The sequence below is a fragment of the Pantherophis guttatus genome, chromosome 2 (genome assembly GCF_059756535.1).
Source record: "Pantherophis guttatus breed Tessera chromosome 2, ASM5975653v1, whole genome shotgun sequence".
Lineage (NCBI taxonomy): Eukaryota > Metazoa > Chordata > Lepidosauria > Squamata > Colubridae > Pantherophis > Pantherophis guttatus.
The window spans coordinates 89,468,568-89,586,661 of NC_142064.1; the positions used below are offsets into that span (position 1 = coordinate 89,468,568).

The following is a 118,094-nucleotide window of genomic DNA, read 5'->3' on the forward strand; positions in this document are numbered from 1 at the left end:
GAGCTTGGGTGCATATAGTTAGGCTAAGTATATTGTCCCAAGGGCCAGGTGTCACTTTGCTCCAGCAGCCAGAGAAATATAGCACAGTTCACTCAAGTTGGGAGAAGTGTACAGAGGGCCTCCCTCCCCCCCCCAACAGAAAACACTTTGTTTTTCTTACCCATGGACTGGAGGAAGACCTGAGCAAAAGAAGAAGGTGACAATTGTTCATTTTAATATACAAATCAAAGTTCTCTGCAAGATATCACCATGAATCCAAGGGGCTGTTCTTGAATTCGCTAGGCTGGTATCGCTAGCTACAACGTCATTTGCTCAGCAACCAGGTAAACAATAGCCACATTATAAAGCCACACAAGGAAGGCAGCTCATCTGGGACCAGGAATGGCTAGTCACTGAGTCTCTTGGTGGCCTTTGGCCTCTGCTTTTTAAATTGGGAGTTGTTGTCAGAGTTTCTTGCAAAAATCAAATCCAGAAGCACACACAGGTAACTGATTCAGCACGGTTGATTAACTTCTTTTTATATACATAATAACACATGAAGTAAATTTTACAATACCAATAGCAGAGTTCTTTCAACGTGGTAGCAAGTAGAGAGATCAGTTTCCAGTTTCAGTTCAGCAGACAGAGAAGCCCAGGCTTGTTTCATTTCAGAACTGAGCACAGAGCTTAATACAAAAAGAGCCTCCTCTATACAGGGCAGTTAAGCTTCTGCACAGTTGCCTAAGCCATGCCCAGACTTCAGTTTCTGTTTCCAAATAAGCCTCATTGGCTGAGCCTGTTACCATGTTCCCATTGGCTGATCTATTCCAGTCCATGAATATTCATACTCTGACAGTTGTCTGTTCATGAGCAACAGAGAAGCACAATCATTGTGGCAGAAAGTACAGAGGAAATCCTAGAGTTCTAGAGTGGAAGGGACTTCAACCCCCTGCCCAAGGAAGGAAATTCCTCCTTATTTCCACAGTTGGATCTCTCTCTGATGAGCTTCCCCACCCTCTCCTTCATGTTCTTCCTTCAGCATGAAGAATCAACACCCCCTTCCCACTCCCTATTCCCTGCAAATATTGGAAGACTGCTCTCATGTCTCCCCCTCCTTCTTCTCTTCAAGAGGCCCTGGAACCCAACCTGCTTCTCTGATGGTCCTCTTGGGCAATTTGACCTTCCTGTACCCTTTGTGCCAGTACAGCCTGGCATCTCTTGCTCACCTGTCATTGGGTCCCAATCTTGTCTGCTTAGAAGAAAATATCCTTTCTTTTTGCTAATATACATTTTCAGATTTTTTTTATTTAAAGGGCTAAAAGTTTGTAGAGATTCTCAGTTATCCAAGTCATGGTTGTCCCAAAGGTGATTTTTCATGGACGCGACTGGACTTTTGTTTTATTTTTCTTTTGAAGGCATTTCGCTTCTCATCCAAGAAGCTTCTTCAGCTCTGACAGGGAAGGGAAGGATTTATATTCCTTGCAGACAGCTGGTCATTTGCACCCTTTTAGAAGGTCGTTGAAGCACTTGGAGGTTTATCTGTCTCCTCAGTGTCATCTGAGTAGTGCTCCTGGTTCCTGTAGTCTGCAATTTTTCCTCTGAAAATACGTTCCTACTCCCATACCATTTAAGGGGCCCTGAACTCTTTATACAAAGTGCCACTCAACCCAAGAGAGGGGTGAAGCATCAGGAGGAGGTTCAGAGGTGCAACCCCTTAATTGTGCCAGGGACACCGATGGAAGTGAGAATTACCTGGAAAGGCTCTGCAAATGGCGTCACCTTCCACTGCAAGCCGCAAAGGTCTTTCCAGCAATCCAAGGGGCTCTTCTTCTTGAGGTTGCCAGCTTAGCCAGGCTCCCCAGGAGAGATTATCTCCCCATCCCCAATCAGACTTCAGGTATGACCTGCCCAGCAGCCATGTTGCAAAACTTTACTTTGAGCCTTCTGCCCCCTTGTCAGATAAGCTAAAATTGCAGTTCTTCTATTCTTAGCTTGACGTTGTCCTTGATTTATGATCATAATAGTGACTGATTCATATTTATGATGGTTGAGTATCCTAGAGTCATGTGTTCAGCTTTTGCAAATTTCTGGCAAGCAAGAGCAATGGGGAAGCCAGATTCTCTTTACAACTGTGTTACCAATATAACAGCTGCAGTGATTCACTCATCAACTGGGGCAAGAAAGGTCGTCAAATGTAGCAAAGGGAAAATAATGGTTGTCAATGAGCAACTTTATTGATTTATCCCTCTTAATTTCAAGCAGTTAACAAAAATGTAGATAAAATAATATTTTAAAAAAACATAAAATAAAGCCAATTTGAAAATTGATCTAACATCACATAACCAACGACCCCTCAATTTTTTTTTTCTATTCAGGGAACCATTAACAGTGCCTGAAGGTAAAAGCCAGGATCTCAAGACCTTTTAGTAAGTCAACAGAATTCAGACAGTCAAAAGAAATTTCCTTGGGGGGGGGGGGAGCAGCTGCTGAAGGGGATTCACCATTGGAGGTAATTCCATCCTCTGTCTCCGTACTTTCCTTTCCTGAAGCTATCTATCTATATGCAGATAGAGTAACAGAGTTGGAAGGAACCTTGGGGGTCCTCCAATCCAACCACTTGCATTGACCAATTCATCTCCTGATGTCCCTGAAGCTGGTTCATCCTCCTCCAAGCTGACATGTGGATAGGCATCAGGGGAAGCATCTGTGGGAGGAATCAAAGGGTATTATTAGTACCACACACTTTCTATAAAAGTACAAACACTTTGCTCTTTCTGCAGTTTCTTCTAATTCCCCTCTGATCTTCCCAGTTAGCATATTAGGCATCTTCCAATCTGAGGGGGTCATTTTCTGGCATCATAGCTTGTAGCCTTTTGATACCTTTCATTGGGTTTTCTTAGTAAGGATACTGGAGAGGGTTGCCACTTCCTTCTCCACTGGGTCACCTTGTGTTAGGACCCTCCACTATGAACTGTCTGTCTTGGGTAACCCTGCACAGCATGGCTCATTGCTTCATTGAGTTGCACAAGAGTTTTCGACATGACAATGCGGTGATCCATGAAGAACCTGAAATAGATACCTCTTTGAATTAGAGAGTGGAGTCCAGGGAGTCCTCTTCCAGGCTGCTGAGATCTTCTAGGGTGACTTCCACTTCTTTGGGAGAATCCCGTGAATGACAATAGTTCCTCTTTAGGCATCGGGGCAAAAGAAACTCGGCATTCCTAAAATAGGGCCTATTGAATTTGGATCCCCAACCAGAACAATGCTTCTGTTGCTGGATACATCTCCAGAGTTGGAAGAATCCTCAATCTCAGCTCACCCATCACCAGAAAAGTAGGCTTTCTATTCTCTCCGTATTTAAGTCCTGCCTGGAAGCAGACGGTGCAGCAAAGGATGATGTGGAAAAAGCAAAAGCAAAAGGCAGGTGGGTCACATCCATTGAGGACAGCAGTCTGCTGCTTTGCAGTAAAAGAACCAATCACAGCAGAACTTGGGTCCATATAGTTAGTCTAAATATGTTGTCCCAAGGACTAGGTATCATCTTGCTCCAGCGCCCAGAGCACTCCAGCATACAGTATATCACAGAAGTTAATACACTCCCTCACATTTTGTAAATATTTAAGTATATCTTTTCATGTGACAGGACAGTTTAGGAGAAGTGAATAGAGGACCTCCATCCCTCCCCAACAGAAAACACTTTGTCTTTCTTACCCATGGACTGGAGGAATTGCTAGCATCAGAAGCCGCTGCAGCATCCTCCCAGCTTCCCTCAGACTCCTCATCCAGAAGGTCAGAAAGGGAGTCCACATCCTCCAGGCTGCTGATCCTGGAGCCCACCAGGAATGTCATAGAATCCTGCAAATGACAGTATGCAAACTAAATCCAAAGCTCTTTGCATCTCAATAAGATGGCTAAAGCATAGGGTGCATACAACCCCTATGTGCCAACAGTTAGAAAGCCTTTGCAAGCCTTAAGCTTACAAGGAAATATCACACAATTTCTCCCCTCTGACATAAGGAGTTATGGTATGGCCTCCATCGGCCTCATTACCCAAATCTTCTTACATCTGAGAAAGTTGTTTTCTCCCCATTGGGAGAGAGCTCCTCTTCTGTGTCTTGGTCTTCCCCCATTAGAGTCCTGCCCAGAGGAAGAAGATGAGATGTTTAAGGAATCAAGCTAGCTCAGCTTCTCTTTTCCAAGATGAGTCACTCAGCCTGTCCATCTTTTGAGCCTCTTATGAACCAGCAAGGGTCTTCTCCCTACACAGTGCTACCTACCTTGACGGAAAGGGACCCTCCAGATCTTTCGGGCTTTCTAATGGAAGGGATTCTTCCAATGGAACCTGAGATAAAAATGAAAAGATTCTGTCTGTGGGCATATCAACAAATCCACAGAGAAAGGGCCATTAGCATGGTGAGGAGATGTCCAGGCCTTACTGATTCAATGGAGCTGTCCAAAATTATGGAGAGACGTAACCTCCATTCTCTATCTTGACATTTCTGGGGAGAGAATGAATGGCCAATTATCAAAAATAGCCATAAGCCTTTTTTAAGAGTAAACCAGGTGGAGGCTTTAAGAGGCCTGCCAGCTGGCCTGCCAATGAGGTTGCCCTGTGCCACTTTTCCTTTAGCAGAAACAGAAGTAGAGTGTAGAGATGCCGCCTCTCTACAAACCTTTCTTCTAGTCCTCTCTACAAACCTTTCTTCTAGTCCTCTTTAGAGCTTCAGTGTAGCTGCCTTCTTGGGGGCTTCAAAATCCCTCAGCTGAGAACACTAACCTCATTAAAATGAGAGCTGGCCTGATATCTTCCTTCCTGGAGTTCCGGGTGTTGGCACAAACACCTATCAAAACCTGAAAGTAATAATTGTTCATTTGAATGTATAAATCAAAGTTCTCTGCAAGATAACACCATGAATCCAACGGGCTCTTCTTGAATTCGCTAGGATGATCAGGTTCCCCCACCCAGTTTTGAGGCATGAATCTCTACTGGGCATGTTGCAAAATCGTCCTTACCCCTCTGAATGAAGATGTGTCTCCATGGGGGGAGCAGCCCTGCTGCTCACCATGTTCCTGTGCCTTGTCAGACCTGAGCAAAAGAAGAAGGTGACATGTCAAAGAACATCCATCTACCTCAGCCTTCCCTTTCTAAGACCGACCAGTCAACCTGCCCATCTTTTGCTCCCACAAGCCCCTTCTGGACAAGAAGCCATCTTGTGGAGAGGCTCTTAAAGATTCTCTTACGGTCATCAATGGTGCCCCACCATGCCCAGGGTTTAAGGAGAAGGTGGTAGTACCTGTCAGGAGGCATAGGAAGGTCCTCCAAGTCACCTTTGATGCAGCAGAAAAGTGCTGAACATCTTTTCCAGATGTGCTGTGAATAGAAGAGAAGAGAAATAGACTTGAGCCAGTAAGAAGAGTTGGAAGCGCAACTTTTTCTCCTACTGCCAGGTCCTTGGCTGCTGAGATGGCCACAGTTACTTTGAAAAGCCTTCTGACAGCCATGACCAAATTAGCTGTTGCTATTGGTACTGCCATATTTACTGCCCAACAGAAGACTAGGCAGCTCTGCACTGGCTCCAGAGCCCACTGCACTCCAGCACAGTTCACTCAGTTTCGAAGAACTGAATAGAGGGCATCCCTCCCTCCCCAACAGAAAACACTTTGTCTTACTTACCCATGGACTGGAAGAAACACTGGCCGCCGAAGCCTCTGCATCCTGCTCCCAGCTTCCCTCTGACTCCTCATTGAGAAGGTTCTTCAAGGTGATGATCCTACCAGGACTGTCAGTGAATCCTGAAAATGACAATATGGAGGACAAATACAAACCTCTCTGCATCTCAATAAGATGTCTAAGGGTGCATTCAGGCTGGATAGATTATATTCAAAATAAATATCGGAATAAGAAATTGCAGATAGGTTATGAATGATTATATAGATATTTAGTGTGTCTTTAAGTAATAAAGCTAGGCGGGTAATTAGGGAATTGAAGAAACAAGAGATGTGAAATGTCATAATTGTTTAGATTAGGATTGATTATGATTGTTGAAGTTTATACCCTGTAATTTGTTCTGGGAAGGGAAGGGGGGAGGGGGGAGGTTGAGGTAGGGAAGGGGGGGGGAAATATGTAAACTTTTTGTAAAACTTTTCAATAATAAAAAAAAAAAGATGTCTAAGGGTGCATTCAGGCCTTGTGTTCTGAATAGCAAGGACACCTTTGCAAGCCTTAAGCTTATGAGGCTATATCACACAATCTCTCCCCTTCCTCATCAGGATCTACAGCATGGCCTCCATTGTCCCCATTGCCAAAACCCACTTACCTCTGAGGAACGTGTTTAATCCCCATTAGGGGTTTAGGAGAGAGCCCCTCTTCCATGGCGTTGTCTTCCAACTTTTCAGTCCAGAGGAAGAAAGTGAAATGTGGAATGAAAGCCCCTTTTGAACCATTAGGGGTCTTCTCCCTCCGAGGTGCTACCTACCTTGATGGACAGAGACTGTCCACACCTTTAGGGCTCTCTAATGGAAAGAATTCTTCCAATGGATCCTGAAATAACAATGCAAATATTCTGTCTGTTGGCATATCAATACATCTGCAGAGACAGGGCTTCTGCCATTAGCATGGTGAGGAGATGTTCACACCTTACCGACTCAGTGGAGGTCTCCACAGTTGTGAAGAGGTGGGACCTCCAGTGGAGGTTTTCTTCGAGCCTCTGGGAGGGCGAAAATGGCCTCCCCTGGGCTCCGGAGGCCCTCTGGAGGCCGGAAACGGGCCCATTTCCTGACTTCCGGAAAGCCCGGTTTTTGCCCTCTCAGAGGCTCTGCGTGGGCCCTGCACTTACCTGGCATCCAAAACGGGTCACTTGGAGACTCCTGGGGGGGGGGGCACTCAGTCCTTGCAACTACCAGTTCGGCGAACCAGATATAAAGTTATCATCCTGTTAGCCTGAACTGGTCCGAACCAGCTGAATCCCACCCCTGAGTATTTCCATATTGGAGAGATTGCTACAAAGAAGAAAGGCTCAAATTATTCTCCAAAGCACCAGAGGGCAGGACAAGAAATAATGGTTGGAAACTAATCAAAGTTCCTAACAGTGAGGACAATTAACCAGTGGGCAGCTTGCCTCCAGGAATTGTGGATGTTCCATCACTGGAGGTTTTTAAGAAGAGACTAGACAGACATTTGACTGAGATGGTATAGGTTCTCCTGCTTTATCAGGGGACTGGACTAGAAGACCTCCAAGATCCCTTCCAGCTCTATTCTATTCTAAGTAAGGCCACTTGGAGCAGGCAGAAGAAAGCAGGATGCTTTCTGGTGGCAACTTTCTCCTGGTGCTTCAAAGTTTGACTGAACTGGGATCTGGGCTGAACTGGGATCACCGAATTCTGCAAAGCCTTTAAACTCCCAGGTAGAGAAATTGCTCTGGCTGCAGCTCAAAAATTCTCATTGCACGTTATCATGATGAAGGTTTAGGAATGTAGATTTACACAGACATGATTTAACCCTAACCCTATGGATTTCGCTTGAATGTACCAAGCTCAGAGCCCAGGGTCACTTACATGTTATCTGGGGCGTTGCTGTCACTGCTGGATTGCACTTCAGACTCCTCTTCTGATTTGTCCACCTGGCCTCCCAGCCAGGCGAGCAACCTCCCAACAGCTGGCCAGCTGGGTGGGCAAGTGGCCTGCTGGGCAAGTGAGTGAGGGGCCTGTGGGGAGGGCAGGCGAGTGAGGGGCCTGCCAGGTGAGACAGCCATGCAGCCTCCTATCTGACAGTGCAGGCGTCTGGCCTCCCGGGGAGAGAGGGCTTTAGTGTAGCTGCCTTCTTGGGGGCTTCAGAACACATACCTCCACAGATCATGAATGGACATCACATCTTGGTTCCTGGGGCTCCTTACAGCGGCACGAACACCTATCGAAACCTGAAAGCATTTTATTGGAAGATGTAAATCAAAGTTCTCTGCATGTGGTGTAACATTGTCTTCCCCAGGAGGGAAGGGCTGCATTCCAGAGAGTAAAGAAACAGCAGATTGTGGAAAATTTGGCCAACAGGAAGTGGCTGAAAATGGCTCTTCCTTAATATTTCCCAGTATTTTCCCCTCCAAGCCATCAAGATCTTTCCACAAATCCAAGGGGCTCTTCCAGGTGAGAATTCCTCCCTTCCCCCACCTGGTTTTCATGCATGAACTCCACTGGCCATGTTGCAGAACCATCCTTACCCCTGGAAATGAAGATGTGACTCCATGCCTCCCTGCTGCTCACCATGTTTCTGTGCCTTGTCAGACCTGAGCAAAAGAAGAAGGTGACAATTGTTCATTTTAATGTACAAATCAAAGTTCTCTGCAAGATATCACCATGAATCCAAGGGGCTGTCCTTGAATTCGCTAGGCTGATCTGGCAAACTAACAACCTCATTTGGATGCTTTGCAATTGCCTTACCTTTGTTACTGTTTGCAGCATCCTGGCATTCACTTAATGACTTCAAAATTTGCTTAATGACTACAGCATTTGCTTAACAACTATTGTAAAAATGTTGAAGATTTGGGTCCAGTCACATCATGCCTCGATTCACCACTGCAGCAATGTATGGCTGTAATTCAGGGCTCAATTGCAGTCTTAAACTGAGGACTATCATTACTGATAATGTGACTTCGAGCTCAAAGAGAAAAAAGTTCACATTTTTAAAGACCAGGAAAGAGACACTGTACTTAAATGTTTTCTAAATAAATTTTGAAGCATTCATTCCCCTAATAAATAGAGACATTTCTTCTTTCTTTATGAATGGACTTGCTATTAGCAATTATTTTCTATTTTAAATTTCCAAATATCATACAGTAGGAACAAACAAACAACCAACAAAACAAATAGACACCCGGTTCAAAGTAACCAGCTTTACTTGTACTTCAGATACAATGAAATATATGAATTCACATGCTTCACAGAAACAGAACAAAGTCTTATTTTCTTTCAAATCCCAGTTTGCAGGTTTACTTCTAAAATGTCTATCATTTCATATAGTTATTACTTTTTTTTCTTCCTGCAATGGGAGAATTTGCTCACTTTTTTTTTTTCATTTTTAAATGTTGTCCTTGTATCCTCTATGAATTTATAAAAATATCTAACTTTGATATGATGCCAAAACAGGAATAAATTGTTATCCTTTTGACTCCATTCCTGAAGGATGGGCTTCAGAGTTGTGAAGTGATTAGAGAAATTTCAAAGGAAAGTTTGGAAACAGGATTAGGTAGACATAGGACAAGTAGTTGTTGATTTACAAGAGTTCATTTAGTGACTGTTGAAAGTTACAATGGCACTGAAAAAAGAGACTTATGACCACTTTTCAAATTCACGACCTTTGTAGCAGTCCCTTGATCGTGTAACCAAAATTCAGATGTTTGGCAACTGATTCATACTTACGACCATTGCTGTGTCCCAAGATCATGTGATCACCTTTTGCAACCGTTTGAAAAGCAGAATAAATACAGAAGCCAGATTCACTTAACAACCATTGTTAGTAACATCACCTACAGTGATTCACTTAAGAACAGTGGCAAGAAAGGTAGCAAAATGGGGCAAAACTCACTTAACAAATGTCTCACTTAACAACAGAAAGTTTGGCCTCAATTGTGGTCGTAAGTTGAGAAGCACCTCTATCACTCTGAATATTTTTCCTAGGGCTAAGACTCCAGACCTTCCTCCCATCTGTCCTTCCACTCCCAGCTCCCAAATTTCTCACTTCTCTTCCCTCCAGGAAGAAAGAATACAAACCAGGAGGAGGAACCCACTGTTACTGTCCTTTGATTGATGGTCCTAAGATCCAGTCAGCACTCACTGAATTTCTGGGCCACAGGAAATGGCCTCCTCCTTTCCCAACCCAGGGCCTCAAAATCAGGCCTGAGATGAGAGAGGTCTGCAGTCCCTGCTGTTGGTCCTCCTGTAGTTCCCCTCAGGCTGAGACAGCCAGTGTTTTCAATGGTTTGCACACTTTATTGCAGTGGACACAGACACACAAACCCCAGAGCCCACAAATAACTATGAATAGGATTATGATGGTGATAAAATACTAGGGCTAAACAAGGCAAGGCAACAGGAAGGAATGGTTACTCTGGATATTTGCCATTTGGGAGCAAATTTTATTTCTTTAGCCTGTGGCATATGCATACATACATAGCGTGTATATATACACACACATTTCATGTACATTAAGAAAACACAAATACGTTAGATCTATGTTCAAATACCAATCTCTAGGCCATTTAACCATTGAAGCGAAGCATCATTTATATTTTAAAAATCGCATACCATATATGGCCTCAGTTTACAGCCGGTCATGATCTGATCTACAATTTGATGTAGGACCCCCATTTTGTGTGAGTTTAAACACTGTTTGCTGTTTCTGAATTCTAATGCTAATCCCTGCCTAAATTGCCTTGGCACATAATTTTTCCTCATCCTGTTTAGTTTCCCTTTCTTTTCTGCTTTGCTGCTGAGTAATAACAAGCCTTTGCATTTTGTTCCCCTGACAGGCCAAACTTTTACATTTACTGCTTCTAAATGCAGGGAAAGATTCACCATTCAGTTTTGATGAAAAGAGGAAATAGTAGTTTCACCAAGCTGTAGTGCAGAACTCCCACAGCCCCCACCCACAATCCCATCTTAACTTTTACAAACTATCTGGGTAGAGAAACCAGTGGATATTTGAGAACTGGCAGTTCTAATACATAAATTGAGAGAGAGAGAGAGAGATGCTGGATAACACACAGTATAATTTTGCTAGGTTTTTAGTTTCCTTTCAATACACTCTACTAAAACAACAGCTTAATGAAGGCGGGAAAGAGCTAAAGATATTAGCACTTCATTTAATTATCTCATCATATTAAATGACCTCTTAGACTTTCCTTTTTATTGTGCCTTTCTCTGTTTTGCAGGACATTATGGTAAAACAGTTGCAGCTCAGTCGTCAAATGCGGTGGATTTACCCAGTGAATGGACTTTTTGAGAAGAATTGTGGAAATGGCAAGTAGCATGTTTTCCATAATTGGTTAGTGAGAGACCTATTGAACTCTTGCTCTTGCTGTTCTGATCATATGGCAATAGGAACAGCAGATTACACTGATTAAAATAATAGGTCTGGTGTCTCTTAAAAATCTAACATCTCTTCTGTATTTATGCATTCCCTGTCTGTTCAGCCTCCGGAAACAGGAGGATTCATTCTTGCGTTATTGTATTTCATTTTGACAACATATCCTTAGTATAGAATATTTGAGAAGGTCGGTTACTGTGGTCCATGGCCTAGAGAAGTGCTTGAGTGGCAGCTGAGATATGGGAAACTTGAAAAATGCTGGTAACTTGGAAGTTATCACTAGATAATCAATACAACCTTACTTATTTCAATGTATATAGCCACCCATATGACATATGAATTTGGGCAGTAAGCAATAATTAAAATTAATCATTGAAATATTATCGGCATCATCAACAACCAAAAAACGGATCACACCAGAGGAAGCTCATATACCACATGCACTGGGAAACATCCTGTCCCAAGAGGAGGGGAAAAAGCCACGTTTTAATGCCTGGGGGTGTGCGGGGAGGGTGTTGTAGAGATCAGAAAATGGAAGAAGATACATACCACATTGCTTTAGTAACAACATATTTTGGAATATTATCTCCAGTTTTGGCCACATGTGTCATGTTTTTAGCTATCATTTTAGTCTTTTTTGGATTCAGTCTAAAACCTGAAACTTTACCATAGTCTTGTATAATGTCCTTCATCAGGATTATTGATTCCATTGGTTGTGATAGGGTAACAACCAGATCATCTGCAAATGCCTTTATTCTGTAATCCTCTTGCCTAATCATTATACCTTTCAAGATATTAGAGTCCCGTATTGTATTTAGCAAGACTTCTAGTATTAAAATAAATAAAAGTGGGGATAACGGACATCCCTGTCTTGTTCCTTTTTCAATTTTAAACTCTGTTGTCAAACTTCCATTAATAATGATCTGTGCCTTTTGCTCTTGATAAATTGCTGAAATCGCCTGTATAAATTGATCCCCAAAGTCCATCTTTTTTAAAGTCTTTAGTAGAAAATTCCAATCCACTCTATCAAAGGCCTTCTCTGCATCCAAAAAGACCAGCACTGCAGGAATCTGTTTATTCTTCTCAAGATATTCCAATAAATCTATTACTTGCCTTACATTATCCTTCATGTATCTGCCCTCGATAAATCCCGCTTGATCATCATGAATCACCTTTTGGATTACTGGCATCAACCTGTTGGCTAATACTTTCGCATAGATTTTATAATCTGTATTCAAAAGAGATATTGGTCGATAGTTCTCTGGTTTTTTAGGACCGATTTGTTCTTTTGGTATCAAAGATATGTAAGCTGTTGTCCATGATGGGGGTATTTTACCCCCTTGTTGAATATTGCAAAATAAATCTCTAAGTTGTTCCACCATTTCAGCTTGCAAAGTTTTGTAATACACTGCGGTCAAACCATCCGTGCCAGGAGCTTTGGCTGTTTTTAACTGTTTAATTGCTACTATTATCTCCTCCTCTGTTATAGGATAATTCATTCTTTCCTTTTGTTGATCAGTAATTTTTGTAACTCTTTTATCGTTTAAATATTTTTCTATAAGTCCATTCTGCACCTCCTCTTTGGCATATAATTTGGTATAATAGTCCACAAAAGCTTCTTTAATTAATTTTTGTTGAAAGATTTCTTTCCCTCCAATATCAATACTATCAATAGTCCGTATACTTTGTTTTTTCCTCAATGTGTAAGCCAACCATCTGCCCGGTTTATTAGCGTTACAAAATGTATTATACTTCGCATATTGTAAATTTGTTGCAACTTGTTCCGCCATAAGCATTTGAAATTGGTCTTTCAGAAGTTTTATAGCACTACATATTCTTTCATCTGTTGGATTTTTAATAAGTAACTGTTCTTTATTCTTTATTTCTGTTTCCAATTCAGATCTTTTCTTTTGTCGAAACAGTCTATGTTTAGAGTTCATGTAGATAAGTACCCCTCTCATATAAGCTTTACTTGCGTCCCACACAATTTCAATTGGGGTACCTTTATTCAAATTTATTTCAAAAAATTCTTTCAAATGCTTTTTAAGTTCTGTTGTATTTTTTTCGTATCTAAACAAGTTCTCATTTAATCTCCAAGAACGTCTCTCAACCTTATCCATCTCAATTTCTATCCATACTGGGCTATGGTCAGTCAAAGTTCTTGGAAAAATCTTTGTTCTTTTTGTCTTGACAAGTAAGTCATCTGTCAACAAAATAAAATCAATCCTAGAGAAGGATCTGTGTCTGTCAGAAAAAAAAGTGTAGTCCAATTCTTTTGGATTATGTATTCTCCAAACATCTTTTAGTTCCATATCTTCTTTCATATCAAAAAAGGTCTGTGGTAATCTGATCCTAGACTTTGCCAAACTCTTTTTATCTAATTTAGAATCAATTACTCCATTCCAGTCTCCCATAATTAAAATAGATCTGTAGTCCCATTGCAGTATTTTAGTATGTAACATCTTATAGAAATAGTCCTGTTGTTGATTGGGAGCATAAATTCCAATCAAAAGAATTTGACCATTTGCTGTAAGCAATTCAATTGCTACAAACCTACCATCTTCATCTGCTTCTATAACTTTAGCTGTTAACTTTTTATTTACATAAATAACCACACCATTCTTTTTTTGCGAAGTTGAAGATATAAAATGTGTTCCTAGTTTGGAGTTTATCAAATATTTTTGATCTTGAGTTGTGATATGCATTTCTTGTAAACAAATTATATCATTATTAAATTGTTTCAAATATGTAAATAATTTCTTCCTTTTCTGTGCTGAATTCAACCCGTTAACATTCCAAGATAAACACTTAAACATCATCTTCATCTTTCTGAAGCAAAGAGCAGAATAATCGAAGATCATCCGAAAGATTCGATCTCGCTCCCCCCATGGCTCCAGTCTCTTGTGCAGTACTCTTAACTGCCTTCTTATCTTGTCTTTCCTGTTGTTGTTGTTGCTTTTGTTTAAGTAACTTAGATTGAGCTCGAGTTATACGTTGATCCTTAACTTCAATCATCTGAACCGGGTCCAAGATTGGAGAAGATTCCAGCAAAGGCTCATCCAGAAAACCTCCTTCTGCGCCTTGCATTTCCTCTAATTCCTGCTTAGACTGTTCTTGCAGTTCTCGTTGAGGTTGCTTCTCTTCACTCTCCTTAATCTCCAAAACTGTAGATGTACGTGGAGATGGTGTTCTTTCCTTAAGAATAGTAGTGTAAATGTGCTGTGCCTTCTCCACGGTATTCAAGCGATATCTTTCTCCCTTGTATCTGAAAATTATACCAACTGGGGCGTCCCACCGAAATGGTATCTGTAAATTTTGTAATTCCTTAACAAGAGAGCCAAATTCTTTTCTAGTTTTCAGCATTTTAGGGGGTAATTCTTTATAAATTCCAATTCGTGAGCCCCCCATTTGCACTTTGCATTTTCCAATTCCATCCACTCCTTTATCCAAACTAATCCTGCTGTTTGATAGTAGGTCTCCCAATCTGGGAGGGCGGTTTCTCCTCGCTCTCTCTGGTATCTTGTAATACTTTTAACCTAATTCTAGGCTTCTTTCCTTGCCAAATAAAATTTGTAGTCAATCTATTTAATAAGTCGAAAAAATTCTTCCCCATTTTTATCGGAATAGTCTGGAAGAGGAATAACATTTTGGGCAAGATATTCATTTTTATTACTGCCACTCTTCCCATCCATGAAATCTGCAACTTTGTCCAGTTTTCCAAATCTTTCCTAATTTGCTCAGTTAATTTATCGTAGTTTTCTTTTTTAATTGAGGAACTTCTTGCCGTGAACCAGATTCCCAAATATTTAATTTTTTTTGTTGCTTGGATATTCATAATCCTTTCTAATTCTGTCTCCTGGTTTTTTGTAAGCTTTTTAGTTAGTAATTTCGATTTATTCTTATTAATTTTTAACCCTGCTACTTCACCAAATTCTTCTATTTTTCTAATCAGTTTGGGGCCAGATTCTAAAGGTTCCTCAATTATAAAGACCATATCGTCTGCATATGCCTGGACTTTGTATTCCTCACTTTTAATTCTCAGGCCCTTTATTTCCTTATCTTCCCTAATTTTATTTAAAAATGGCTCCAGTGGTAGAATAAAAAGAAGTGGGGAGAGTGGGCAGCCTTGTCTTACTCCTTTTGCTATTTCAAAGCCTTTTGTCATATCCTGATTAACCAATGCCTTTGCGGTCTGTGTTGAATAAATTTTCCCAATCATTTGTCCAACTTTTTGTCCATAGTCCAATTTCTGTATTAATTGTGTCATGAAGTTCCAGTTCAAATTGTCAAAGGCCTTTTGCGCATCAAGGAAAACCAGTGAAAATTGTTTCTCTGCATGTACCTCATAATACTCTAATATATCTACTATCACCCGTGTATTATTTTTGATTTGCCGTCCTGGGAGAAAACCACTTTGGTCCAAATGTATGTGTTTGTTCAGAATCACTTTTAGACTATCCGCAATAATTGACATAAATAATTTATAATCGGAATTCAGTAGAGAGATAGGTCTGTAATTTTGTATTAGTTGTGGATCTGAATCCTCCTTATGAATCAATGTAATTAGAGCTTCTGACCAGGATTTGGGTGTTTTTGTCCCTTGCAATACTTCATTAAATATTTCTAACATAAATTCTCCAGTCTGTTCTATCATATTTTTATATAGTTCTATCGGTAATCCATCGGGGCCTGGGGATTTATTATTTTTTTGTTTTTTCATTGCCATTCCAAATTTGGTTTTGGAGATTGGTCTATTCAATGTTTCTTTCTGTTCCTCTGGGCAACTGACTCCTCTTTATGAGGGTTGCAGTCTCCCAGGGTCATGTGATCGGCTTTTGCGTCTTTCTGGCAAGCAAAAGTAATGGAGAAGCCAATTTCTCATAACAACTGGGCTACTTCAATCAATCCATCAATCAACCAGAATAGAGCTGGAAGAGATCTTGGAGGTCTTCTAGTCCAGCCCCCTACTCAAGTAAGATATCCTATAGCAGTGATGGCGAACCTTTTTGCCATCATGTCCCAAAAGTGGGGGGAGTGTGGAGGCGTTGCGCATGTGTGTGCCATCAGTCACATTTCAATGCGCCCCACCCGCACGCATGTGTGCACGACCCCCCCTGTATTCCGCCCTCTTTTGGCATGGTGGGCCCTCCCAGGGCTGCAGAGATTTCTAGGAGCCTGGGGAGGGCGAAAACGGCCTTCCCCACCCTCCCGGAGGTCCCATTTCTCAACTTCCGTTGGAACAGAAAATGATGTTTTTCAACCTCCCCAGGCTCCAGAGCCTTTCTAGGAACCTGGGGAGGTAGAAAATGGCCTTCCCCAAGGCCTGAAAATCAGCTGGCCAGTGCGCGCATGCGCGCTGGAGCTAAACTAGGGCACGCTGGCATGCCCAAGATATGGTTCCATGTGCCACCTGTGGCACGCGTGCCATAGGTTCGCCATCACGGTCCTATAGCATGTTCAATTGCATATGGTAACAGTACTATTACACTGTCTCTCATACAGCAGTGAAAAACAAACGTAGCTAGAAAAAACAACAAAAAGACATCCATTCCAGGGGAAAGCAGCTCCATGCAGGGCTTTTTAGGTGGGGGTGATTCTGCCCTCCATCTCCATACCTGTTGTGACCCAGGCCCAAGTAAGTATTATCAGACCCAAACTGATAAACAAACAGACTTTATTAGAACAGATGAGAATTAACTCATTCTCAGGGTAGTCCAAACTAATTTAAGACCAATTCTTCATAACACAATTCTTCAGCCTTATCACCAACCTTGGTCTTATTAGGCAACCTGCCAAAGGCTTTTCTTGGCAAAAGTTCAGAAGCAGAAGATGGCGACAAGAAATATATGCAGCAAGACAAGAAACAAATCTATCAACGTTGCTTTTTGACAAAGAGCCTAAGAGCCGTTGCTGGTCTTTTAAGCCTTATGGGAGAGGCCAATCATCTCTTGGCCCTACTCCCGAGTCATCCTTTTTGCTTTAGCTGCTCGTGCCTTCTTGCAGCTCTTCTCATGCATGCACTAGGAACGGCTTTTCTTCTTCCTCTGCCTCTCTGCTGTCAGCCTCTGGAGCAGCGGTTCTCAACCTGGGGTTCGTGACCCCTTTGGGGGTCGAACGGCCATTTCACAGGGGTCACCAAAGCCCTCTCTCGGTCCCCCCACGCCTTCACTCACCCTCACCCTCTGCCTCTGTTGGATCGCCGGTCGCCGGTCGCTTACCCCGCCCACTCCCAATCTATTGCTGCCTCCTGATTCCCAGCTAATGGCTAGAGGGAAAAAAACTGTTTAAATTCTTGCCGCGGGGCTTCAAAGGGCCGCCCTACAGCTGATCAGTGTTAAAAGAAAACAAATGAGTAGACCGGTGCCTGCAAAAATAGAAAAAACAGCCCCTTTCAGCTTCAGCATAGGTTAATTACCATCAGTTGATTTGATCAGCCTCCCGACTCTCAGCTGATTTGCTCTCAGCTGTTTTGCGGAGGGCTCTGTTGCTAGCTAGCTGCAAAGAGGTAAATTGCTGGAGCATATTATTTTTCCCCTAGCTATGCTGAAAAAGCGAAACTGAAATTAAAGCAGGGTCTTTGCTGCAACGTGACAAAATGAGGCAGAGAGAGATTTCTTTTTCTTTTTCCTCACCAAAAAAGGTAGGTGCAAAACTGCAAACAATGGGAAATTTAGGGCAAAAGAGGAGATTCAAGATTTTAAAACACAAAAGAAAAAAAGCTCTATTTAACTAGGGAATTGTAATAATTGAGATACTATTAATTGCATATTGTATTGAAAGCAGAAATGGTTAAGTTGTGGTTTGGAGGAATATACGGGGGAAATTATTGGATTTATTATTATTGGTAAATATAATTAATTGATTTGATCTTTTATTCTTTAAAGTTTAACAATTCATTCTTTATCTTAATATCTTTATATTTGTTTGGGGTTGGTTTTCTTCCCTTTCATCTTTTTTATTGTACAGCAATCTTTCTCCTCAAACCTACCACCTCTCTCTTTTCTTTCCTTCTTACTTTCTCTTCCCCCCTTCTTCTCCTCCCTACTTCCTCTTCCTTTCTCCTTCCCCTCCTCTCTTCCTCCCTCTCTTACCCTCACTCCTACTCTAATTTCCCTTCCCTTCCTTCATTCCCCTCTATTGCTGTATCCTTTTATGCATATGGACTATTCAGAGGGCTGAAAAAGTTATTTTTGACTGGTCCTCGCACTTTTGACCAGTCCTCGAACTTACGACTGTCCTCACATTTTACATTTTTGCCCTATCTTGTCATCATGGTGAAGAGAAGCAGTTGTGAAATGAGTGACATGGTTGTTAAGAATGTTACAATGGGCATAAATGATGACCAGTCATAAATGCGAAGTCCGGTCAAAAGTGCGAGGACCTGTCAGAAATCACTTTTTTCAGCCCTCTGGGTAGTCCTTTTGTGCACATGGACTACTCAGAGGGCTGAAAAAGTTATTTTTGACTGGTCCTCACACTTTTGACCAGTTTTCGAACTTACGACTGTCCTCACATTTTATGTTTTTGCCCTATCTTGTCACCATGGTGAAGAGAAGCAGTTGTGAAATGAGTGACATGGTTGTTAAGAATGCTACAATGGGCATAAATGATGACCAGTCATAAGTGTGAAGTCCGGTCAAAAGTGCGAGGACCTGTCAGAAATCACTTTTTTCAGCCCTCTGGGTAGTCCTTTTGTGCACATGGACTACTCAGAGGGCTGAAAAAGTTATTTTTGACTGGTCCTCGCACTTTTGACCAGTCCTCGAATTTACGACTATCCTCATATTTTACACTTTTTGTCACCATGGTGAAGAGAAGCAGTTGTGAAATGAGTGACATGGTTGTTAAGAATGCTGCATGGGCATAAATGTGAGGATGGTCATAAGTGTGAGGACCAGTCAAAAGTGCAAGGACCTGTCAGAAATGACTTTTTTCAGCCCTCTGAATAGTCCCTATACACATAGCAATGGCCACCCGGTCACATGACCAGCTAGCCACGCCCACCCAGTCACATGACCTCCAAGCCATGCCCACAAAATAAGCCACACCCACAGAACCGGTACTAAAAATTTTTAGAACCCACCCCTGGTTGGGGGTCACCACAACATGAGGAACTGTATGAAAGGGTCGCGGCATTAGGAAGGTTGAGAACCACTGCTCTGGAGGCTCCGGAGTCCGCACATCACTCCCAGATGGCCATGGCCCCAGCTCTGCCTCTGACGCAGAGCCCTCATCTGGGCCTTCCCCAGCCTCCAGGACTGGCCCATGTTCTTCCTCAGCCTCCTCACTGTCCAAGTCCGCTGCCACTTGGCTCACCGCAGGGCCATTCCCCCAGGTCTGATGATCCAGATGCAGCTGTGACTGGAAGAGGTCATGGACTGCTTTCACCAAGATAGGTGCATGCACAGACGTCGCATTCTCCCAAGTAAAGTCCTCCAGTCCATATCCCTTCCACTCAATTAGATACTTGAACCGTCCTTTTACGCACCAGGAGTCCCGAATGCTGGCGACCTCATACTCGGGTGGTTCATTTCTGTCATGTGGCACTGTGGCAATGGCTGGAACAGGCCTGAAGCGGCTCCCATTGCCGACCTGGCCTGTCGGCAGTGAACACAAGATGTGACATAAGCCTGGACATCGTGTCTCAATCGGGGCCACCAAAAGTGCAAGAAACTAGATTCAGTGTCTTAAAGAGGCCAAAGTGCCCCCCCGCAGGATTATCATGGCACTGCGGCAAGATAAGTCCCCAGAGTGGCCCCACCAGCAGCTAGAGCCTGTCTCGGTACCGCAAGAGTTCCTCATGAAACGTCCATGGAGAGGCGGGCCCTACCTCTTTCTTCCGTTGCTCCACGTAAGCATCATGCCACTGAGCTTCCTGTATCTGAGCCCGTAAATCAACTGGTTCCTAAACCATGGAGAAAGACTCTACAGGCAACACTGTCTGGAGCAGAAGAGGGTCTTCGATGTGGGAATACTCCGGTTTCCACGAGAGCGCATCCGCCCTTTGGTTGCGACCACTAAGGATGTACGTAATGCTGAAATTGAACCTTGCAAAGAAGAGGGACCACTGAATCTACCATTGGTTCAGTTTCTGGGTGGTCTGTAGTAACTATGCGCAAGGGAAGAGGGTACCGCCAGATGCGCGAGCCTGTAGCAACACCGCAGCAACAGCAACACCCGATGCATCTGCTTCTACCACAAACAAATGGTGGGGGTCAAGATGCTTCAAGATAGGCTCCTTCATGAAGGCCTGTTTCAAGGCCTGGAATGCCTGTTGCTCGGGGGTACCCTACCGAAATTGGACTTTTTCTGCAGAAGCTGAGTGAGAGGCATGATCCTGGCAGCAAAGCTTGGGATAAAGGTCCGATAGTAGTTGGCGAACCCAAGGAGGCACTAGACAGTGGTCCTTCAGTCACCAAGGAGGTTGCCAACTACGCAAAGACTCCACCTTGCTCGCTCCATGGCAATGCCCTCGGGAGAGATTCAATGCCCCAGGAGCTCAATGGTGGACTGGAAAAACTGGCATTTCTCCAGTTTAGCATACAGATGATGCTCCCAAAGATGTTGCAGGAGCAGGCGGAGGTGCTGTTGGTGGGTCTCCTGGGAAGGAGAATAGATGAGAATGTTGTCTAAATAAATTACGACAAACTTGTCCAAGAGGTCCCTAAAAATGTCATTCATGAAATGTTGGAAGATGGCAGGAGCATTGGTCAGCCCAAACGGCATGACCGTACAGTATACTCAAAATGTCCTTAAGGAGTGCCAAACGCCGTCTTCCATTCATCCTTGGGACGGATCCGAAGAAGATTATAAGTTCCTCGCAAGTCCAATTTAGTGAAGACAGTAGCCTCCAGAAGTAGTTCCAAGAGTTCAGGAATAAGGGGCAGAGGATACTGGGTGCGCGCTATGATGGCGTTTAGCTTGCGGGAGTTACAACAAAGCCAGAAGCCTCCAGTCTTCTTTTTCACGAACAGGACGGGGGCAGACAATGGCGACGAGGGCCAGATAAAATCCTGAGCAAGATTTTTGTCCACAAAGTCCCGTAACACAACCAACTCAGGGTCCAACATCGAATACAAACGCCCCAATGGGAGTGGAGCATCCAGAATCAAATTAATGGGGCAGTCGTGGTGGGTGTGGTCCACACATTGCAGGCTCGGAAAAGAGATGAAGTTCTGGGAACAATAGATCTGCGGGTTTGGTTTCCTGAGCCAAGCCAAGCCCAAAACCACGAGAAAATGCAGGCCGGAGGTAAAATAAAACTGAATAGGGTCCTCATGAGACCCGATGGTCATGTGCAAGGGTTGAGTGGTGGCCGTAATAGGCCCAGACAGAAGCACCCGGCCAGAGTCTGCACATCACTCCCAGATGGTCCTCGCCCCATCTCTGCCTCCGACGCAGAGCCCTCATCCGGGCCTTCCCCAGCCTCCAGGACTGGCCCGTGTTCTTCCTCCGCCTCCTCACTGTCCGACTCGGCTGCCAGCTCCGCAGGTTGGTGACGGACCACAACAATACCCTCTGTTGCTGAAGCCGTCCTAGAGGCAGACAGAATAACAGAGTTGGAAGGGACCTTGAAGGTCTTCTTGTCCAACCCCCTGCTCATGAACACGTTCCCAGCATCACCGCTGTCTGTCTGCTGCGCTAAGTAGCCAGCTTTGGGTGCAGCCCATCAAGAATGGAGAGACTGGCGCCTCGCAAGTAATCGGGCTGACCTTTGCTGCTCCTGCCTTTTCTCTGCCCTAAGTGTTCCTGGTTCAGGTGCAGAAGGCAGTTCCTCCTCCTCCTCACTAACCAGCTGGGTGCTTTCCCCACCTGAAATCTCAGGGCTGCCCTGCTGCAGCTGTTGTTTCAGCCAAATCATTCTCAGCAGGCTACTCCGAGCCATTGACCAACTCACCTCCTGAGGTGGCTGGGGCTGGTTCCTCCTCCTCCAAGCTGACCTCTGGAGACGAATCTGAGGAAGCATCTGGGGGAGGAATCAAAGGCTATTATTAGGACCACTTTGCTCTTTTGGAGCTACTTGTAATTGCCCTCCGCTCTTCCGATCTGAGGGGCTCATCTTCTAGCATGGTAGCCCTTTGATACTTTTCCTGGGGTTTTCTTACTAAGGATACTGGAGAGGGTTGCCATTTCCTTCTCCCGTGGACCATGTTGTGTCAGCACCCTCGACTATGACCTGTCTGACCTAAATGGCCCGGCACAGCAGAGCTCATTGCTTCATTGAGCTTCGCAAGGCAAGGCATTGACCCGTGAGGAAGGTAAAATAGATACCTCTTCTCATTGAAGAAGGCGGTCCAGGGAGTCCAGGATGTCCTCTTCCAGGCTGCTGAGATCCTCCAGGGTGTCTTCCCCCTCCTCTGGAGAATCCTGTGAACGACAGTCATTCCTCTTTAGCCATCAGAGAAAAAAAAATCAGGATTCCTAAAAGAGGGCCTATTGAATGGGGATTACATTTCCCATTTAGGACACCAGTCCCTGCTACTTTGTGGCAAAGGAACCGATCCCACCAGACCACCCCAACCGAAAAGCCTTTGTCTTTCTTACCCATGGACTGGAAGAAGCCTCCGCATCCTGGTCCCGGCTATCCTCAGCTTCCTCCTCGAGAAGGTCAGCAAGGGAGTCGAGGTCCAAATCCCAGAGGCTGCTGGTCCTGGAGCCCGCCAGGACTGTCAGCGAATCCTGCAAATGATACTAAGGTTGCTAAATCCTCAACTTTCTGTGTCCCAGTAAGATTCCTATGGCCCTATGGGCCAACAGCAAGAGAGCCTTTCCAAGTCTTAAGCTTAGAAGGATGTATAGCCCAATTTCTCCCACTTCCCAAAATTTTCTTACCTCTGAAGATGTTTTCTCCAGGTCAGGAGAGATCTCCCCCTGCACTGGTTGGTCTTGTGGTTCCTGAAATAAAAAGCCAAAGATGCCGTCTGTTGGGATATCAAGAAATCCACAGAGACAGGGCTTCTTCTTTTCACGTGGGCAGGATGTGTCCAGGCCTTACCAACTCAGTGCAGGTCTCCAAACTGGTGGACAGCCGCGGCCTCCAGTGCTCTTGCCTTTCCTCTCTGGGGGGAGAAAACAAAGGGGCCAAAGATCAAAAGTAGCCATGGCCCTTTTGCAAGAGTGGTCATGTGGAAGCTGTAAGAACCCTTGCAGGTGGCCTGCCAAGGGGCTTGGCCTGCCGGTGAAATTGCCCTGAGTCCTTCTTCCTTTAGCAGAAGCAGAGGCAAAGATGCCTCCCTTCTGCTAAAGTTTCACCCTCCAAAGTGTTACCTACCCTGAAAGACAGGCACTGTCTCCTCCTGCACCTCCCTCCTCCACGTCCGATGGATCCTGAAATAAGAAGGCAAATATTCCGTCTATTGGCATGTTAACAAATGCACAGAGACAGAGCCTCTGCCATTACCATAGGGAGGAGCTACTCTGGCCTTACCGACTCAGTGCAGGTCTCCCAAATTGTAGTCAGCCGCGGTGTCCACTTCGGCATCCTCTCATTTCTGGGGAGAGAACGAAGGGCTTGAGTCCTTCTTCTTTTAGTAAAAGTGCAGGCAGAGGGTAGAGATGCCTCCCCTCTGCAAACCTTTCTTCTAGCCCTTCTCCTCAGAATCCCTCAGCTGAGAACACTAACCTCCTGGAAATGAGAGCTGGCCGGACATCTTCCTTCCTGGGACTCCGGGCGGTAGCAGGACCACCCATCACAACCTGCAAGTAACAATGGTTTCATTGAAGGTATGAAACAAGGGGATCTTCTTCAGTTTCCTAGGCTGGCCAGGTTCCCCCCAAGTTCTTCCCTTCCCCCACCCAGTTTTGAAGTATGAACCCCCACTGCCCATGTTGCAGAAGCATCCTTACCCCAGGCAAGGAAGAGACGTCTCCATCAGACACATGATGTGTCTCCCATTCTCCCTGCTGGTCATCCGGTTCCTGTGCCTCTTCGGTGCTGACCAAAAGAAGAAGAAGGTGCCATGTCAAAGAACATTCATCTAGCTGACCCTCTCCTTTCTCAACCTAGCCAGTCAGCCTGCCCATCTTTTGGCCCCTGAAGCCCCTTCTAGACAGGAAGCCATTTTGGGGAGAGCCTCTTACAGACTCTGCAGGCCATCAAGGTTGCCCCACCATAGCCAGGGTTTAAGGAGAAGAGGGTGGTACCTGTCAGGAGGCACAGGAAGGTCTTCAATGTTGCTCTTCAGGCAACAGAAAAGGTGCGAACACCTTTTCCAGATGTTCTGTTAAGAGAAGAGAAATAGACACATGTCAGTCAGAAGAGTTGATTTGCTCCCCCGCTGCCAGTTTCTTGGCAGCTGAGATGGCCACACTTACCCTGAAAAGCCTTCTCACAGCCATGACCAACTAGGTGCTCGTCCTATCACTGCACGAAGGGAGAATGAGCAGCTGTGCAGTGGCTACTGGTTTTTCAGGGCAACTCGTTCCCTCGGCAACCAGGTAAACAATAGCCATTTTTTATACCTACCCAAGGATGGCAGCTCAGCTGGATCTAGGAGTGGCCGGTGGCTGACTCCCTCGGTAGCCTTTGGCCTCTGGGTTTCCTGTGGGAAGTTGTCTGTTCACCAACAACAGAGAAGCCCCATCATTGTGGCACAAAGCACAGAGGGAATCATGGCATCCTAGGGAGGAAGCGACTTTTAGTCCAAGTCCCTACCCAAGGGACTTGGCCATCTCAGATAAATGATTGCCCAATCTTTTTTTTTTAAATTAAATTTTTATTAGAGTATAAATATTAAAAAAAATAACATGATATAAACACAACAAACATTTATACAACATATAAACAAAAAGAAATTATGTTTCCTTCTTAAGCATTGTTTCCAAGTGACATTCTGCTTGTTATATATTTCTTCCCCTCTCCTTAGTCTAATGACGTTTTCTATACCGGTAATATTTCCCCTCTAGATTTTTTGTTTATTCCTAATTTTTAACCAATTATACCATTTAGTCCATATTTTGTAGTAGTCTGATTCTTCTCTTTCTTGTATTTCTTTGGTTAACCTGTCCATTTCAGCGCATTTAGAATTTTTTCTATTAAATCTGTTTCGTTTGGCGTTTTTTCTTGTTTCCAGTTTTTTGCATATATTATTCTTGCAGCTGTTAGTATGTGAATTGTGAGATATTTAATATCTTTAGGGTATGATTTATTAAAAATTCCTAGTGAAAACTTTTCTGGTTCTTTATCTATCTGTGTTTCTGTTATTTGTTCCAACTATTTTTTGATGTTAGACCAAAATTTCTTTGCTGCCTGGCATGTCCATCATAAATGATAGAAGGTCCCTTTGTCTTCTTACACTTCCAGCAGATCGGGCTATTTTTGGGCTGTATTTTTGCCAGTCTGGTTGGAGACCTATGTGCCACCTATAAAACATTTTCAGTTGGTTTTCCTTGTACGCCACTGCTCTTGTTAATTTTATCTTTACTTGCCAAAACGTTTCCCATTTTTCCAAATTTATTGTATATTTGACTTTTTTTTTATTAAACAGTTTTACAGAAAAAGGAAAAAAAAATTACAAGTATTTCCCCATCCCTCCCTCCCTTCCTTATCCCCCCCCCACCGCCCCTCCCCCGAACTTCCCAGAACAAAATGCAGGGTATACAATTGACAATCATATGCTAAACTAAGCTAATAAACTAAGGATTCCTATCCCCCCCTTCACAATTTAACTCCCCTTTTACTAACTAAGCATCAATACTCTTAATTTTTCTATTCATTCATAAGCTATTTGATACTTTTAGTCCGATATTTGTTTTGAATATAATCAATCCATCTTCTCCATTCCGATATATATCTTTCTTGTGAGTGATCTTTCAAATATGCCGAAATCTTCGCCATTTCTGCCAAATTCGCTACTTTTAATGTCCATTCTTCAATAGTAGGCCAATCTTCCTTCTTCCAATATTGCGCCACCAAAAGTCTAGCTGCAATCCAAGGGGCTCTTCTTCTTGAGGTTGCCGGCCTGGCCAGGCTCCCCGGGAGAGATTTCCTCCCCAGCCCCAGTCAGACTTCAGGCATGACCTCCCCAGCGGCCGTATGGCAAAACTTTCCTTCCCTCTGCGGTAGAGGAGCGATGCCATCGTTAGAGGAAGAGAAGGGATGCTCCCCCTCCTGCTTTTCTTCATTGTGTGCACACTGAGGAACCAAGGCAGGAAGTAAGGAAGGGCCTCAGATTAGCAGTTTTAGAAACCTCCTTTTGCATATTGCATATTTTACTGTTTTGTTGCTTTGTTTGGTGTTTTTGTGCAGATAGAAGTTGCCAGAGTTCCTTAGTGACCATGTGCCAATAGCATTTTGGGGGCGCAATTTCAACAGATGGGTTTATGATTCCTAATAGAGAAGGTCAGTCTGACCATCATACAGAGGAATTCAAGATGATTTTCTTTCCCATTTAGATGGTGATACTGAGGCACAAAAAAGAGGGGAGACCATTTGGAGTTTCTGAGCAACTATGGTGAGTAAAGCTATTTTCCAAAGCACCAGAAGGCAAGACAAGGAACAATTGAGGGAAACTAATCAAGGAGAGAGGGAACCTAGAACTAAGGAGAAATTTCCTAACAGCTAGCACTATTTACCAGTGGAATGATTTGCCTTCAGAAGTTCTGGGTGCTCCATTTAAGAAAAGAAATGGCAGAGCATATTTTCATGCAGAGGGTACTGAGTTCAGTTTTCCACATCTTCGGATCATTATTTAATGATTTCTCAAGTGCCGGAGAGCCTAAGGAAATAATATTCAGCTCGGTGCATACTCTACACCCAAAGTAAAACAAATTATATTCCTGAGTTTCTGGGAAACAATTGTGAGTAATGCAGAAGAGTGAACTTTTGTGGTCCTCTTATGTTCTCAATTCTTGAAGGATTCTTGAAGTAAACTTGAAGCAACCATTTTCAATTGAAAATGTAGTAGCAATTAACAAGGTTCCTGAGAGGACAATATTGAAGCAAGATATCCTACATTGCCATTCATTTGCAGTAGAAATTTTGTTTACAGTTTAATTGAAATCGCCATGCATGGAAATTCTTCGTGCCAGGTTATCTATTGATATTAGCAGACTTATAGTTATATACAACATTCATATTTTACTTGAATATAGTAATGCTCTTTCTTCATCTAATGTCTACCTCTTATCTCTAACCATTGATAAGAACCTATTTCACATTAAATAATACTCTGAATCTCCTTTATCTTTTATTTTCAATGTCAATCTATCCATCTCTACACAATCCAATATTTTCTAAATTATATTTTCATCAGATGGGGTGTTCTCATTTTTGCAATATGTCATAGCTTTTCGGTATTATACCTAACAAAAATATTTCTGGTTTTAAATCCATATGCTGCTTAATCATCTTTTCCAACCATGTATGTATTTTCATCCAATATTCCTTTCCTACATGTCTACCACATACTGTATGATAATAAGTACCTAGAGTCTGATTGCATTTCCAACGTTTGGCGAACATGGTGTTGAACATTTTTGCTAGCCTTGCCGGTGGCAATTGCCACCTATAAAACATTTTATACAGATTTTCCTTATATGCAGTAGCCATGGTTTTTGCCATTTATCTAATTATCTAATATGGTAGCTGCTCTCCGTCATTGAGAGTTGTAGGTTCTAAAGTCCATCCTGTCCCTAAGAAAAGTGAAATGACAATAGGCCTAAATATAAATTAGTGTATATAAAGTGTTTTTGTAGTGTTATTGTATACAACGTTATACAGTTATTGATCATTCTACCCACTGAATGCTACATTGATAGCTAAAGGAAAATAATTGTGGTCAATGAACAACTTTATTTAAGTGTTGCTTTTATTTTTTAGCATTAACAATATAGATCAAATGATAACAAATTGAAAAAAATCTCAGAACTAACAAGAACAAGATCAGCAACAACAATAACAATAAGAAAAAGGAAAACAACAAAAAGACATCCACCCATCCCCATCCAGGGAAAAGAAGCTCCGTGCAGGGCTTTGTAGGTGGGGGTGATTCTGCCCTCCATCTCCATCCCTCCCTTGCTGAAGCCGTCCTATAGGCAGACAGAATAACAGAGTTGGAGGCAGGGCCGGGTTTAGATGAAAAGAGGCCCTAGGCTATTCCACTTATGAGGCCCTTTCACCAGTGGTGGGATTCAATTATTTAACAACAGGTTCTGTGGGCGTGGCTTAGTTGGAGGTGTGGCTTGGCAATCATGTGACCGGGTGGGTGTGGTTATGTGCATAGACTTTTTTCAGAGGGCTGAAAAAAGTCATTTCTGACTGGGCCTCGCACTTTTGACCGGTCCTCACACTTATGACCATCCTCACATTTATGCCCGTGCAGCATTCTTAACAACCATGTCACTCATTTCACAACTGCTTTTCTTCACCATGGTGACAAGATAGGGCAAAAACGTAAAATGTGAGGACAGTCGTAAGTTTGAGGACTGGTCAAAAGTGCGAGGACCAGTCAAAAATAACTTTTTCAGCCCTCTGAGTAGTCCATATGCACAAAAGGACTAACCAGAGGGCTGAAAAAAGTCATTTCTGACTGGGCCTCGCACTTTTGACCGGTCCTCACACTTATGACCATCCTCACATTTATGCCCGTGCAGCTTTCTTAACAACCATGTCACTCATTTCACAACTGCTTTTCTTCACCATGGTGACAAGATAGGGCAAAAACGTAAAATGTGAGGACAGTCGTAAGTTCGAGGACTGGTCAAAAGTGCGAGGACCAGTCAGAAATAACTTTTTCAGCCCTCTGAGTAGTCCATATGCATAAAAGGATACAGCAATAGAGAGGGATGAAGGAAGGGAAGGGAAATTAGAGTAGGAGAGAGAGGGAGGAAGAGAGGAGGGGAAGGAGAAAGGAAGAGGAAGTAGGGAGGAGAAGAAGAGGGGGAGGAAGAGAAAGTAAGAAGGAAAGAAAAGAGAGGTGGTAGGTTTGAGAAGAAAGATTGCTGTACAATAAAAAAGATGAAAGGGAAGAAAGCCAACCCCAAACAAATAGAAAGATATTAAGATAAAGAATGAATTGTTAAACTTTAAAGAATAAAAGAGAACAAATATGAATAAATAACAATAATTAGAAACACACATACAAACATACAGTGTATTTTCTTTGAACAGAGTATTTGGCCGGTTCACAAATTTAAACAGTGTTTAGTCATTTCAATTAAATTTACAATTTCTATATTTCCTTTTTGCCATATTTATTCCTCATCTATTTTTGTAAAGAACCAATATTACCCTCATCCTCATCTCTAATCTTAATCAAATTCAATTTTTCCCTTCTATTCTATATTATACCCCTTCCCATTGTCATCTATTTTTATATCCATCCTCACATTGGTTAATTATGTAATATTACAGTTGTTTAATATGAATTCAACATTTTAATATAAATCAATTAGTTATAAAACTACCTTTTTTGTATATTAATCAATATGAACATGAATATTCCAATTATTTCCAGGCAATCCAATTTCTTACAAATCAATTAATTATATTTACCAATAATAATAAACCAAATAATTTCCCCCATATATTCCTCCAAACCACAACTTAACCATTTCTGCTTTCAACACAATATACAATTAATAGTATCTCAATTATTACAATTCCCTAGTTAAATAGAGCTTTTTTTCTTTTGTATTTTAAAATCTCCTCTTTTTCCCTAAATTTCATGTTGTTTGCACCTACCTTTTTTGGTGAGGAAAAAGAAATCTGCCTGCCTAATTTTCCAACGTGCAAAGCCAACAGCCTGCTTTACTTTCTCTTTCGTTTTTCAATATAGCTAGGGGGGAAAAAATCAGCACTCTTTGCAAGCAAGGAGCAGATCCGTGAGCAAAACAGCTGAGAGCAAATCAGCTGGGGGTCGGGAGCCGATCTAAGCAAGGGCTAATTAGCCTATGCTGAAGCTCCGGGGGCCAATAAAATTACAAAAAAAACACCGAACCCTTTGTTAAATTGCTGGCTCCCCCGCCCCTCGCCCACCACTATTTATTGGCAATAAATAGTGGTGCGGAGGGGCGGGGCAAGCCAGCAATTTAACAAAGGGTTCGGCTGCAGCACTGGCTTTAGGGCAGCCCTTTGAAGCCCCGCGGCAAGAATTTGAAGTTTTTTTTCCCTCTAGCCACCGGAGGCAGCAATAGATAGGGAGTGGGGGGTAAGCGAACGGCCGGCAACCCAACAGAGCAGAGAGTGAGGGTGAGTGAAGGCGTGGAAGCGGCTTTCTCCATCCTGCTCTCTTGCATCCAGAGCCGGTGGGGAACCACGTGGCAGCCCACGTGGATCCCAGACAGCGGAACTCAGGCTAGGGAAGGGGTGGGCAGTTGTGGCTCTTTTACAACCTGTGGCCTTCAACTCCCAGAATTCCTCAGACAGCCAAGCTGTCTCAGGAATTCTGGAAGTTGAAGTCCACAGGTTGTAAAAGAGCCACAATTGCCCACCCCTGGCTACGGTAGGCTGGCGCCGCGCGGGTGGGAGGCGAGGGGCGGGGGAGCCAGCAATTTAACAAAGGGCTCGGCCGAACCCCCTAGAAACCCCAGAATCCCACCACTGTGTAGGCCCCTCTTGATCTTGAGGCCCTAGGCTGAAGCCTAGTTAGCCTATAGGAAAATCCGGCCCTGGTTGGAGGGGACCGTGGAGGTCTTCTAGTCCAGCCAACTTCTGGTGCAGCCCATCAAGAAGGGCGAGATTTACATCTCACAAGTAATCGGACTGAACTTCACTGCTCCCGCCTTTTCCCTGCCCTACCTGTTCTCGGATCAATTGCAGAATTCTGCTCTTTCTGGAGTTTCTTCTAATTCCCCTCTGGTCTTCCCAGTTAGCATATTAGGCACCTTCCAATCTGAGGGGGTCATTTTCTGGCATCATAGCTTGTAGGCTTTTGATACCTTTCATTGGGTTTATTTAGTGAGGATACTGGAGAGGGTTGCCACTTCCTTCTCCACAGGGTCACCTTGTGTTAGGACCCTCCACTATGAACTGTCTGTCTTGGGTAACCCTGCACAGCATGGCTCATTGCTTCATTGAGTTGCACAAGATTTTTCGACATGACAATGCGGTGATCCATGAAGAACCTGAAATAGATACCTCTTTGAATTAGAGAGTGGAGTCCAGGGAGTCCTCTTCCAGGCTGCTGAGATCTTCTAGGGTGACTTCCACTTCTTTGGGAGAATCCCGTGAATGACAATAGTTCCTCTTTAGGCATCGGGGCAAAAGAAACGTGGCGTTCCTAAAAGAGGGCCTATTGAATGGGGATGCCTGATCAAACGCGTTATAAGCTGCCCTGAGTCTCCGGAGAAGGGCGGCATATAAATCAAATTAAAAACAAATAAAAACAAAAAACAAAAAAAAAACCCCAATGCTTCTCTTGCTGCATAACCTGTGCATTTAAAAAGCAATCCTCACTTCCAGCCCACCTCTCCCACAGAAAAATAGGCTCTCTACTCTTTGCCTGTTAAAGCCCTGCCATGAAGCAGCAGGGTGCTGGAAAGGATGAGACCCAAAAAGGAAAGGCATAACCAGGGTGGGTCACATTCATTTGGTCCACTGCCATGCACCTTCCCTGTTGATTTTTGGCAAAGGAACCAATTGCAGCAAACTATATGCACTTGGGTGCATATAGTTAACCTAAGTATGTTGTCCCAAGGGCCAGGTGTCACCTAGCTCCATTTCCCAGAGTGCTCCAGCACAGTTCAATCAGTTTAGGAGAAGTGAATAGAGGACCTCCATCCCTCCCCATCAGAAAACACATTGTCTTTCTTACCCAGGGACTGGAGGAATCGCTAGCATCAGAAGCCGCTGCAGCATCCTCCCAGCTTCCCTCAGACTCCTCAACCAGAAGGTCAGCAAGGGAGTCCACATCCTCCAGGCTGCTGATCCTGGAGCCCACCAGGACTGTCATGGAATCCTGCAAATGACAGGATGGAGCCTAAATCCAAAGCTCTTTGCATTTCATTAAGATGGCTAACGCATAGGGTGCATACAACCCCTATGTGCCGACAGCAAGAGGACCTTTGGAAGCCTTAAGGTTAAGGTGAAATATTGCACAATATCTTCCCTCCACCATCAGGACTTATGGCATAGCCTTCTTCGGCCCCATTGCCCAAATCTTATCTCTGAGGAAGGTGTTTTTCTCCCCATTAGGAAAGAGCTCCTCTTCTGTGTCCTGGCCTTCCCCCGTTAGAGTCCAGGTGAGATGTTTAAGGAATCAAGCTAGCTCAGCTTCCCCTTTCCAAGATGAGTCACTCACCCTGTCCATCTTTTCCTCCAAAGCCCCTTGTGAACCAGCGGGGTCTTCTCCCTTCGAAGTGCTACCTACCTGGATAGATAGGGAATCTCCACCTCTCTCTGGCTCTCTGCTGGAAGGGATTCCTCCAATGGATCCTAAAATAGCAATGCAAATATTCTTTCTTTTGGTATATTAACAAATCCGCAGAGACAGGGCCATTAGCATGGTGAGGAGATGTTCAGGCCTTACCGATTCAGTGGAGAGGCGCGGCCTCCGTGGAGGTTTGAGAGAATGCATACCTCCACAAATTGTGAACAGGCCTCACATCTTCCTTCCTGGGGCTCCTGATGGTGACACGAACACCCATCAAAACCTGAAAGTAATAATTGTTCATTTGAATGTATAAAGTTCAAAGTTCTTGGCAACATATCCCCATGAATCCAACGGGCTCTGCTTGAATTCGCTAGACCGACCAGATTCCCCCACACAGTTTTGAGGCATGAAGCCCCACTGGGCATGTTGCAAAATTGTCCTTACCCCTCTAGATGAAGATGCGTCTCCATGAGGGGAGCAGCTGTGCTGCTCACCATGGACCTGTACCTTGTCAGACCTGAGCAAAAGAAGAAGGTGACATGTCAAAGAACATCCATCTACCACAGCCTCCCCTTTCTAAGACAGGCCAGTCAGCCTGCCCATCTTTTGCCCCCACAAGCCCTTTGAGACAGGAAGCCATCTTGGGGAGAGGCTCTTACAGATTCTCTTACAGTCCATCAATGGTCCCCCACCATGCCGAGAGTTTAAGGAGAAGGCTGTGGTACCTGTCAGGAGGCCCAGGAAGGTCCTCCGCGTCATCCTTAATGCAACAGGAATCACTCAGCATCTTTTCCAGATGAGCTGTGAAGAGAAGGCAAATAGATGTGAGTCAGTCAGAAGCGTTGGGAAGCATGACTTTTTCTCCTACTGCCAGTTTCATGGCTGCTGAGATGGCCACACTTACTTTGAAAAGCCTCCTGACAGCCATGACCAAATTAACTGTTCCTGTTGGTACTGCCATATTCACTGCCCAACAGAAGACTAGGCAGCTCTGCGCTGGCTCCAGAACCCACTGCACTCCAGCACAGTTCACTAGTTTAGGAGAACTGACCAGAGGGCGTCCATCCCTCCCCAACAGAAAACACTTTGTCTTTCTTACCCATGGACTGGAAGAAACGCTGGCCTTGGAAGCCACTGCATCCTGGTCCCAGCTTCCCTCTGACTCCTCATCCAGAAGGTCAGCAAGGGAGTTTACTTCCTCCAAGCTGCTGATCCTGGAGCCCACCAGGAATATCATGGAGTCCTGCAAATGACACTATGGTTGCTAAATCCTAAGCTTCCTGAATCTCAATCAGATAGTTAAAGCCAACAGCAGGAGGGCCTTTGGAAACCTTAAACTTAGGAGGCTATATTGCACCATTTCTCCCCTTCCTCATCAGGACTTACGGCATGGCCTCCATTGTCCCCATTGCCAAAACCTGCTTACCTCTGAGGAACGTGTTTTCTCCCCATTTAGGACAGAGCTCCTCTTCCACGGCTTTGTCTTCCAAGTTGGAAATCTCGGTGGTCTGCAAGCTCCATGAAAACCAGCCGGTATCTGCTTGTCGGTTTTTAATGGACTTGTCGCTGTTGTCGCTGTTTAATGGACTTGGAGCAGGAGAGCCACCTACTGGAGGAAGAAGATTACTGCAGCGTGGGAAAGTGAGAATTGTTTAAGATAGACAAAGAAAAGGAGTGAAAATAAATAACACCTGGAAGGCCACTTGACCTTGATTCTATCTCAGTAGGCAATTTGGAGGTTTTAAAGAAGAGATTGGACAGCCATTTGTCTGAAATGGTACAGGGTCTCCTGCTTGAGCAGGGGGTTGGACTAGAAGACCTCCAAGGTCCCTTCCAACTCTGTTATTCTGTTAAATTCCACTTCTAGGTGACTTTTATGGCCTCTGATCAATGTCTATTCAGGGTTTTACCTTCCAGTCTATTCTTATATGGTAAATATAGAACCTTTCTTTCATAAGTAAGTGCATATTCCCAAAAAGGACCCAGGTTAGTTATTTTGTTTAAGATGTTTATTGAAAAACATCATCAGTGCTCCTTGAATATATAATAAATAATCCCCCCAATTGCTTTTAGTTGGGAAGTGGGGAAAGAAAAAAAAGGTATAAATTGGCCTCAGAATTGCCCTAGCTAGATAGAAGCTCTTTATAGTGAGCATGTGCCAATAACATTTTGGGGGGCGTTATTTCAACAGGTGGGTTTATGATTCCTAATAGAGAAGGTCAGTCTGATTGACCATCAGACAGAGGAATTAAACAGGATCTTCCTTCCCATTTAAATAAATACATAAATAAATAACTTGATTGCCGTTGTACGTGTATTCAAAGTATACCCATACAACGAAATTCAGTTAACACCCAAAGACCTGGTCCAACACACATAACAATCCCCAAACAGACTCCCACCCACCACAATTCTCCACCCCTAAACCACCCAAACATCCACACAACGGACCAAGTAATACTCTCCAACAGCTCACTGATGGTGGCCCTTTAGTTCAGGGGTCTTCAACCTTGGCTCCTTTAAGCCTGGAGGACTTCAACTCCCAGAATTCCCCAGCCAGTTTTGCTGGCTGGGGAATTCTGGGAGTTGAAGTCCTCCAGACTTAAAGGAGCCAAGGTTGGAGACCCCTGCTTTAGTTCAGGGTTGAGTGCAATTATAGCTCTGGGATCAAAACTATTCAGAAAACATGTGGTCCGAGTTTTAATTGTTCTGTATCTTCTGCCAGAAGGCAACCGTCCAAAAAGATTGTAAGCAGGATGGGAAGAGTCTCTGAGAATGTTATGCAACTTTCTCAAACAGTGAGATTCGAAGATGTCGTCCAGGGCTGGTAGCTGGAGTCCAATGATATTCTGGGCAGTTTTAATGATTCTCTGTAGAGCTTTTTTGTCCGCTACAGAGCTGCTCCCATACAATGCAAGAATGGGACGATACCCTCCCATTCTTGTCAAGATACCCTCAATGGTGCTGCGATTGTAGGACAGAAGTAGATGCTGAGATAGATTTATCTTCCTGAACATTCTCAGGAAGTACAGCCTCTTCTGTGCCTTCTTCACAAGCATGTTAGCATTCATAGTCCATGAGAGGTCCTGTGCTTAATATCAGAGTAGAGGAACGGTGAGATCCCATCCTTACTGACTGTGGCCTACCTGTCAGAAAATCCCTTATCCACAAACAAATCCTCTGATTTATACCCAAATTGGACTTTTTAAAAAACAACCTGTTGGGTAAAATGGTGTTAAAGGCAGAGCTATAATCCACAAATAACAGTCTCGCATATGTCCCCTGTTGTTCCAAGTGATTCAAGACAGTATGGACAACAAGAGACATAGACATTGAGATGGTGATACTGAGGAACAAAGAAGAGGGGAGACAATTTTGAGTTTCTGAGAAACTCTTGTGAGTAAAGTAGAGAATGAACTTTTGTGCTACTCTTATATTCTCAATTCTTAGTAAACTTGAATCAACTTTTCCTTTTCAATTGAAAATGTACCAATTAACAAGGTTCCTGAGAGGACAATATCCAAGCAAGGTATGCTACGTCACCATTCACTTGTGGTAAAATTTTTTGTTTACAGTTGAATTGAAATCGCCATGCATAGAAATTCTTTGTGCCAGTTATTTTTTTAAAAAAGTTTTTTATTTTTATTTCTCATAAACACATTTATATGTACAGTCACCTTATTTTTTAACTTTCGCTTTTAATTTTTACTTTTTACTTTTTCGGGGCTGCTCTTTTACCCTTTACTTTTATTCCAACCTTTCTTCTTCTCCTTCCCTTCTCTTCCTTCCTCCTTCTCCTCCTCCTTTCTTCTTTCTTCCTCTCCTTCGCTTTCCTACTTCCCCTTCCCTTCCCCCACTCCTCTCTTCTTCCCCCCTGGTTGTGTAAAGAAGCAAAACATTATTGGGTGAAAATACAAACATGATTAGAGGGAATGTTGCAGCAACATATAGAGTTAAAGCCAGAGATATTCTTACTGGGAATTTTACCAGAGAATTACAGTAAAGAAGATAGATATTTGATTATTCATATAATAACAGCGGCTAGAATTGTATTTGCACAAAATTGGAAAACAGATAAAATCCCGTCGGAAGGAGAAATTATACAGAAAATTTTCAAATGTTCGTGCCAGGTTAAGACATGCACTTTCCCTGCCATTTTAGTTGTCTCATTTGTTTATCTTATTATATATGCTGGTGTTTGTATTGTAGCAACAACTTAGCATTACTTGCATGAAATTATAGCCTATGAGACACTGTAACCTGAGTACTGGTCTGTAAAATTCCTTTTTCTGGAAGAATACAAAGTTTATGCCAGGATAGAAGTTCTACTGTGCTTTATGTGCCTACCATCACAATGTTCCATGGACAGATCTTCTTGAAGTCACTGAAAAAATGGACTTATGACCTTTTTTCACATGTAACGACCATCGTAGCATCCCCATGGTCACGTGATCTATATTCAGAGGCTTGGCAACTAACTCATCTTTTTTTTAAAAGTTTTTTATTTTAAACACATTAAAAACAGATTAAAAATCAAACATATACATACAACAAAAAGTAACACAAAAAAGAAAAATATTACCTTTCTTTCAGCTATACACAGCGGTCTGCTCTTTCTATACATCAATATTTACAAATATGTAAGTATATACTTATTTGACGTTCATTTTCTACTTTATATCATTTCTTCTTTACTAACAAAAGATCATACACATTTTCCCCCTCCTTTCTTCATTCATTTAACTTATTTCCTTATGTTTCAACCATTCATACCATCTACTCCAAACCTTATCATACTTTGATTTCTTTAGTTAATTTATCTAATTCTGCCCATTCTAGAATTTTTTTAATTAAATCCTCTTCCGTTGGTAGTGTTTCCTTCTTCCAATATTGTGCGTATACAATACGTGCTGCAGTCAATATATGCAATATTAGGTACTGTATTTCTTTAGTATAATTGTCTATTGAGATTCCTAACAGAAATTGTTCCGATTTTCCCCTCTATTGGGTTCTGAATTATTTCTACTATCCAAGTTTTGATTTTCTTCCAGAATTTTTGTGCCATCGTACAGGTCCACCATTGATGATAGTATGTTCCGTAGCCAGTCTTGCACTTCCAACATTTGGGGGAGTTGGTAGGGAACATTTTCGCAATTCTGGCCGGTGGGAGGTGCCATCTATAAAACATTTTCATCTGGTTTTCCTTGTATGCCGTCGCAATTGTTAGTTTCATGTTCGTTTTCCACATCCTCTCCCACTTCTCTAATTCTATCACATGGTTAAAGTTTTGTGCCCATTTGATCATCGTGTCTTTCACCGTTTCCTCTTCCATTTTATACCGAATTAGAAACTTGTATAGTCTACTTATTAGTTTTCAATCATTCCCTAGTATAATTTTATCTAATTCTGTTTCTTCTAATCGAATCTTTTTTTAATATCCTCTGTGTACTTTGAGTTTATCTGTAGATATGTCCACCATGGCACTTCTCTTCCTAAGTCCAGTTCCAATTCGTTTCTAGTTTTTTATATTCCCCTCTTAGTTATTATGTCTCTATACCTAGTTAATTTTGTCCAGTCTACTAAATTTGGATATGTTAAAGTTTCCTCTGGGGAAATCCAAGACGGGATTTGTATATAATGCTGTTTTTTAATTTTATTCCAAATTATTAGTAAAGAATGCCTAATTGTGTGCCTTCTAAAGTATCCATAAATATTTTGTTTTCCTCCCCACAAATATGAGTGCCACCCTATAGTTAGATCATGTCCTTCTAATGTTAGCAGCCTTTTATTTTCCAATTCCATCCACTCCTTTATCCAAACTAATCCTGCTGTTTGATAGTAGGTCTCCCAATCTGGGAGGGCGGCTTCTCCTCGCTCTTTCTGGTATCTTGTAATACTTTTAACCTAATTCTAGGCTTCTTTCCTTGCCAAATAAAATTTGTAGTCAATCTATTTAATAAGTCGAAAAAATTGTTCCCCATTTTTATCGGAATAGTCTGGAAGAGGAATAACATTTTGGGCAAGATATTCATTTTTATTACTGCCACTCTTCCTATCCATGAAACCTCCAACTTTGTCCAGTTTTCCAAATCTTTCCTAATTTGCTCAGTTAATTTATCGTAGTTTTCTTTTTTAATTGAGGAACTTCTTGCCGTGAACCAGATTCCCAAATATTTAATTTTTTTTGTTGCTTGGATATTCATAATCCTTTCTAATTCTGTCTCCTGGTTTTTTGTAAGATTTTTAGTTAGTAATTTCGATTTATTCTTATTAATTTTTAAGCCTGCTACTTCACCAAATTCTTCTATTTTTCTAATCAGTTTGGGGCCAGATTCTAAAGGTTCCTCAATTATAAAGACCATATCGTCTGCATATGCCTGGACTTTGTATTCCTCACTTTTAATTCTCAGGCCCTTTATTTCCTTATCTTCCCTAATTTTATTTAAAAATGGCTCCAGTGGTAGAATAAAAAGAAGTGGGGAGAGTGGGCAGCCTTGTCTTACTCCTTTTGCTATTTCAAAGCATTTTGTCATATCCTGATTAACCAATGCCTTTGCGGTCTGTGTTGAATAAATTTTCCCAATCATTTGTCCAACTTTTTGTCCATAGTCCAATTTCTGTATTAATTGTGTCATGAAGTTCCAGTTCAAATTGTCAAAGGCCTTTTGCGCATCAAGGAAAACCAGTGAAAATTGTTTCCCTGCATGTACCTCATAATACTCTAATATATCTACTATCATCCGTGTATTATTTTTGATTTGCTGTCCTGGGAGAAAACCACTTTGGTCCAAATGTATGTGTTTGTTCAGAATCACTTTTAGTCTATCTGCAATAATTGACATAAATAATTTATAATCGGAATTCAGTAGAGAGATAGGTCTGTAATTTTGTATTAGTTGTGGATCTGAATCCTCCTTATGAATCAATGTAATTAGAGCTTCTGACCAGGATTTGGGTGTTTTTGTCCCTTGCAATACTTCATTAAATATTTCTAACATAAGTTCTCCAGTTTGTTCTATCCTATTTTTATATAGTTCTATCGGTAATCCATCGGGGCCTGGGGATTTATTACTTTTTTGTTTTTTCATTGCCATTCCAAATTTGGTTTTGGAGATTGGTCTATTCAATGTTTCTTTCTGTTCCTCTGGGCAACTGACTCCTCTTTATGAGGGTTGCAGTCTCCCAGGGTCATGTGATCGGCTTTTGCGTCTTTCTGGCAAGCAAAAGTAATGGAGAAGCCAATTTCTCATAACAACTGGGCTACTTCAATCAATCCATCAATCAACCAGAATAGAGCTGGAAGAGATCTTGGAGGTCTTCTAGTCCAGCCCCCTACTCAAGTAAGATATCCTATAGCAGTGATGGCGAACCTTTTTGCCATCATGTCCCAAAAGTGGGGGGAGTGTGGAGGAGTTGCGCATGTGTGTGCCATCAGTCACATTTCAATGCGCCCCACCCGCACGCATGTGTGCACGACCCCCCCTGTATTCTGCCCTCTTTTGGCATGGTGGGCCCTCCCAGGGCTGCAGAGATTTCTAGGAGCCTGGGGAGGGCGAAAACGGCCTTCCCCACCCTCCCGGAGGTCCCATTTCTCAACTTCCGTTGGAACAGAAAATGATGTTTTTCAACCTCCCCAGGCTCCAGAGCCTTTCTAGGAACCTGGGGAGGTAGAAAATGGCCTTCCCCAAGGCCTGAAAATCAGCTGGCCAGTGCGCGCATGCGCGCTGGAGCTAAACTAGGGCACGCTGGCATGCCCAAGATATGGTTCCATGTGCCACCTGTGGCACGCGTGCCATAGGTTCGCCATCATGGTCCTATAGCATGTCCAATTGCATATGGTAACAGTACTATTACACTGTCTCTCATACAGCAGTGAAAAACAAACGTAGCTAGAAAAAACAACAAAAAGACATCCATTCCAGGGGAAAGCAGCTCTATGCAGGGCTTTTTAGGTGGGGGTGATTCTGCCCTCCATCTCCATACCTGTTGTGACCCAGGCCCAAGTAAGTATTATCAGACCCAAACTGTTTGAAACAAACAGACTTTATTAGAACAGATGAGAATTAACTCATTCTCAGGGTAGTCCAAACTAATTTAAGACCAATTCTTCACAACACAATTCTTCAGCCTTATCACCAACCTTGGTCTTATTAGGCAACCTGCCAAAGGCTTTTCTTGGCAAAAGTTCAGAAGCAGAAGATGGCAACAAGAAATATATGCAGCAAGACAAGAAACAAATCTATCAACGTTGTTTTTTGACAAAGAGCCTAAGAGCCGTTGCTGGTCTTTTAAGCCTTATGGGAGAGGCCAATCATCTCTTGGCCCTGCTCCCGAGTCATCCTTTTTGCTTTAGCTGCTCGTGCCTTCTTGCAGCTCTTCTCATGCATGCACTAGGAACGGCTTTTCTTCTTCCTCTGCCTCTCTGCTGTCAGCCTCTGGAGCAGCGGTCCTCAACCTGGGGTTCGTGACCCCTTTGGGGGGTCGAACGGCCATTTCACAGGGGTCACCAAAGCCCTCTCTCGGTCCCCCCACGCCTTCACTCACCCTCACCCTCTGCCTCTGTTGGATCGCCAGTTGCCGGTCGCTTACCCCGCCCACTCCCAATCTATTGCTGCCTCCTGAGTCCCAGCTAATGGCTAGAGGGAAAAAAACTGTTTAAATTCTTGCTGCGGGGCTTCAAAGGGCCACCCTACAGCTGATCAGTGTTAAAAGAAAACAAATGAGTAGACCGGTGCCTGCAAAAATAGAAAAAACAGCCCCTTTCAGCTTCAGCATAGGTTAATTACCATCAGTTGGTTTGATCAGCCTCCCGACTCTCAGCTGATTTGCTCTCAGCTGTTTTGCGGAGGGCTCTGTTGCTAGCTAGCTGCAAAGAGGTAAATTGCTGGAGCATATTATTTTTCCCCTAGCTATGCTGAAAAAGCAAAACTGAAATTAAAGCAGGGTCTTTGCTGCAACATGACAAAATGAGGCAGAGAGAGATTTCTTTTTCTTTTTCCTCACCAAAAAAGGTAGGTGCAAAACTGCAAACAATGGGAAATTTAGGGCAAAAGAGGAGGTTCAAGATTTTAAAACACAAAAGAAAAAAAGCTCTATATAACTAGGGAATTGTAATAATTGAGATACTATTAATTGCATATTGTGTTGAAAGCAGAAATGGTTAAGTTGTGGTTTGGAGGAATATACGGGGGAAATTATTGGGTTTATTATTATTGGTAAATATAATTAATTGATTTGATCTTTTATTCTTTAAAGTTTAACAATTCATTCTTTATCTTAATATCTTTATATTTGTTTGGGGTTGGTTTTCTTCCCTTTCATCTTTTTTATTGTACAGCAATCTTTCTCCTCAAACCTACCACCTCTCTCTTTTCTTTCCTTCTTACTTTCTCTTCCCCCCTTCTTCTCCTCCCTACTTCCTCTTCCTTTCTCCTTCCCCTCCTCTCTTCCTCCCTCTCTTACCCTCACTCCTACTCTAATTTCCCTTCCCTTCCTTCATTCCTCTCTATTCCTGTATCCTTTTATGCATATGGACTATTCAGAGGGCTGAAAAAGTTATTTTTGACTGGTCCTCGCACTTTTGACCAGTCCTCGAAATACGCCTGTCCTCACATTTTACATTTTTGCCCTATCTTGTCATCATGGTGAGGAGAAGCAGTTGTGAAATGAGTGACATGGTTGTTAAGAATGCTACAATGGGCATAAATGATGACCAGTCATAAGTGCGAAGTCCGGTCAAAAGTGCGAGGACCTGTCAGAAATCACTTTTTTCAGCCCTCTGGGTAGTCCTTTTGTGCACATGGACTACTCAGAGGGCTGAAAAAGTTATTTTTAACTGGTCCTCACACTTTTGACCAGTTTTCGAACTTACGACTGTCCTCACATTTTATGCTTTTGCCCTATCTTGTCACCAGGGTGAAGAGAAGCAGTTGTGAAATGAGTGACATGGTTGTTAAGAATGCTACAATGGGCATAAATGATGACCAGTCATAAGTGCGAAGTCCGGTCAAAAGTGCGAGGACCTGTCAGAAATCACTTTTTTCAGCCCTCTGGGTAGTCCTTTTGTGCACATGGACTACTCAGAGGGCTGAAAAAGTTATTTTTGACTGGTCCTCGCACTTTTGACCAGTTTTCGAACTTACGACTGTCTCACATTTTATGTTTTTGCCCTATCTTGTCACCATGGTGAAGAGAAGCAGTTGTGAAATGAGTGACATGGTTGTTAAGAATGCTACAATGGGCATAAATGATGACCAGTCATAAGTGCGAAGTCCGGTCAAAAGTGCGAGGACCTGTCAGAAATCACTTTTTTCAGCCCTCTGGGTAGTCCTTTTGTGCACATGGACTACTCAGAGGTCTGAAAAAGTTATTTTTGACTGGTCCTCGCACTTTTGACCAGTCCTCGAATTTACGACTATCCTCATATTTTACACTTTTTGTCACCATGGTGAAGAGAAGCAGTTGTGAAATGAGTGACATGGTTGTTAAGAATGCTGCATGGGCATAAATGTGAGGATGGTCATAAGTGTGAGGACCAGTCAAAAGTGCAAGGACCTGTCAGAAATGACTTTTTTCAGCCCTCTGAGTAGTCCCTATACACATATAGCAATGGCCACCCGGTCACATGACCAGCTAGCCACGCCCACCCAGTTACATGACCTCCAAGCCATGCCCACAAAATAAGCCACACCCACAGAACCGGTAGTAAAAAATTTTAGAACCCACCCCTGGTTGGGGGTCACCATAACATGAGGAACTGTATGAAAAGGTCGCGGCATTAGGAAAGTTGAGAACCACTGCTCTGGAGGCTCCGGAGTCCGCACATCACTCCCAGATGGCCATGGCCCCAGCTCTGCCTCTGACGCAGAGCCCTCATCTGGGCCTTCCCCAGCCTCCAGGACAGGCCCATGTTTTTCCTCAGCCTCCTCACTGTCCAACTCCGCTGCCAGTTCCGCAGGCTGCTGGCGGACCACAACACTATCGCTCACCGCAGGGCCATTCCCCCAGGTCTGACGATCCAGATGCAGCTGTGACTGGAAGAGGTCATGGACTGCTTTCACCAAGATAGGTGCATGCACAGACGTCACATTCTCTCAAGTAAAGTCCTCCAGTCCATATCCCTTCCACTCAATTAGATACTTGAACCGTCCTTTTACCCACCAGGAGTCCCGAATGCTGGCGACCTCATACTCGGGTGGTTCATTTCTGTCATGTGGCACTGTGGCAATGGCTGGAACAGGCCTGAAGCGGCTCCCATTGCCGACCTGGCCTGTCGGCAGTGAACACAAGACGTGACATAAGCCTGGACATTGTGTCTCAATCGGGGCCACCAAAAGTGCAAGAAACTAGATTCAGTGTCTTAAAGAGGCCAAAGTGCCCCGCTGCAGGATTATCATGGCACTGCGGCAAGATAAGTCCCCAGAGCGGCCCCACCAGCAGCTAGAGCCTGTCTCGGTACCGCAAGAGTTCCTCATGAAACGTCCATGGAGAGGCGGGCCCTACCTCTTTCTTCCGTTGCTCCATGTAAGCATCATGCCGCTGAGCTTCCTGTATCTGAGCCCGTAAATCAACTGGTTCCTAAACCACGGAGAAAGACTCTACAGGCAACACTGTCTGGAGCAGAAGCGGGTCTTCGATGTGGGAATACTCCGGTTTCCGCGAGAGCGCATCCACCCTTTGGTTGCGACCACTAAGGATGTACGTAATGCTGAAATTGAACCTTGCAAAGAAGAGGGACCACTGAATCTACCATTGGTTCAGTTTCTGGGTGGTCTGTAGTAACTTTGCACAAGGGAAGAGGGTACCGCCAGATGCGCGAGCCTGTAGCAAGACCGCAGCAACAGCAACACCCGATGCATCTGCTTCTACCACAAACAAATGGTGGGGGTCAAGATGCTTCAAGATAGGCTCCTTCATGAAGGCCTGTTTCAAGGCCTGGAGTGCCTGTTGCTCGGGGGTACCCAACCGAAATTGGACTTTTTCTGCAGAAGCCGAGTGAGAGGCATGATCCTGGCAGCAAAGCTTGGGATAAAGGTCCGATAGTAGTTGGCGAACCCAAGGAGGCACTAGACAGTGGTCCTTCAGTCACCAAGGAGGTTGCCAACTACGCAAAGACTCCACCTTGCTCGGCTCCATGGCAATGCCCTCGGGAGAGATTCAATGCCCCAGGAGCTCAATGGTGGACTGGAAAAACTGGCATTTCTCCAGTTTAGCATACAGATGATGCTCCCGAAGATGTTGCAGGAGCAGGCAGAGGTGCTGTTGGTGGGTCTTCTGGGAAGGAGAATAGATGAGAATGTTGTCTAAATAAATTACGACAAACTTGTCCAAGAGGTCCCTAAAAATGTCATTCATGAAATGTTGGAAGATGGCAGGAGCATTGGTCAGCCCAAACGGCATGACCGTACAGTATACTCAAAATGTCCTTAAGGAGTGCCAAACGCCGTCTTCCATTCATCCTTGGGACGGATCCGAAGAAGATTATAAGTTCCTCGCAAGTCCTATTTAGTGAAGACAGTAGCCTCCAGAAGTAGTTCCAAGAGTTCAGGAATAAGGGGCAGAGGACACTGGATGCGCGCTATGATGGCGTTTAGCTTGCGGGAGTTACAACAAAGCCGCAAGTCTCCAGTATTCTTTTTCACGAACAGGACCGGGGCAGACAATGGCGATGAGGGCCAGATAAAATCCTGAGCAAGATTTTTGTCCACAAAGTCCCGTAACACAACCAACTCAGGGTCCGACATCGAATACAAATGCCCCAATGGGAGTGGATCATCCAGAATCAAATCAATGGGGCAGTCGTGGTGGGTGTGGTCCACACATTGCAGGCTCGGAAAAGAGATGAAGTTCTGGGAACAATAGATCTGCGGGTCTGGTTTCCTGAGCCAAGCCAAGCCCAAAACCACGAGAAAATGCAGGCCGGAGGTAAAATAAAACTGAATAGGGTCCTCATGAGACCCGATGGTCATGTGCAAGGGTTGAGTGGTGGCCGTAATAGGCCCAGACAGAAGCACCCGGCCAGAGTCTGCACATCACTCCCAGATGGTCCTCGCCCCATCTCTGCCTCCGACGCAGAGCCCTCATCCGGGCCTTCCCCAGCCTCCAGGACTGGCCCGTGTTCTTCCACCGCCTCCTCACTGTCCGACTCGGCTGCCAGCTCCGCAGGTTGGTGGCAGACCACAACAATACCCTCCGTTGCTGAAGCCGTCCTAGAGGCAGACAGAATAACAGAGTTGGAAGGGACCTTGAAAGTCTTCTTGTCCAACCCCCTGCTCATGAACACGTTCCCAGCATCACCGCTGTCTGTCTGCTGCGCTAAGTAGCCAGCTTCGGGTGCATCCCATCAAGAATGGCGAGACTGGCGCCTCGCAAGTAATCGGGCTGACCTTTGCTGCTCCTGCCTTTTCTCTGCCCTAAGTGTTCCTGGTTCAGGTGCAGAAGACAGTTCCTCCTCCTCCTCACTAACCAGCTGGGTGCTTTCCCCACCTGAAATCTCAGGGCTGCCCTGCTGCAGCTGTTGTTTCAGCCAAATCATTCTCAGCAGGCTACTCAGAGCCATTGACCAACTCACCTCCTGAGGTGGCTGGGGCTGGTTCCTCCTCCTCCAAGCTGACCTCTGGAGACGAATCTGAGGAAGCATCTGGGGGAGGAATCAAAGGCTATTATTAGGACCACTTTGCTCTTTTGGAGCTACTTGTAATTGCCCTCCGCTCTTCCGATCTGAGGGGCTCATCTTCTAGCATGGTAGCCCTTTGATACTTTTCCTGGGGTTTTCTTACTAAGGATACTGGAGAGGGTTGCCATTTCCTTCTCCAGTGGACCATGTTGTGTCAGCACCCTCGACTATGACCTGTCTGACCTAAATGGCCCGGCACAGCATAGCTCATTGCTTCATTGAGCTTCGCCAGGCAAGGCATTGACCCGTGAGGAAGGTAAAATAGATACCTCTTCTCATTGAAGAAGGCGGTCCAGGGAGTCCAGGATGTCCTCTTCCAGGCTGCTGAGATCCTCCAGGGTGTCTTCCCCCTCCTCTGGAGAATCCTGTGAACGACAGTCATTCCTCTTTAGCCATCAGAGAAAAAAAAATCAGGATTTCTAAAAGAGGGCCTATTGAATGGGGATTACATTTCCCATTTAGGACACCAGTCCCTGCTACTTTGTGGCAAAGGGACCGATCCCACCAGACCACCCCAACCGAAAAGCCTTTGTCTTTCTTACCCATGGACTGGAAGAAGCCTCCGCATCCTGGTCCCAGCTATCCTCAGATTCCTCCTCCAGAAGGTCAGCAAGGGAGTCGAGGTCCAAATCCCAGAGGCTGCTGGTCCTGGAGCCCGCCAGGACTGTCAGCGAATCCTGCAAATGATACTAAGGTTGCTAAATCCTCAACTTTCTGTGTCCCAATAAGATTCCTATGGCCCTATGGGCCAACAGCAAGAGAGCCTTTCCAAGCCTTAAGCTTAGAAGGATGTATAGCCCAATTTCTCCCACTTCCCATAGCCAACATTTTCTTACCTCTGAAGATGTTTTCTCCAGGTCAGGAGAGATCTCCCCCTGCACTGGTTGGTCTTGTGGTTCCTGAAATAAAAAGCCAAAGATGCCGTCTGTTGGGATATCAAGAAATCCACAGAGACAGGGCTTCTTCTTTTCACGTGGGCAGGATGTGTCCAGGCCTTACCAACTCAGTGCAGGTCTCCAAACTGGTGGACAGCCGCGGCCTCCAGTGCTCTTGCCTTTCCTCTCTGTGGGGAGAAAACAAAGGGGCCAAAGATCAAAAGTAGCCATGGGCCCTTTTGCAAGAGTGGTCATGTGGAAGCTGTAAGAACCCTTGCAGGTGGCCTGCCAAGGGGCTTGGCCTGCTGGTGAAATTGCCCTGAGTCCTTCTTCCTTTAGCAGAAGCAGAGGCAAAGATGCCTCCCTTCTGCTAAAGTTTCACCCTCCAAAGTGTTACCTACCCTGAAAGACAGGCACTGTCTCCTCCTGCACCTCCCTCCTCCACGTCCGATGGATCCTGAAATAAGAAGGCAAATATTCCGTCTATTGGCATGTTAACAAATGCACAGAGACAGAGCCTCTGCCATTACCATAGGGAGGAGCTACTCTGGCCTTACCGACTCAGTGCAGGTCTCCCAAATTGTAGTCAGCCGCGGTGTCCACTTCGGCATCCTCTCATTTCTGGGGAGAGAACGAAGGGCTTGAGTCCTTCTTCTTTTAGTAAAAGTGCAGGCAGAGGGTAGAGATGCCTCCCCTCTGCAAACCTTTCTTCTAGCCCTTCTCCTCAGAATCCCTCAGCTGAGAACACTAACCTCCTGGAAATGAGAGCTGGCCGGACATCTTCCTTCCTGGGACTCCGGGCGGTAGCAGGACCACCCATCACAACCTGCAAGTAACAATGGTTTCATTGAAGGTATGAAACAAGGGGATCTTCTTCAGTTTCCTAGGCTGGCCAGGTTCCCCCCAAGTTCTTCCCTTCCCCCACCCAGTTTTGAAGTATGAACCCCCACTGCCCATGTTGCAGAAGCATCCTTACCCCAGGCAAGGAAGAGACGTCTCCATCAGACACATGATGTGTCTCCCATTCTCCCTGCTGGTCATCCGGTTCCTGTGCCTCTTCGGTGCTGACCAAAAGAAGAAGAAGGTGCCATGTCAACGAACATTCATCTAGCTGACCCTCTCCTTTCTCAACCTAGCCAGTCAGCCTGCCCATCTTTTGGCCCCTGAAGCCCCTTCTAGACAGGAAGCCATTTTGGGGAGAGCCTCTTACAGACTCTGCAGGCCATCAAGGTTGCCCCACCATAGCCAGGGTTTAAGGAGAAGAGGGTGGTACCTGTCAGGAGGCACAGGAAGGTCTTCAATGTTGCTCTTCAGGCAACAGAAAAGGTGCGAACACCTTTTCCAGATGTTCTGTTAAGAGAAGAGAAATAGACACATGTCAGTCAGAAGAGTTGATTTGCTCCCCCGCTGCCAGTTTCTTGGCAGCTGAGATGGCCACACTTACCCTGAAAAGCCTTCTCACAGCCATGACCAACTAGGTGCTCGTCCTATCACTGCACGAAGGGAGAATGAGCAGCTGTGCAGTGGCTACTGGTTTTTCAGGGCAACTCGTTCCCTCGGCAACCAGGTAAACAATAGCCATTTTTTATACCTACCCAAGGATGGCAGCTCAGCTGGATCTAGGAGTGGCCGGTGGCTGACTCCCTCGGTAGCCTTCGGCCTCTGGGTTTCCTGTGGGAAGTTGTCTGTTCACGAACAACAGAGAAGCCCCATCATTGTGGCACAAAGCACAGAGGGAATCATGGCCTCCTAGGGAGGAAGCGACTTTTAGTCCAAGTCCCTACCCAAGGGACTTGGCCATCTCAGATAAATGATTGCCCAATCTTTTTTTAAAAAATTAAATTTTTATTAGAGTATAAATATTAAAAAAAATAACATGACATAAACACAACAAACATTTATACAACATATAAACAAAAAGAAATTATGTTTCCTTCTTAAGCATTGTTTCCAAGTGACATTCTGCTTGTTATATATTTCTTCCCCTCTCCTTAGTCTAATGACGTTTTCTATACCGGTAATATTTCCCCTCTAGATTTTTTGTTTATTTCTAATTTTTAACCAGTTATACCATTTAGTCCATATTTTGTAGTAGTCTGATTCTTCTCTTTCTTGTATTTCTTTGGTTAACCTGTCCATTTCAGCGCATTTAGAATTTTTTCTATTAAATCTGTTTCGTTTGGCGTTTTTTCTTGTTTCCAGTTTTTTGCATATATTATTCTTGCAGCTGTTAGTATGTGAATTGTGAGATATGTAATATCTTTAGGGTATGATTTATTAAAAATTCCTAGTGAAAACTTTTCTGGTTCTTTATATATCTGTGTTTCTGTTATTTGTTCCAACCATTTTTTGATGTTAGACCAAAATTTCTTTGCTGCCTGGCATGTCCATCATAAATGATAGAAGGTCCCTTTGTCTTCTTACACTTCCAGCAGATCGGGCTATTTTTGGGCTGTATTTTTGCCAGTCTGGTTGGAGACCTATGTGCTACCTATAAAACATTTTCAGTTGGTTTTCCTTGTACGCCACTGCTCTTGTTAATTTTATATTTACTTGCCAAAACTTTTCCCATTTTTCCAAATTTATTGTATGTTTGACTTTTTTTTTATTAAACAGTTTTACAGAAAGAGGAAAAAAAATTTATAAGTATTTCCCCATCCCTCCCTCCCTTCCTTATCCCCCCCCACCGACCCCCCCCCCCGAACTTCCCAGAACAAAATACAGGATATACAATTGACAATCATATGCTAAACTAAGCTAATAAACTAAGGATTCCTATCCCCCCTTCACAATTTAACTCCCCTTTTACTAACTAAGCATCAATACTCTTAATTTTTCTATTCATTCATAAGCTATTTGATACTTTTAGTCCGATATTTGTTTTGAATATAATCAATCCATCTTCTCCATTCCGATATATATCTTTCTTGTGAGTGATCTTTCAAATATGCCGAAATCTTCGCCATTTCTGCCAGATTCGCTACTTTTAATGTCCATTCTTCAATAGTAGGCCAATCTTCCTTCTTCCAATATTGCGCCACCAAAAGTCTAGCTGCAATCCAAGGGGCTCTTCTTCTTGAGGTTGCCGCCCTGGCCAGGCTTCCCGGGAGAGATTTCCTCCCCAGCCCCAGTCAGACTTCAGGCATGACCTCCCCAGCGGCCGTATGGCAAAACTTTCCTTCCCTCTGCGGTAGAGGAGCGATGCCATCGTTAGAGGAAGAGAAGGGATGCTCCCCCTCCTGCTTTTCTTCATTGTATGCACACTGAGGAACCAAGGCAGGAAGTAAGGAAGGGCCTCAGATTAGCAGTTTTAGAAACCTCCTTTTGCATATTACATATTTTACTGTTGCTTTGTTTGGTGTTTTTGTGCAGATGGAAGTTGCCAGAGTTCCTTAGTGAGCATGTGCAATAGCATTTTGGGGGCGCGATTTCAAGAGATGGGTTTATGATTCCTAATCGAGAAGGTCAGTCTGACCATCAGACAGAGGAATTCAAGAGGATTTTCTTTCCCATTTAGATGGTGATACTGAGGCACAAAAAAGAGGGGAGACCATTTGGAGTTTCTGAGAAACTATGGTGAGTAAAGCTATTTTCCAAAGCACCAGAAGGCAAGACAAGGAACAATGGAGGGAAACTAATCAAGGAGAGAGGGAACCTAGAACTAAGGAGAAACTTCCTAACAGCTAGCACTATTTACCAGTGGAATGATTTGCCTTCAGAAGTTCTGGGTGCTCCATTTAAGAAAAGAAATGGCAGAGCATATTTTCATGCAGAGGGTACTGAGTTCAGTTTTTCACATCTTCGGATCATTATTTAATTTCTCAAGTGCCGGAGAGCCTAAGGAAATAATATTCAGCTCAGTGCATACTCTACACCCAAAGTAAAACAAATTATATTCCTGAGTTTCTGGGAAACAATTGTGAGTAATGCAGAAGAGTGAACTTTTGTGGTCCTCTTATGTTCTCAATTCTTGAAGCATTCTTGAAGTAAACTTGAAGCAACCATTTTCAATTGAAAATGTAGTACCAATTAACAAGGTTCCCGAGAGGACAATATTGAAGCAAGATATCCTACATTGCCATTCATTTGCAGTAGAAATTTTGTTTACAATTTAATTGAAATCGCCATGCATGGAAATTCTTCGTGCCAGGTTATCTATTGATATTAGCAGACTTATAGTTATATACAACATTCATATTTTACTTGAATAGAGTAATGCTCTTTCTTCATCTAATGTCTACCTCTTATCTCTAACCATTGATAAAAACCTATTTCACATTAAATAATACTCTGAATCTCCTTTATCTTTTATTTTCAATGTCAATCTATCCATCTCTACACAATCCAATATTTTCTAAATTATATTTTCATCAGATGGGGTGTTCTCATTTTTGCAATATGTCATAGCTTTTCGGTATTATACCTAACAAAAATATTTCTGGTTTTAAATCAATATGCTGCTTAATCATCTTTTCCAACCATGTATGTATTTTCATCCAATATTCCTTTTCTACATGTCTACCACATACTGTATGATAATAAGTACCTAGAGTCTGATTGCATTTCCAACGTTTGGCGAACATGGTGTTGAACATTTTTGCTAGCCTTGCCGGTGGCAATTGCCACCTATAAAACATTTTATACAGATTTTCCTTATATGCAGTAGTCATGGTTTTTGCCATTTATCTTATTATCTAATATAGTAGCTGCTCTCCGTCATTGAGAGTTGTAGGTTCTAAAGTTCATCCTGTCCCTAAGAAAAGTGAAATGACAATAGGCCTAAATATAAATTAGTGTATATAAAGTGTTTTTGTAGTTTTATTGTATACAACGTTATACAATTATTGATCATTCTACCCACTGAATGCTACATTGATAGCTAAAGGAAAATAATTGTGGTCAATGAACAACTTTATTTAAGTGTTGCTTTTATTTTTTAGCATTAACAATATAGATCAAATGATAACAAATTGAAAAAAATTTCAGAACTAACAAGAACAAGATCAGCAACAACAATAACAATAAGAAAAAGGAAAACAACAAAAAGACATCCACCCATCCCCATCTAGGGAAAAGAAGCTCCGTGCAGGGCTTTGTAGGTGAGGGTGATTCTGCCCTCCATCTCCATCCCTCCCTTGCTGAAGCCGTCCTATAGGCAGACAGAATAACAGAGTTGGAGGGGACGGTGGAGGTCTTCTAGTCCAGCCAACTTCTGGTGCAGCCCATCAAGAAGGGCGAGATTTACATCTCACAAGTAATCGGACTGAACTTCACTGCTCCCGCCTTTTCCCTGCCCTACCTGTTCTCGGATCAATTGCAGAATTCTGCTCTTTCTGGAGTTTCTTCTAATTCCCCTCTGGTCTTCCCAGTTATCACATTAGGCACCTTCCAATCTGAGGGGGTCATTTTCTGGCATCATAGCTTGTAGCCTTTTGATACCTTTCATTGGGTTTTCTTAGTAAGGATACTGGAGAGGGTTGCCACTTCCTTCTCCACTGGGTCACCTTGTGTTAGGACCCTCCACTATGAACTGTCTGTCTTGGGTAACCCTGCACAGCATGGCTCATTGCTTCATTGAGCTGCACAAGACTTTTCGACATGACAATGCGGTGATCCATGAAGAACCTGAAATAGATACCTCTTTGAATTAGAGAGTGGAGTCCAGGGAGTCCTCTTCCAGGCTGCTGAGATCTTCTAGGGTGACTTCCACTTCTTTGGGAGAATCCCGTGAATGACAATAGTTCCTCTTTAGGCATCAGGGCAAAAGAAACTCGGCGTTCCTAAAAGAGGGCCTATTGAATGGGGATGCCTGATCAAACGCGTTATAAGCTGCCCTGAGTCTCCGGAGAAGGGCGGCATATAAATCAAATTAAAAACAAATAAAAACAAAAAACAAAAAAAAAACCCCAATGCTTCTCTTGCTGCATAATCTGTGGATTTAAAAAGCAATCCTCACTTCCAGCCCACCTCTCCCACAGAAAAGTAGGCTCTCTACTCTTTGCCTGTTAAAGCCCTGCCATGAAGCAGCAGGGTGCTGGAAAGGATGAGACCCAAAAAGGAAAGGCATAACCAGGGTGGGTCACATTCATTTGGTCCACTGCCATGCACCTTCCCTGTTGATTTTTGGCAAAGGAACCAATTGCACCAAACTATATGCACTTGGGTGCATATAGTTAACCTAAGTATGTTGTCCCGAGGGCCAGGTGTCACCTAGCTCCACTTCCGAGAGTGCTCCAGCACAGTTCAATCAGTTTAGGAGAAGTGAATAGAGGACCTCCATCCCTCCCCATCAGAAAACACATTGTCTTTCTTACCCATGGACTGGAGGAATCGCTAGCATCAGAAGCCTCTGCAGCATCCTCCCAGCTTCCCTCAGACTCCTCAACCAGAAGGTCAGCAAGGGAGTCCACATCCTCCAGGCTGCTGATCCTGGAGCCCACCAGGACTGTCATGGAATCCTGCAAATGACAGGATGGAGCCTAAATCCAAAGCTCTTTGCATCTCATTAAGATGGCTAACGCATAGGGTGCATACAACCCCTATGTGCCGACAGCAAGAGGACCTTTGGAAGCCTTAAGGTTAAGGTGAAATATTGCACAATATCTTCCCTCCACCATCAGGACTTATGGCATAGCCTTCTTCGGCCCCATTGCCAAAATCTTATCTCTGAGGAAGGTGTTTTTCTCCCCATTAGGAAAGAGCTCCTCTTCTGTGTCCTGGTCTTCCCCCGTTAGAGTCCAGGTGAGATGTTTAAGGAATCAAGCTAGCTCAGCTTCCCCTTTCCAAGATGAGTCACTCACCCTGTCCATCTTTTCCTCCAAAGCCCCTTGTGAACCAGCGGGGTCTTCTCCCTTCGAAGTGCTACCTACCTGGATAGATAGGGAATCTCCACCTCTCTCTGGCTCTCTGCTGGAAGGGATTCCTCCAATGGATCCTAAAATAGCAATGCAAATATTCTTTCTTTTGGTATATTAACAAATCCGCAGAGACAGGGCCATTAGCATGGTGAGGAGATGTTCAGGCCTTACCGATTCAGTGGAGAGGTGCAGCCTCCGTGGAGGTTTGAGAGAATGCATACCTCCACAAATTGTGAACAGGCCTCACATCTTCCTTCCTGGGGCTCCTGATGGTGACACGAACACCCATCAAAACCTGAAAGTAATAATTGTTCATTTGAATGTATAAAGTTCAAAGTTCTCGGCAACATATCCCCATGAATCCAACGGGCTCTGCTTGAATTCGCTAGACCGACCAGATTCCCCCACACAGTTTTGAGGCATGAAGCCCCACTGGGCATGTTGCAAAATTGTCCTTACCCCTCTAGATGAAGATGCGTCTCCATGAGGGGAGCAGCTGTGCTGCTCACCATGGACCTGTACCTTGTCAGAGCTGAGCAAAAGAAGAAGGTGACATGTCAACTAACATCCATCTACCTCAGCCTCCCCTTTCTAAGACCGGCCAGTCAGCCTGCCCATCTTTTACCCCCACAAGCCCTTTGAGACAGGAAGCCATCTTGGGGAGAGGCTCTTACAGATTCTCTTACAGTCCATCAATGGTCCCCCACCATGCCGAGAGTTTAAGGAGAAGGCTGTGGTACCTGTCAGGAGGCCCAGGAAGGTCCTCCGCATCATCCTTAATGCAACAGGAAACCACTGAGCCTCTTTTCCAGATGAGCTGTGAAGAGAAGGCAAATAGATGTGAGTCAGTCAGAAGCGTTGGGAAGCATGACTTTTTCTCCTACTGCCAGTTTCATGGCTGCTGAGATGGCCACACTTACTTTGAAAAGCCTCCTGACAGCCATGACCAAATTAACTGTTCCTGTTGGTACTGCCATATTCACTGCCCAACAGAAGACTAGGCAGCTCTGCACTGGCTCCAGAACCCACTGCACTCCAGCACAGTTCACTAGTTTAGGAGAACTGACCAGAGGGCGTCCATCCCTCCCCAACAGAAAACACTTTGTCTTTCTTACCCATGGACTGGAAGAAACGCTGGCCTTGGAAGCCACTGCATCCTGGTCCCAGCTTCCCTCTGACTCCTCATCCAGAAGGTCAGCAAGGGAGTTTACTTCCTCCAAGCTGCTGATCCTGGAGCCCACCAGAAATATCATGGAGTCCTGCAAATGACACTGTGGTTGCTAAATCCTAAACTTCCTGAATCTCAATCAGATAGTTAAAGCCAACAGCAGGAGGGCCTTTGGAAACCTTAAGCTTAGGAGGCTGTATTGCACCATTTCTCCCCTTCCTCATCAGGACTTACGGCATGGCCTCCATTGTCCCCATTGCCAAAACCTGCTTACCTCTGAGGAACATGTTTTCTCCCCATTTAGGACAGAGCTCCTCTTCCACGGCTTTGTCTTCCAAGTTGGAAATATCGGTGGTCTGCAAGCTCCATGAAAACCAGCCGGTATCTGCTTGTCGGTGTTTAATGGACTTGTCGCTGTTGTCGCTGTTTAATGGACTTGGAGCAGGAGAGCCATCTACTGGAGGAAGAAGATTACTGCAGCGTGGGAAAGTGAGAATTGTTTAAGATAGACAAAAAAAAGGAGTGAAAATAAATAACACCTGGAAGGCCACTTGACCTTGATTCTATCTCAGTAGGCAATTTGGAGGTTTTAAAGAAGAGATTGGACAGCCATTTGTCCGAAATGGTACAGGGTCTCCTGCTTGAGCAGGGGGTTGGGCTAGAAGACCTCCAAGGTCCCTTCCAACTCTGTTATTCTGTTAAATTCCGCTTCTAGGTGACTTTTATGGCCTCTGATCAATGTCTATTCAGGGTTTTACCTTTATATGGTAAATATAGAACCTTTCTTTCATAAGTAAGTGCATATTCCCAAAAAGGACCCAGGTTAGTTATTTTGTTTAAGATGTTTATTGAAAAACATCATCAGTGCTCCTTGAATATATAATAAATAATCCCCCCAATTGCTTTTAGTTGGGAAGTGGGGAAAGAAAAAAAAGGTATAAATTGGCCTCAGAATTGCCCTAGCTAGATAGAAGCTCTTTATAGTGAGCATGTGCCAATAACATTTTGGGGGGCGTTATTTCAACAGATGGGTTTATGATTCCTAATAGAGAAGGTCAGTCTGACTGACCATCAGACAGAGGAATTAAACAGGATCTTCCTTCCCATTTAAATAAATATATAAATAACTTGATTGCCATTGTACGTGTATTCAAAGTATACCCATACAACGAAATTCAGTTAACACCCAAAAACCTGGTCCAACACACATAACAATCCCCAAACAGACTCCCACCCACCACAATTCTCCACCACTCAACCACCCAAACATCCACACAACGGACCAAGTAATACTCTCCAACAGCTCACTGATGGTAGCCCTTCAGTTGAGAGGTCTTCAACCTTGGCTCCTTTAAGCCTGGAGGACTTCAACTCCCAGAATTCCCCAGCCAGTTTTGCTGGCTGGGGAATTCTGGGAGTTGAAGTCCTCCAGACTTAAAGGAGCCAAGGTTGGAGAGCCCTGCTTTAGTTCAGGGTTGAGTGCAATTATAGCTCTGGGATAAAAACTATTCAGAAAACATGTGGTCCGAGTTTTAATTGTTCTGTATCTTCTGCCAGAAGGCAACAGTCCAAAAAGGTTGTAAGCAGGATGGGAAGAGTCTCTGAGAATGTTATGCAACTTCCTCAAACAGTGAGATTCGAAGATGTCGTCCAGGGCTGGTAGCTGGAGTCCAATGATATTCTGGGCAGTTTTAATGATTCCCTGTAGAGCTTTTTTGTCCGCTACAGAGCTGCTCCCATACAATGCAAGAATGGGAGGATACCCTCGCATTCTTGTCAAGATACCCTCAATGGTGCTGCGATAGAAGGACAGAAGTAGATGCTGAGATAGATTTATCTTCCTGAACATTCTCAGGAAGTACAGCCTCTTCTGTGCCTTCTTCACAAGCATGTTAGCATTCATAGTCCATGAGAGGTCCTGTGCTTAATATCAGAGTAGAGGAATGGTGAGATCCCATCCTTACTGACTGTGGCCTACCTGTCAGAAAATCCCTTATCCACAAACAAATCCTCTGATTTATACCCCAATTGGACTTTTTAAAAAACAACCTGTTGGGTAAAATGGTGTTAAAGGCAGAGCTATAATCCACAAATAACAGTCTCGCATATGTCCCCTGTTGTTCCAAGTGATTCAAGACAGTATGGACAACAAGAGACATAGACATTGAGATGGTGATACTGAGGAACAAAGAAGAGGGGAGACAATTTTGAGTTTCTGAGAAACTCTTGTGAGTAAAGTAGAGAATGAACTTTTGTGCTACTCTTATATTCTCAATTCTTAATAAATTTGAATCAACTTTTCCTTTTCAATTGAAAATGTACCAATTAACAAGGTTCCTGAGAGGACAATATCCAAGCAAGGTATGCTACGTCACCATTCACTTGTGGTAAAAAATTTTGTTTAAAGTTGAATTGAAATCGCCATGCATAGAAATTCTTTGTGCCAGTTATTTTTTTTAAAAAGTTTTTTATTTTTATTTCTCATAAACACATTTATATGTACAGTCACCTTATTTTTTAACTTTCGCTTTTAATTCTTACTTTTTACTTTTTCGGGGCTGCTCTTTTACCCTTTACTTTTATTCCAACCTTTCTTCTTCTCCTTCCCTTCTCTTCCTTCCTCCTTCTCCTCCTCCTTTCTTCTTTCTTCCTCTCCTTCGCTTTCCTACTTCCCCTTCCCTTCCCCCACTCCTCTCTTCTTCCCCCCTGGTTGTGTAAAGAAGCAAAACATTATTGGGTGAAAATACAAACATGATTAGAGGGAATGTTGCAGCAACATATAGAGTTAAAGCCAGAGATATTCTTACTGGGAATTTTACCAGAGAATTACAGTAAAGAAGATAGATATTTGATTATTCATATAATAACAGCGGCTAGAATTGTATTTGCACAAAATTGGAAAACAGATAAAATCCCGTCGGAAGGAGAAATTATACAGAAAATTTTCAAATGTTCGTGCCAGGTTAAGACATGCACTTTCCCTGCCATTTTAGTTGTCTCATTTGTTTATCTTATTATATATGCTGGTGTTTGTATTGTAGCAACAACTTAGCATTACTTGCATGAAATTATAGCCTATGAGACACTGTAACCTGAGTACTGGTCTGTAAAATTCCTTTTTCTGGAAGAATACAAAGTTTATGCCAGGATAGAAGTTCTACTGTGCTTGATGTGCCTACCATCACAATGTTCCATGGACAGATCTTCTTGAAGTCACTGAAAAAATGGACTTATGACCTTTTTTCACATGTAACGACCATCGTAGCATCCCCATGGTCACGTGATCTATATTCAGAGGCTTGGCAACTAACTCATCTTTTTTTTTAAGTTTTTTATTTTAAACACATTAAAAACAGATTAAAAATCAAACATATACAAAAAGTAACACAAAAAAGAAAAATATTACCTTTCTTTCAGCTATACACAGCGGTCTGCTCTTTCTATACATCAATATTTACAAATATGTAAGGATATACTTATTTGACGTTCATTTTCTCCTTTATATCATTTCTTCTTTACTAACAAAAGATCATACACATTCCCCCTCCTTTCTTCATTCATTTAACTTATTTCCTTATGTTTCAACCATTCATACCATCTACTCCAAACCTTATCATACTTTGATTTCTTTAGTTAATTTATCTAATTCTGCCCATTCTAGAATTTTTTTAATTAAATCCACTTCCGTTGGTAGTGTTTCCTTCTTCCAATATTGTGCGTATACAATACGTGCTGCAGTCAATATATGCAATATTAGGTACTGTATTTCTTTAGTATAATTGTCTATTGAGATTCCTAACAGAAATTGTTCCGATTTTCCCCTCTATTGGGTTCTGAATTATTTCTACTATCCAAGTTTTGATTTTCTTCCAGAATTTTTGTGCCATCGTACAGGTCCACCATTGATGATAGTATGTTCCGTAGCCAGTCTTGCACTTCCAACATTTGGGGGAGTTGGTAGGGAACATTTTCGCAATTCTGGCCAGTGAGAGGTGCCATCTATAAAACATTTTCATCTGGTTTTCCTTGTATGCCGTCGCAATTGTTAGTTTCATGTTCGTTTTCCACATCCTCTCCCACTTCTCTAATTCTATCACATGGTTAAAGTTTTGTGCCCATTTGATCATCGTGTCTTTCACTGTTTCCTCTTCCATTTTATACCGAATTAGAAACTTGTATAGTCTACTTATTAGTTTTCGATCATTCCCTAGTATAATTTTATCTAATTCTGTTTCTTCTAATCGAATCTTTTTTTATATCCTCTGTGTACTTTGAGTTTATCTGCAGATATGTCCACCATTGCACTTCTCTTCCTAATTCCAGTTCCAATTCGTTTCTAGTTTTTTATATTCCCCTCTTAGTTATTATGTCTCTATACCTAGTTAATTTTGTCCAGTCTACTAAATTTGGATATGTTAAAGTTTCCTCTGGGGAAATCCAAGACGGGATTTGTATATAATGCTGTTTTTTAATTTTATTCCAAATTATTAGTAAAGAATGCCTAATTGTGTGCCTTCTAAAGTATCCATAAATATTTTGTTTTCCTCCCCACAAATATGAGTGCCACCCTATAGTTAGATCATGTCCTTCTAATGTTAGCAGCCTTTTATTTTCCAATTCCATCCACTCCTTTATCCAAACTAATCCTGCTGTTTGATAGTTGGTCTCCCAATCTGGGAGGGCGGTTTCTCCTCGCTCTCTCTGGTATCTTGTAATACTTTTAACCTAATTCTAGGCTTCTTTCCTTGCCAAATAAAATTTGTAGTCAATCTATTTAATAAGTCGAAAAAATTCTTCCCCATTTTTATCGGAATAGTCTGGAAGAGGAATAACATTTTGGGCAAGATATTCATTTTTATTACTGCCACTCTTCCCATCCATGAAATCTGCAACTTTGTCCAGTTTTCCAAATCTTTCCTAATTTGCTCAGTTAATTTATCGTAGTTTTCTTTTTTAATTGAGGAACTTCTTGCCGTGAACCAGATTCCCAAATATTTAATTTTTTTTGTTGCTTGGATATTCATAATCCTTTCTAATTCTGTCTCCTGGTTTTTTGTAAGCTTTTTAGTTAGTAATTTCGATTTATTCTTATTAATTTTTAACCCTGCTACTTCACCAAATTCTTCTATTTTTCTAATCAGTTTGGGGCCAGATTCTAAAGGTTCCTCAATTATAAAGACCATATCGTCTGCATATGCCTGGACTTTGTATTCCTCACTTTTAATTCTCAGGCCCTTTATTTCCTTATCTTCCCTAATTTTATTTAAAAATGGCTCCAGTGGTAGAATAAAAAGAAGTGGGGAGAGTGAGCAGCCTTGTCTTACTCCTTTTGCTATTTCAAAGCCTTTTGGCATATCCTGATTAACCAATGCCTTTGCGGTCTGTGTTGAATAAATTTTCCCAATCGTTTGTCCAACTTTTTGTCCATAGTCCAATTTCTGTATTAATTGTATCATGAAGTTCCACTTCAAATTGTCAAACGCCTTTTGCGCATCAAGGAAAACCAGTGAAAATTGTTTCCCTGCATGTACCTCATAATACTCTAATATATCTACTATCATCCGTGTATTATTTTTGATTTGCCGTCCTGGGAGAAAACCACTTTGGTCCAAATGTATGTGTTTGTTCAGAATCACTTTTAGTCTATCCGCAATAATTGACATAAATAATTTATAATCGGAATTCAGTAGAGAGATAGGTCTGTAATTTTGTATTAGTTGTGGATCTGAATCCTCCTTATGAATCAATGTAATTAGAGCTTCTGACCAGGATTTGGGTGTTTTTGTCCCTTGCAATACTTCATTAAATATTTCTAACATAAGTTCTCCAGTCTGTTCTATCATATTTTAATATAGTTCTATCGGTAATCCATCGGGGCCTGGGGATTTATTATTTTTTTGTTTTTTTCATTGCTGTTCCAAATTTGGTTTCGGAGATTGGTCTATTCAACGTTTCTTTCTGTTCCTCTGGGTAACTGACTCATCTTTATGAGGGTTGCAGTCTCCCAGGGTCATGTGATCAGCTTTTGCATCTTTCTGGCAAGCAAAAGTAATGGAGAAGCCAATTTCTCATAACAACTGGGCTACTTCAATCAATCCATCAATCAACCAGAATAGAGCTGGAAGAGATCTTGGAGGTCTTCTAGTCCAGCCCCCTACTCAAGTAAGATATCCTATAGCAGTGATGGCGAACCTTTTTGCCATCATGTCCCAAAAGTGGGGGGAGTGTGGAGGAGTTGCGCATGTGTGTGCCTTCAGTCACATTTCAATGCGCCCCACCCGCACGCATGTGTGCACGACCCCCCCTGTATTCTGCCCTCTTTTGGCATGGTGGGCCCTCCCAGGGCTGCAGAGATTTCTAGGAGCCTGGGGAGGGCGAAAACGGCCTTCCCCACCCTCCCGGAGGTCCCATTTCTCAACTTCCGTTGGAACAGAAAATGATGTTTTTCAACCTCCCCAGGCTCCAGAGCCTTTCTAGGAACCTGGGGAGGTAGAAAATGGCCTTCCCCAAGGCCTGAAAATCAGCTGGCCAGTGCGCGCATGCGCGCTGGAGCTAAACTAGGGCACGCTGGCATGCCCAAGATATGGTTCCATGTGCCACCTGTGGCACGCGTGCCATAGGTTCGCCATCACGGTCCTATAGCATGTCCAATTGCATATGGTAACAGTACTATTACACTGTCTCTCATACAGCAGTGAAAAACAAATGTAGCTAGAAAAAACAACAAAAAGACATCCATTCCAGGGGAAAGCAGCTCCATGCAGGGCTTTTTAGGTGGGGGTGATTCTGCCCTCCATCTCCATACCTGTTGTGACCCAGGCCCAAGTAAGTATTATCAGACCCAAACTGTTTGAAACAAACAGACTTTATTAGAACAGATGAGAATTAACTCATTCTCAGGGTAGTCCAAACTAATTTAAGACCAATTCTTCACAACACAATTCTTCAGCCTTATCACCAACCTTGGTCTTATTAGGCAACCTGCCAAAGGCTTTTCTTGGCAAAAGTTCAGAAGCAGAAGATGGCGACAAGAAATATATGCAGCAAGACAAGAAACAAATCTATCAACGTTGTTTTTTGACAAAGAGCCTAAGAGCCGTTGCTGGTCTTTTAAGCCTTATGGGAGAGGCCAATCATCTCTTGGCCCTACTCCCGAGTCATCCTTTTTGCTTTAGCTGCTCGTGCCTTCTTGCAGCTCTTCTCATGCATGCACTAGGAACGGCTTTTCTTCTTCCTCTGCCTCTCTGCTGTCAGCCTCTGGAGCAGCGGTTCTCAACCTGGGGTTCGTGACCCCTTTGGGGGGTCGAACGGCCATTTCACAGGGGTCACCAAAGCCCTCTCTCGGTCCCCCCACGCCTTCACTCACCCTCACCCTCTGCCTCTGTTGGATCGCCAGTTGCCGGTCGCTTACCCCGCCCACTCCCAATCTATTGCTGCCTCCTGAGTCCCAGCTAATGGCTAGAGGGAAAAAAACTGTTTAAATTCTTGCTGCGGGGCTTCAAAGGGCCACCCTACAGCTGATCAGTGTTAAAAGAAAACAAATGAGTAGACCGGTGCCTGAAAAAATAGAAAAAACAGCCCCTTTCAGCTTCAGCATAGGTTAATTACCATCAGTTGATTTGATCAGCCTCCCGACTCTCAGCTGATTTGCTCTCAGCTGTTTTGCGGAGGGCTCTGTTGCTAGCTAGCTGCAAAGAGGTAAATTGCTGGAGCATATTATTTTTCCCCTAGCTATGCTGAAAAAGCGAAACTGAAATTAAAGCAGGGTCTTTGCTGCAACGTGACAAAATGAGGCAGAGAGAGATTTCTTTTTCTTTTTCCTCACCAAAAAAGGTAGGTGCAAAACTGCAAACAATGGGAAATTTAGGGCAAAAGAGGAGGTTCAAGATTTTAAAACACAAAAGAAAAAAAGCTCTATATAACTAGGGAATTGTAATAATTGAGATACTATTAATTGCATATTGTGTTGAAAGCAGAAATGGTTAAGTTGTGGTTTGGAGGAATATACGGGGGAAATTATTGGGTTTATTATTATTGGTAAATATAATTAATTGATTTGATCTTTTATTCTTTAAAGTTTAACAATTCATTCGTTAACTTAATATCTTTATATTTGTTTGGGGTTGGTTTTCTTCCCTTTCATCTTTTTTATTGTACAGCAATCTTTCTCCTCAAACCTACCACCTCTCTCTTTTCTTTCCTTCTTACTTTCTCTTCCCCCCTTCTTCTCCTCCCTACTTCCTCTTCCTTTCTCCTTCCCCTCCTCTCTTCCTCCCTCTCTTACCCTCACTCCTACTCTAATTTCCCTTCCCTTCCTTCATTCCTCTCTATTGCTGTATCCTTTTATGCATATGGACTATTCAGAGGGCTGAAAAAGTTATTTTTGACTGGTCCTCGCACTTTTGACCAGTCCTCGAACTTACGACTGTCCTCACATTTTACATTTTTGCCCTATCTTGTCATCATGGTGAAGAGAAGCAGTTGTGAAATGAGTGACATGGTTGTTAAGAATGTTACAATGGGCATAAATGATGACCAGTCATAAATGCGAAGTCCGGTCAAAAGTGCGAGGACCTGTCAGAAATCACTTTTTTCAGCCCTCTGGGTAGTCCTTTTGTGCACATGGACTACTCAGAGGGCTGAAAAAGTTATTTTTGACTGGTCCTCGCACTTTTGACCAGTCCTCGAATTTTCCGACTATCCTCATATTTTACACTTTTTGTCACCATGGTGAAGAGAAGCAGTTGTGAAATGAGTGACACGGTGGTTAAGAATGCTGCATGGGCATAAATGTGAGGATGGTCATAAGTGTGAGGACCAGTCAAAAGTGCAAGGACCTGTCAGAAATGACTTTTTTCAGCCCTCTGAGTAGTCCCTATACACATAGCAATGGCCACCCGGTCACATGACCAGCTAGCCACGCCCACCCAGTCACATGACCTCCAAGCCATGCCCACAAAATAAGCCACACCCACAGAACCGGTAGTAAAAATTTTTAGAACCCACCCCTGGTTGGGGGTCACCACAACATGAGGAACTGTATGAAAGGGTCGCGGCATTAGGAAGGTTGAGAACCACTGCTCTGGAGGCTCCGGAGTCCGCACATCACTCCCAGATGGCCATGGCCCCAGCTCTGCGTCTGACGCAGAGCCCTCATCTGGGCCTTCCCCAGCCTCCAGGACTGGCCCATGTTCTTCCTCAGCCTCCTCACTGTCCAACTCCGCTGCCAGTTCAGCAGGTTGCTGGCGGACCACAACACTATCGCTCACCGCAGGGCCATTCCCCCAGGTCTGACAATCCAGATGCAGCTGTGACTGGAAGAGGTCATGGACTGCTTTCACCAAGATAGGTGCGTGCACAGACGTCGCATTCTCCCAAGTAAAGTCCTCCAGTCCATATCCCTTCCACTCAATTAGATACTTTTACCCACCAGGAGTCCCGAATGCTGGCGACCTCATACTCGGGTGGTTCATTTCTGTCATGTGGCACTGTGGCAATGGCTGGAACAGGCCTGAAGCGGCTCCCATTGCCGACCTGGCCTGTCGGCAGTGAACATAAGACGTGACATAAGCCTGGACATCGTGTCTCAATCGGGGCCACCAAAAGTGCAAGAAACTAGATTCAGTGTCTTAAAGCGGCCAAAGTGCCCCACCGCAGGATTATCATGGCACTGCGGCAAGATAAGTCCCCAGAGCGGCCCCACCAGCAGCTAGAGCCTGTCTTGGTACCGCAAGAGTTCCTCATGAAACGTCCATGGAGAGGCGGGCCCTACATCTTTCTTCCGTTGCTCCACGTAAGCATCATGCCGTTGAGCTTCCTGTATCTGAGCCCGTAAATCAACTGGTTCCTAAACCACGGAGAAAGACTCTACAGGCAACACTGTCTGGAGCAGAAGCGGGTCTTCGATGTGGGAATACTCCGGTTTCCGCGAGAGCGCATCCGCCCTTTGGTTGTGACCACTAAGGATGTACGTAATGCTGAAATTGAACCTTGCAAAGAAGAGGGACCACTGAATCTACCATTGGTTCAGTTTCTGGGTGGTCTGTAGTAACTTTGCACAAGGGAAGAGGGTACCGCCAGATGGGCGAGCCTGTAGCAAGACCGCAGCAACAGCAACACCCGATGCATCTGCTTCTACCACAAACAAATGGTGGGGGTCAAGATGCTTCAAGATAGGCTCCTTCATGAAGGCCTGTTTCAAGGCCTGGAGTGCCTGTTGCTCGGGGGTACCCAACCGAAATTGGACTTTTTCTGCAGAAGCCGAGTGAGAGGCATGATCCTGGCAGCAAAGCTTGGGATAAAGGTCCGATAGTAGTTGGCGAACCCAAGGAGGCACTAGACAGTGGTCCTTCAGTCCCCAAGGAGGTTGCCAACTACGCAAAAACTCCACCTTGCTCGGCTCCATGGCAATGCCCTCGGGAGAGATTCAATGCCCCAGGAGCTCAATGGTGGACTGGAAAAACTGGCATTTCTCCAGTTTAGCATACAGATGATGCTCCCGAAGATGTTGCAGGAGCAGGCGGAGGTGCTGTTGGTGGGTCTTCTGGGAAGGAGAATAGATGAGAATGTTGTCTAAATAAATTACGACAAACTTGTCCAAGAGGTCCCTAAAAATGTCATTCATGAAATGTTGGAAGATGGCAGGAGCATTGGTCAGCCCAAACGGCATGACCGTACAGTATACTCAAAATGTCCTTAAGGAGTGCCAAACGCCGTCTTCCATTCATCCTTGGGACGGATCCGAAGAAGATTATAAGTTCCTCGCAAGTCCAATTTAGTGAAGACAGTAGCCTCCAGAAGTAGTTCCAAGAGTTCAGGAATAAGGGGCAGAGGATACTGGGTGCGCGCTATGATGGCGTTTAGCTTGCGGGAGTTACAATAAAGCCGGAAGTCTCCAGTCTTCTTTTTCACGAACAGGACCGGGGCAGACAATGGCGACGAGGGCCAGATAAAATCCTGAGCAAGATTTTTGTCCACAAAGTCCCGTAACACAACCAACTCAGGGTCCGACATCGAATACAAACGCCCCAATGGGAGTGGAGCATCCAGAATCAAATTAATGGGGCAGTCGTGGTGGGTGTGGTCCACACATTGCAGGCTCGGAAAAGAGATGAAGTTCTGGGAACAATAGATCTGCGGGTCTGGTTTCCTGAGCCAAGCCAAGCCCCAAACCACGAGAAAATGCAGGCCGGAGGTAAAATAAAACTGAATAGGGTCCTCATGAGACCCGATGGTCATGTGCAAGGGTTGAGTGGTGGCCGTAATAGGCCCAGACAGAAGCACCCGGCCAGAATCTGCACATCACTCCCAGATGGTCCTCGCCCCATCTCTGCCTCCGACGCAGAGCCCTCATCCGGGCCTTCCCTAGCCTCCAGGACTGGCCCGTGTTCTTCCTCCGCCTCCTCACTGTCCGACTCGGCTGCCAGCTCCGCAGGTTGGTGGCGGACCACAACAATACCCTCCGTTGCTGAAGCCGTCCTAGAGGCAGACAGAATAACAGAGTTGGAAGGGACCTTGAAGGTCTTCTTGTCCAACCCCCTGCTCATGAACACGTTCCCAGCATCACCGCTGTCTGTCTGCTGCGCTAAGTAGCCAGCTTCGGGTGCAGCCCATCAAGAATGGCGAGACTGGCGCCTCGCAAGTAATCGGGCTGACCTTTGCTGCTCCTGCCTTTTCTCTGCCCTAAGTGTTCCTGGTTCAGGTGCAGAAGGCAGTTCCTCCTCCTCCTCACTAACCAGCTGGGTGCTTTCCCCACCTGAAATCTCAGGGCTGCCCTGCTGCAGCTGTTGTTTCAGCCAAATCATTCTCAGCAGGCTACTCAGAGCCATTGACCAACTCACCTCCTGAGGTGGCTGGGGCTGGTTCCTCCTCCTCCAAGCTGACCTCTGGAGACGAATCTGAGGAAGCATCTGGGGGAGGAATCAAAGGCTATTATTAGAACCACTTTGCTCTTTTGGAGCTACTTGTAATTGCCCTCCGCTCTTCCGATCTGAGGGGCTCATCTTCTAGCATGGTAGCCCTTTCATACTTTTCCTGGGGTTTTCTTACTAAGGAGACTGGAGAGGGTTGCCATTTCCTTCTCCAGTGGACCATGTTGTGTCAGCACCCTCGACTATGACCTGTCTGACCTAAATGGCCCGGCACAGCATAGCTCATTGCTTCATTGAGCTTCGCAAGGCAAGGCATTGACCCGTGAGGAAGGTAAAATAGATACCTCTTCTCATTGAAGAAGGCGGTCCAGGGAGTCCAGGATGTCCTCTTCCAGGCTGCTGAGATCCTCCAGGGTGTCTTCCCCCTCCTCTGGAGAATCCTGTGAACGACAGTCATTCCTCTTTAGCCATCAGAGAAAAAAAAATCAGGATTCCTAAAAGAGGGCCTATTGAATGGGGATTACATTTCCCATTTAGGACACCAGTCCCTGCTACTTTGTGGCAAAGGGACCGATCCCACCAGACCACCCCAACCAAAAAGCCTTTGTCTTTCTTACCCATGGACTGGAAGAAGCCTCCGCATCCTGGTCCCAGCTATCCTCAGATTCCTCCTCCAGAAGGTCAGCAAGGGAGTCGAGGTCCAAATCCCAGAGGCTGCTGGTCCTGGAGCCCGCCAGGACTGTCAGCGAATCCTGCAAATGATACTAAGGTTGCTAAATCCTCAACTTTCTGTGTCCCAATAAGATTCCTATGGCCCTATGGGCCAACAGCAAGAGAGCCTTTCCAAGCCTTAAGCTTAGAAGGATGTATAGCCCAATTTCTCCCACTTCCCATAGCCAAAACTTTCTTACCTCTGAAGATGTTTTCTCCAGGTCAGGAGAGATCTCCCCCTGCACTGGTTGGTCTTGTGGTTCCTGAAATAAAAAGCCAAAGATGCCGTCTGTTGGCATATCAAGAAATCCACAGAGACAGGGCTTCTTCTTTTCACGTGGGCAGGATGTGTCCAGGCCTTACCAACTCAGTGCAGGTCTCCAAACTGGTGGACAGCCGCGGCCTCCAGTGCTCTTGCCTTTCCTCTCTGGGGGGAGAAAACAAAGGGGCCAAAGATCAAAAGTAGCCATGGCCCTTTTGCAAGAGTGGTCATGTGGAAGCTGTAAGAACCCTTGCAGGTGGCCTGCCAAGGGGCTTGGCCTGCCGGTGAAATTGCCCTGAGTCCTTCTTCCTTTAGCAGAAGCAGAGGCAAAGATGCCTCCCTTCTGCTAAAGTTTCACCCTCCAAAGTGTTACCTACCCTGAAAGACAGGCACTGTCTCCTCCTGCACCGCCCTCCTCCACGTCCGATGGATCCTGAAATAAGAAGGCAAATATTCCGTCTATTGGCATGTTAACAAATGCACAGAGACAGAGCATCTGCCATTACCATAGGGAGGAGCTACTCTGGCCTTACCGACTCAGTGCAGGTCTCCCAAATTGTAGTCAGCCGCGGTGTCCACTTCGGCATCCTCTCATTTCTGGGGAGAGAACGAAGGGCTTGAGTCCTTCTTCTTTTAGTAAAAGTGCAGGCAGAGGGTAGAGATGCCTCCCCTCTGCAAACCTTTCTTCTAGCCCTTCTCCCCAGAATCCCTCAGCTGAGAACACTAACCTCCTGGAAATGAGAGCTGGCCGGACATCTTCCTTCCTGGGACTCCGGGCGGTAGCAGGACCACCCATCACAACCTGCAAGTAACAATGGTTTCATTGAAGGTATGAAACAAGGGGATCTTCTTCAGTTTCCTAGGCTGGCCAGGTTCCCCCCAAGTTCTTCCCTTCCCCCACCCAGTTTTGAAGTATGAACCCCCACTGCCCATGTTGCAGAAGCATCCTTACCCCAGGCAAGGAAGAGACGTCTCCATCAGACACATGATGTGTCTCCCATTCTCCCTGCTGGTCATCCGGTTCCTGTGCCTCTTCGGTGCTGACCAAAAGAAGAAGAAGGTGCCATGTCAACGAACATTCATCTAGCTGACCCTCTCCTTTCTCAACCTAGCCAGTCAGCCTGCCCATCTTTTGGCCCCTGAAGCCCCTTCTAGACAGGAAGCCATTTTGGGGAGAGCCTCTTACAGACTCTGCAGGCCATCAAGGTTGCCCCACCATAGCCAGGGTTTAAGGAGAAGAGGGTGGTACCTGTCAGGAGGCACAGGAAGGTCTTCAATGTTGCTCTTCAGGCAACAGAAAAGGTGCGAACACCTTTTCCAGATGTTCTGTTAAGAGAAGAGAAATAGACACATGTCAGTCAGAAGAGTTGATTTGCTCCCCCGCTGCCAGTTTCTTGGCAGCTGAGATGGCCACACTTACCCTGAAAAGCCTTCTCACAGCCATGACCAACTAGGTGCTCGTCCTATCACTGCACGAAGGGAGAATGAGCAGCTGTGCAGTGGCTACTGGTTTTTCAGGGCAACTCGTTCCCTCGGCAACCAGGTAAACAATAGCCATTTTTTATACCTACCCAAGGATGGCAGCTCAGCTGGATCTAGGAGTGGCCGGTGGCTGACTCCCTCGGTAGCCTTCGGCCTCTGGGTTTCCTGTGGGAAGTTGTCTGTTCACGAACAACAGAGAAGCCCCATCATTGTGGCACAAAGCACAGAGGGAATCATGGCATCCTAGGGAGGAAGCGACTTTTAGTCCAAGTCCCTACCCAAGGGACTTGGCCATCTCAGATAAATGATTGCCCAATCTTTTTTTTAAAAATTAAATTTTTATTAGAGTATAAATATTAAAAAAAATAACATGACATAAACACAACAAACATTTATACAACATATAAACAAAAAGAAATTATGTTTCCTTCTTAAGCATTGTTTCCAAGTGACATTCTGCTTGTTATATATTTCTTCCCCTCTCCTTAGTCTAATGACGTTTTCTATACCGGTAATATTTCCCCTCTAGATTTTTTGTTTATTTCTAATTTTTAACCAGTTATACCATTTAGTCCATATTTTGTAGTAGTCTGATTCTTCTCTTTCTTGTATTTCTTTGGTTAACCTGTCCATTTCAGCGCATTTAGAATTTTTTCTATTAAATCTGTTTCGTTTGGCGTTTTTTCTTGTTTCCAGTTTTTTGCATATATTATTCTTGCAGCTGTTAGTATGTGAATTGTGAGATATGTAATATCTTTAGGGTATGATTTATTAAAAATTCCTAGTGAAAACTTTTCTGGTTCTTTATATATCTGTGTTTCTGTTATTTGTTCCAACCATTTTTTGATGTTAGACCAAAATTTCTTTGCTGCCTGGCATGTCCATCATAAATGATAGAAGGTCCCTTTGTCTTCTTACACTTCCAGCAGATCGGGCTATTTTTGGGCTGTATTTTTGCCAGTCTGGTTGGAGACCTATGTGCTACCTATAAAACATTTTCAGTTGGTTTTCCTTGTACGCCACTGCTCTTGTTAATTTTATATTTACTTGCCAAAACTTTTCCCATTTTTCCAAATTTATTGTATGTTTGACTTTTTTTTTATTAAACAGTTTTACAGAAAGAGGAAAAAAAAATTATAAGTATTTCCCCATCCCTCCCTCCCTTCCTTATCCCCCCCCACCGACCCCCCCCCCCGAACTTCCCAGAACAAAATACAGGATATACAATTGACAATCATATGCTAAACTAAGCTAATAAACTAAGGATTCCTATCCCCCCTTCACAATTTAACTCCCCTTTTACTAACTAAGCATCAATACTCTTAATTTTTCTATTCATTCATAAGCTATTTGATACTTTTAGTCCGATATTTGTTTTGAATATAATCAATCCATCTTCTCCATTCCGATATATATCTTTCTTGTGAGTGATCTTTCAAATATGCCGAAATCTTCGCCATTTCTGCCAGATTCGCTACTTTTAATGTCCATTCTTCAATAGTAGGCCAATCTTCCTTCTTCCAATATTGCGCCACCAAAAGTCTAGCTGCAATCCAAGGGGCTCTTCTTCTTGAGGTTGCCGGCCTGGCCAGGCTTCCCGGGAGAGATTTCCTCCCCAGCCCCAGTCAGACTTCAGGCATGACCTCCCCAGCGGCCGTATGGCAAAACTTTCCTTCCCTCTGCGGTAGAGGAGCGATGCCATCGTTAGAGGAAGAGAAGGGATGCTCCCCCTCCTGCTTTTCTTCATTGTATGCACACTGAGGAACCAAGGCAGGAAGTAAGGAAGGGCCTCAGATTAGCAGTTTTAGAAACCTCCTTTTGCATATTGCATATTTTACTGTTTTGTTGCTTTGTTTGGTGTTTTTGTGCAGATAGAAGTTGCCAGAGTTCCTTAGTGAGCATGTGCCAATAGCATTTTGGGGGCACGATTTCAACAGATGGGTTTATGATTCCTGATAGAGAAGGTCAGTCTGACCATCAGACAGAGGAATTCAAGAGGATTTTCTTTCCCATTTAGATGGTGATACTGAGGCACAAAAAAGAGGGGAGACCATTTGGAGTTTCTGAGAAACTATGTTGAGTAAAGCTATTTTCCAAAGCACCAGAAGGCAAGACAAGGAACAATGGAGGGAAACAAATCAAGGAGAGAGGGAACCTAGAACTAAGGAGAAACTTCCTAACAGCTAGCACTATTTACCAGTGGAATGATTTGCCTTCAGAAGTTCTGGGTGCTCCATTTAAGAAAAGAAATGGCAGAGCATATTTTCATGCAGAGGGTACTGAGTTCAGTTTTCCACATCTTCGGATCATTATTTAATGATTTCTCAAGTGCCGGAGAGCCTAAGGAAATAATATTCAGCTCGGTGCATACTCTACACCCAAAGTAAAACAAATTATATTCCTGAGTTTCTGGGAAACAATTGTGAGTAATGCAGAAGAGTGAACTTTTGTGGTCCTCTTATGTTCTCAATTCTTGAAGCATTCTTGAAGTAAACTTGAAGCAACCATTTTCAATTGAAAATGTTGTACCAATTAACAAGGTTCCCGAGAGGACAATATTGAAGCAAGATATCCTACATTGCCATTCATTTGCAGTAGAAATTTTGTTTACAGTTTAATTGAAATCGCCATGCATGGAAATTCTTCGTGCCAGGTTATCTATTGATATTAGCAGACTTATAGTTATATACAACATTCATATTTTACTTGAATATAGTAATGCTCTTTCTTCATCTAATGTCTACCTCTTATCTCTAACCGTTGATAAAAACCTATTTCACATTGAATAATACTCTGAATCTCCTTTATCTTTTATTTTCAATGTCAATCTATCCATCTCTACACAATCCAATATTTTCATCTCACAAGTAATCGGACTGAACTTCACTGCTCCCGCCTTTTCCCTGCCCTACCTGTTCTCGGATCAATTGCAGAATTCTGCTCTTTCTGGAGGTTCTTCTAATTCCCCTCTGGTCTTCCCAGTTAGCACATTAGGCACCTTCCAATCTGAGGGGGTCATTTTCTGGCATCACAGCTTGTAGCCTTTTGATACCTTTCATTGGGTTTTCTTAGTAAGGATACTGGAGAGGGTTGCCACTTCCTTCTCCACTGGGTCACCTTGTGTTAGGACCCTCCACTATGAACTGTCTGTCTTGGGTAACCCTGCACAGCATGGCTCATTGCTTCATTGAGTTGCACAAGATTTTTCGACATGACAATGCAGTGATCCATGAAGAACCTGAAATAGATACCTCTTTGAATTAGAGAGTGGAGTCCAGGGAGTCCTCTTCCAGGCTGCTGAGATCTTCTAGGGTGACTTCCACTTCTTTGGGAGAATCCCGTGAATGACAATAGTTCCTCTTTAGGCATCGGGGCAAAAGAAACTCGGCATTCCTAAAAGAGGGCCTGTTGAATGGGGATGCCTGATCAAAAGCGTTATAAGCTGCCCTGAGTCTCCGGAGAAGGGCGGCATATAAATCAAATTAAAAACAAATAAAAACAAAAAACAAAAAAACCCAATGCTTCTCTTGCTGCATAACCTGTGAATTTAAAAAGCAATCCTCACTTCCAGCCCACCTCTCCCACAGAAAAGTAGGCTCTCTACTCTTTGCCTGTTAAAGCCCTGCCATGAAGCAGCAGGGTGCTGGAAAGGATGAGACCCAAAAAGGAAAGGCATAACCAGGGTGGGTCACATTCATTTGGTCCACTGCCATGCACCTTCCCTGTTGATTTTTGGCAAAGGAACCAATTGCAGCAAACTATATGCACTTGGGTGCATATAGTTAACCTAAGTATGTTGTCCCAAGGGCCAGGTGTCACCTAGCTCCACTTCCCAGAGTGCTCCAGCACAGTTCACTCAGTTTAGGAGAAGTGAATAGAGGACCTCCATCCCTCCCCATCAGAAAACACATTGTCTTTCTTACCCATGGACTGGAGGAATCGCTAGCATCAGAAGCCTCTGCAGCATCCTCCCAGCTTCCCTCAGATTCCTCAACCAGAAGGTCAGCAAGGGACTTATGTCATAGCCTCCTTCGGCCCCATTGCCAAAACCTTATCTCAGAGGAAGGTGTTTTCTCCCCATTGGGAAAGAGCTCCTCTTCTTTCTCCTGGTCTTCCCCCGTTAGAGTCCAGGTGAGATGTTTAAGGAATCAAGCTAGCTCAGCTTCCCCTTTCCAAGATGAGTCACTCACCCTGTCCATCTTTTCCTCCAAAGCCCCTTGTGAACCAGCGGGGTCTTCTCCCTTCGAAGTGCTACCTACCTGGATAGATAGGGAATCTCCACCTCTCTCTGGCTCTCTGCTGGAAGGGATTCCTCCAATGGATCCTAAAATAGCAATGAAAATATTCTTTCTATTGGCATATTAACAAATTCGCAGAATCAAGGCCATTAGTATTGTGAGGAGATGTTCAGGCCTTACCGATTCAGTGGAGCGCTCCATAATTGTGGAGAGGCGCAGCCTACGTGGAGGTTTGAGAGAACGCATACCTCCACAAATTGTGAACAGGCATCACATCTTCCTTCCTGGGGCTCCTGATGGTGGCATGAACACCTATCAAAACCTGAAAGTAATAATTGTTCATTTGAATCAAATGATAAAATAAATCAAGGTTCTCTGCAACATATCCCCATGAATCCAACGGGCTCTTCTTGAATTCGTTAGGCTGATCAGGTTCCCCCATCCTGTTTTGTGGCATGGATCCCCACTGGGCATGTTGCAAAATCATCCTTACCCCTCTAGATGAAGATGCGTCTCCATGAGGGGAGCAGCCGTGCTGCTCACCATGTTTCTGTGCCTGGTCAGACCTGAGCAAAAGAAGAAGGTGACATGTCAAAGAACATCCATCTACCTCAGCCTCCCCTTTCTAAGACCGGCCAGTCAGCCTGCCCATCTTTTGCCCCCACAAGCCCTTTGAGACAGGAAGCCACCTTGGGGAGAAGCTCTTACAGATTCTCTTACAGTCCATCAATGGTCCCCCACCATGCCGAGAGTTTAAGGAGAAGGCTGTGGTACCTGTCAGGAGGCACAGGAAGGTCCTCCGCGTCATCCTTAATACAACAGGAAACCACTGAGCCTCTTTTCCAGATGAGCTGAGAAGAGAAGGCAAATAGATGTGAGTCAGTCAGAAGCGTTGGGAAGCATGACTTTTTCTCCTACTGCCAGTTTCATGGCTGCTGAGATGGCCACACTTACTTTGAAAAGCGTCCTGACAGCCATGACCAAATTAACTGTTCCTGTTGGTACTGCCATATTCACTGCCCAACAGAAGACTAGGCAGCTCTGCACTGGCTCCAGAACCCACTGCACTCCAGCACAGTTCACTAGTTTAGGAGAACTGACCAGAGGGCGTCCATCCCTCCCCAACAGAAAACACTTTGTCTTTCTTACCCATGGACTGGAAGAAACGCTGGCCTTGGAAGCCACTGCATCCTGGTCCCAGCTTCCCTCTGACTCCTCATCCAGAAGGTCAGCAAGGGAGTTTACTTCCTCCAAGCTGCTGATCCTGGAGCCCACCAGGAATATCATGGAGTCCTGCAAATGACACTATGGTTGCTAAATCCTAAGCTTCCTGAATCTCAATCAGATAGTTAAAGCCAACAGCAGGAGGGCCTTTGGAAACCTTAAGCTTAGGAGGCTATATTGCACAATTTCTCCCCTTCCTCATCAGGACTTATGGCATGGCCTCCATTGTCCCCATTGCCAAAACCTGCTTACCTCTGAGGAATGTGTTTTCTCCCCATTTAGGACAGAGCTCCTCTTCCATGGCTTTGTCTTCCAAGTTTTCAGTCCAGAGCAAAAAGGTGAAATAAATGTAAATGAAAGCCCCTTGTGAACCAGTAGGGGGTCTTCCCCCTCTGAGGTGCTACCTACCTTGATGGACTGGGACTCTCCACATCTCTCAGGCTCTCTAACGGAAGGGATTCTTTCAATGGATCCTGAAATAGGAACACAAAGATTCTGTCTGTTGGCATATCAGCAAATCAATAGAGACAGGGCTTCTGCCATTAGCATGGTGAGATGTTGAAGCCTCTCCACAGTTGTGAAAAGGTGCAACCTCCACTTCTCTGTCTTGACATTTCTTGGGAGAGAAGGAAGAACAAATTATCAATACTAGCCATCAGCCTTTTTGAAGATCGAACAGTTGGAGGCTTTAAGAGCATTGCCATTGGGCCTGCCAATAGGGTTGCCTTGCATCATTTTTCCGTTAGCAGAATCAGAGGCAGAGGGTAGAGATGCGTCTCCTCTGCAAGCCTTTCTTCTAGCTTTTCTGTTTAGGGATTTAGTGCACTGCCTTTTTGGAAAAAGTTCAGAGAAGAGCAACTAAGATGATCAAAGGCCTGCAGACTAAACCATATGAAGTTGCAGGGTTTGGGTCTGGCTAGTCTAAAGAAAAGAAGAATTAGGGGGTGACATGATAGCAGTATTTCAGCATTTGAGAGGCTGCCACAAAGAAGAAGGGCTCAAATTATTCTCCAAAGCACCAGAGTGCAGGACAAGAAACAGTTGGAAACTAATCAAAGGAAGAAGCAATCTGAAATTAAGGAGAAACTTCCTAACGGTGAGGACAATTAACCAGTGGAAGATCTTGCCTCCAGGAATTGAGGATGCTCTATCACTGAAGGTTTTTTAGAAGAGACTGGACAGTCACTTGTCTGAGATGGTATAGGTTCTCCTGTTTCAGCAGGGGACTGGACTAGAAGACCTCCAAGGTCCCTTCCACCTCTATTCTATTCTAGGAAAAGTCACCTGGAGCAGGCAGAAGCAAGCAGGATGCTTCCTGGTGACAACTTTCTCCTGATGCTTCAAAGTTTGACTGAACTGGGATCATCGAGTTTTGCAAAGCCTTTAAACTCCCAGGTGGAGACTGGCAGCAGCTCAAAAATTCTTATTGCACAGAACCGGTTGGCGTCATGGTGAGAACAGCTGGAAATAGTGGAGGTCCGTGAGCTCCATGAAAACCAGCCGGTATCTGCTTGTAGGGAGACCCTACAGGGACAAAGCTGCCCTGGAGGGTGGTGAAGGAAGGAGATGTGCTTCGTTGACCACGAGGAAGCCACAATTTCCTTGTTAGGTCCGAAGAAATCTCTCCCAAATGGCAGGAGTGATGACAGCTGTTTTTGGTAAGTCACAAGCTTTGACAACCAGGACAATAAGATTTCGGAAATATCTTGTGAGCTTTTTGAACATTTTTAAAGACAAATTGAATTACAAATAACTAAAACTTCATTGAAACTGTTTACTGAAAAGTGGATTTGAAAGACTTGAGGGAACTGGGTTGGCCAATTTGGATTTGGAATACTAATGCTACTTGATAGAACATTCCACGAGGCAAAAGAAGGTGATAGAAGGAAAAAAGAAAGAAGAAGAAAAGATCAATAAGACTTTAAAATTTGGACAATTGGGAAGATGTAAAGTGGAAAATTATAAAGATTGTAAATTATCAATTTATAGCTTTTAAGGAGTAGAAATTTTGGGACCTGGAAGAATAATTCTGGGATTGACTAAAATTTATTAATAATTGATTTCTTTAGAGTTTTTAGATATTGGGATACTGGAATATTAGAGGTATATTGAGTAATTTTCAATATATTAAACTGGTACAAAATGACTCAACAGGAGACAATAAAGTTCTCTGAAGAAATGTTAGTGATGCTTAAAAGTATCTATAAAAATGTGACAAAGAACCATAAGGAGATGATGGGATTGTTCAAAGATAAAGATGTGAGTGTAGAAGATCCTCAACAAATGGTGGGAAAAGATGAACATAATATTCAGAAGACAGATGAGAAATTTGAAGGAGCGGTGGAGGAGACAAATAAAAATAAATTATAAGAAGACAAAAACACTGAAGAGACAGTAACAATAAGTACTAAGAATCAAATAGATAATTCCTTAAGCGTTTACAATAGAACAGAGAAAAAAAAGGAAGATTCTACAAAAATAATGAAAGGGTTATGGATGGGTATCCAAATGATGCAGCAGAAGGGGACAAGGGGTAAGACAGAGGCAACGTTCAGCTGGTGCAAAAATGTTAGAAAGAAATATAGGATAACAAGAGAGAAATATAAAAAAGTGACCAAAAAGTCAATAAATGATGAAATTTTAAAAAGGCTAAGAGATGATGAATAGAGATAAAATATTTTGTAACATGGTGATTGTATTAAAAACTAATAGAAAAAAGTAGAAAGTATAAATTGAGAAAATAGTAGCACACATATGGATATATAATAGAATTTATTATAACAACAAATATACTATGACTAGGAGATGGAAGACTATGATTAGGTATATTTAAATGTAGTATTATTATTAACAGTGTGTAAAAATATATTGAAATTTATAGCTTTTAAGGACTAGAAATTCAGGGGGTTTAGAGATATAATCTCAGGACTGAAATGAAGATGTGTCTCCATGTTGCTTATCACTTTCTTGTGCCTCATCAGACCTGACCAAAGGAAGGTGACATTTCAAAGAACATGCATCTAGCTCACTTTCTCCTTTCTAAGACTGCCCAATTAGCCTGCCCATCTTTTTGCCCCTGCAAACCCCTTGTGGGCAGGAAGCCATCTTGGAGGGAGGCTCTTACAGATTCTCTTACAGTCCATCAATGGTGCCCCATTATGCCCCCTGCATAAGAAGGAGGCCATGGTACCTGTCAGGAGGCATAGGAAGGTCCTCCAGGTCACCCTTAATGCAACAGAAAACCACTGAACATCTTTTCCAGATGTTCTGTGAAGAGAAGAGAAATAGATGTGAGCCATTCAGAAGAGTTCAGAAGCATGACTTTACTGCCAGTTTCTTGGCTGCTGATAGTCACACTTATTCTGAAAAGCCTTCTGACAGCCATGACCAAATCAGATATTTACTGCATGACAGAAAAATCGGCAGCTATGCGCTACTGGTTTTTCAGGCAAACTAACAACCTCATTAACAGCAACCAGGTAAACAATGGCCACATTAGAAACCTACACAAGGAAGGCAGCTCACCTTGGACTAGGAATGGCCGGTCACTGACTTTCTTGGTGGCCTTTGGCCTCTGCTTCATGTGGGAAGTTGTCTGTTCATGAACAACTGAGAAGCACAATCATTGTGGCAGAAAGCACAGAGAAAATCATAGAACTCTACAGCGGAAGGGAGTTTTAGTCCACGGAAGGAAATTCCTCCTTATTTCCAGGATTGGATTTCTCTCTGATTAGCTTCCACCTGCTGCTTCATGTCCTTCCTTCAGCTACTATGAAGAACCAACGCCCCCTTCCCTGTGGCTTTCCTGCAAGTATTAGAAGACTGCTCTTATGTCTCTCCTCATTCTTCTCCTCATGGAGACCCGGAACCCAACCTGCTTCTCTGCTGGCCTCTTGGGCGATTTGACCTTCCTTTATCCTTTGGGCCAGTACAACCTAGAATCTCTTGCTCACCTGTTAGGGGGTCCCAATCCACGCCCACCAAGCCATGCTACACCCACCAAGCCACGCCCACAGAACCGGTAGAAAAATTTATTGAATCCCACCACTGGGACATGTGTGGTCTCCAGGGTGGGGAGGGTCCATGTGCACTGTCTCCACAGGGCTGCTGAGGCTCTGGTTGCGTCCAGGACTCACTCTCCCCTTCCAGTTCCTCCTGAATGGGATGTGTGCCACTGGATGTTGTCAGGGCTGAAGCCCCTCTCTTGAGTGGCACATGGATACAGTGAGCCTGGCGGCTGTGGGAGCAAATACTGGCCAGGCTGCTGCCTCTGTCGCTGGTGCTGCTGAGGGGGCATGCCAGAAATTCATCTCCTCCTGCTGTAGCCTGGCTCGGGAAGGTTTAGGGCAGGCCCTGCTCTCCCCTGACAGGTCTAACAGCTCTGAGGGTCTTCCCTAATAAAATACTATTTAATGTTCTTGGGACTTGAAAAACTCCTCCTATGCAAAAATTACTAACTTTTTGTTTCCACCACACTAGAGCTATGTGTTGTTTTATGTGTGTATAAATATAGATCCTTCTCTCTCCTGACAAATCTAACAGCTCTCAGGGTTTTCTCTAATAAAATACAACTATTTAATGTTCTTATAAGTATCAATTACTAACTTTTTATTTCCACCCCAACATCTACAGGTATGTTTTAGTGTGTGTGTGTGTGTGTGTGTGTGTGTGTACACACATACTATATAATATATATAATTATGTATATTAAACAAGCCATTCATTATAGGTAGTTCTAGATTTATGACTAGTTGTATAACGACTATTTGAAGTTCTGAGGAACTGCCCCACAGTTACTCTTGACTTATTTTATGAATTATGATGGCCGCATATCTCCAGCTCTGTGATTCCATGATCACAGTTGGATGCTTGGTAATTGCCTTACCTTTGTCACTCTTTTGCAGAATCCTGGCATTCACTTAATGCCTCGACCTACTACGACTGTAATTCAGGGCTCAATTGCAGTCTTAAGTTGAGGACTACTGTAACTGATAATGTGACTTCACATTAGAGAGACGCTGTACTAAAATATCTTCTAAATAATTTTTGAAACATTCACTGCCCTAATAAAATGGAGACATTTCTTCTTTCTTCAGGAATGGGCTTGCTAATAGCAAATATATTCTATTTTAAATTTCCAAATATCATACACTAGGAACAAAAATAAAATAAAAATAGACACCCGGTTCAAAGTAACCAGCTTCACAACTTGTACAGAAACAGAACAAATTCTTATTTTCTTTCAAATCCCAGTTTGAAGGTTTACTTCTAAAATGTCTATCATTTCATATAGTTATTACTTTTTTTTCTTCCTGCAATGGGAGAATTTGCTCAATTTTTTTTTCATTTTTAAATGTTGTCCTTGTCCTCTCTGAATTTATAAACATATTTTTGATGTAATGCCAAAAACAGGAATAAATTGTTATCCTTAGGACTCCATTCCTGAAGGATGGGCTTCAGAGTTGTGAAGTGATTAGAGAAATTTCAAAGGAAAGTTTGGAAACAGGATTAGGTAAACATAGGACAGGTAGTTGTTGACTTATTTAGTGTTGTTGAATTCATTTAGTGACTGTTGAAAGTTACAATGGCACTGAAAAAAGAGACTTATGACCACTTTTCAAATTCACGACCTTTGTAGCAGTCCCTTGATCGTGTAACCAAAATTCAGATGTTTGGCAACGGATTCATACTTACGACCGTTGCTGTGCCCCAAGGTCATGTGATCACCTTTTGCAACCGTTTGAAAAGCAGAATAAATACAGAAGCCAGATTCACTTAACAACCATTGTTAGTAACATCACCTACAGTGATTCACTTAAGAACAGTGGCAAGAAAGGTAGCAAAATGGGGCAAAACTCACTTAACAAATGTCTCACTTAACAACAGAAAGTTTGGGCTCAATTGTGGTCGTAAGTTGAGAACCACCTCTATCACTCTGAATATTTTTCCTAGGGCTAAGACTCCAGACCTTCCTCCCGTCTGTCCTTCCACTCCCAGCTCCCAAATTTCTCACTTCTCTTCCCTCCAGGAAGAAAGAATACAAACCAGGAGGAGGAACCCACTGTTACTGTCCTTTGATTGATGGTCCTAAGATCCAGTCAGCACTCACTGAATTTCTGGGCCACAGGAAATGGCCTCCTCCTTTCCCAACCCAGGGCCTCAAAATCAGGCCTGAGATGAGAGAGGTCTGCAGTCCCTGCTGTTGGTCCTCCTGTAGTTCCCCTCAGGCTGAGACAGCCAGTGTTTTCAATGGTTTGCACACTTTATTGCAGTGGAGACAGACACACAAACCCCGGAGCCCACAAATAACTATGAATAGGATTATGATGGTGATAAAATACAAATACGTTAGATCTATGTTCAAATACCAATCTCTAGGCCATTTAACCATTGAAGCGAAGCATCATTTATATTTTAAAAATCGCATACCATATATGGCCTCAGTTTACAGCCGGTCATGATCTGATCTACAATTTGATGTAGGACCCCCATTTTGTGTGAGTTTAAACACTGTTTGCTGTTTCTGAATTCTAATGCTAATCCCTGACTAAATTGCCTTGGCACATAATTTTTCCTCATTCTGTTTAGTTTCCCTTTCTTTTCTGCTTTGCTGCTGAGTAATGACAAGCCTTTACATTTTGTTCCCCTGACAGGCCAAACTTTTACATTTACTGCTTAAAGTTAAATCATGATTGAGCTAGAGCAGTATGTGCTGGATAACACACTGTTGAGTCGTGGGAATGAAGAGGCAGGAGCAAAGTAGTGCGTGACAACAGCTCTTTAATTTAGAGTGAGACTTCAGCTGGAGGTACAGTCGGTACCGGTAGTTGCTGGTAATGTGCCTTAAGCGAGGCTTTCAGCACTTTTCACAATACAGTCTGAACCGGAGTCAGTTCCGAAAGTGATTCAGCCATGTCAGAGACCTCCGGTCCGCAGTGGCTCAGGAAGAGGGCTCTGTTCCTGTTTACGGGGAGGCCCTGCATGTCGCTGGCTTCCAGGGAACACTCGAACCAAGTCATGTACAACCCCCACTTCTCTCTGGCTGGATCGAAAGGCTTTGGCGGTACATACAGACATCGTGGTAGTCCTGCTATGTACGGGGCTTGTCAGCCTGGCTGAATCCGCTGTTGTTAGCTCTTTTCACGCTTGCTTCTCGTTGCCTCAAACCCACCTTCGTCGCCAATGTTGAGTCGAGGGAATGAAGAGGCAGGAGCAAGGTAGTACCTGACAACAGCTCTTTAATTTAGAGTGAGACTTCAGCTGGAGATACAGTCAAACAGCTCCCTTTATATACCTTGATGGGCCGGGAGCTGACCAATCACAAATGACCTATTGTTGTTTAAACTTCCCGCCAAAATTATATACATAACACACACAGTATAATTTTGCTAGGTTTTTAGTTTCCTCTTAATACACTCTACTAAAACAACAGCTTAATGAAGGCGGGAAAGAGCTAGAGACATTAGCTCTTCATTTAATTATCTCATCATATTAAATGACCTCTTAGACTTTCCTTTTTATTGTGCCTTTCTCTGTTTTGCAGGACATTATGGTAAAACAGTTGCAGCTCAGTCGTCAGATGCAGTGGATTTACCCAGTGAATGGACTTTTTGAGAAGAATTGTGGAAATGGCAAGTAGCATGTTTTCCATAATTGGTTAGTGAGAGACCTATTGAACTCTTGCTCTTGCTGTTCTGATCATATGGCAATAGGAACAGCAGATTACACTGATTAAAATAATAGGTCTGGTGTCTCTTAAAAATCTAACATCTCTTCTGTATTTATGCATTCCCTGTCTCTTCAGCCTCTGGAAACAGGAGGATTCATTCTTGTGTTATTGTATTTCATTTTGACAACACATCCTTAGTATAGAATGTTTGAGTAGGTCGGTTACTGTGGTCCCTGGCCTACAGGAGTGCTTGAATGGCAGCTGAGATATGGGAAACTTGAAAAATGCTGACAACTTGGAAGTTATCACTAGATGATCAATACAACTTTATTTATTTCAATGTATATAGCCACCCATATGACATATGACTTTGGGCAGTAAGCAATAATTAAAATTAATCATTGAAATATTATCGGCATCATTAACAACCAAAAAACGGATCACACCAGAGGAAGCTCACATATACACATGCACTGGGAAACATCCTGTCCCAAGAGGAGGGGAAAAAGCCACATTTTAATGCCTGGGGTGGGAGGTGTAGAGATCAGGAAATGGAAGAAGATACATACTACATTGCTTTAGTAAGAGCATATTTTGGAATATTATCTCCAGTTTTGGCCACTGCAATACAACAAAGATGCTGAGACTATAAAAAGGGTGCAGAGAAGAACAATCAAGATGATTAAGGGGCTGGAGACTAAAACATGATGAAGGGTTGCAGGAACTGGCTATATCTAACAAAGATAAAGACTATGGGTGACATGATAGCAGTCTTCCAACATCTGAGAGGCTCTCATAGAGAAGTGGCTGTAACAGGTGGAAAGTTATGAAGGAGAGGATCAACCTAGAACTAAGGAGAAATTTCCCAAGAGGAAGAACAATTAACTACTGGAACGGGTTGTCTGCAGAATTTATGGCTGTTCTATCAGTGAAGTTTTAAAGAAGAGATTGGACAGCCATTTGTCTGAAATGGTACATGGGCTCCTGCTTGACTTTTTCTCCTACTGCCAGTTTCATGGCTGCTGAGATGGCCACGCTTACTTTGAAAAGCCTCCTGACAGCCATGACCAAATTAGCTGTGGCTGTTGGTACTGCCATATTCACTGCCCAACAGAAGACTAGGGCAGCTCTGCACTGGCTCCAGAACCCACTGCACTCCAGCACAGTTCACTAGTTTAGGAGAACTGACCAGAGGGCGTCCATCCCTCCCCAACAGAAAACACTTTGTCTTTCTTACCCATGGACTGGAAGAAACGCTGGCCTTGGAAGCCACTGCATCCTGGTCCCAGCTTCCCTCTGACTCCTCATCCAGAAGGTCAGCAAGGGAGTTTACTTCCTCCAAGCTGCTGATCCTGGAGCCCACCAGGAATATCATGGAGTCCTGCAAATGACACTATGGTTGCTAAATCCTAAGCTTCCTGAATTTCAATAAGATAGTTAAAGCCAACAGCAGGAGGGCCTTTGGAAACCTTAAGCTTAGGAGGCTATATTGCACAATTTCTCCCCTTCCTCATCAGGATTTATGGCATGGCCTCCGTTGTCCCCATTGCGAAAACCTGCTTACCTCTGAGGAATGTGTTTTCTCCCCATTTAGGACAGAGCTCCTCTTCCACGGCTTTGTCTTCCAAGTTTTCAGTCCAGGGCAAAAAGGTGAAATAAATGTAAATGAAAGCCCCTTGTGAACCAGTAGGGGGTCTTCCCCCTCTGAGGTGCTACCTACCTTGATGGACAGGGACTCTCCACATCTCTCAGGCTCTCTAACGGAAGGGATTCTTTCAATGGATCCTGAAATAAAAACACAAAGATTCTGTCTGTTGGCATATCAGCAAATCAATAGAGACAGGGCTTCTGCCATTAGCATGGTGAGATGTTGAAGCCTCTCCACAGTTGGAAAAGATGCAACCTCCACTTCTCTGTCTTGACATTTCTTGGGAGAGAAGGAAGAACAAACTATCAATACTAGCCATCAGCCTTTTTGAAGATCAAACAGTTGGAGGCTTTAAGAGCATTGCCATCGGGCCTGCCAATAGGGTTGCCTTGCATCATTTTTCCTTTCGCAGAATCAGAGGCAGAGGGTAGAGATGCTTCCCCTCTGCAAGCCTTTCTTCTAGCTTTTCTGTTTAGGGATTTAGTGCAGCTGCCTTTTTGGAAAAAGTTCAGAGAAGAGCAACTAAGATGATCAAAGGCCTGCAGACTAAACCATATGAAGTTGCAGGGTTTGGGTCTGGCTGGTCTAAAGAAAAGAAGAATTAGGGGTGACATGATAGCAGTATTTCAGCATTTGAGAGGCTGCCACAAAGAAGAAGGGCTCAAATTATTCTCCAAAGCACCAGAGTGCAGGACAAGAAATAGTTGGAAACTAATCAAAGGGAGAAGCAATCTGGAATTAAGGAGAAGCTTCCTAATGGTGAGGACAATTAACCAGTGGAAGATCTTGCCTCCAGGAATTGAGGATGCTCCATCACTGAAGGTTTTTTAGAAGAGACTGGACAGTCACTTGTCTGAGATGGCATAGGTTCTCCTGTTTCAGCAGGGGACTGGACTAGAAGACCTCCAAGGTCCCTTCCACCTCTATTCTATTCTAGGAAAAGTCACCTGGAGCAGGCAGAAGCAAGCAGGATGCTTCCTGGTGACAACTTTCTCCTGATGCTTCAAAGTTTGACTGAACTGGGATCATCGAGTTTTGCAAAGCCTTTAAACTCCTAGGTGGAGACTGGCAGCAGCTCAAAAATTCTTATTGCACAGAACTGGTTGGTGTCGTCGCGAGAACAGTTGGAAATAGCGGAAGTCTGCGAGCTCCATGAAAACCAGCCAGTATCTGCTTGTCGGTTTTTAATGGACTTGTCGCTGTTGTCGCTGTTTAATGGACTTGGAGCAGGAGAGCCATCTACTGGAGGAAGAAGATTACTGCAGCGTGGGAAAGTGAGAATTGTTTAAGATAGACAAAGAAAAGGAGTGAAAATAAATAACACCTGGAAGGCCACTTGACCTTGATTCTATCTCAGCAGGCAGTTTGGAGGTTTTCAAGAAGAGATTGGACAGCCATTTGTCCCTTCCAACTCTGTTATTCTGTTAAATTCCGCTTCTAGGTGACTTTTATGGCCTCTGATCAATGTCTATTCAGGGTTTTACCTTTATATGGTAAATATAGAACCTTTCTTTCCTAAGTAAGTGCATATTCCCAAAAAGGACCCAGGTTAGTTATTTTGTTTAAGATGTTTATTGAAAAACATCATCAGTGCTCCTTGAATATATAATAAATAATCCCCCCAATTGCTTTTAGTTGGGAAGTGGGGAAAGAAAAAAAAAGGTATAAATTGGCCTCAGAATTGCCCTAGCTAGATAGAAGCTCTTTATAGTGAGCATGTGCCAATAACATTTTGGAGGGCGTTATTTCAACAGTGGGCTTATCATTCCTAATAGAGAAGGTCAGTCTGATTGACCATCAGACAGAGGAATTAAACAGGATCTTCCTTCCCATTTAAATAAATATATAAATAAATAACTTGATTGCCGTTGTACGTGTATTCAAAGTATACCCATACAACGAAATTCAGTTAACACCCAAAGACCTGGTCCAACACACATAACAATCCCCAAACAGACTCCCACCCACCACAATTCTCCACCCCTAAACCACCCAAACATCCACACAACGGACCAAGTAATACTCTCCAACAGCTCACTGATGGTGGTCCTTTAGTTCAGGGGTCTTCAACCTTGGCTCCTTTAAGCCTGGAGGACTTCAACTCCCAGAATTCCCCAGCCAGTTTTGCTGGCTGGGGAATTCTGGGAGTTGAAGTCCTCCAGACTTAAAGGAGCCGAGGTTGGAGACCCCTGCTTTAGTTCATGGTTGAGTGCAATTATAGCTCTGGGATCAAAACTATTCAGAAAACATGGGTCCGAGTTTTAATTGTTCTGTATCTTCTGCCAGAAGGCAACCGTCCAAAAAGATTGTAAGCAGGATGGGAAGAGTCTCTGAGAATGTTATGCAACTTTCTCAAACAGTGAGATTCGAAGATGTCGTCCAGGGCTGGTAGCTGGAGTCCAATGATATTCTGGGCAGTTTTAATAATTCCCTGTAGAGCTTTTTTGTCCGCTACAGAGCTGCTCCCATACAATGCAAGAATGGGAGGATACTTCTTCACAAGCATGTTAGCATTCATAGTCCATGAGAGGTCCTGTGCTTAATATCAGAGTAGAGGAATGGTGAGATCCCATCCTTACTGACTGTGGCCCACCTGTCTGAAAATCCCTTATCCACAAACAAATCCTCTGATTTATACCCAAATCGGACATTTTAAACCTGCTGGGTAAAATGGTGTTAAAGGCAGAGCTATAATCCACAAATAACTGTCTCGCATATGTCCCCTGTTGTTCCAAGTGATTCAATACAGTATGGACAACAAGAGACATAGACATTTAGATGGTGATACTGAGGAACAAAGAAGAGAGGAGACAATTTTGAGTTTCTGAGAAACTCTTGTGAGTAAAGTAGAGAATGAACTTTTGTGCTACTCTTATATTCTCAATTCTTAGTAAACTTGAATCAACTTTTCCTTTTCAATTGAAAATGTACCAATTAACAAGGTTCCTGAGAGGACAATATCCAAGCAAAGTATGCTACATCACCATTCACTTGTGGTAAAAAATTTTGTTTAAAGTTGAATTGAAATCGCCATGCATAGAAATTCTTTGTGCCAGTTATTTTTTTAAAAAAGTTTTTTATTTTTATTTCTCATAAACACATTTATATGTACAGTCACCTTATTTTTTAACTTTCGCTTTTAATTTTTACTTTTTACTTTTTCGGGGCTGCTCTTTTACCCTTTACTTTTATTCCAACCTTTCTTCTTCTCCTCCCCTTCTCTTCCTTCCTCCTTCTCCTCCTCCTTTCTTCTTTCTTCCTCTCCTTCGCTTTCCTACTTCCCCTTCCCTTCCCCCACTCCTCTCTTCTTCCCCCCTGGTTGTGTAAAGAAGCAAAACATTATGGGGTGAAAATACAAACATAATTAGAGGGAATGTTGCAGCAACATATAGAGTTAAAGCCAGAGATATTCTTACTGGGAATTTTACCAGAGAATTACAGTAAAGAAGATAGATATTTGATTATTCATATAATAACAGCGGCTAGAATTGTATTTGCACAAAATTGGAAAACAGATAAAATCCCGTCGGAAGGAGAAATTATACAGAAAATTTTCAAATGTTCGTGCCAGGTTAAGACATGCACTTTCCCTGCCATTTTAGTTGTCTCATTTGTTTATCTTATTATATATGCTGGTGTTTGTATTGTAGCAACAACTTAGCATTACTTGCATGAAATTATAGCCTATGAGACACTGTAACCTGAGTACTGGTCTGTAAAATTCCTTTTTCTGGAAGAATACAAAGTTTATGCCAGGATAGAAGTTCTACTGTGCTTTATGTGCCTACCATCACAATGTTCCATGGACAGATCTTCTTGAAGTCACTGAAAAAATGGACTTATGACCTTTTTTCACATGTAACGACCATCGTAGCATCCCCATGGTCACGTGATCTATATTCAGAGGCTTGGCAACTAATTCATCTTTTTTTTTAAAGTTTTTTATTTTAAACACATTAAAAATCAAACATATACATACAACAAAAAGTAACACAAAAAAGAAAAATATGACCTTTCTTTCAGCTATACACAGCGGTCTGCTCTTTCTATACATCAATATTTACAAATATGTAAGTATATACTTATTTGACGTTCATTTTCTCCTTTATATCATTTCTTCTTTACTAACAAAAGATCACACACATTTTCCCCCTCCTTTCTTCATTCATTTAACTTATTTCCTTATGTTTCAACCATTCATACCATCTACTCCAAACCTTATCATACTTTGATTTCTTTAGTTAATTTATCTAATTCTGCCCATTCTAGAATTTTTTTAATTAAATCCTCTTCCGTTGGTAGTGTTTCCTTCTTCCAATATTGTGCGTATACAATACGTGCTGCAGTCAATATATGCAATATTAGGTACTGTATTTCTTTAGTATAATTGTCTATTGAGATTCCTAACAGAAATTGTTCCGGTTTTCCCCTCTATTGGGTTCTGAATTATTTCTACTATCCAAGTTTTGATTTTCTTCCAGAATTTTTGTGCCATCGTACAGGTCCACCATTGATGATAGTATGTTCCGTAGCCAGTCTTGCACTTCCAACATTTGGGGGAGTTGGTAGGGAACATTTTCGCAATTCTGGCCGGTGGGAGGTGCCATCTATAAAACATTTTCATCTGGTTTTCCTTGTATGCCGTCGCAATTGTTAGTTTCATGTTCGTTTTCCACATCCTCTCCCACTTCTCTAATTCTATCACATGGTTAAAGTTTTGTGCCCATTTGATCATCGTGTCTTTCACCGTTACCTCTTCCATTTTATACTGAATTAGAAACTTGTATAGTCTACTTATTAGTTTTCGATCATTCCCTAGTATAATTTTATCTAATTCTGTTTCTTCTAATCGAATCTTTTTTTTATATCCTCTGTGTACTTTGAGTTTATCTGCAGATATGTCCACCATGGCACTTCTCTTCCTAAGTCCAGTTCCAATTCGTTTCTAGTTTTTTATATTCCCCTCTTAGATATTATGTCTCTATACCTAGTTAATTTTGTCCAGTCTACTAAATTTGGATATGTTAAAGTTTCCTCTGGGGAAATCCAAGACGGGATTTGTATATAATGCTGTTTTTTAATTTTATTCCAAATTATTAGTAAAGAATGCCTAATTGTGTGCCTTCTAAAGTATCCATAAATATTTTGTTTTCCTCCCCACAAATATGAGTGCCACCCTATAGTTAGATCATGTCCTTCTAATGTTAGCAGCCTTTTATTTTCCAATTCCATCCACTCCTTTATCCAAACTAATCCTGCTGTTTGACAGTAGGTCTCCCAATCTGGGAGGGCGGCTTCTCCTCGCTCTCTCTGGTATCTTGTAATACTTTTAACCTAATTCTAGGCTTCTTTCCTTGCCAAATAAATTTTGTAGTCAATCTATTTAATAAGTCGAAAAAATTCTTCCCCATTTTTATCGGAATAGTCTGGAAGAGGAATAACATTTTGGGCAAGATATTCATTTTTATTACTGCCACTCTTCCCATCCATGAAATCTGCAACTTTGTCCAGTTTTCCAAATCTTTCCTAATTTGCTCAGTTAATTTATCATAGTTTTCTTTTTTAATTGAGGAACTTCTTGCCGTGAACCAGATTCCCAAATATTTAATTTTTTTTGTTGCTTGGATATTCATAATCCTTTCTAATTCTGTCTCCTGGTTTTTTGTAAGCTTTTTAGTTAGTAATTTCGATTTATTCTTATTAATTTTTAACCCTGTTACTTCACCAAATTCTTCTATTTTTCTAATCAGTTTGGGGCCAGATTCTAAAGGTTCCTCAATTATAAAGACCATATCGTCTGCATATGCCTGGACTTTGTTTTCCTCACTTTTAATTCTCAGGCCCTTTATTTCCTTATCTTCCCTAATTTTATTTAAAAATGGCTCCAGTGGTAGAATAAAAAGAAGTGGGGAGAGTGGGCAGCCTTGTCTTACTCCTTTTGCTATTTCAAAGCCTTTTGGCATATCCTGATTAACCAATGCCTTTGCGGTCTGTGTTGAATAAATTTTCCCAATCATTTGTCCAACTTTTTGTCCATAGTCCAATTTCTGTATTAATTGTGTCATGAAGTTCCAGTTCAAATTGTCAAAGGCCTTTTGCGCATCAAGGAAAACCAGTGAAAATTGTTTCTCTGTATGTACCTCATAATACTCTAATATATCTACTATCATCCATGTATTATTTTTGATTTGCCGTCCTGGGAGAAAACCACTTTGGTCCAAATGTATGTGTTTGTTCAGAATCACTTTTAGTCTATCCGCAATAATTGACATAAATAATTTATAATCGGAATTCAGTAGAGAGATAGGTCTGTAATTTTGTATTAGTTGTGGATCTGAATCCTCCTTATGAATCAATGTAATTAGAGCTTCTGACCAGGATTTGGGTGTTTTTGTCCCTTGCAATACTTCATTAAATATTTCTAACATAAGTTCTCCAGTCTGTTCTATCCTATTTTTATATAGTTCTATCGGTAATCCATCGGGGCCTGGGGATTTATTACTTTTTTGTTTTTTCATTGCCATTCCAAATTCGGTTTTGGAGATTGGTCTATTCAATGTTTCTTTCTGTTCCTCTGGGCAACTGACTCCTCTTTATGAGGGTTGCAGTCTCCCAGGGTCATGTGATCGGCTTTTGCGTCTTTCTGGTAAGCAAAAGTAATGGAGAAGCCAATTTCTCATAACAACTGTGCTACTTCAATCAATCCATCAATCAACCAGAATAGAGCTGGAAGAGATCTTGGAGCTCTTCTAGTCCAGCTCCCTACTCAAGTAAGATATCCTATAGCAGTGATGGTGAACCTTTTTGCCATCATGTTCCAAAAGTGGGGGGAGTGTGGAGGAGTTGCGCATGTGTGTGCCATCAGTCACATTTCAATGCACCCCACCCGCACGCATGTGTGCACGACCCCCCCTGTATTCCGCCCTCTTTTGGCATGGTGGGCCCTCCCAGGGCTGCAGAGATTTCTAGGAGCCTGAGGACGGCGAAAACGGCCTTCCCCACCCTCCCGGAGGTCCCATTTCTCAACTTCCGTTGGAACAGAAAATGATGTTTTTCAACCTCCCCAGGCTCCAGAGCCTTTCTAGGAACCTGGGGAAGTAGAAAATGGCCTTCCCCAAGGCCTGAAAATCAGCTGGCCAGTGCGCGCATGTGCGCTGGAGCTAAACTAGGGCACGCTCGCATGCCCAAGATATGGTTCCATGTGCCACCTGTGGCACGCGTGCCATAGGTTCGCCATCACGGTCCTATAGCATGTCCAATTGCATATGGTAACAGTACTATTACACTGTCTCTCATACAGCAGTGAAAAACAAACATAGCTAGAAAAAACAACAAAAAGACATCCATTCCAGGGGAAAGCAGCTCCATGCAGGGCTTCTTAGGTGGGGGTGATTCTGCCCTCCATCTCCATACCTGTTGTGACCCAGGTCCAAGTAAGTATTATCAGACCCAAACTGTTTGAAACAAACAGACTTTATTAGAACAGATGAGAATTAACTCATTCTCAGGTAGTCCAAACTAATTTAAGACCAATTCTTCATAACACAATTCTTCAGCCTTATCACCAACCTTGGTCTTATTAGGCAACCTGCCAAAGGCTTTTCTTGGCAAAAGTTCAGAAGCAGAAGATGGCGACAAGAAATATATGCAGCAAGACAAGAAACAAATCTATCAACGTTGTTTTTTGACAAAGAGCCTAAGAGCCGTTGCTGGTCTTTTAAGCCTTATGGGAGAGGCCAATCATCTCTTGGCCCTACTCCCGAGTCATCCTTTTTGCTTTAGCTGCTCGTGCCTTCTTGCAGCTCTTCTCATGCATGCACTAGGAACGGCTTTTCTTCTTCCTCTGCCTCTCTGCTGTCAGCCTCTGGAGCAGCGGTTCTCAACCTGGGGTTCGTGACCCCTTTGGGGGTCGAACGGCCATTTCACAGGGGTCACCAAAGCCTTCTCTCGGTCCCCCCACGCCTTCACTCACCCTCACCCTCTGCCTCTGTTGGATCGCCGGTCGCCGGTCGCTTACCCCGCCCACTCCCAATCTATTGCTGCCTCCTGATTCCCAGCTAATGGCTAGAGGGAAAAAAAACTGTTTAAATTCTTGCTGCGGGGCTTCAAAGGGCCGTCCTACAGCTGATCAGTGTTAAAAGAAAACAAATGAGTAGACCAGTGCCTGCAAAAATAGAAAAAACAGCCCCTTTCAGCTTCAGCATAGGTTAATTACCATAAGTTGATTTGATCAGCCTCCCGACTCTCAGCTGATTTGCTCTCAGCTGTTTTGCGGAGGGCTCTGTTGCTAGCTAGCTGCAAAGAGGTAAATTGCTGGAGCATATTATTTTTCCCCTAGCTATGCTGAAAAAGCGAAACTGAAATTAAAGCAGGGTCTTTGCTGCAACGTGACAAAATGAGGCAGAGAGAGATTTCTTTTTCTTTTTCCTCACCAAAAAAGGTAGGTGCAAAACTGCAAACAATGGGAAATTTAGGGCAAAAGAGGAGGTTCAAGATTTTAAAACACAAAAGAAAAAAAGCTCTATTTAACTAGGGAATTGTAATAATTGAGATACTATTAATTGCATATTGTGTTGAAAGCAGAAATGGTTAAGTTGTGGTTTGGAGGAATATATGGGGGAAATTATTGGGTTTATTATTATTGGTAAATATAATTAATTGATTTGTAAGAAATTGGATTGCATGGAAATAATTGGAATATACATGTTCATATTGATTAATATACAAAAAAGATAGTTATATAACTAATTGATTTATATTAAAATGTTGAATTTGTATTAAACAACTGTATTACATAATTACATAATTAACCAATGTGAGGATGGATATAAAAATAGATGACAACGCGAAGGGGTATAATATAGAATAGAAGGGAAAAACTGAATTTGGTTAAGATTAGAGATGAGGAATAAATATGGCAAAAAGGAAATAGAGAAATTGTAAATTTAATTGAAATGACTAAACACTAAACACCGGCCAAATACTCTGTTCAAAGAAAATACATTGTATGTTTGTATGTGTGTTTCTAATTATTGCTATTTATTCATATTTGTTCTCTTTTATTCTTTAAAGTTTAACAATTCATTCTTTATCTTAATATCTTTATATTTGTTTGGGGTTGGTTTTCTTCCCTTTCATCTTTTTTATTGTACAGCAATCTTTCTCCTCAAACCTACCACCTCTCTCTTTTCTTTCCTTCTTACTTTCTCTTCCCCCCTTCTTCTCCTCCCTACTTCCTCTTCCTTTCTCCTTCCTCTCCTCTCTTCCTCCCTCTCTTACCCTCACTCCTACTCTAATTTCCCTTCCCTTCCTTCATTCCTCTCTATTGCTGTATCCTTTTATGCATATGGACTATTCAGAGGGCTGAAAAAGTTATTTTTGACTGCTCCTCGCACTTTTGACCAGTCCTCGAACTTACGCCTGTCCTCACATTTTACATTTTTGCCCTATCTTGTCATCATGGTGAAGAGAAGCAGTTGTGAAATGAGTGACATGGTTGTTAAGAATGCTACAATGGGCATAAATGATGACCAGTCATAACTGCGAAGTCCGGTCAAAAGTGCGAGGACCTGTCAGAAATCACTTTTTTCAGCCCTCTGGGTAGTCCTTTTGTGCACATGGACTACTCAGAGGGCTGAAAAAGTTATTTTTGACTGGTCCTCACACTTTTGACCAGTTTTCGAACTTACGACTGTCCTCACATTTTATGCTTTTGCCCTATCTTGTCACCAGGGTGAAGAGAAGCAGTTGTGAAATGAGTGACATAGTTGTTAAGAATGCTACAATGGGCATAAATGATGACCAGTCATAAGTGCGAAGTCCGGTCAAAAGTGCGAGGACCTGTCAGAAATCACTTTTTTCAGCCCTGTGGGTAGTCCTTTTGTGCACATGGACTACTCAGAGGGCTGAAAAAGTTATTTTTGACTGGTCCTCACACTTTTGACCAGTTTTCGAACTTACGACTGTCCTCACATTTTATGTTTTTGCCCTATCTTGTCATCATGGTGAAGAGAAGCAGTTGTGAAATGAGTGACATGGTTGTTAAGAATGCTACAATGGGCATAAATGATGACCAGTCATAAGTGCGAAGTCTGGTCAAAAGTGCAAGGACCTGTCAGAAATCACTTTTTTCAGCCCTCTGGGTAGTCCTTTAGTGCACATGGACTACTCAGAGGTCTGAAAAAGTTATTTTTGACTGGTCCTCGCACTTTTGACCAGTCCTCGAATTTACGACTATTCTCATATTTTACACTTTTTGTCACCATGGTGAAGAGAAGCAGTTGTGAAATGAGTGACATGGTTGTTAAGAATGCTGCATGGGCATAAATGTGAGGATGGTCATAAGTGTGAGGACCAGTCAAAAGTGCAAGGACCTGTCAGAAATGACTTTTTTCAGCCCTCTGAGTAGTCCCTATACACATAGCAATGGCCACCCGGTCACATGACCAGCTAGCCACGCCCACCCAGTCACATGACCTCCAAGCCATGCCCACAAAATAAGCCACACCCACAGAACCGGTAGTAAAAAATTTTAGAACCCACCCCTGGTTGGGGGTCACCACAACATGAGGAACTGTATGAAAGGGTCACGGCATTAAGAAGGTTGAGAACCACTGCTCTGGAGGCTCCGGAGTCCGCACATCACTCCCAGATGGCCATGGCCCCAGCTCTGCCTCTGACGCAGAGCCCTCATCTGGGCCTTCCCCAGCCTCCAGGACTGGCCCATGTTCTTCCTCAGCCTCCTCACTGTCCAACTCCGCTGCCAGTTCCGCAGGCTGCTGGCGGACCACAACACTATCGCTCACCGCAGGGCCATTCCCCCAGGTCTGACGATCCAGATGCAGCTGTGACTGGAAGAGGTCATGGACTGCTTTCACCAAGATAGGTGCATGCACAGACGTCGCATTCTCCCAAGTAAAGTCCTCCAGTCCATATCCCTTCCACTCAATTAGATACTTGAACCGTCCTTTTACCCACCAGGAGTCCTGAATGCTGGCAACCTCATACTCGGGTGGTTCTTTTCTCTCATGTGGCACTGTGGCAATGGCTGGAACAGGCCTGAAGGGGCTCCCATTGCCGACCTGGCCTGTCGGCAGTGAACACAAGACGTGACATAAGCCTGGACATCGTGTCTCAATCGGGGCCACCAAAAGTGCAAGAAACTAGATTCAGTGTCTTAAAGAGGCCAAAGTGCCCCGCTGCAGGATTATCATGGCACTGCGGCAAGATAAGTCCCCAGAGCGGCCCCACCAGCAGCTAGAGCCTGTCTCGGTACCGCAAGAGTTCCTCATGAAACGTCCATGGAGAGGCGGGCCCTACCTCTTTCTTCCGTTGCTCCACGTAAGCATCATGCCGCTGAGCTTCCTGTATCTGAGCCCGTAAATCAACTGGTTCCTAAACCATGGAGAAAGACTCTACAGGCAACACTGTCTGGAGCAGAAGCGGGTCTTCGATGTGGAAATACTCCTGTTTCCGCGAGAGCGCATCCGCCCTTTGGTTGCAACCACTAAGGATGTACGTAATGCTGAAATTGAACCTTGCAAAGAAGAGGGACCACTGAATCTACCATTGGTTCAGTTTCTGGGCGGTCTGTAGTAACTATGCACAAGGGAAGAGGGTACCGCCAGATGCGCGAGCCTGTAGCAACACCGCAGCAACAGCAACACCCGATGCATCTGCTTCTACCACAAACAAATGGTGGGGGTCAAGATGCTTCAAGATAGGCTCCTTCATGAAGGCCTGTTTCAAGGCCTGGAATGCCTGTTGCTCGGGGGTACCCTACCGAAACGGGACTTTTTCTGCAGAAGCCGAGTGAGAGGCATGATCCTGGCAGCAAAGCTTGGGATAAAGGTCCGATAGTAGTTGGCGAACCCAAGGAGGCACTAGACAGTGGTCCTTCAGTCACCAAGGAGGTTGCCAACTACGCAAAGACTCCACCTTGCTCGGCTCCATGGCAATGCCCTCGGGAGAGATTCAATGCCCCAGGAGCTCAATGGTGGACTGGAAAAACTGGCATTTCTCCAGTTTAGCATACAGATGATGCTCCCGAAGATGTTGCAGGAGCAGGCGGAGGTGCTGTTGGTGGGTCTCCTGGGAAGGAGAATAGATGAGAATGTTGTCTAAATAAATTACGACAAACTTGTCCAAGAGGTCCCTAAAAATGTCATTCATGAAATGTTGGAAGATGGCAGGAGCATTGGTCAGCCCAAACGGCATGACCGTACAGTATACTCAAAATGTCCTTAAGGAGTGCCAAACGCCGTCTTCCATTCATCCTTGGGACGGATCCGAAGAAGATTATAAGTTCCTCGCAAGTCCAATTTAGTGAAGACAGTAGCCTCCAGAAGTAGTTCCAAGAGTTCAGGAATAAGGGGCAGAGGATACTGGGTGCGCGCTATGATGGCGTTTAGCTTGCGGGAGTTACAACAAAGCCGGAAGCCTCCAGTATTCTTTTTCACGAACAGGACCGGGGCAGACAATGGCGACGAGGGCCAGATAAAATCCTGAGCAAGATTTTTGTCCACAAAGTCCCGTAACACAACCAACTCAGGGTCCGACATCGAATACAAACGCCCCAATGGGAGTGGAGCATCCAGAATCAAATTAATGGGGCAGTCGTGGTGGGTGTGATCCACACATTGCAGGCTCGGAAAAGAGATGAAGTTCTGGGAACAATAGATCTGCGGGTCTGGTTTCCTGAGCCAAGCCAAGCCCAAAACCACGAGAAAATGCAGGCCGGAGGTAAAATAAAACTGAATAGGGTCCTCATGAGACCCGATGGTCATGTGCAAGGGTTGAGTGGTGGCCGTAATAGGCCCAGACAGAAGCACCCGGCCAGAGTCTGCACATCACTCCCAGATGGTCCTCGCCCCATCTCTGCCTCCGACGCAGAGCCCTCATCCGGGCCTTCCCCAGCCTCCAGGACTGGCCCGTGTTCTTCCTCCGCCTCCTCACTGTCCGACTCGGCTGCCAGCTCCACAGGTTGGTGGCGGACCACAACAATACCCTCCGTTGCTGAAGCCGTCCTAGAGGCAGACAGAATAACAGAGTTGGAAGGGACCTTGAAAGTCTTCTTGTCCAACCCCCTGCTCATGAACACGTTCCCAGCATCACCGCTGTCTGTCTGCTGCGCTAAGTAGCCAGCTTCGGGTGCATCCCATCAAGAATGGCGAGACTGGCGCCTCGCAAGTAATCGGGCTGACCTTTGCTGCTCCTGCCTTTTCTCTGCCCTAAGTGTTCCTGGTTCAGGTGCAGAAGACAGTTCCTCCTCCTCCTCACTAACCAGCTGGGTGCTTTCCCCACCTGAAATCTCAGGGCTGCCCTGCTGCAGCTGTTGTTTCAGCCAAATCATTCTCAGCAGGCTACTCAGAGCCATTGACCAACTCACCTCCTGAGGTGGCTGGGGCTGGTTCCTCCTCCTCCAAGCTGACCTCTGGAGACGAATCTGAGGAAGCATCTGGGGGAGGAATCAAAGGCTATTATTAGGACCACTTTGCTCTTTTGGAGCTACTTGTAATTGCCCTCCGCTCTTCCGATCTGAGGGGCTCATCTTCTAGCATGGTAGCCCTTTCATACTTTTCCTGGGGTTTTCTTACTAAGGAGACTGGAGAGGGTTGCCATTTCCTTCTCCAGTGGACCATGTTGTGTCAGCACCCTCGACTATGACCTGTCTGACCTAAATGGCCCGGCACAGCATAGCTCATTGCTTCATTGAGCTTCGCCAGGCAAGGCATTGACCCGTGAGGAAGGTAAAATAGATACCTCTTCTCATTGAAGAAGGCGGTCCAGGGAGTCCAGGATGTCCTCTTCCAGGCTGCTGAGATCCTCCAGGGTGTCTTCCCCCTCCTCTGGAGAATCCTGTGAACGACAGTCATTCCTCTTTAGCCATCAGAGAAAAAAAAATCAGGATTTCTAAAAGAGGGCCTATTGAATGGGGATTACATTTCCCATTTAGGACACCAGTCCCTGCTACTTTGTGGCAAAGGGACCGATCCCACCAGACCACCCCAACCGAAAAGCCTTTGTCTTTCTTACCCATGGACTGGAAGAAGCCTCCGCATCCTGGTCCCAGCTATCCTCAGATTCCTCCTCCAGAAGGTCAGCAAGGGAGTCGAGGTCCAAATCCCAGAGGCTGCTGGTCCTGGAGCCCGCCAGGACTGTCAGCGAATCCTGCAAATGATACCAGGGTTGCTAAATCCTCAACTTTCTGTGTCCCAATAAGATTCCTATGGCCCTATGGGCCAACAGCAAGAGAGCCTTTCCAAGCCTTAAGCTTAGAAGGATGTATAGCCCAATTTCTCCCACTTCCCATAGCCAACATTTTCTTACCTCTGAAGATGTTTTCTCCAGGTCAGGAGAGATCTCCCCCTGCACTGGTTGGTCTTGTGGTTCCTGAAATAAAAAGCCAAAGATGCCGTCTGTTGGGATATCAAGAAATCCACAGAGACAGGGCTTCTTCTTTTCACGTGGGCAGGATGTGTCCAGGCCTTACCAACTCAGTGCAGGTCTCCAAACTGGTGGACAGCCGCGGCCTCCAGTGCTCTTGCCTTTCCTCTCTGTGGGGAGAAAACAAAGGGGCCAAAGATCAAAAGTAGCCATGGGCCCTTTTGCAAGAGTGGTCATGTGGAAGCTGTAAGAACCCTTGCAGGTGGCCTGCCAAGGGGCTTGGCCTGCCGGTGAAATTGCCCTGAGTCCTTCTTCCTTTAGCAGAAGCAGAGGCAAAGATGCCTCCCTTCTGCTAAAGTTTCACCCTCCAAAGTGTTACCTACCCTGAAAGACAGGCACTGTCTCCTCCTGCACCTCCCTCCTCCACGTCCGATGGATCCTGAAATAAGAAGGCAAATATTCCGTCTATTGGCATGTTAACAAATGCACAGAGACAGAGCCTCTGCCATTACCATAGGGAGGAGCTACTCTGGCCTTACCGACTCAGTGCAGGTCTCCCAAATTGTAGTCAGCCGCGGTGTCCACTTCGGCATCCTCTCATTTCTGGGGAGAGAACGAAGGGCTTGAGTCCTTCTTCTTTTAGTAAAAGTGCAGGCAGAGGGTAGAGATGCCTCCCCTCTGCAAACCTTTCTTCTAGCCCTTCTCCTCAGAATCCCTCAGCTGAGAACACTAACCTCCTGGAAATGAGAGCTGGCCGGACATCTTCCTTCCTGGGACTCCGGGCGGTAGCAGGACCACCCATCACAACCTGCAAGTAACAATGGTTTCATTGAAGGTATGAAACAAGGGGATCTTCTTCAGTTTCCTAGGCTGGCCAGGTTCCCCCCAAGTTCTTCCCTTCCCCCACCCAGTTTTGAAGTATGAACCCCCACTGCCCATGTTGCAGAAGCATCCTTACCCCAGGCAAGGAAGAGACGTCTCCATCAGACACATGATGTGTCTCCCATTCTCCCTGCTGGTCATCCGGTTCCTGTGCCTCTTCGGTGCTGACCAAAAGAAGAAGAAGGTGCCATGTCAACGAACATTCATCTAGCTGACCCTCTCCTTTCTCAACCTAGCCAGTCAGCCTGCCCATCTTTTGGCCCCTGAAGCCCCTTCTAGACAGGAAGCCATTTTGGGGAGAGCCTCTTACAGACTCTGCAGGCCATCAAGGTTGCCCCACCATAGCCAGGGTTTAAGGAGAAGAGGGTGGTACCTGTCAGGAGGCACAGGAAGGTCTTCAATGTTGCTCTTCAGGCAACAGAAAAGGTGCGAACACCTTTTCCAGATGTTCTGTTAAGAGAAGAGAAATAGACACATGTCAGTCAGAAGAGTTGATTTGCTCCCCCGCTGCCAGTTTCTTGGCAGCTGAGATGTCCACACTTACCCTGAAAAGCCTTCTCACAGCCATGACCAACTAGGTGCTCGTCCTATCACTGCACGAAGGGAGAATGAGCAGCTGTGCAGTGGCTACTGGTTTTTCAGGGCAACTCGTTCCCTCGGCAACCAGGTAAACAATAGCCATTTTTTATACCTACCCAAGGATGGCAGCTCAGCTGGATCTAGGAGTGGCCGGTGGCTGACTCCCTCGGTAGCCTTTGGCCTCTGGGTTTCCTGTGGGAAGTTGTCTGTTCACGAACAACAGAGAAGCCCCATCATTGTGGCACAAAGCACAGAGGGAATCATGGCCTCCTAGGGAGGAAGCGACTTTTAGTCCAAGTCCCTACTCAAGGGACTTGGCCATCTCAGATAAATGATTGCCCAATCTTTTTTTTTTTAAATTAAATTTTTATTAGAGTATAAATATTAAAAAAAATAACATGACATAAACACAACAAACATTTATACAACATATAAACAAAAAGAAATTATGTTTCCTTCTTAAGCATTGTTTCCAAGTGACATTCTGCTTGTTATATATTTCTTCCCCGCTCCTTAGTCAAATGACGTTTTCTATACCGGTAATATTTCCCCTCTAGATTTTTTGTTTATTCCTAATTTTTAACCAATTATACCATTTAGTCCATATTTTGTAGTAGTCTGATTCTTCTCTTTCTTGTATTTCTTTGGTTAACCTGTCCATTTCAGCGCATTTAGAATTTTTTCTATTAAATCTGTTTCGTTTGGCGTTTTTTCTTGTTTCCAGTTTTTTGCATATATTATTCTTGCAGCTGTTAGTATGTGAATTGTGAGATATTTAATATCTTTAGGGTATGATTTATTAAAAATTCCTAGTGAAAACTTTTCTGGTTCTTTATCTATCTGTGTTTCTGTTATTTGTTCCAACCATTTTTTGATGTTAGACCAAAATTTCTTTGCTGCCTGGCATGTCCATCATAAATGATAGAAGGTCCCTTTGTCTTCTTACACTTCCAGCAGATCGGGCTATTTTTGGGCTGTATTTTTGCCAGTCTGGTTGGAGACCTATGTGCCACCTATAAAACATTTTCAGTTGGTTTTCCTTGTACGCCACTGCTCTTGTTAATTTTATATTTACTTGCCAAAACGTTTCCCATTTTTCCAAATTTATTGTATGTTTGACTTTTTTTTTATTAAACAGTTTTACAGAAAAAGGAAAAAAAAATTACAAGTATTTCCCCATCCCTCCCTCCCTTCCTTATCCCCCCCCACCGCCCCTCCCCCGAACTTCCCAGAACAAAATGCAGGGTATACAATTGACAATCATATGCTAAACTAAGCTAATAAACTAAGGATTCCTATCCCCCCCTTCACAATTTAACTCCCCTTTTACTAACTAAGCATCAATACTCTTAATTTTTCTATTCATTCATAAGCTATTTGATACTTTTAGTCCGATATTTGTTTTGAATATAATCAATCCATCTTCTCCATTCCGATATATATCTTTCTTGTGAGTGATCTTTCAAATATGCCGAAATCTTCGCCATTTCTGCCAAATTCGCTACTTTTAATGTCCATTCTTCAATAGTAGGCCAATCTTCCTTCTTCCAATATTGCGCCACCAAAAGTCTAGCTGCAATCCAAGGGGCTCTTCTTCTTGAGGTTGCCGGCCTGGCCAGGCTCCCCGGGAGAGATTTCCTCCCCAGCCCCAGTCAGACTTCAGGCATGACCTCCCCAGCGGCCGTATGGCAAAACGTTCCTTCCCTCTGCGGTAGAGGAGCGATGCCATCGTTAGAGGAAGAGAAGGGATGCTCCCCCTCCTGCTTTTCTTCATTGTGTGCACACTGAGGAACCAAGGCAGGAAGGGCCACAGATTAGCAGTTTTAGAAACCTCCTTTTGCATATTGCATATTTTACTGTTTTGTTGCTTTGTTTGGTGTTTTTGTGCAGATAGAAGTTGCCAGAGTTCCTTAGTGACCATGTGCCAATAGCATTTTGGGGGCGCAATTTCAACAGATGGGTTTATGATTCCTAATAGAGAAGGTCAGTCTGACCATCAGACAGAGGAATTCAAGAGGATTTTCTTTCCCATTTAGATGGTGATACTGAGGCACAAAAAAGAGGGGAGACCATTTGGAGTTTCTGAGAAACTATGGTGAGTAAAGCTATTTTCCAAAGCACCAGAAGGCAAGACAAGGAACAATGGAGGGAAACTAATCAAGGAGAGAGGGAACCTAGAACTAAGGAGAAACTTCCTAACAGCTAGCACTATTTACCAGTGGAATGATTTGCCTTCAGAAGTTCTGGGTGCTCCATTTAAGAAAAGAAATGGCAGAGCATATTTTCATGCAGAGGGTACTGAGTTCAGTTTTTCACATCTTCGGATCATTATTTAATGATTTCTCAAGTGCCGGAGAGCCTAAGGAAATAATATTCAGCTCGGTGCATACTCTACACCCAAAGTAAAACAAATTATATTCCTGAGTTTCTGGGAAACAATTGTGAGTAATGCAGAAGAGTGAACTTTTGTGGTCCTCTTATGTTCTCACTTCTTGAAGCATTCTTGAAGTAAACTTGAAGCAACCATTTTCAATTGAAAATGTAGTACCAATTAACAAGGTTCCTGAGAGGACAATATTGAAGCAAGATATCCTACATTGCCATTCATTTGCAGTAGAAATTTTGTTTACAGTTTAATTGAAATCGCCATGCATGGAAATTCTTCGTTCCAGGTTATCTATTGATATTAGCAGACTTATAGTTATATACAACATTCATATTTTACTTGAATATAGTAATGCTCTTTCTTCATCTAATGTCTACCTCTTATCTCTAACCATTGATAAGAACCTATTTCACATTAAATAATACTCTGAATCTCCTTTATCTTTTATTTTCAATGTCAATCTATCCATCTCTACACAATCCAATATTTTCTAAATTATATTTTCATCAGATGGGGTGTTCTCATTTTTGCAATATGTCATAGCTTTTCGGTATTATACCTAACAAAAATATTTCTGGTTTTAAATCCATATGCTGCTTAATCATCTTTTCCAACCATGTATGTATTTTCATCCAATATTCCTTTCCTACATGTCTACCACATACTGTATGATAATAAGTACCTAGAGTCTGATTGCATTTCCAACGTTTGGCGGACATGGTGTTGAACATTTTTGCTAGCCTTGCCGGTGGCAATTGCCACCTATAAAACATTTTATACAGATTTTCCTTATATGCAGTAGCCATGGTTTTTGCCATTTATCTAATTATCTAATATGGTAGCTGCTCTCCGTCATTGAGAGTTGTAGGTTCTAAAGTCCATCCTGTCCCTAAGAAAAGTGAAATGACAATAGGCCTAAATATAAATTAGTGTATATAAAGTGTTTTTGTAGTGTTATTGTATACAACGTTATACAGTTATTGATCATTCTACCCACTGAATGCTACATTGATAGCTAAAGGAAAATAATTGTGGTCAATGAACAACTTTATTTAAGTGTTGCTTTTATTTTTTAGCATTAACAATATAGATCAAATGATAACAAATTGAAAAAAATCTCAGAACTAACAAGAACAAGATCAGCAACAACAATAACAATAAGAAAAAGGAAAACAACAAAAAGACATCCACCCATCCCCATCCAGGGAAAAGAAGCTCCGTGCAGGGCTTTGTAGGTGGGGGTGATTCTGCCCTCCATCTCCATCCCTCCCTTGCTGAAGCCGTCCTATAGGCAGACAGAATAACAGAGTTGGAGGCAGGGCCGGGTTTAGATGAAAAGAGGCCCTAGGCTATTCCACTTATGAGGCCCTTTCACCAGTGGTGGGATTCAATTATTTAACAACAGGTTCTGTGGGCGTGGCTTAGTTGGAGGTGTGGCTTGGCAATCATGTGACCGGGTGGGTGTGGTTATGTGCATAGACTTTTTTCAGAGGGCTGAAAAAAGTCATTTCTGACTGGGCCTCGCACTTTTGACCGGTCCTCACACTTATGACCATCCTCACATTTATGCCCGTGCAGCATTCTTAACAACCATGTCACTCATTTCACAACTGCTTTTCTTCACCATGGTGACAAGATAGGGCAAAAACGTAAAATGTGAGGACAGTCGTAAGTTTGAGGACTGGTGAAAAGTGCAAGGACCAGTCAAAAATAACTTTTTCAGCCCTCTGAGTAGTCCATATGCACAAAAGGACTAACCAGAGGGCTGAAAAAAGTCATTTCTGACTGGGCCTCGCACTTTTGACCGGTCCTCACACTTATGACCATCCTCACATTTATGCCCGTGCAGCTTTCTTAACAACCATGTCACTCATTTCACAACTGCTTTTCTTCACCATGGTGACAAGATAGGGCAAAAACGTAAAATGTGAGGACAGTCGTAAGTTCGAGGACTGGTCAAAAGTGCGAGGACCAGTCAGAAATAACTTTTTCAGCCCTCTGAGTAGTCCATATGCATAAAAGGATACAGCAATAGAGAGGGATGAAGGAAGGGAAGGGAAATTAGAGTAGGAGAGAGAGGGAGGAAGAGAGGAGGGGAAGGAGAAAGGAAGAGGAAGTAGGGAGGAGAAGAAGAGGGGGAGGAAGAGAAAGTAAGAAGGAAAGAAAAGAGAGGTGGTAGGTTTGAGAAGAAAGATTGCTGTACAATAAAAAAGATGAAAGGGAAGAAAGCCAACCCCAAACAAATATAAAGATATTAAGATAAAGAATGAATTGTTAAACTTTAAAGAATAAAAGAGAACAAATATGAATAAATAACAATAATTAGAAACACACATACAAACATACAGTGTATTTCCTTTGAACAGAGTATTTGGCCGGTTCAGAAATTTAAACAGTGTTTAGTCATTTCAATTAAATTTACAATTTCTATATTTCCTTTTTGCCATATTTATTCCTCATCTATTTTTGTAAAGAACCAATATTACCCTCATCCTCATCTCTAATCTTAATCAAATTCAATTTTTCCCTTCTATTCTATATTATACCCCTTCCCATTGTCATCTATTTTTATATCCATCCTCACATTGGTTAATTATGTAATATTACAGTTGTTTAATATGAATTCAACTTTTTAATATAAATCAATTAGTTATAAAACTACCTTTTTTGTATATTAATCAATATGAACATGAATATTCCAATTATTTCCAGGCAATCCAATTTCTTACAAATCAATTAATTATATTTACCAATAATAATAAACCAAATAATTTCCCCCATATATTCCTCCAAACCACAACTTAACCATTTCTGCTTTCAACACAATATACAATTAATAGTATCTCAATTATTACAATTCCCTAGTTAAATAGAGCTTTTTTTCTTTTGTATTTTAAAATCTCCTCTTTTTCCCTAAATTTCATGTTGTTTGCACCTACCTTTTTTGGTGAGGAAAAAGAAATCTGCCTGCCTAATTTTCCAACGTGCAAAGCCAACAGCCTGCTTTACTTTCTCTTTCGTTTTTCAATATAGCTAGGGGGGAAAAAATCAGCACTCTTTGCAAGCAAGGAGCAGATCCGTGAGCAAAACAGCTGAGAGCAAATCAGCTGGGGGTCGGGAGCCGATCTAAGCAAGGGCTAATTAGCCTATGCTGAAGCTCCGGGGGCCAATAAAATTACAAAAAAAACACCGAACCCTTTGTTAAATTGCTGGCTCCCCCGCCCCTCGCCCACCACTATTTATTGGCAATAAATAGTGGTGCGGAGGGGCGGGGCAAGCCAGCAATTTAACAAAGGGTTCGGCTGCAGCACTGGCTTTAGGGCAGCCCTTTGAAGCCCCGCGGCAAGAATTTGAAGTTTTTTTTCCCTCTAGCCACCGGAGGCAGCAATAGATAGGGAGTGGGGGGTAAGCGAACGGCCGGCAACCCAACAGAGCAGAGAGTGAGGGTGAGTGAAGGCGTGGAAGCGGCTTTCTCCATCCTGCTCTCTTGCATCCAGAGCCGGTGGGGAACCACGTGGCAGCCCACGTGGATCCCAGACAGCGGAACTCAGGCTAGGGAAGGGGTGGGCAGTTGTGGCTCTTTTACAACCTGTGGCCTTCAACTCCCAGAATTCCTCAGACAGCCAAGCTGTCTCAGGAATTCTGGAAGTTGAAGTCCACAGGTTGTAAAAGAGCCACAATTGCCCACCCCTGGCTACGGTAGGCTGGCGCCGCGCGGGTGGGAGGCGAGGGGCGGGGGAGCCAGCAATTTAACAAAGGGCTCGGCCGAACCCCCTAGAAACCCCAGAATCCCACCACTGTGTAGGCCCCTCTTGATCTTGAGGCCCTAGGCTGAAGCCTAGTTAGCCTATAGGAAAATCCGGCCCTGGTTGGAGGGGACCGTGGAGGTCTTCTAGTCCAGCCAACTTCTGGTGCAGCCCATCAAGAAGGGCGAGATTTACATCTCACAAGTAATCGGACTGAACTTCACTGCTCCCGCCTTTTCCCTGCCCTACCTGTTCTCGGATCAATTGCAGAATTCTGCTCTTTCTGGAGTTTCTTCTAATTCCCCTCTGGTCTTCCCAGTTAGCATATTAGGCACCTTCCAATCTGAGGGGGTCATTTTCTGGCATCATAGCTTGTAGGCTTTTGATACCTTTCATTGGGTTTATTTAGTGAGGATACTGGAGAGGGTTGCCACTTCCTTCTCCACAGGGTCACCTTGTGTTAGGACCCTCCACTATGAACTGTCTGTCTTGGGTAACCCTGCACAGCATGGCTCATTGCTTCATTGAGTTGCACAAGATTTTTCGACATGACAATGCGGTGATCCATGAAGAACCTGAAATAGATACCTCTTTGAATTAGAGAGTGGAGTCCAGGGAGTCCTCTTCCAGGCTGCTGAGATCTTCTAGGGTGACTTCCACTTCTTTGGGAGAATCCCGTGAATGACAATAGTTCCTCTTTAGGCATCGGGGCAAAAGAAACGTGGCGTTCCTAAAAGAGGGCCTATTGAATGGGGATGCCTGATCAAACGCGTTATAAGCTGCCCTGAGTCTCCGGAGAAGGGCGGCATATAAATCAAATTAAAAACAAATAAAAAAAAAAAAAAAAACCCAATGCTTCTCTTGCTGCATAACCTGTGCATTTAAAAAGCAATCCTCACTTCCAGCCCACCTCTCCCACAGAAAAATAGGCTCTCTACTCTTTGCCTGTTAAAGCCCTGCCATGAAGCAGCAGGGTGCTGGAAAGGATGAGACCCAAAAAGGAAAGGCATAACCAGGGTGGGTCACATTCATTTGGTCCACTGCCATGCACCTTCCCTGTTGATTTTTGGCAAAGGAACCAATTGCAGCAAACTATATGCACTTGGGTGCATATAGTTAACCTAAGTATGTTGTCCCAAGGGCCAGGTGTCACCTAGCTCCATTTCCCAGAGTGCTCCAGCACAGTTCAATCAGTTTAGGAGAAGTGAATAGAGGACCTCCATCCCTCCCCATCAGAAAACACATTGTCTTTCTTACCCAGGGACTGGAGGAATCGCTAGCATCAGAAGCCGCTGCAGCATCCTCCCAGCTTCCCTCAGACTCCTCAACCAGAAGGTCAGCAAGGGAGTCCACATCCTCCAGGCTGCTGATCCTGGAGCCCACCAGGACTGTCATGGAATCCTGCAAATGACAGGATGGAGCCTAAATCCAAAGCTCTTTGCATCTCATTAAGATGGCTAACGCATAGGGTGCATACAACCCCTATGTGCCGACAGCAAGAGGACCTTTGGAAGCCTTAAGGTTAAGGTGAAATATTGCACAATATCTTCCCTCCACCATCAGGACTTATGGCATAGCCTTCTTCGGCCCCATTGCCCAAATCTTATCTCTGAGGAAGGTGTTTTTCTCCCCATTAGGAAAGAGCTCCTCTTCTGTGTCCTGGTCTTCCCCCGTTAGAGTCCAGGTGAGATGTTTAAGGAATCAAGCTAGCTCAGCTTCCCCTTTCCAAGATGAGTCACTCACCCTGTCCATCTTTTCCTCCAAAGCCCCTTGTGAACCAGCGGGGTCTTCTCCCTTCGAAGTGCTACCTACCTGGATAGATAGGGAATCTCCACCTCTCTCTGGCTCTCTGCTGGAAGGGATTCCTCCAATGGATCCTAAAATAGCAATGCAAATATTCTTTCTTTTGGTATATTAACAAATCCGCAGAGACAGGGCCATTAGCATGGTGAGGAGATGTTCAGGCCTTACCGATTCAGTGGAGAGGCGCGGCCTCCGTGGAGGTTTGAGAGAATGCATACCTCCACAAATTGTGAACAGGCCTCACATCTTCCTTCCTGGGGCTCCTGATGGTGACACGAACACCCATCAAAACCTGAAAGTAATAATTGTTCATTTGAATGTATAAAGTTCAAAGTTCTTGGCAACATATCCCCATGAATCCAACGGGCTCTGCTTGAATTCGCTAGACCGACCAGATTCCCCCACACAGTTTTGAGGCATGAAGCCCCACTGGGCATGTTGCAAAATTGTCCTTACCCCTCTAGATGAAGATGCGTCTCCATGAGGGGAGCAGCTGTGCTGCTCACCATGGACCTGTACCTTGTCAGACCTGAGCAAAAGAAGAAGGTGACATGTCAAAGAACATCCATCTACCACAGCCTCCCCTTTCTAAGACAGGCCAGTCAGCCTGCCCATCTTTTGCCCCCACAAGCCCTTTGAGACAGGAAGCCATCTTGGGGAGAGGCTCTTACAGATTCTCTTACAGTCCATCAATGGTCCCCCACCATGCCGAGAGTTTAAGGAGAAGGCTGTGGTACCTGTCAGGAGGCCCAGGAAGGTCCTCCGCGTCATCCTTAATGCAACAGGAATCACTCAGCATCTTTTCCAGATGAGCTGTGAAGAGAAGGCAAATAGATGTGAGTCAGTCAGAAGCGTTGGGAAGCATGACTTTTTCTCCTACTGCCAGTTTCATGGCTGCTGAGATGGCCACACTTACTTTGAAAAGCCTCCTGACAGCCATGACCAAATTAACTGTTCCTGTTGGTACTGCCATATTCACTGCCCAACATAAGACTAGGCAGCTCTGCGCTGGCTCCAGAACCCACTGCACTCCAGCACAGTTCACTAGTTTAGGAGAACTGACCAGAGGGCGTCCATCCCTCCCCAACAGAAAACACTTTGTCTTTCTTACCCATGGACTGGAAGAAACGCTGGCCTTGGAAGCCACTGCATCCTGGTCCCAGCTTCCCTCTGACTCCTCATCCAGAAGGTCAGCAAGGGAGTTTACTTCCTCCAAGCTGCTGATCCTGGAGCCCACCAGGAATATCATGGAGTCCTGCAAATGACACTATGGTTGCTAAATCCTAAGCTTCCTGAATCTCAATCAGATAGTTAAAGCCAACAGCAGGAGGGCCTTTGGAAACCTTAAACTTAGGAGGCTATATTGCACCATTTCTCCCCTTCCTCATCAGGACTTACGGCATGGCCTCCATTGTCCCCATTGCCAAAACCTGCTTACCTCTGAGGAACGTGTTTTCTCCCCATTTAGGACAGAGCTCCTCTTCCACGGCTTTGTCTTCCAAGTTGGAAATCTCGGTGGTCTGCAAGCTCCATGAAAACCAGCCGGTATCTGCTTGTCGGTTTTTAATGGACTTGTCGCTGTTGTCGCTGTTTAATGGACTTGGAGCAGGAGAGCCACCTACTGGAGGAAGAAGATTACTGCAGCGTGGGAAAGTGAGAATTGTTTAAGATAGACAAAGAAAAGGAGTGAAAATAAATAACACCTGGAAGGCCACTTGACCTTGATTCTATCTCAGTAGGCAATTTGGAGGTTTTAAAGAAGAGATTGGACAGCCATTTGTCTGAAATGGTACAGGGTCTCCTGCTTGAGCAGGGGGTTGGACTAGAAGACCTCCAAGGTCCCTTCCAACTCTGTTATTCTGTTAAATTCCACTTCTAGGTGACTTTTATGGCCTCTGATCAATGTCTATTCAGGGTTTTACCTTCCAGTCTATTCTTATATGGTAAATATAGAACCTTTCTTTCATAAGTAAGTGCATATTCCCAAAAAGGACCCAGGTTAGTTATTTTGTTTAAGATGTTTATTGAAAAACATCATCAGTGCTCCTTGAATATATAATAAATAATCCCCCCAATTGCTTTTAGTTGGGAAGTGGGGAAAGAAAAAAAAGGTATAAATTGGCCTCAGAATTGCCCTAGCTAGATAGAAGCTCTTTATAGTGAGCATGTGCCAATAACATTTTGGGGGGCGTTATTTCAACAGGTGGGTTTATGATTCCTAATAGAGAAGGTCAGTCTGATTGACCATCAGACAGAGGAATTAAACAGGATCTTCCTTCCCATTTAAATAAATACATAAATAAATAACTTGATTGCCGTTGTACGTGTATTCAAAGTATACCCATACAACGAAATTCAGTTAACACCCAAAGACCTGGTCCAACACACATAACAATCCCCAAACAGACTCCCACCCACCACAATTCTCCACCCCTAAACCACCCAAACATCCACACAACGGACCAAGTAATACTCTCCAACAGCTCACTGATGGTGGCCCTTTAGTTCAGGGGTCTTCAACCTTGGCTCCTTTAAGCCTGGAGGACTTCAACTCCCAGAATTCCCCAGCCAGTTTTGCTGGCTGGGGAATTCTGGGAGTTGAAGTCCTCCAGACTTAAAGGAGCCAAGGTTGGAGACCCCTGCTTTAGTTCAGGGTTGAGTGCAATTATAGCTCTGGGATCAAAACTATTCAGAAAACATGTGGTCCGAGTTTTAATTGTTCTGTATCTTCTGCCAGAAGGCAACCGTCCAAAAAGGTTGTAAGCAGGATGGGAAGAGTCTCTGAGAATGTTATGCAACTTTCTCAAACAGTGAGATTCGAAGATGTCGTCCAGGGCTGGTAGCTGGAGTCCAATGATATTCTGGGCAGTTTTAATGATTCTCTGTAGAGCTTTTTTGTCCGCTACAGAGCTGCTCCCATACAATGCAAGAATGGGACGATACCCTCCCATTCTTGTCAAGATACCCTCAATGGTGCTGCGATTGTAGGACAGAAGTAGATGCTGAGATAGATTTATCTTCCTGAACATTCTCAGGAAGTACAGCCTCTTCTGTGCCTTCTTCACAAGCATGTTAGCATTCATAGTCCATGAGAGGTCCTGTGCTTAATATCAGAGTAGAGGAACGGTGAGGTCCCATCCTTACTGACTGTGGCCTACCTGTCAGAAAATCCCTTATCCACAAACAAATCCTCTGATTTATACCCCAATTGGACTTTTTAAAAAACAACCTGTTGGGTAAAATGGTGTTAAAGGCAGAGCTATAATCCACAAATAACAGTCTCGCATATGTCCCCTGTTGTTCCAAGTGATTCAAGACAGTATGGACAACAAGAGACATAGACATTGAGATGGTGATACTGAGGAACAAAGAAGAGGGGAGACAATTTTGAGTTTCTGAGAAACTCTTGTGAGTAAAGTAGAGAATGAACTTTTGTGCTACTCTTATATTCTCAATTCTTAGTAAACTTGAATCAACTTTTCCTTTTCAATTGAAAATGTACCAATTAACAAGGTTCCTGAGAGGACAATATCCAAGCAAGGTATGCTACGTCACCATTCACTTGTGGTAAAATTTTTTGTTTACAGTTGAATTGAAATCGCCATGCATAGAAATTCTTTGTGCCAGTTATTTTTTTAAAAAAGTTTTTTATTTTTATTTCTCATAAACACATTTATATGTACAGTCACCTTATTTTTTAACTTTCGCTTTTAATTTTTACTTTTTACTTTTTCGGGGCTGCTCTTTTACCCTTTACTTTTATTCCAACCTTTCTTCTTCTCCTTCCCTTCTCTTCCTTCCTCCTTCTCCTCCTCCTTTCTTCTTTCTTCCTCTCCTTCGCTTTCCTACTTCCCCTTCCCTTCCCCCACTCCTCTCTTCTTCCCCCCTGGTTGTGTAAAGAAGCAAAACATTATTGGGTGAAAATACAAACATGATTAGAGGGAATGTTGCAGCAACATATAGAGTTAAAGCCAGAGATATTCTTACTGGGAATTTTACCAGAGAATTACAGTAAAGAAGATAGATATTTGATTATTCATATAATAACAGCGGCTAGAATTGTATTTGCACAAAATTGGAAAACAGATAAAATCCCGTCGGAAGGAGAAATTATACAGAAAATTTTCAAATGTTCGTGCCAGGTTAAGACATGCACTTTCCCTGCCATTTTAGTTGTCTCATTTGTTTATCTTATTATATATGCTGGTGTTTGTATTGTAGCAACAACTTAGCATTACTTGCATGAAATTATAGCCTATGAGACACTGTAACCTGAGTACTGGTCTGTAAAATTCCTTTTTCTGGAAGAATACAAAGTTTATGCCAGGATAGAAGTTCTACTGTGCTTTATGTGCCTACCATCACAATGTTCCATGGACAGATCTTCTTGAAGTCACTGAAAAAATGGACTTATGACCTTTTTTCACATGTAACGACCATCGTAGCATCCCCATGGTCACGTGATCTATATTCAGAGGCTTGGCAACTAACTCATCTTTTTTTTAAAAGTTTTTTATTTTAAACACATTAAAAACAGATTAAAAATCAAACATATACATACAACAAAAAGTAACACAAAAAAGAAAAATATTACCTTTCTTTCAGCTATACACAGCGGTCTGCTCTTTCTATACATCAATATTTACAAATATGTAAGTATATACTTATTTGACGTTCATTTTCTACTTTATATCATTTCTTCTTTACTAACAAAAGATCATACACATTTTCCCCCTCCTTTCTTCATTCATTTAACTTATTTCCTTATGTTTCAACCATTCATACCATCTACTCCAAACCTTATCATACTTTGATTTCTTTAGTTAATTTATCTAATTCTGCCCATTCTAGAATTTTTTTAATTAAATCCTCTTCCGTTGGTAGTGTTTCCTTCTTCCAATATTGTGCGTATACAATACGTGCTGCAGTCAATATATGCAATATTAGGTACTGTATTTCTTTAGTATAATTGTCTATTGAGATTCCTAACAGAAATTGTTCCGATTTTCCCCTCTATTGGGTTCTGAATTATTTCTACTATCCAAGTTTTGATTTTCTTCCAGAATTTTTGTGCCATCGTACAGGTCCACCATTGATGATAGTATGTTCCGTAGCCAGTCTTGCACTTCCAACATTTGGGGGAGTTGGTAGGGAACATTTTCGCAATTCTGGCCGGTGGGAGGTGCCATCTATAAAACATTTTCATCTGGTTTTCCTTGTATGCCGTCGCAATTGTTAGTTTCATGTTCGTTTTCCACATCCTCTCCCACTTCTCTAATTCTATCACATGGTTAAAGTTTTGTGCCCATTTGATCATCGTGTCTTTCACCGTTTCCTCTTCCATTTTATACCGAATTAGAAACTTGTATAGTCTACTTATTAGTTTTCAATCATTCCCTAGTATAATTTTATCTAATTCTGTTTCTTCTAATCGAATCTTTTTTTAATATCCTCTGTGTACTTTGAGTTTATCTGTAGATATGTCCACCATGGCACTTCTCTTCCTAAGTCCAGTTCCAATTCGTTTCTAGTTTTTTATATTCCCCTCTTAGTTATTATGTCTCTATACCTAGTTAATTTTGTCCAGTCTACTAAATTTGGATATGTTAAAGTTTCCTCTGGGGAAATCCAAGACGGGATTTGTATATAATGCTGTTTTTTAATTTTATTCCAAATTATTAGTAAAGAATGCCTAATTGTGTGCCTTCTAAAGTATCCATAAATATTTTGTTTTCCTCCCCACAAATATGAGTGCCACCCTATAGTTAGATCATGTCCTTCTAATGTTAGCAGCCTTTTATTTTCCAATTCCATCCACTCCTTTATCCAAACTAATCCTGCTGTTTGATAGTAGGTCTCCCAATCTGGGAGGGCGGCTTCTCCTCGCTCTTTCTGGTATCTTGTAATACTTTTAACCTAATTCTAGGCTTCTTTCCTTGCCAAATAAAATTTGTAGTCAATCTATTTAATAAGTCGAAAAAATTGTTCCCCATTTTTATCGGAATAGTCTGTAAGAGGAATAACATTTTTGGCAAGATATTCATTTTTATTACTGCCACTCTTCCTATCCATGAAACCTCCAACTTTGTCCAGTTTTCCAAATCTTTCCTAATTTGCTCAGTTAATTTATCGTAGTTTTCTTTTTTAATTGAGGAACTTCTTGCCGTGAACCAGATTCCCAAATATTTAATTTTTTTTGTTGCTTGGATATTCATAATCCTTTCTAATTCTGTCTCCTGGTTTTTTGTAAGATTTTTAGTTAGTAATTTCGATTTATTCTTATTAATTTTTAAGCCTGCTACTTCACCAAATTCTTCTATTTTTCTAATCAGTTTGGGGCCAGATTCTAAAGGTTCCTCAATTATAAAGACCATATCGTCTGCATATGCCTGGACTTTGTATTCCTCACTTTTAATTCTCAGGCCCTTTATTTCCTTATCTTCCCTAATTTTATTTAAAAATGGCTCCAGTGGTAGAATAAAAAGAAGTGGGGAGAGTGGGCAGCCTTGTCTTACTCCTTTTGCTATTTCAAAGCCTTTTGTCATATCCTGATTAACCAATGCCTTTGCGGTCTGTGTTGAATAAATTTTCCCAATCATTTGTCCAACTTTTTGTCCATAGTCCAATTTCTGTATTAATTGTGTCATGAAGTTCCAGTTCAAATTGTCAAAGGCCTTTTGCGCATCAAGGAAAACCAGTGAAAATTGTTTCCCTGCATGTACCTCATAATACTCTAATATATCTACTATCATCCGTGTATTATTTTTGATTTGCCGTCCTGGGAGAAAACCACTTTGGTCCAAATGTATGTGTTTGTTCAGAATCACTTTTAGTCTATCTGCAATAATTGACATAAATAATTTATAATCGGAATTCAGTAGAGAGATAGGTCTGTAATTTTGTATTAGTTGTGGATCTGAATCCTCCTTATGAATCAATGTAATTAGAGCTTCTGACCAGGATTTGGGTGTTTTTGTCCCTTGCAATACTTCATTAAATATTTCTAACATAAGTTCTCCAGTTTGTTCTATCCTATTTTTATATAGTTCTATCGGTAATCCATCGGGGCCTGGGGATTTATTACTTTTTTGTTTTTTCATTGCCATTCCAAATTTGGTTTTGGAGATTGGTCTATTCAATGTTTCTTTCTGTTCCTCTGGGCAACTGACTCCTCTTTATGAGGGTTGCAGTCTCCCAGGGTCATGTGATCGGCTTTTGCGTCTTTCTGGCAAGCAAAAGTAATGGAGAAGCCAATTTCTCATAACAACTGGGCTACTTCAATCAATCCATCAATCAACCAGAATAGAGCTGGAAGAGATCTTGGAGGTCTTCTAGTCCAGCCCCCTACTCAAGTAAGATATCCTATAGCAGTGATGGCGAACCTTTTTGCCATCATGTCCCAAAAGTGGGGGGAGTGTGGAGGAGTTGCGCATGTGTGTGCCATCAGTCACATTTCAATGCGCCCCACCCGCACGCATGTGTGCACGACCCCCCCTGTATTCTGCCCTCTTTTGGCATGGTGGGCCCTCCCAGGGCTGCAGAGATTTCTAGGAGCCTGGGGAGGGCGAAAACGGCCTTCCCCACCCTCCCGGAGGTCCCATTTCTCAACTTCCGTTGGAACAGAAAATGATGTTTTTCAACCTCCCCAGGCTCCAGAGCCTTTCTAGGAACCTGGGGAGGTAGAAAATGGCCTTCCCCAAGGCCTGAAAATCAGCTGGCCAGTGCGCGCATGCGCGCTGGAGCTAAACTAGGGCACGCTGGCATGCCCAAGATATGGTTCCATGTGCCACCTGTGGCACGCGTGCCATAGGTTCGCCATCACGGTCCTATAGCATGTCCAATTGCATATGGTAACAGTACTATTACACTGTCTCTCATACAGCAGTGAAAAACAAATGTAGCTAGAAAAAACAACAAAAAGACATCCATTCCAGGGGAAAGCAGCTCTATGCAGGGCTTTTTAGGTGGGGGTGATTCTGCCCTCCATCTCCATACCTGTTGTGACCCAGGCCCAAGTAAGTATTATCAGACCCAAACTGTTTGAAACAAACAGACTTTATTAGAACAGATGAGAATTAACTCATTCTCAGGGTAGTCCAAACTAATTTAAGACCAATTCTTCACAACACAATTCTTCAGCCTTATCACCAACCTTGGTCTTATTAGGCAACCTGCCAAAGGCTTTTCTTGGCAAAAGTTCAGAAGCAGAAGATGGCAACAAGAAATATATGCAGCAAGACAAGAAACAAATCTATCAACGTTGTTTTTTGACAAAGAGCCTAAGAGCCGTTGCTGGTCTTTTAAGCCTTATGGGAGAGGCCAATCATCTCTTGGCCCTGCTCCCGAGTCATCCTTTTTGCTTTAGCTGCTCGTGCCTTCTTGCAGCTCTTCTCATGCATGCACTAGGAACGGCTTTTCTTCTTCCTCTGCCTCTCTGCTGTCAGCCTCTGGAGCAGCGGTCCTCAACCTGGGGTTCGTGACCCCTTTGGGGGGTCGAACGGCCATTTCACAGGGGTCACCAAAGCCCTCTCTCGGTCCCCCCACGCCTTCACTCACCCTCACCCTCTGCCTCTGTTGGATCGCCAGTTGCCGGTCGCTTACCCCGCCCACTCCCAATCTATTGCTGCCTCCTGAGTCCCAGCTAATGGCTAGAGGGAAAAAAACTGTTTAAATTCTTGCTGCGGGGCTTCAAAGGGCCACCCTACAGCTGATCAGTGTTAAAAGAAAACAAATGAGTAGACCGGTGCCTGCAAAAATAGAAAAAACAGCCCCTTTCAGCTTCAGCATAGGTTAATTACCATCAGTTGGTTTGATCAGCCTCCCGACTCTCAGCTGATTTGCTCTCAGCTGTTTTGCGGAGGGCTCTGTTGCTAGCTAGCTGCAAAGAGGTAAATTGCTGGAGCATATTATTTTTCCCCTAGCTATGCTGAAAAAGCAAAACTGAAATTAAAGCAGGGTCTTTGCTGCAACGTGACAAAATGAGGCAGAGAGAGATTTCTTTTTCTTTTTCCTCACCAAAAAAGGTAGGTGCAAAACTGCAAACAATGGGAAATTTAGGGCAAAAGAGGAGGTTCAAGATTTTAAAACACAAAAGAAAAAAAGCTCTATATAACTAGGGAATTGTAATAATTGAGATACTATTAATTGCATATTGTGTTGAAAGCAGAAATGGTTAAGTTGTGGTTTGGAGGAATATACGGGGGAAATTATTGGGTTTATTATTATTGGTAAATATAATTAATTGATTTGATCTTTTATTCTTTAAAGTTTAACAATTCATTCTTTATCTTAATATCTTTATATTTGTTTGGGGTTGGTTTTCTTCCCTTTCATCTTTTTTATTGTACACCAATCTTTCTCCTCAAACCTACCACCTCTCTCTTTTCTTTCCTTCTTACTTTCTCTTCCCCCCTTCTTCTCCTCCCTACTTCCTCTTCCTTTCTCCTTCCCCTCCTCTCTTCCTCCCTCTCTTACCCTCACTCCTACTCTAATTTCCCTTCCCTTCCTTCATTCCTCTCTATTCCTGTATCCTTTTATGCATATGGACTATTCAGAGGGCTGAAAAAGTTATTTTTGACTGGTCCTCGCACTTTTGACCAGTCCTCGAAATACGCCTGTCCTCACATTTTACATTTTTGCCCTATCTTGTCATCATGGTGAGGAGAAGCAGTTGTGAAATGAGTGACATGGTTGTTAAGAATGCTACAATGGGCATAAATGATGACCAGTCATAAGTGCGAAGTCCGGTCAAAAGTGCGAGGACCTGTCAGAAATCACTTTTTTCAGCCCTCTGGGTAGTCCTTTTGTGCACATGGACTACTCAGAGGGCTGAAAAAGTTATTTTTAACTGGTCCTCACACTTTTGACCAGTTTTCGAACTTACGACTGTCCTCACATTTTATGCTTTTGCCCTATCTTGTCACCAGGGTGAAGAGAAGCAGTTGTGAAATGAGTGACATGGTTGTTAAGAATGCTACAATGGGCATAAATGATGACCAGTCATAAGTGCGAAGTCCGGTCAAAAGTGCGAGGACCTGTCAGAAATCACTTTTTTCAGCCCTCTGGGTAGTCCTTTTGTGCACATGGACTACTCAGAGGGCTGAAAAAGTTATTTTTGACTGGTCCTCGCACTTTTGACCAGTTTTCGAACTTACGACTGTCTCACATTTTATGTTTTTGCCCTATCTTGTCACCATGGTGAAGAGAAGCAGTTGTGAAATGAGTGACATGGTTGTTAAGAATGCTACAAGGGGCATAAATGATGACC

The 118,094-nt window shown here is 43.4% G+C and overlaps 5 protein-coding genes and 1 long non-coding RNA gene across 9 annotated transcripts; 1 reads left to right on the forward strand and 5 right to left on the reverse strand.

Annotated features, from left to right (window-relative positions):
- Nucleotides 1–2,191: 2,191 nt before the first annotated feature.
- Nucleotides 2,192–9,742, reverse strand: LOC132711452 (uncharacterized). Of its 3 annotated transcripts, XM_087886367.1 has the most exons (12): nucleotides 9,557–9,742; nucleotides 8,193–8,258; nucleotides 5,654–7,895; nucleotides 5,274–5,350; nucleotides 4,993–5,065; nucleotides 4,757–4,830; nucleotides 4,416–4,478; nucleotides 4,257–4,321; nucleotides 4,044–4,116; nucleotides 3,691–3,834; nucleotides 3,059–3,347; nucleotides 2,192–2,683 (listed from the first exon to the last, which is right to left on the reverse strand). In XM_087886367.1, the coding sequence occupies exons 3-7, from the start codon at nucleotides 5,813–5,815 to the stop codon at nucleotides 4,439–4,441; spliced, it is 426 nt and encodes a 141-aa protein (XP_087742493.1). In that variant the 5' UTR covers nucleotides 5,816–7,895; nucleotides 8,193–8,258; nucleotides 9,557–9,742; the 3' UTR covers nucleotides 2,192–2,683; nucleotides 3,059–3,347; nucleotides 3,691–3,834; nucleotides 4,044–4,116; nucleotides 4,257–4,321; nucleotides 4,416–4,438. The 3 variants fall into 3 exon arrangements, with proteins under 3 accessions (XP_087742493.1, XP_087742492.1, XP_087742494.1); XM_087886366.1 differs by having other exon boundaries at nucleotides 4,257–4,830; XM_087886368.1 differs by lacking the exons at nucleotides 8,193–8,258; nucleotides 9,557–9,742 and having other exon boundaries at nucleotides 4,257–4,478; nucleotides 5,654–7,237.
- Nucleotides 9,743–10,900: 1,158 nt separating this feature from the next.
- On the forward strand, nucleotides 10,901–71,323 carry LOC132710322 (uncharacterized). 2 transcript variants are annotated; one of them, XR_015732306.1, is made up of 4 exons: nucleotides 10,901–10,989; nucleotides 26,450–26,508; nucleotides 50,435–50,493; nucleotides 71,285–71,323. It is a non-coding gene; the product is annotated as an uncharacterized LOC132710322 (long non-coding RNA). The 2 variants fall into 2 exon arrangements; XR_015732307.1 differs by lacking the exons at nucleotides 50,435–50,493; nucleotides 71,285–71,323 and adding an exon at nucleotides 31,814–31,892.
- On the reverse strand, nucleotides 19,113–24,436 carry LOC148115183 (uncharacterized). The gene is made up of 11 exons (XM_087886364.1): nucleotides 24,200–24,436; nucleotides 23,903–23,990; nucleotides 23,679–23,752; nucleotides 23,484–23,547; nucleotides 23,328–23,383; nucleotides 23,052–23,115; nucleotides 22,889–22,951; nucleotides 22,601–22,735; nucleotides 22,328–22,423; nucleotides 21,954–22,022; nucleotides 19,113–21,591 (listed from the first exon to the last, which is right to left on the reverse strand). Exons 3-9 carry the CDS (start codon nucleotides 23,744–23,746, stop codon nucleotides 22,334–22,336), a joined length of 540 nt encoding a protein of 179 aa, XP_087742490.1. The 5' UTR covers nucleotides 23,747–23,752; nucleotides 23,903–23,990; nucleotides 24,200–24,436; the 3' UTR covers nucleotides 19,113–21,591; nucleotides 21,954–22,022; nucleotides 22,328–22,333.
- LOC148115184 (uncharacterized) lies at nucleotides 41,658–48,364 on the reverse strand. The gene is made up of 11 exons (XM_087886363.1): nucleotides 48,191–48,364; nucleotides 47,894–47,981; nucleotides 47,670–47,743; nucleotides 47,475–47,538; nucleotides 47,319–47,374; nucleotides 47,042–47,105; nucleotides 46,879–46,941; nucleotides 46,585–46,719; nucleotides 46,312–46,407; nucleotides 45,938–46,006; nucleotides 41,658–45,575 (listed from the first exon to the last, which is right to left on the reverse strand). Exons 3-9 carry the CDS (start codon nucleotides 47,735–47,737, stop codon nucleotides 46,318–46,320), a joined length of 540 nt encoding a protein of 179 aa, XP_087742489.1. The 5' UTR covers nucleotides 47,738–47,743; nucleotides 47,894–47,981; nucleotides 48,191–48,364; the 3' UTR covers nucleotides 41,658–45,575; nucleotides 45,938–46,006; nucleotides 46,312–46,317.
- On the reverse strand, nucleotides 63,055–69,271 carry LOC132710321 (uncharacterized). The gene is made up of 10 exons (XM_087886369.1): nucleotides 69,035–69,271; nucleotides 68,738–68,825; nucleotides 68,514–68,587; nucleotides 68,163–68,382; nucleotides 67,887–67,950; nucleotides 67,724–67,786; nucleotides 67,430–67,564; nucleotides 67,157–67,252; nucleotides 66,783–66,851; nucleotides 63,055–66,420 (listed from the first exon to the last, which is right to left on the reverse strand). Exons 4-8 carry the CDS (start codon nucleotides 68,279–68,281, stop codon nucleotides 67,163–67,165), a joined length of 471 nt encoding a protein of 156 aa, XP_087742495.1. The 5' UTR covers nucleotides 68,282–68,382; nucleotides 68,514–68,587; nucleotides 68,738–68,825; nucleotides 69,035–69,271; the 3' UTR covers nucleotides 63,055–66,420; nucleotides 66,783–66,851; nucleotides 67,157–67,162.
- Nucleotides 71,324–91,503: 20,180 nt separating the features above from the next.
- On the reverse strand, nucleotides 91,504–99,923 carry LOC148115185 (uncharacterized). The gene is made up of 11 exons (XM_087886370.1): nucleotides 99,687–99,923; nucleotides 99,390–99,477; nucleotides 99,166–99,239; nucleotides 98,971–99,034; nucleotides 98,815–98,870; nucleotides 98,538–98,601; nucleotides 98,375–98,437; nucleotides 98,081–98,215; nucleotides 97,808–97,903; nucleotides 97,434–97,502; nucleotides 91,504–97,071 (listed from the first exon to the last, which is right to left on the reverse strand). The coding sequence occupies exons 3-9, from the start codon at nucleotides 99,231–99,233 to the stop codon at nucleotides 97,814–97,816; spliced, it is 540 nt and encodes a 179-aa protein (XP_087742496.1). The 5' UTR covers nucleotides 99,234–99,239; nucleotides 99,390–99,477; nucleotides 99,687–99,923; the 3' UTR covers nucleotides 91,504–97,071; nucleotides 97,434–97,502; nucleotides 97,808–97,813.
- Nucleotides 99,924–118,094: the final 18,171 nt, after the last annotated feature.

Excerpts from the sequence above, each read along its gene's own strand:
- LOC148115184 (XM_087886363.1), bottom strand. The coding sequence starts at position 47,737 with ATGGGTGGTCCTGCTACCGCCCGGAGTCCCAGGAAGGAAGATGTCCGG. Across the intron at positions 47,375-47,474 it reads GGGAGACCTGCACTGAGTCG|GATCCATCGGACGTGGAGGA; the intron begins GTAAGGCCAGAG and ends TTCTTATTTCAG. Across the intron at positions 46,408-46,584 it reads AGGCTTCTTCCAGTCCATGG|GATTCTCCAGAGGAGGGGGA; the intron begins GTAAGAAAGACA and ends TGTCGTTCACAG.
- LOC148115185 (XM_087886370.1), bottom strand. The coding sequence starts at position 99,233 with ATGGGTGGTCCTGCTACCGCCCGGAGTCCCAGGAAGGAAGATGTCCGG. Across the intron at positions 99,035-99,165 it reads CCAGCTCTCATTTCCAGGAG|AAATGAGAGGATGCCGAAGT; the intron begins GTTAGTGTTCTC and ends TTCTCTCCCCAG. Across the intron at positions 98,871-98,970 it reads GGGAGACCTGCACTGAGTCG|GATCCATCGGACGTGGAGGA; the intron begins GTAAGGCCAGAG and ends TTCTTATTTCAG.
- LOC132711452 (XM_087886366.1), bottom strand. The coding sequence starts at position 4,357 with ATGCCCACAGACAGAATCTTTTCATTTTTATCTCAGGTTCCATTGGAA. Across the intron at positions 4,117-4,256 it reads GAGGGTCCCTTTCCGTCAAG|GACTCTAATGGGGGAAGACC; the intron begins GTAGGTAGCACT and ends TCCTCTGGGCAG. Across the intron at positions 3,835-4,043 it reads AGAAAACAACTTTCTCAGAT|GATTCTATGACATTCCTGGT; the intron begins GTAAGAAGATTT and ends TGTCATTTGCAG.
- LOC132710321 (XM_087886369.1), bottom strand. The coding sequence starts at position 68,281 with ATGCTCTGTCTCTGTGCATTTGTTAACATGCCAATAGACGGAATATTT. Across the intron at positions 67,951-68,162 it reads GACAGTGCCTGTCTTTCAGG|AGAGGAAAGGCAAGAGCACT; the intron begins GTAGGTAACACT and ends TTCTCCCCCCAG. Across the intron at positions 67,253-67,429 it reads AGGCTTCTTCCAGTCCATGG|GATTCTCCAGAGGAGGGGGA; the intron begins GTAAGAAAGACA and ends TGTCGTTCACAG.
- LOC148115183 (XM_087886364.1), bottom strand. The coding sequence starts at position 23,746 with ATGGGTGGTCCTGCTACCGCCCGGAGTCCCAGGAAGGAAGATGTCCGG. Across the intron at positions 22,952-23,051 it reads TGGAGACCTGCACTGAGTTG|GAACCACAAGACCAACCAGT; the intron begins GTAAGGCCTGGA and ends TTTTTATTTCAG. Across the intron at positions 22,736-22,888 it reads TGGAGAAAACATCTTCAGAG|GATTCGCTGACAGTCCTGGC; the intron begins GTAAGAAAATTT and ends TATCATTTGCAG.